Here is a 124,084-nt window from a genome sequence, read left to right as displayed (position 1 = left end):
ATATGCACCCAACAATATTATTTAGAGCTAGATTTAATTTGGTTTGCTTCTCGAAAGGCTGATGAGTAGACCAGCGTAGTAATCTCCCTATAAATCAAAGAAACGGTAGGTTTCCCTTCGGCTACCTGCGGCCTACTCTCTGGAAGGTTTGTTTGTAGGCTAATCTAGGAAATTAAGTGATGAATTACTCAGGTTAAAAGATATCTGTTGAATAAATAAAGGACATGTGTTTTGGCCAGATTGCTATATTTTTTAGGTAATCATTCAATTTGAGGCATTTTGGTAAGAGTGCACAATGCCATTCATGAAAAAAGTCAACATTATAGTTCCCAGGTATACCAAAAGAGATGGCATTATCAAAATATTTTTATTCTAAGTTATTCGTTAAATACCTTACGATCAGAAAGTACCGGGAATGTTTAAATAAAAAAAAAACCGAGATAAATTTCAGGCAAATTTATTTTATCTCCTTCAAAATATGACCCGTCTGAAGAAACACACATGTGCCAACGTTTAATCCAGTCCTCCATGCACCCCTGGTAGGCCGACGAAGGGATGATCTTCAGCTTCTTCGTCGCATTCTCTTTGAAGGAGAAGATCTATCGACTGAAATCTATTTCCACGAAGTGGTAACTTCAACTTGGGAAACAAAAAGAATTCGCACGGTTCCATATCAGGTGAATACGCTGCTTACACGATGGTATTTACTTGATCAAATAATTCAGCACAATTTGCGCTTGGTGCGTTGGCCGTTTTCATCATGCAAAATCCAAATCCAATAATTGTTTGCCCATATTTCCGGCAGTATGGGACATACAACAGCTCTCAAACGCTTCAAAACGGATAAATAATATTCTCTATTGACTGTCTGACCCGATGGAAGGTACTCGTGGGACACTACGCCTTGGCAATCGAAGAACAACATCACCTTCCCGGTACTTTTTGATCATAGGGTACATTCTGTTTTTAACAACATTCCGTATAAACGCGAATAAAAATGTATGTATTTTCAACTAGATTTCGACCAAAGTTCAATAGTTCAGTGCAATGGGTGTGCTGTGAATCCGTTTGTATCTGCTTTAGCGAGAGTTAGTTCACATCTATTGAATTTGAAACTTTAGTTTAGTTAAGCCGAGGTTTCGAAAAATGGGCTTGAGAGATTACCAGGGTGAGAATGATGCGTACCACAGTACCCGGGATTACCAGATATTTAGCCTCACTCACGTCAAAGTCACAGTGAGGTAACCCTGTTCCTTATAGAACACTGCGGATCTAGACCCGGATTGTGTCGAATAGGACGCAAGATGTGGGGGAAAATGAAATAAAGTTACATACATATATACTCACGAAAAATTTCAATTGAATTAAAAAAAAATTTATCAAATAAAAGTCGTAACTTCTGCCGTACCTGCTATTGTCTTTCTTTCACATCAAAATATCCTTAGCGCGTTTATGGTAAAATATGACAAACTTTCTAATGCAATAATCAGATGACGCACAACCAGAAATATAAATAGCACCCCTCGTATTACCGATACGGATATATGTAAATATATTCTGCAAATATTTGTTCGTTTTTTTCAATAGAATCATAGATAAAATCTTAGCGTTACAGTTATCGAAAATAAATATAAATGCGAGCCAAGTTTTTGTTCTTTATGTTGAGAATAGTTAACAAATGTTTCAAGGTCGTGCTGTGGTTACTATAAATGCCAAATGTTGATTTAAAATTCTCTTTCTTCAGCATTTCTTATTTCACAAACCACAAAGGCAGTAACCGCAATGTCTTTATAAAATTTCAAACGCGTCGATCTGGTCTACATCTACCTGTAAATGGGTATAAAAGCCGATTTTGCTCGGATACTACGAATTAATTTCTAGAATGCAAAAGAGGTACTTACCATCAGTATTTTAATAATGGGCATTAAAGAGTTTGTGCAAGTTTTCTGGGGGCCTAATACTTTATACCAACTTGTCGGTTACGATTTCCAACTATTGCCCCGCCCTTATTGGCGACAGGTACTAATGAACGCGTTCCTGATATTCACTACCATCAGCGGCATATGCACTCGCATCTACATGCTGATGCAACTGCGCGAGCTGATTATAAGTGGGGACATTCTGAATACTTTTCGTTTGGGAGTGTACATTTCATATGCCATCGATTCAAATGTGAAGTTTTTGGTGTTTCTTCTGAATGCACACAGTTTGCGTAAAATTTACGAATCTCTGGCTGCTGAGTATCCGCAAACATACAGCGACCGGAAGTTATACAAAGTTAATAAATATAGTTTTAGGCGTATGCGTCTAATGATTTGCGCCTATTTGTTGGTGTCTAATTCTATACTCCTCGGGCCGATGCTGCAGTCAATTTCCATGTATATTATTGATCTTCTTCGTTATGGCTACGCTAATGCAACATTTCCATATCTGCATCCAACTCCAATGCCTTACAATTTCGACTACTGTACTCCGCGTTATTACATTCCGATATATCTTTCGGAGTATTTAAACGGCCATTTCTGCACTACAACCAATTTAGGTACGGATTTATATGTAAGCACTTTTGCGGGACAATTTTGTATGCAACTGGAATATTTGGGTTACTCACTGGAAACTTACGAACCAAGTGTGGAGAACTCAAAAGCAGATTGTGAGTTTCTAATGAAGTGGATTAGAAAACATCAGCTAATGCTGAGGTAAGTGTGATTTATTTAATAGTAATCTTGTATTATATATTTTTAAGATGTTGAGTAAAAGGAAATGTTAAACGTTTAATTGGATCGAATAAGAATAGTTTGCCATATTTGGCTTTTTATTAGAAAAATCTTCACTGGATGTATTAAAGCTGCAATTTTGGATGTAAACTTTATTATTACAAGTTATATTAAAGTAAGAATCTTCGGTCGAGTATAACTTATAAATAGATCTCAAAAAGTACTAAAGGATAAGATTTATAAGATAAGATTTTTTTATTTTTGAAACCAGACTATATAAAGTTCGATTTCTATCAACGTAAGAACTAAACGAAATTGTTTTAAATGTATTTTCAAATCGCAATATATTTTTTTAACTTTCTTTTCAGTCTCTGTGCTGATCTAAATGAAGTCTTTGGCACAACTCTGCTGTTCAAACTAGTATCAAATTGTACTGTCTTTTGCATAATTGTCGTTCAGCTCAAGCTAGAAGGGTTTGGTTGGGGTTTCCTAAATTTCCTAAGCTTCTTTTTTGTTACTGTTGCACAATTCTTTATGGTATGCCAATACGGACAAAAACTGATTACCATCGTAAGTATCACAGCAGCTTTAAATCAACATTAAGTGCTTGGTTTTACTAGTATTTCAATATAATTCGAACAGACACAAAACAATCGCTGCGACACAATCGTACATATAAAGAATATGCAAGTGTTTGCCGCATACTCAAAGCTGGCTAAATAAAATTAAGCACTTCTAAGTTGTTTTAAGTACATTATCTGTTCAAAAAGCACCAGGAATGTTTCATTTAAACAAAACGTTCTTGATCTATTGGCAAACTAATTTTTTTTGTCTAGGTTGATACAATTGGTGTTTTTGGAAGACCGAGCCAAGAAGCACCGAGACATTTGGTAACTCTTAAAACCCTCAGGCTAAAAAGCCCATTGTATTTAAAGCTCTGGAAGAAAGGGTGAAAGTCAAGGAGGAAAGGAGAGAAGGGATGGAAGGAAAAGGATAAATCTGAAAATATCCTCCAGTTTAAGAGAACAAATTTTACTTGTTCTCATGACATCGGCACCTAAAATTCGTAGTCTTGCTCTAGCAAATGCGGGACACTCACAGAGAAAATGCTCAGTGCCATCCGCCTCCTCTAAGCAAAACGGGCAAATCGCGTTCTCACTTGAGGTTGATTTTAAGTGTGTAGAATTATGCATGCTAAATAATGATGGCATCCTTATTATGTCAAGACTGCAATTGTAAAAACTGTTATTTAAAAAAAATGTTTCACAGATTTTTGATGTAGTTTACATAATATTCTCGTTTGGGTCTACCGGACGTATGAGTAACTATTTTTAAGTGGATGCATTGCCTAACGCACTGAAATTCCTTCGCGTTTAACAGTTTCACCTTGTAAAAACGAGCTAACTTCTGAAAATGCATTCCAGTAGTATCGATCTGTACTGGCCCTTTTCTCTGAAGATTTGATAGCCCAAAAATATATATTGAGTCCACTAATCATTTCATATTAGTCACTTAGGTCGCTCCAGAATTCTTCCACAAATTTGCGACTTCTCCTAGAGTAGGAAGATTTCTTGACGTACCGACACAAACGGCTGACCGAGTTGTAGCTCATAAGCACAGCATTTTCAAAACAAAATGTTTTTCTACAAATTATGCTTCCCCACTTTTACTCAAAATTTCTAGAGTTAGCAACCCAGTGTCTATGAGGGCCGAACTGTCAAGAGGAACGAGAAAGATGCTTACTGAACAAACCTTTTATTGTATTATTTAATAATGAGTCGAATTCTTGAGCTGTCAGTTATTAGGGTACTTGTTTGAATACACTCATGACATCGAAATCAATCAACAATAAATTTTACATTAGGCTAAGCCCAAAAAACCGGCATATTTAAAGGCTTTAAATATTTAAGTTTCCGCTTTCGTTTCTTTGACGAATTCCGCATACTTTTTGAAAGGAAATATTTGTACGCAGTATAGAGGTATTTTGAAGTGGATAACAATAAGTTTTTTTTTTTATTTTAGAGCGAAAATCTGGCCCTAAGCGTTTACAAAAACCGCTGGTATAATGGCTCGAAAGAGTACAAAAAATTGCTTTTTACTATATTTACGCGTGCGCAAAAACCCGCCAAGCTGACCGCGAGGGGATTTCAACCTATATCGCTAGTGACTTTTCAAATTGTGAGACGAACAATGTTTTTACTTTAGAAAATATGTTTTTAAGAAGTATTTTTAACTCGATTTTCTTGCTTTTCCCCACTATAGGTGATGACTATGACCTACCGTGTATTCGCTGTGTTGCAGCGGGCTTTAGATTAATCTTCTGCGGACGATTACAACGAGTGTAATGCGTAGATGTAACATTTAACATTTAACTTAGCGCAATGAATTTACTTTTTAGTGCAAAACCATCTAAGCTGAAAGCCGAACACAAAATGCTACCTTTCTAGTACGCATATTTGCTTACATACACATACGCACTAAATCAGATGCCGTACAATGAAAACCTACAAAAATTTAGCAGCACAGAGCGCACTCTAAAGAAACTTACTTTACTATGAGGGAAATGTGAGTGTTTTAAAAGCAAATGCCGCTTTGGACAGTTTATATTTTCCAAAGTACTGCTTTTTGTTTTAATACACTTGAGTGTTGCTTGCTTCGTTCCAGATGCACTCGTATGCAGCATAAAAATTCATGTATAAGTAAAATCAAAAATTAAAAACAAACGCCGCAGGGAAGGGAATAAAAAGCGAGTAAAAAATAGGAACTTAAAACAGACGGAATAAAAAAAGGCCAGTTGTGGTTGCAACAAACGCTAAAAAGCAAACGAACACGTTTATAGAAACAAGAAGAAACAGCGAAATTAAAAAGCCTAAATGCACAGCGGAAATATTAAAAAATAAAAGTAGTCTGCCGCTAACGGATATATCAGACACTGTAGTAGGCTACAAAATAAACAGAAAATGTATCTAGAATCAACACAATTGTGTTGCAAATATGCATAACTACATATAGGTATATGTGTACTATAAATATATATGCATACGTAAGCATATACCCAGCGTCGAAATTCACTCATCCTTTGTCTACACTAACTAGCCAATTAACACAAGAGGGATAAATTTAGCACGGCGACAAATCGGTAAATTTTCGATTGCTGTTCGTTCTGCAAGCATTTAACATTCATTGCCGGGAACTCACATACACATGTACACAACCAGGGCATAGACTTAAGTTGCTTTCTCCTACTCCGCTAGTTTCTATTCAAGTTAAGTTCACAGGTTTCATAGCATTTATGATATTCAATAATTCATTTATATACACATTTCCACGTACTTGCTGGCATATAAAAATTTGCTTATTGTAATTAGGTATGCACAATTAACAAACGTTCTTTATATTCGAAAAATTATTGTTAGTTACGGTTAATAACTCGCAGGTCAGTGGAAATTTCCGGATATAAGAAGTTCAGTCCGGACCAAATTTGGCACCTGCTTGCTATTTTTACCATGACTTTATATTCACACTTGTGAATTGCGAACTCGCAAGCAGCTAATTTAATGATTAGCTAATATTTCTTTATATTTTCAATGTTTATCTGTTTGCTAAATAAACTTTCCGAAAACTTACTTTCCATCGCGGCGTTGTTACAAAAAAATTCTGTGTTCTAAAGCTTATCGTGGCTTTATGTATAGGATCAATTTCTTTAAATGTAGTTACAGTTGGTTCTAATACTCAATGTTACATAATTACTATTGTCTATATTCGAAATATATACCAGTGCACACAAGTAAACACTAATTTACTGTTTTGTTAAAAAAAAAAATCGAGAATCCTGCTAAAAGGATGGGAGCTATTCAAAGTATCAAAGTATTCAAAGCCATCGACACATTTTTTTCATCTCTCTGGCAATAAGCGAATACTGCAATGACAGAACGACGCATCTTTCGAGGCAAAGTATTCAGAAGCTCATTCTTCGAAATTGGACAAGTGTTGCGCACTCAAGTTATGCGCCCAAGGGGTAATCGGAAGGCGCTACGATGGTCGTGGTAGCTGAGAAGTTCTGGGTTTTTGATGCTGCTTTGAACAATGGGAGAATGATTCCTTGCAGTGCAATTGAATAAAAATATTATTGAATTAATTAATTGCTGTTTGCTGTGTATTGTAAGAGCATAAACATGCCCGCTTAATGTTTGGGGAATGCTGCTGTAGTGACAGTCGTTGGTCGGATATAAATCCGGGTCGTTCTGATATCGTAGAATCGACGGTCGAAGGATCGAATTGTTATTTGTAGCATTGACCGTTAAGAGTTTCGAAGCTGTGGCAACTCATGGTACAAGATAACTTGAAGGTCCCCGAAGCATCATAGATCCATTTTCAGCTAATTTTTTTTTTCAAAAGCTAATAATGAAGCACCTGGGGCACCCCAGGATTTAATTAAATATTTAATTATTATACAATACCCAAAATACATGACATTTCTTTGGTCCAAGGCAATAACTAATTTTAAGTAAACACTAAACAATTTGGACTTTTTGGAATTTTTTAGATATTTATTTAAACACATAAGCACACACATCACCCCATTGGTATATTAAGTTCCTGGTGGTGGTTAACGAAATTTCACCTAGAATTTGATTTCTGTCGACTCAATTTGCTTTGGAGAATTCGTGTAAATATCTGTTGAATAATATTAGCATAAATTCTGTGAGCTTTATGTCGAGGGTACCTGTGAAAAACTATGTAAGTAATAAACTAAATTTAATTCAATAAGTCAATTGTAGTACATTTGCAGAGAAAATTTATAGATATGCATACATATAAATTATTATAGGTAACACAAGCGTACATAATGGAATTTATAAACCAGAAATAAGTTTGTATAATGTTGGCACATATTTGCCTTTCTGAAGTTTCGGTTGTGCATAAGCACCTACATACATACATATTTAAGCACGTGCAATGCACAAGCTCACAAATTCTTTGGGGTGTAGGTGGTTGTTTACTTCCTGCTTAAATAGCCAAAGTAGCAATGAAAACAACAGCAATTGCAAAAATACAAATATAAATACTTTTAACACTGAAAGCTATTAGTTGCAGCCGAAAGTTTGAGCAGAGAACGTCCAAATGACCAGCATCAAAAGCACTACTCCGCAGACTCAACTAGCAGGAACAGGAAATTTCTAAGTTGCTAAAAGGAAATTCAACATTGTGCTTCGAAGAAAGTGCGCTTCTCACATACATATGTTTATGTGTGTGTTTACAATTCGCTACAAAGTTTGTACGGCAAAAGCAGTTTGTGCTGCATTCGCCATATAGCAAACTTTGAAAGGAAATGACGAATGTACTAAGTAGCTTAAAATTGGGTGTTGCACGCCTAAGAGGGAGTGAAATTTCCAAAGTATTTGTAAAAAATGTGTTTGATATATCCATATTGCATAGAATAAAATTAGAAAAGTATGCCTGGTGAAAATAAGTTACGCCATTCCTGCTTCTACTATACATTAAACTTTTTTGAGCATAACTAAATCGACAGCTGCTAGGTTCTGGCCTGGAATAACAGTTCTCAAAGAGGCTATACGTAATTGTATTTTTTTTAAGTTCATTGCTTATATATATTTTCAGTTGAAGACAAACGGAATTCCTCATTTGGTGTACGAGTATGAGTATGGCGGGGCCAAAGCGGTTTGGTACACAATCGTTGGACTTCGAGTGCGTTTCTAATATTAAGAATCTTCCTATTTGCATTTCGAAAACTGCATAAAGTTATACAAATTGAAAGGAGGTTTCGTCTATGGTTGTCAGTATTCGACACAATATAAATATTATCAACAGCGAAAACTATGGATTTTCGTTCTATAATGAATTTATTTAGTAAGACGAATTTATTTATTATTTTGCTAAGATGCCGAGAAATCCAATTGCGGTGAATAAACTGTAAATAAACAAAACACAAATTAATGGGCATAATGGAGCATAGCGTCGAATAACCACTAGTCGTTAAATTTGCAATAGCTCACTTACCGTTGCTTCACTATATTCTGTAGCTCTAATGATGTTGGGAGTATGATACAGCACTGCGCGAAGTGATTTTGCAAAATTTTGTTACTTGATGTAGTATACGGCTTACAATGGCCTTACTTATAGAGCAGACAATGGCCAAGTCTCTAGGGACGATGCTGTGGCATAGTAGTAGAGTGCTACGCAGAGCTTAATAACGTTTGGAATGAACGTATTTCTTCTCATTGCTGTTTTCATAAAAGACCCCCATTCAGCGCTTCTGCAGTGCGCTGGATTGCATACAATTTCTTTCACTTCTCCACATTTTTTCAATTAGTGCTGACAGAAATACGTTTTCTTGTCCAATCGAGCAATTTGGATCGAAAGGATGTGACGGCCTTATCATTGACAATTTTAATGATTTTTTACAGAAGCGGACTCTCTGTAAAATATGTAAGCAAATTTTCTTCGCAAACGTTACCCCACTTGCAGAAATGCATTTCATATCAAAAACATGACATCTAAAATTTTGGTACAGATATCCAGCCGATAACGAAAATATTCACATTCAGAAATATACTCGTCTCCAAGATATACTGGCTCCTGACTCATCAACACCTAATGGAAAATACCGATTCTTCTCCTTGCTTTCTTTGCCGCAATCAATCGATAACAATCAACCATCTAATCGAAAACTGCATCAGATCCAGTAGACACAGCAACAATAACCCAAAGAACTTATTAACGGCAGTCAGCAGCACGGATTTGAATTTTCTTATTTTAAGCCTAAGCATCTTGCTTAAGATTTTTTAAACAGAACGTTACAGAACGAAGCGTCTCGAATGTTTAGTATCCATATATGTACGTACAGTTTCTCAAGAAAGTATTTTAGCTAGGCGGGGAAATTACTTTCTATATTTTTCTTTGTTGATGCTGGGTAAGGGGTTGGCTTCTTGAAATTAATCTTTATTTTCAGGGAATAATCTAAAAATTAAAAGAAATTTGTTTTCATACCTTGTATCGTTGTTTTTGGCGCTGATATATATATCCTTGTAAATACATATAATTGGCGCTAACACCCTTGTCGGGTGTTTGGCCGAGCTCCTCTTCCAATTTATGGTGTGCGTCTGATGCTGATACTCTTTGCTAAATGTGCGTCTTGACGTTGTTCTACGAATGGAAGGACGTACAATTTTTTCATTAGCCTTCCGAGAGAGTGGCACCACTTTCCTCGATCTCATGATTGTTGTACAACAACTAGGCTCCGTCAAATAAAGTTCTGTTTGGCATGCATATTAAGTTTTCAGGTACCCGACTATATATAACTATATATAAAAAGTGCATTCTCAACATACCACCGGAATCTACAATGTCCCTTGGCAGCAAAGTAATAGAAGTAATTCGACTAATACATAATCTGAAATGGCATTATAGGAGTTGCAAGTTCGGTCAAAGGAAATTATAAAATCATTTTTTTTTTGCACGTAGAAAATAAGCAATTCTAAACACTAAAAGTAACTATGTATAATAAATTTGAAAAGGTAATAATTTGAATATATGTGGATTGTAGAAAGACATTATTTACAAACTGTACAATTTATCCTACTGCATACGTACTTATACAGGCACACAAAACGAAACCTGTTCGTCCTAAGCTCTTCAAAAACTGTTACTAAGTGGGCTAAATGTTATTGAAAGCTGCATGGCGAAGCCAACATCTCATGTGGTTGCGCGGACAAACTTGCCGGAAGTACAAGAGTGGTGTGTGCATTAGTGTGCGAAAAGACTACACGCAATGTTCGTGAAGCTGGCGTTGTGAAAGTTAGACTAAGATGACGGTTTAACGGCAGTCGTGCAGTTTGGCTTCAAAGACGGCGATTGAGGTGGCTGGAGTGAGATATACTCGCACTTGTGATATGTTGGCAAAAACATGTCGCACTAGCGTGCAAAAGTTGTACTCGTACATGTAGGAGGTATCTTGCGTTCTATTATCTGAGGAAAATTGCAGCAAAGAACGAAAAGCAGGGAAGTGAAGATAATTGCAGCTGTCCAATTGGCGTTGTAATGAGCCACTCTTTACTTCAATACAATAATGTGGTAATATATAATATGTTCAGCCGGAAGCCCATGATGCAAGCACTGCGTTCTTCACTTTGCATAATAATTGTGAACTTTAATGAAATAAACAAATTATACAGATATAGATATACATGTACATGTTGGTTAAACTAGTTGAAATAAAAAATAAAGAATGCGAGTTTATATGAAATTAGTATTTTTTTATTCAATATAATCTCCCTCAACTTGAATACACTTTCCATGACCCTGTACTAGTTTTATTTCATCTCTGAAGTGATTTTCCAGAAGCTCTGCCAAATACTGCTCCACAGCTTCAAAAGCCTCTTTGTGAGAAGAAAAACGCTTTCTATGAAGAAATTGATTCACATTCACCTCACATTCGAGTTGAAAATCCTTTGATCTGGTGGTTTGCTGCTTCAAGTACCACATGGGTTTAAGCATAGCGAAGCATGATCTGGCTTTCGTTATTCTTTATACAATTTGTAATCATTTATATCGAGCTCTATACTATGTATGATGCGGCAACTGGCCAAAAGCCAATTACTTCATTCGGAAGGCGCGCCTTTCTGTGGGATTTTCACCAATAATATCCTGCAGGCAGTCTAGCGGTAGGGTTTCACTTGCTGAAGCTTTTGGGTCGTCTTTTAGCATTTTCGTCATGATTTTATTCACCCAACTGGATTTTCCAAATTTCATACTACGAATAGCAATCTCGATTTCAGCCACAGTTGGGTGCTGTGAATACACACCGGCGATTCTTTGCGAGCGTCGCCCGGGAGTTGCCGTCATTGCCGAACGCTGATGAATTTGGTATTGGCAAAACCCACGTTAAGGCAAACTTAGATTTTCACAAGCAATATCATAATTTCCTCAATGATTTCTGGTCTTGTTGCTCGTTTTGGACGTCCACTGCGTGGCTTACCTTCAACGGCTAACCTTTTTTAAACTTTAGAACATGTACCATAGATATATATATTCTTTCCTCTCCATAGCGGAACTTGGGCCACAAAAACACATCGATACGCAGTTGGAAATTTTGGAGCAGATTTCAGGCTTTCACCATTTCTTTTGAATTTCGGTTGCTGATAAACCTGACTGTCAACTTCAAATGGCTTCAACTGAAAGATAAAAACTAGGTATACATATTTATTCCTCTACTGGTCAATACGTGTCGATTCAGTACAACTCAACTGGCAATGGGAAAAAAATAACCCCTTCTTATTTTATATTGAACAGCAAAGAGTTGATTATAAAATTTTATTACATTCAATCTAATTGAATACTTTTGAAAACTTTGTAGAAAATGAACTTCCTATTAAACAGACAAATTTCATTTATTGAATGTGCATTTAAATTTAGATTCCTTACTTTAGTTCTTCCTTTTCAATTTCGAATTTGAATATTACAGATCTGCTGTAAAAGTAATTCCGGCAGAACCATTTACATGACAAAGGTGAAATATAAACTCTGCCGTTCATTTATTAAGAATGGGATAAATAACATTCACTTCTGAAAGGTCAATCCATGTGATGACTTCCAATATAACATAGTCAACATGCCAACATGCCAACATACATAAGTACATAAATATTTGAGATATTACAATGTGTCTCGCCGTTGTGGATGTGGGTGTGTCGACATCGACAATTCGCTATTATACAAATTCTTGTTGACAACAACCACAATAAAAAATCATTTGCGGGAAGAATGTCATATGTCAAAAACAACCAAATTTTAAGAAAGTTGGCTTTAAAGATTCAAGTTTACTATGCTTCTCGATGTAAAATAAATAAACAATTTCCGTTAATGATTTACTGGTAATAGAGACACCTATAAGTTTTCTTCACAGCATTAAACAAAAGCTGGCGAAAATTCATGCATACTTTTTTAAATAAATTTTGTTTTGGATTATGGTTCTCTTTGGGTAAACGAGCGATTATATGACATCCATCAATACGCATGTATCGGATGTTTTGTTAAGAGATTCAGAATTAAAAATGTTAATACAGAACTTAAATATTGTTGGGCAGCATTTTTTATTATAATCTGGTAAATTAACTACATTGACATTTACTTTATTAGACTATTATGTAAAATTTCCTACGTAGCCGAAGGATAAAACCCAACAAGGATAAAGCTCAACGGTCCGCGCGCTCCTGTACCTCAAACTTTAAACTCATTTATCTCGAAACGATTTTTTTCGTCCTGGTGCAGTAAAAAAAAACAACTATTCAACCGAAACGCCTAAAATTTTAATATGTTGTTCACAACATCAATGGCTATCGCCCGTACTAGAATCACATTATTATTTCAATTACTTCGTATTTTTTTATTAAAAAACTGGAAAAACCGATTTTTAGAGTGTCAAATTCAAAACCGCGCAATTTTGCCAATTTATGATTATTTTTTATTCTAGTACGGGACATAGCTATAGTCAAACTGATGAATAATTTTTTTGGGTTTTTATGTTTCAGATGAATAGAAGATAGATAAAAATAATTTTAATTTTTTATGTAAAAGAAGTTAAATAAAAAGCCTAAAAAATTTAAATATCGTTTTTCATTTTTTATTGTAAAAAACATCCTGAAAATACCATATATTTTTGAGCTCTAGACCACCGAAATCCTTTAACAGAAATGTCAACACAGTTTGCCATTTGCCATTCTCAGCTGTCGAACCATAGTTATGGATATCGATAGTTCTCATGCAGCTAAAAACACACCCTTTTTAAGTGTGTGCATAGTGGTGAAAATGAACTATTGCTATTAGATAGTCTGTCGATTGGTATTGCTTTATTTCTTATTTTCTTTTACCCGACTCTTGTGAAATGTTGGTAAAACACCAAACTGGCCACTCCCTGTAAATACATTTTCCGAGGTAAACATTGAATCGTAGCGCTTTGTGATTGACAAAATTGTGTGGTGAGTGTTTTCAAGTAAGAAAATATTAAATTGAATAATAAAAAGAAAAGGATTTATGTTTTAGTGTTATGAGAATCAATTTGCTAATATACTATATTATTAATAAAAATAATAACTAAATCGGATGCATTCATCGAAAAATACAAATATTTTCTCTGTTACGAAGTACAAATTTGTCTGTGGCAAGCCACCGTGAAAATGCCTATTGTTTATTATAGCATGAGAGGATTAGTCTTCTTATTTCTTTAAAAATATTTGGCAATTCTTCAAAGCCCGATAGCTTATCTCTATAAATGCTGGCGTTTTTTATTATTGCTAGGTAATTATCCCTATTATCAGTTACCGCTTAGAATGAACTCACCTACTATGAGTTCTCACCTATCACTTATCCCTAACTCTCTACATATATAATATCACTTAGAATTGGTCCTTTTTACATGTTTTCTGTAACTACAATTACAACTACAACTATGCTATAAATTAAGTGTGTAAGTTCGTTGCATGAAAGCGCTCACTTTATAACTGAAGTAAATGGGTCTACTCGGTATTAAGTTGTCAAAGGACATTTAGTGTTTGTCTGTTGTAAGCTTCTGTTGACGCTGAGTCGAGTATCTAGGAATATCCAATATTAGCAAACAACATGCGTAGCAGCTACATTTGTGTTAATGGCATTTTATAGTTCCCATTGCAATCATGCAACTGCCGTACAATGCTAACAATAATAAGAGCAAGTACAAGTGGCTGCAACAGTACGCCAGATACGGTAATTCAATGTTAAGCACTGTTGTTGGGTGAGAAGTATGTAATTGGTTGGGTATGCAGATGATTCCTGGCATCAGGTTTGAGGAACACCATCCGCTGGCAAAATCGTAATCGAAGCAACAATGTGACAGATTAATAGAGTCATATGATGCTAATACACCTGTCTATTATTAACCTCTCCATGTCAAAGAGATGCCTTTTGTCTCGCCTGGGAGATGGCTCAGGCTCTAGCAAATACCCACAGGGGTTATTCCTGCGATAACACCTAAACAGAAATTTCTGGCTGAGCTTTTACCTGAGCTCCTTGACCGGGAGCTTGGAAGCCCTATTGAGAAGGTATTGCAGAAGAAATATCAGGAATCACCTATTGAGAGTTTCTGAGCCAACGTCCATTAATGAAGACCTCATAACTTTAGTGTTCGGATGATATGAGTCGTTAATAATTGTGAAGTTAAATTATACTTAGTAAAATAAGTAGCGAATAATGACAAAGTAAAGAATTAAAGTGCCAGTAGTTAAATGTGTTTAATTGGTACATAATTACAAAAAGGTGAAGGATAAAAAATGTATTAAGCCAAATAAGTCAATTGCAAATGTTATTAAGCTGATGGCCAGTTATCTGTGGGCGGATACAAACATTAGAAGCAGACAGAAGAAACAAATTTGTGTAAAAAAATAACTAATCAGATACGGAAGAGTGACTGTGAACTGTCAATACTTCTTCTTCTTCTTAATTGGCGCTAGAACCGCTTACGCGATTTTGGCCGAGTTTAACAAAGCACGCCAGTCGTTTCTTTCTCGTGCTAACCGGCGCCAGTTGGACACACCAAGTGAAGCCAAGTCCTTCTCCACCTGATCTTTCCAACGCAGAGGAGGCCGCCCTCTTCCTCTGCTACCACCAGCTGGTATCGCATCGAATACTTTCAAAGCCGGAGCGTTTGTATCCATTCGGACGACATGACCCAGCCAACGTAGCCGCTGGATCTTTATTCGCTGCGCTATGTCTATGTCGTCGTAAAGCTCATACAGCTCATCGTTCCATCGTCTGCGATATTCGCCGTTGCCAACGTGCAAAGGTCCAAAAATCTTACGCAGAATCTTTCTCTCGAACACTTCAAGCGTCGCTTCATCGGATGTTGTCATCGTCCAAGCTTCTGCGCCATACGTTAGGACGGGCATGATGAGAGCCTTGTAGAGTGTTAGTTTTGTTCGTCGAGAGAGGACTTTACTACTCAATTGCCTACTTAGTCCAAAGTAGCACTTGTTGGCAAGAGAGATTCTACGTTGGATTTCAAGGCTGACATTGTTATCGGTGTTAATGCTGGTTCCTAAATAGACGAAGTCCTTTACAACCTCGAAATTATAACTGTCTACAGTGACGTGGGTTCCGATACGCGAGTGCGCGGACTGTTTGTTTGAAGACAGGAGGTACTTCGTTTTGTCCTCGTTCACCACCAGACCCATTCGCTTTGCCTCTTTATCCAGTTTGGAGAAGGCAGAACTAACAGCGCGGTTGTTAAGGCCAATGATGTCAATATCATCGGCATACGCCAACAATTGTACGCTCTTATAAAATATTGTGCCTGAGCGATTAAGTTCTGCGGCTCGTACGATGCTCTCCAACATCAGGTTAAAGAAGTCACACGACAGCGAGTCACCCTGTCTGAAACCTCGTTTGGTATCAAACGGCTCGGAGAGGTCCTTCCCAATTCTGACGGCGCTGCTGGTGTTGAGCAACGTCATCTTACATAGCCGTATTAGTTTTGCGGGGATACCAAATTCAGACATCGCGGCATACAGGTAACTTCTTTCCGTACTGTCGAATGCAGCTTTGAAGTCGACGAAAAGATGATGTGTGTCGATTCTCCTTTCATGGGTCTTTTCCAAGATTTGGCGTATTGAGAATATTTGGTCGATGGTGGACTTTCCAGGTCTGAAGCCACACTGATAAGGTCCAATCAGTTGGTTGACGGTGGGCTTCAGCCTTTCACACAATACGCTCGCTAGAACCTTATAGGCGATATTTAGAAGACTTATCCCGCGGTAATTGGCACAAATTGCAGGATCACCCTTCTTATGGATTGGGCAGAGCACACTTAAATTCCAATCGGCAGGCATGCTTTCATCCGACCATATTATGCATAGGAGCTGATGCATGCACCTTACCAGCTCCTCGCCGCCATGTTTGAATAGCTCAGCCGGCAGTCCGTCGGCGCCCGCGGCTTTGTTGTTCTTTAGCCGCGTTATCGCTATTCTCACCTCGTCATGATCGGGTAGCGGAACGACAATTCCGTCGTCAACGATTGGGGTATCGGGATCTTCACTTTCTCTGTGACATGCGCAGCTGTCACCGTTTAACAGGTTCGAGAAGTGTTCCCTCCATAATTTAAGATTGCTCTGTACGTCAGTTACCAGATCGCCGTCTTTGTTCTTACAGGAAAACGCCCCGGTCTTGAAACCTTCTGTAAGCCGCCGAACTTTCTGGTAGAATTTTCGGGCGTTGTTCCTGTTGGCCAGCATCTCAAGCTCTTCGCACTCACGTATTTCGGCCTCTCGTTTCTTCTTTCGGATAATACGTCTCTCTTCCTTTTTCAGCTCTCTGTAGCGATCCCACATGGCTCGCGTTGCGCCCGATCGCAGCGTGGCTCTATAAGCGGCATCTTTTCTTTCTGCGGCAGCATGACATTCCTCGTCGTACCAATTGTTTTTTCGGGCTCGCCGGAATCCGATTTCTTCTTCGGCGGCGGTACGTAGGGAACGAGAAATGTGGCTCCATTGCTCGCGCATGCCGATTTGTTGGGCAGTGCTTTCGGAGAGCAGGAGTGAGAGTCGAGTGGCGAATCTTCTGGCTGTCTGTTGTGATTGCAGCTTTTCAATGTCGAACATTCTTTGCGTAGGTAGATGTACGTTTTTTGCTGCACAGAGGCGGGTGCGCAGCTTGGCTGCAACAAGGTAATGATCCGAGTCGATGTTGGGTCCTCGGATCGTGCGTACATCTAATACACTAGAAGCGTGTCTTCCATCTATCACAACATGATCGATCTGGTTTCGCGTTTTTCGATCAGGAGACAGCCAGGTAGCTTGGTGTATTTTTTTATGCTGGAATCTGGTGCTGCAGACTACCATGTTTCGGGCCCCGGCGAAGTCGATCAGCCTCTGTCCGTTACCGGATGTTTCGTTGTGCAGGCTGAATTTTCCGACTGTGGGACCAAAAATTCCCTCCTTGCCCACCCTGGCGTTGAAGTCGCCAAGCACGACTTTTATGTCGTGGCGGGGGCAGCGCTCATAGGAACGTTCCAGGCGCTCATAGAAGGAATCTTTGGTCGCATCGTCCTTCTCTTCCGTCGGGGCGTGGGCGCAAATTAGCGATATGTTGAAAAAACGGGCTTTGATGCGGATTGTTGCGAGACGCTCGTCCACCGGAGTGAACGACAGTACTTGGCGACGAAGTCTCTCTCCCACAACAAATCCGACACCGAATTTGCGCTCCTTTACATGGCAGCTGTAGTAGACGTCGCAAGGTCCTATGGTTTTCTTACCTTGCCCCGTCCATCGCATCTCTTGGATGGCAGTGATGTCAGCCTTTACTCTCACGAGGACATCAACCAGCCGGGCAGAGGCACCTTCCCCATTAAGGGACCGGACATTCCAGGTGCATGCCCTCAAATCATAATCCTTAGTTCGTTTGCAGGGGTCGTCATCAGTATAGGGAGGTCTCATCCGAGGCTTTTTTACACTTTTCATTGGGGGCGATTTTTAAGTGGCGGGTCCCAAACCCAACGCACAACCAGCTATCCTGGAATATTTCGCCTTCTCACGTTAGCTCACTCCCAAACGGATGTTCGGAAGCTACCCAGAGGATACGTGGGCTAATCCCGGCCGTTGTGAGCTGCTTGAACCATATGCAGAAGAATCGTCCTGGCCATTCCCAAGTGAATGGCGATCAGTAACTTTCCCCACTTGCGTGGACTTCTACACATGGAACCATCCTCCTGTCAATACACTTGGAGTAAAATTGTTCAGTTGTCTTAATTCGCTGTTCCCGTTTTTTAAGAACTAAGGTTCAAAAAATAGCAGTGAATGAGCCAAAGCAAAAACAAAGTAATGTAAAAAAGAGTGAGTGACGCGAAAGGAAAACAAGCATTTCCCATGTTACAATAGCTACTGTTGTAGATGACATTGCAATGAATTGCAGGTGGAAGTGACAAAAGCACAGAAAAAGGTCTATGCAAAAGCAACCACCCAAACCACTATGAACACAAAAATGCAGTTAAGTGGTGGCATTAAAGCGCTGTAAAAACAGCAGAAAATAGCAAGAGTAACGGAAATCCACGGCACAAGCGCGCCGCTAAATCGAAGTCAAGGAAGAGGGCAGGAAGAATGAAGAGCTAAAAGGAAATGCCATGCGTGTTTGCACACTTTAACTGGCGCGTATAGCCAACAATTGTACAGGCGGCAGCTAGAACTCCAACAACAAATACTTACTAAATACGTTGAAGAAACACTTGCGCACTTACCACGACTATTTGAGGTCCATTTATGGCTTCACTAACATCGGCGGAGAACTGAACCGCCAAAAGATTTCTGGTAAATGTGGCGTGTGTGCACAATCGCACACTTACCCGAGTATGTTTATGTACCTTCATACAGGAGTGTCTATGTATATTTTTCTAGTGTGCACAATGAGGCGTAAGTGGTGAGAACACAACAATAAAAATTATGAAAAAGTGCTTTAAAAGTACCCACTGTGCTGAGCTTTGATTTGTTGTCGGTAGCAAACAAATACAGTTCGTCAATTCATACCTACGCTTACCAACCGTACACGTACCTTCACATAAAACAACCTGCTTTTTCTTGCTCGTTGCTCACTTTAAGGCGCCCACCACTACAACAATACCCCGACAATGTTTACTTTGTTAGTTGCTATTCCATTCTATGTCATCCCGTTTTTATAGTCAACGTTCCGCAACCGCCCTCTGATACAGCATTGCCATTTCGTTCCATCCGCGCTTGTTCCTGTCTCTTACATGCATTCTCCACTGATTAAACGAAAGGAACACGAACAAATATCAGGCCTAGCCGGAGCAGCAGGTATCGTTTGCCCGCAGCAAACAACGCAACCACTGCAACTATGTATATCAGGAGTGTGATGCCGCCGATAGCACTTAGTTGCATTCATCGTGGCAGCAACATTGGCCATTAACAGTGGTGCAGCAGTAGTAGTTGTGGTGTTGTTGATAACACTGTGCAAGTGTTGGTGCGCAACAGTCGTCGCCAGTTAGCCATCTGGCTGCCACGCTCGCAATCCAGCAACGGTCCGTGCTAGTGACACTTCTGCAGCAACAGCACCAGCGTTAGAAGCAGCATCAGTGCAAGTGGCAGCAATGCAATTCTTCGTTTAAAACAGAAGCAGCAGCAATTCGTAATTCCGTTATTTACGACATTCGCCGTCGTCATCAGTACCGTCGTAGTTGGTGAAATGACAGCTTTCGTGGCTCGTCTTAATTTGTGTGTAATCAGTCGTTCGGTTATTCGGTTGTTCGGTCGGTATTAGTTGTGAGCCGCCAAGTGATGAGCTCGTGTTGCTAATTTAATTTTCATTTCGCTAAGCGTACTAAATTACATTTTTCCACATACTAATATGTTTTTATTAAATTAACTGTACATACCGCATCGACTCGTGTGTCATTTCGTGTGATTGGAAACAGTTTTCGGTTGGCCATATTACTGTTTGCTTAACGGTGTTTAACTGCTGCAAGATAACGGTGTTATTACATTCGGATTTCGGACAACAGCTGCTAGATCTCATATTTTTAGTATAGTAAGCAGAGAACGATTTTGGCGCGCTTTCTTTGTGACAAGAACCGCATAATATTTTAATTTGGATTGGTTGGTAAGTGACGAGTTGATATACATATATAGATGAACATACATACGGGTATATTTCTAGAATTAGATATATATTTCATCATTGTTACAGATTGGTTGTAGTATCTACATATACATATGTATATGTAAAATGTCAACATAAAATCATAATTAGAAAATATTTTTTAGTGCTCGAACATTTTCTTAATGCTTTTTATTCAAAAATCTTCAAAGCCAAATAAATATTGCAATAGAATAAAGTATATAGGTATGTTTAAATGAAAAATTAGCATTTAAATAATAAAATATTTTGGATTTTGATTCGTGTTTTAAATGCATATTAAATAGAAGGAAATATGTTATCTCAAAATTGGGTCGATATAGGCATCCTGAAAAATTGCAGATGTACTTTTGCGTATAAGCTTATGCGTTTTCCAATAAAAAGTGTTATTCTTGTAAAAGATCAATGGTTTCCTTGCCTGTGTGGCACGTAGCGCCGTCTTGTTGAAAATAAAGGTTGTCCAGATCAATACCATCCAATTCCGGCCATAAAAAATTGTTAATCATCTCTCGATAGTGCAATCCATTCACCGTAACTGTTGCTCCAGCTTCACTTTCGAAAAAGTAAGGTCCAATGACTCCGCCGGACTATAAACCACACCAAACAGTCACACGTTGAGGATAGAGAGGCTTTTCAACAATAACTCTTGGATTTTTTCAGCCACAGATCCGACAATTTTGCTTCTTGAAGAAGCCACCGACGTGGAAATGGGCCTCATCACTCAATATGATTTTTCGATGCAATTCCGGATCATTTTCATGCATTTCAACGACCCAATAATCAGCAAAGACACGAGGTTGTTCTTGTGTTAACTGGACTGTATTAGCCTTAAGACCCAAATTTTTATGCAAAATACGGTGTAATGACGTTTGTGGAATGCCTAATTCCAAAGAACGACGAGGAATGGACAAACCTGGGTTTTCTTCAACACTTTCGGCTACAACAGCTTCGGCTGTTCTTCTTCACATCACTAACTTGTCCCAACACCTCGAATTTTTTCACCAATTTCTGTATTGTGGTCCGACAAGGTGCTTTACAATGACCCAAAAATGTTCGAGTTTTACGAACCGTCTCTGCAAAATTTTCACCATTTTTATAGTGAATTTTAATAATTTCAATGCGTTGTTTAAGCGTGTATTGCTCCATTTTTATTAATGGCTTAGTTTCTACTTGTCAAATATCAAAAAATGACAACTTCGAAAGCGACACCTGCCGAAATAGCGGGCTATTCAAAATACCACCTGTTATTGGAAAACCCTTTAGTTAGCTTACTTAAGAAAAATTAAAACAAAATCTACTGGTAGTTTTTGGCAGAAATTTATTGAATTGACGAAGCCAACACACATGTGGGAATTACTGGAACAGTCCCGCGAGGCACTATTAACAAAAATATAAAGAAAAAAGCACAAATAAAAGAGCAAATTATTCTTGTCACTGGAAGTATTTCACTTAATTACTGTTTCTAGATACTGGTAATTTTTATAACTGATAAGAAGATATTGACTATTCAAAAATATATTTATTTTTAGGTTTTATTTCTAAAATTATAAAAATCCTCAAACCTATTATTCATCATAAAAAATTATTTAAATTCAATATACAAGTTTTACAGGAAAAATTTCAGTTTAAATTTTTATTCATTTTGAACTTATGAATAAAAACTCATTTCATTTGTAAGGAACAGGAATTATCATAAGTAGAAAACGATTGAAACTTGATTTCGGTTCGGATTTGGTTCGGCTTCGGAAAAAAAGGAAAGCAGTTTTTTTTAGTTTTTTCTTCAAAAATTGCATAAACTTTTAGTTTCTGTAAACATTTTAGTTGAAAAAATTCCTTTGGTAGGAATTTCGATTGTTTTGGTGTGATTCGTACAAGAACGGTAATTTCTTGCAAAAATTTGGTGGTGAAACGTGTTATTTCAAAATAGTATAAAAAAAGTAAGTTTAAATAAGAATTGAGTGTATGAATGTGTATGAACTGAATTTAATGAAATTGAATGTTTTGTAGGTTTTACTCTTTCCTTATAAAACTACTGAATTTTTAAAAAATCATTGCTTGTTTACTACTTGAGCCCTCGAAAATCTTCGGTTCGGCTTCGGCCGAAATTAGCCTTAAAAATCGATGTACGGCATTTCCCTAATCTTAAGTAAGATATTGCATTGTTAATAAAAAACCAATATCTCAGTCATTTATAATAAATTTAGTCGATTGTAGTACACGCAGTATTTTAAAGAGATTTGTATTTGAAGAATACAAAAATATGTTCAAATACAGAACCGAAATACTGTTAATAATGAACCGTCTGTATAAACACTTTTGGTTCACTTATTGGAAATTTAATTTAATTAGTTTCTTAAACCTAGTATTGTGCCCAATTCATATTTTTTAACAATGGTAAAGCTCCGAATGCATTACTGCATAAAGAAATCTCCTCATAACAAACCATCTGTCTTTCAGATAGCAGACACAGATAACTTTCGTATTGCAAAATCGCAGCTGTGAATGAATGACGAATATCTATGCCTGTCCATACAAGTTGAAAGACCTAATGTCTTCACACTAAAAAACAAAATTAAGGGCCAATTTGCCCAGAAATAGCAAGTGCAACTTAACAATGAATTTATTATTCAAACTAAACAGAATAAGTTTAACTTTATATTAATCAGCTATCCCTACCGAACTCGACAAACTGGTTCTTAGTCGCGCTGGCTATTTATAAGTTATTCTCCAGCAGCGGCGCAGTCTTGCGCAACTTCTTGTCAACTCTTTGTCTGAGACCAGCCGTGACCTTGACTTCCTATGAGTGCATTATTGGGATGCAGTTGTGCAGCTCGTAACTTCTCTCCTTACCTCGTATGACGAATTGTGAAGTCGTGTAAAGAGCGTCCGTTAACCATCGCAAACCAGTTAGTAGTATCCTATTTTACATGATGATGAGATTAAAATATGATGGCACTGCAGAACGCATGGCGGCCAACCGTGGGTGAATGTTAACTTCCATATATAAATAGAAATATTTGATATGCTGGCTGACAGCACTTACCACAGGAACTATTTTCGCTCAACAATTATTATAAATCTCATTATTCTATTAAGAAAATATCTACTGGTTAATCATATTCACCTTTTTAAATTTGTAACATTTCATAATTTAAATTTTCACCATCTCGAATGCTTGCGCGAGCACTTAGACGAACTATATTCGCCTTTCTTGGATTTTATGAATGCACTGTACTCGTAAGTAGCTGATATTTCTTTGTTGGTGTTTTCTGCACAATCCAGAGTGTGTTTACGCAACCACACTATCAACAGGCGCATACGAGTATATATATATATACATACATCCCAAAGTAAAGAAATATCAATTGGGTTCAATTTCAATAGCCCTTGGATAAAAGAAGAAGCATAATTAAAAGCATTTTTAAATATGCTCTGCGAGGGACTGAAGTAAAAGAGTATCGTACTTGTTGCGCCGAATATAGGCAAAGAATTTACTTTCAGGGGGACCAAAAATATCTTTATAATACGCTTTTTGTAAATCTGCGACATGCGAATAATAAAATATAACAAATAATAATAATAAAAATACAGATTTTCTCTTGAAAACCATATCATTCCATCGCATTATACGAGTGACGCCTGATAAGATTGCTGTGTAAAGTATGATTTTATATTTTTTTTTTAGTTTTTAATCTAACTCCATACTTCACATCATGAGTATATTGCCTTTACGCCATTGGGAAAATATTCTTTAGATTTCTATTCAATGTGATTTTCTACCACCGCCTCGCTGTCGTCCAAAAATTTTCGTTCCCGACGGTGAGTTGTCAATTTCTGTGAATCTCGTAGTTATTAAATCATCACTGGCAACACGACCGTTTCAAGCAACTAATAGTAACATCAAATATATACTATGGTTCTCTGGCAAATGCCGCCTGGTTGGTGTTTCCGTGTACAAACAATAATCCATAAAACTAAAGAAAACTTCTGGCTGTCCCTGAAATGGAAATTCTTACCACTTCAAATTCCAGACAAGTATCGTTAGTCTTTGCTGAAAGGCCAGAACTGCAATGACTTACTCCGATAAATTCTACCAAAGAACTTTCGAGGGGCTTCTTTCACCAATATGGAGAACAACTTGCGGTCACTTAACATGAAGAAAGCTACCTCTTTCAGTTTTTAGTGCCTGATTGCTAGAGAGCAGTAATGTAAGTTAGATTTGAGGCCTGCTGTAGGTGTATAAAACAACCTGTACTGTTTCTGTTGTCTAATGAAATAATATTAAAGAGACGAAATCGAGCTGCGATTTGACGTCGATCTTTGAAATCTGTAAAGTACTGATCTTTTAAATCGGTCGTGGTGTGACCATTCGGGGTACCTAACAAGCACTAGTTTTTCGGGAAAAATCTATCTTATCAGTCTTTGATAATTTGCAAATCTTTTCTTATCTGTGAAAATTTAAATCTTTGGTTGGTCAGTTCTAATTTTTCGACTTTTTGGGCGTTTTCTTCGGTTACTTCCATGATGGGGGGACCCGGGTGGGGGTCGACTTCACAGAAAGATGTCCAAAATCCTCAAGTAGTGACGACATTTATTTTTAATTTGAATTTTATTTTGTAACAATGAAAGAAATCACAGTGCGGTGGTCAAAATTGTGAGAACTCCCGGTTTTAGTTGGCAATGTCAACTTAACGTCGTGTTGTTGCTTGTTCCAGGGATAACATTTATTAACGTAAATAGCATTTATCAGGGGTAAAAACAGTAAACTAACAAAGAGTCACTTAAGGAAACCCTGTGGTCGAGAAATTTCCAAAAATCATTTTTTTGTTCTTTCGATATTTAGAAAGTAGTATCTTATGAATATATTGTAAAATTTTCAAGCGGAAATTTCTAATATTATAGTTTCTACAGCCCATTAAGTAGGTAGAGAGCGGTCCGCGCGCTCCTGTGACTCAAACTTTAAACTCATTTATCTCGAAACGACTTTTTTCGTCCTGGTGTTGTCAAAAAACAAAAACTATTCAACTGAATCGTCTGAAATTTTAATATGTTGTTCACAACATCAATGGCTATCGCCCGTACTAGATTCACATTATTATATCAATTATTTCGTATTTTTTTTATTAAAAAACTGGAAAAACCGATTTTTAGAGTGTCAAATTCAAAACCGCGCAATTTTGTCAATTTATGATTATTTTTTATTCAAGTACGGGACATAGCTACAGTCATACTGATAAATAATTTTTTTGGGTTTTTGTGTATCAGATAAATAGAAGAGCCAAAATGGACAAAACCGTCCAAGTTCAATTTTTCGGGAGGGTCAACTTTAGCGCCATTTTTAAAATTATTAAAATTAAAAATCTAAAAAAATCTTTTACATAAAAAATTAAAAACCTTTTTTAAATTAAATTTAATTTAATTTAACAACTTTTAAGCTGGGGTGAGAATTTGGTAAAAATGTTTACATTTAAAAATGTGTCGGAATTTTTGTTTACCTGATGGAAAGAGAATAGAAAACTAGGCATTGTAAATTCTGCGAACAAAAATGAGAGTTCACAAATTTTGCGGTTTGTTCTATACAGCATCAGTAAGCTAGCAGGTAGTATACCCAAGGATTTTTAGATGTACATATGAATATGCGTAGCGTTTAACAAAGGGCGATTCTAGTGGTTTTACGAAGCGTGTTAAATTGGTTACTGCGGTACTATGATAAATAGATTAATATTTGTAGAATGAACTTTGGTGGTATTGGCGGTTTCACATTTATTTATAGTTAATACTCAAAGCTTTAGTTGGTTAATGTTTTATTCACGGTTCGGATGCTGTGGTTAACTGCTGTCCCAGCCATACAACAATAAAATCACGCAACAATGGCTATGCAAACTTTAAATTTTGTTGAAATAAAATACTTGTATAACTGCATTTAATTTTTTGCCTTTACACGTATCACTTCTTGGGGTACTCCTTTTGATATGCGGAGTTTACATTTACAAGCTGTGGATAACTACAATGGTAAGAAATTTGAATGCCTAAATATGTAAGTATGCATCTACGGTTTTGGCAGGTTTTTGGGTGGAGCTTCTCTTGAGCTTTGTATGGTGGCCTATACAAGCAAGCATTAAATATTTCTCATAGCACATTTGAGGCTATCGACGGGTTGTTTCTGTAAATGGTGTGTGGATCGCTTTATGCTTGAACAGCAGTGCAAAATATTGAAAATTAAGTTCCAAAATGAATCTTGTACTGCCGAAAGGGTGCGAATTTTAAAAAGAAATTGTGGCATGTTGTAAAGAAAAATGTGTGTATTTGGGGCTCAGTCTGTGTATACCTGGAATAGTTCATGTATACCGTGAGAGTGTTTTTTATTTTTTTCTTTCTTTAGTTCTTAAATTATATTCCTTCTTATGTAAATAATAAGAGAACCGAAAATGAACGTATGATTTTGTGCCAAATTTGGGCCAAAACCAATTGATAAACTTTCGTGCCCACGACAACTCACTAAAATTTCATCATCAACTGACACAAATTCAGGCTTTGGTTTTACAAAAACACAAAGGTTTATGTCTTCAAAAAATCAAATATTATTATGTCAGTGACTTTCCAAGCACAATTGTGAAATCCTTTATTTAATAATTTGTTGATGTTGCTCCGTACATTTGAACAGATTTCTCTTTATCTCTGATTCCTTACCGCTCAATATACATTTAACAAAATGAAGGGACTTTACCTTCTTCTTAAAAAACTACGGCCCGACATCTAGGGCTGTCTGGTGTATCTTTGAACATAGATGTATTTCATTTTACCTCGCTGAGTGCCAATAGCATTCTTAGCCATCGCTCTGAGGTAGGTGCAACTGTGTGACAACATACACATTCTTTGCATACCTTAAGGCGTCCAACACTGTGCTAGTAAAATAAATTGTTTGTTAATTGATTTGTCTGAATGCTCTGCTGCCATCAATTGCAGAGGTATCGCACACTAATTGCGCAATCAGCGGACATTCCCTTTGGGGAGTGAAATAATCTGTGTAACTTAATTACAGCAGAATTAAAATGCTGAGTACAGACATTTTAATGAATAAGTATTTAGTTTTGAATTTGTGTTTGAAAAGCAAAAGGAGTACACGTTTGCTTAACTAAAGCTTCTTAGTTTAATTGCTGGAAACTGAAAGTTTGGGAAAAATTACTAAATATATTTTGTGTTGGAAGTGACAAGCCCAAACATGTACAGTATGTCATTCATGTATCCGCGTTAATTTGTTTAATCAAAAGCTCAATTTAAAAGCTCATGAAAAATTTATTTTTTTATTTCTTCTGCATTATCGTTTTAATCAGTAAGAATTTGTTTAGTTTATTGACTTTTCTATAAAACAAACAAACCCTACGCCTAGTACTAAGCATCGGTCCAATTTATGATGTTCAAGAGCATCATAAAAGGGGTGCTGTATTCGCGCAGCCGCCATGACGACATCCTTTTTCATCTTTAGGATAGAGTACTGATCGCCACCATCCACCGCTATTGTTGACTGATTCTTCAACCCTATCAACTAAGTCTATTATTTTTTCGATCATCTTAAGTAAGAATGTTGTGGTACTTATGGGCCAAAAATTCTGGGCAACTGATTACTCAGCTTTCCTCGTTTGGTGTCAAATAAAGAGGTACAGGGTGTGCGATGGCAGTATAAGGTTTTACATTTAAAGTTTCCCAAGTGAAGATTTGACTGGTTCATGGGTGTGAAGATTCCGCGCAACAAATGCGGTGGCCGAAAGTCCACGGCCGGGTACACAGCCGCAATACAAATGAAAATATAGAACTCGTCACTTGCACAATAGTGCTTGGTGCCACATCGCACACGCCCAGAGAGACCATGGCGATATTGCGTGACTTTTTGATAACAAACTGATAAGTCATTTCGGTGACATATCACGACCACTCAGTTCGGCCGACCTTATCCCTATGGACTTATTTCTGTGGGCGTACGTCAAAAGTAAAGTAATGAAACGAACCCAGCGACCATCGCAGCACTAAAAGAAAATATAATATCATTCGCGAGGTCAACAAACAGCATCTCGACAGATTCCAAGAGCTGACGAGCAAATAAATAAAAAAATGTTCACTTGTCTGCTTTTAATAGTTACTGAAACAAGCTTTTATTAGTAGTAATTCTAAGCTTTAAATTTCTAATTCTGCAACTGCACATACTGGATGTGTCTCTGGCTGAAACTTTTACCAGGTACTCTTCAGGAACCTAGTGCAGACTTTAAGGAATACGATTATATTCACCTTTCATCTATCGAATTTGTGTTTCTTTACATAGCAGCTACTGTAAACTTCGGACCCAGCCTGCCACTTTCCTTGGATGGGGGTTATGTTAGGCTAGAAGTACGAGTATAAAAGTAATATATTCAATTTTCTGGTACATACAGCACTTGAAAAAGAATATCTGTGCGTATGCTTCCCATTGGCCTCAAAACTTTGAGAAAGTAAAGCCTTGTGAGAATATTATAAATTTGCTTCAACGGAATGTTTTTACGTGGCGCTGCATACAAACATAACATGCATTTATTTTTATCTATATATATAAAAATGAATGCCATTTTTCGTTGAGACTTTATAACTCAAGAACGGGCTCACCTATCCAAACAAAATTTTTAGGCTTTGTTTGGACTATTCAGTAGATGGTTTCTATTCTGAAATTTTAAGAATCGGATACCATGGTCTCGAGAAATAGGCCAAAACGTGAACCCGGGTAACCCTAGGATGTGTTTGTACAATATGGGTAGCAAATGGGAGCTGTTGATGATTTCTATAGTATAGAGTATTTTTCATACCGTTCCGTGACTAGGGTCTCGAGATATAATCCAAAACGTGGACCCGGGTAACCCTAGGATGTGTTTGTACAATATGGGTAGCAAATGGAAGCTGCTGATGATTCTATAGTATCGAGTACTTTTGATGCCGCTCCGTGACTAGGGTCTCGAGATATCGGCCAAAATGTGGACCCCGATATCTTAAGGATGTGTTCGTACAATATGGGTAGCAAATGGGAGCTGTTGATGATTACTATAGTATAAAGTATTTTTAATGGCCCTCCGTAACTAGGGTCTCGAGATATAGACCAAAACGTGGACCTGGATAACCCTAGGATGTGTTTGAACCACATGGGTATCCATTGAAAGTTGTTGATAAATGCTAATGAAAAGAGGACTTTTCTTTTCGCTGGGTAACTAAGGACTCCAGATATAGACCAATTGGGAACTCGTCTTCAGGTTAAGAGATTGCATTCTTATGTACTACAACCAGTTAAAATGGTATATTCAATCACATAACAGTATATTCTTTTTACCTGAAGGCGAGTTTCCAATTGCAAAATCAGAAACAGAGAATCGGCCGTTGGAATGTATCAAACCACTTTTTTATTGTACCTACCTTTCTACTTCCACTCATTTCGATGTAAGAATAAGCACAAAGTATTTTTATTTGAGAATGGCACATTTGGTTCGTGCTTACATTTTGTGTGAAGAGATATGTGCACGTAGACAAAAATGTTAATCAGCATGCGGCTAAATTTCCAGGTGAAACGCCCGGCATGTGTTGTGCTAATGGCAAAGTGAGATTGCCACCATTAGAAACTCCACCCGAACCATTGTCTTCATTAATTTTTGGGACTTCTGAAAATTCGAAGCACTTTTTGAGTCATATTCAACAATACAATTTGGCATTTCAAATGACTTCTTTTGGTGCTACTAACATTATTAGAGATAATTTTATGCCGACGTTTAAGGTAAATACTTAAACAGGATTGTCCCAATCTATCTGAATCATAAAAGTATTCTATAGTTTTAAAAATTATTATGCAACATATACCTTGCATACATGTTGCAGATTCAGGGCCAAATTTATCATCAAGCTGGTTCTTTATTACCATACCCCGACGAGGATTATCAATTTTTGCAAATTTATTTTATTGGTGATGAAAATCGTGAATTGGATCAACGTTGTGCAATTGCTTTGAATACAAGGCGAGAAATTATTTGTGAGCTACAAAGGTTTTTCCATCAACATAACGCATTAGTTCAATTGTTCAAAATTGCTCTCGATCGTATGCCATCTGATAATCACAAAATCGTAATAAGGGCTGATAGAACACCTTTTGGAGAGCATGATTCTCACGATTCAATGCACCGACAATTGATGAGGTTGCAATTGTAATTCGTGGTGATCAGTTTCAATCGCGCGATATTATACTTCATCGTAGAAATGAGCAGTTGCAACGTGTTTCGGAACTTCATCGTAGTTACGACGCATTACAATACCCAATATTGCATTGGAAAGGTGACGATGGCTACCATATCAATATACCAATGATTGATCCACAACAGGTAAATAATATTTTCAGTGTGTTGAATATCCAGCTGAATGAAAATGATCCAGCTGCCCATGAGTTTTCAAAACAATTGTTACAAATTGGTGATGGCAAAATACAAATCGACAGAACCAACGGATTGATCACTGTACCGAACAATTTTTGTACAATTACGAAATCCATAGATGAATTGATTGAATGTGTTTTTCCAAATGTTCTTCAGAATTACAGAAATCATGATTGGTTGAGAGAACGCGCCATTTTAGCACCGAAGAACATTCATATCAATGCCATTAGTTTTCAAATTCAAGCAAAACTACCAGGTGTAGTCACGACATATAAATCAATTGACAGTGCTATGAATCAAGATGAGGCAATGAACTATCCAACTGAATTTTAAATTCATTAGAACCGGCTGGTATGCCACCGCATTGCTTGAATCTGAAAGTGGGTTCTTTGATTATATTATTGCGAAATAGTAATCCACCAAAACTGTGTAATGGTACCAGATTGGCAGTGAAAAATTTATTGCCATATTTGATTGAAGCTACGATCTTAATTGGTAAATCAAAAGGAGAAGTTTGTTGAATACCGCGTATCCCTACCTATGATTCCAACTGATATGCCAGTTGAATTCAAACGATTACAATATCCTGTGCGTTTATCATTTGCGATGACCATCAACAAAGCCCAAGGGCAAACATTTAACGTTTGTGGTGTGCATTTGCAGGAATGATGTTTTTCACATGGCCAACTTTATGTTGCCTGTTCCAGAGTCGGTACCCCCAGCCGTTTGTTTATTCATGCTCAAAATGGAAAAACAAAAAATATTGTTCATCCAAATGTTTTGGATTAAGTTTTAAAATAACTAGTAAATAATTAAATATATTTTTTTTTATAATATAATGATTTAATATTTCACTTTATACGTAGCGAAGCACGTACCGGGCGGCTAGTATTGTATGTAGATGCTTAACAAATAATATTTAAAATGCATTGGGGACAAAAAAAATCTGAATAAAAATAAGATTTTTGCTACAATTTTGATGTTTTTAACCTCTGCCCGATTATTTTCGAGAAAAATGAATTGCAACCTACTAACTTTTCAAACAGTTTACTCAAGTGCAATGAACAGTTGGTATTGGTATTGGAATTTCCGTTGAACCTGAATAGAGAAAATGTGCGAAGTGGTGCAAGGTAGTGTTTCTACAGCGATAAGAAATTTAAAACCCTTCCGCTTGCATTTGCATCTGCCTGTCTGCCTTCGTTTGCATGCCATATTTGAAAAGTTTTCGTTTTGAGTAATTGTCATGTATAGAGGAGTTTGGCAAATACCAATAAAGAAACATTTCTGCAAAGCCAATCAAGTGTAAATTGTGAGCCACTCAAGTGTGACTTATGTGATGCACATTTATTGACTATTCATCAGTCTCTGAATAAACGTTGGAGTTTTGATGATGTAGTTAATTCTGTCCAAATATAGAGAGAGAAAGCGCAAGGGAGAGGGAGAAAAATTTGATAAGTAATTTTTAATAGTTTCGTTAAGATTATTTATAAGATTTTTCAATCATTTTAATTGAAAATGAATTTCATGTAAAAACGTCATATATAAATATCATCGAAGCCATCGGATTCACCCAAGCTGGTTCGTGTGAAGCTACTACTCTGGCGCGCCAGTTTGAGAATGCTGAAGCCATAAAACAAATATTCAATGTTATCCTTGAAGGCGGTGCAGGGAACGTTTCAGATAATTGAAAAAACTTTGGCAAATGTGTAGTGCAACTGGGAATGGGATCTGAATGCAAAGATAAATTTTAATGATTAATTGAAAATTATATGGTTTAATAAAAATTACGGGCAGACAGACTTGGCCGTATGTACACTAAATTATGTAGAATAGAAAATCATTTTAAAAGCAAGTAAGAAAGGCTAAACTTGTTCCGGCGCGAAATATTATTTGGGCTGGCTGTTAATTTTTGGATTCAAGCAAACTCATAGACAAAGAAAGTTAGAGCCTGGAACATCAGATGGGCGGAGGAAAACTTAGTCCCAACATATAAAAAAGTGGGCGTGCTTTTATCCGATCTCAATAATATTTATGGATGTTGGTTCTAAAGTTGTATTAAGTCATTTTCGAGACACACGAGGTTACCCCAAAATGGGCATGGTCTGGCGCATTTTTCAAAATTTTACTTATTGCTTTCTTCAAATTTACTGTTAGATGGCAGGTGACGGATTCGCTACATTTTCCTCACCAAACCACCTTAGATAAAGAATTATATGTGTACCAAGTTTCAGTGAATTATATTTATTTCTGCTCGAGCAGATGATGACTAATTAGTAACATAATGACAGAATCCATATTATAACATAATAACTATAACTGATTAAAAACTCACTTTATGTTAACAGAATTTTTAATTTAAAGAATTTGGTAGAGTTTTAGCTTAAAACAATATTTTTTTTATATTTCTAATTGCGTTATTTGTTGAGCTTTGCGTAATTTGCTAAGCGATTTGAATAAGTGCATTTAGACCTTTTAACTACTAATCTCTCTTATTCACAAAATTTCAAATCTCCTATCTCAGAAATTCAATCTGAAAGTTTTAGAAGTATGAACGACATTTCGTATTCTGCACTTATTGTTGAAAAGTTAGCGAGCATAGTCCAAAACATTTAATTTCGTTTAAGCTGCACAGTTGTGTTGCTCCGATTCCAGTCAAAGCTTATCCGCCATGCCTACACATCCGTGACGCGTACTGATGCGAGCTGTTATCCTTTACCCGCAAATTGTTCTGTGCAGTTTATAAATTCTGACAAACAAAAAGTGGGAAAAAATGCGGCAAAAATAAAAAAAATATCAAACTTTTGAGTGGCACAGGAAGGTGATAACAAACGATGGAAAATTTTTGAGCTCACAGATAAACACACTCCACACACTTATACTCGCTTAGGTACCCTACAAGAATTGCATGATGGAAAATAATACTCGTACATACACAATTGTTTTTTACTAATTCTTATGCAACTACTTTCACTGCCTCCTTTTACCTAAAAATGTATATGAAAGAGTGAACAAATAATGCCAGGGAAAACCCCTCTCATGAGGGAACAACTGAAAATTTTTTATGCAGTTTAAAAGCGCGCGCGTATCTTCACCATTGAAATTTGATATAAGTATTTGACACCCTTATGATTGTTCACTCTCTAGAAAGTTATTAAAAACTAAATTTTTCAGATCGCTGATGAGTCAGAAATAACGAAGCAGAACAATTAATACAAGGTGGCTCTTCGAAAAGTGGAGCGCTCAGCTTGTTGGATGACAGATAAAATTCGAGATAGCACCCAAGATATCGCAATGCAAGAGTTTGAAAAGTAGTAAAAATATAAGATAACTTTTTATAAAATGTTAAGGAAGTAAACCGAAGAAAATTATTGTTCGATTTTCATTTACTTGTAATTGATATTTACATAAAATTTGATTGGTCAAACTGTCAAAAAATTAGATCAATTGTGATTTCTCATATGCCATGAGTATTACTGTATTGTTGACTGCAAAGAAACATTAGAGTGATATGTTTAATTTGCCGACAAAATCCATAAGTTAGAGGAAGATGAAAAACCAACTTTGAGACTTGTGACTAAGAATGCGGTAGAAACTTTGTTATGAGCATTTTTTAAAGTTTCCATCAGCGGTGACTATCACATGATCGGTAAAATGACTGCCTCTGTTCTTGCAGGGTAGCTGCTTGCAGTTGCGAGATATGGCACATCTGCGACACGTTTCACGCCTAGAACTGCAAGTTGAAAGTTTTTGGATGCACAAATGCACAGACTTACCAAGTACGGAATGCTTAACACGATATGAACCGAACTTTATATACCCATGCACATTTTAGTAAAATTCGATTTGGGCTGTTAATTTGTGGATCAAACAAATTCATAGACAATGGGAGTTGTAGCTTGCAACACAATACGGACGGACGGAAATTTAGTCCTAACTTATAAATAATGAGCTTGCTGGATCTAAATTAGGTGGGAAACAATACAGGGACTCAATTTAGGTGGGTTTTCTGAGTGGACGGTTTCCCAGAAGTGGACGTGGCGCTGCACATTTTTCAAAATTTACTTCCGTCATATTTTTTTCTTGGATTCATCATTTTTACCAAATTGGAGTAGTCCTGCTTCATTTATAACAGAGATATCACATAAAGGGGCCTCGTTATTGACCTATTTTACCCATTTACAATGCCAAACTACCCTGCATAAAAAGTGATTTGTATACCAAGTTTCATTAAAATACATTAATTTTTGCGCGAGCTATTGTGCACATCGACGGACGGACAGACATGGTTAAATCGACTCCTATCTTCATTCTAATCATCTTGGAGTATGTAAGTGTGTGTACGTCTGTATCTATCTCGATTATTTTACGCTGTTACATACAGACGTTATGTGAACAAATTTTTAATACCTTTGGGCACAAGTGCGTGGGTATAAAAACATACGAGGGTATGCATGTATGTATGTACGCACATAAGTACGAATATGTAGAATTGCATTTATGTACTTATGCAAGTGGGCCGTTGTTTATCTGTTGTTTGTGGCAACTGTGATGCAACGATGTACATACATAAATTAAAACAAATGCAGAAAGTTTCGCTAACCACCAATCAATGGTGACAATAACTACGTACTTCCACAGAATTGAAAAAAGAAAACACATATGAGCATAATCCTATTGTTAACAATAAAATAAAGTAGGTAGAAGTATGCTAAGCTCGAGAATTTTAGGCCAACAAACTACAACATTCGATGTGGATTCCCAAATGATAGCATTTTTTATCTTTTTATTATTTACTTATAGTACATTTTATTTGTATTTTCACTTTACGATATTTTTTTTTCGGTATGATAAGAAAAAGCTCTGCGAACTCCTATGTAAACATATTTACTTGCACATAGCCATTTTGGCTGAAATTACATGTGTAGCAAATTAAAACCGAAAAAGTTTGTTGAAAACTGTGAAAGTTTGCTGCGCTTCTTGAGATTCTCCCAAACAAATTTGTTTGACAAAAATGCAAGGAAGTGCATCTATGCATAAAAACCTTCTACATATATTTATTGGTGGAGAAAAATGAATAGAAAATGTTGTTATTGTTGTAATGTTGGTTATTTCGCATTTCGTAGCCATACCGTTAAATTAAGCTTGTTGCAATCAATTTATTTTGTAGCCATGTGAGTAACATACGAAATGTGTGCACAGGCAAGCGTATATGTGTACCTGTGCGTGGGCGGCAAAAGGCAGAGCACTTGTTCGCTTGCTCACTCCTTTCATAAGCTCGTTAGCTACATACTAACGAGCAAAATGTCGTGGCGGCAATGACGCGTGCACTGCCGCCAATATTCACAGGTTGCGGAGCGTGATTTTGGCTGCAAAACGGTGGGCTGTGAAGTTTTTTTTAATGCTGTTCACTGCTTTCATATGTCTTTGCTGTATGGCAGTCGAACTTTATTTAATTCTAAAGAAAAATGTTATCGGGATAGTTGGGAAGGAAATGATTTAAAAACATTTTCTTTGTTAAATTCAAAACTTTTGGAATAAGTATAAGTATAGAACTATATAAGTATGTACAGGCCCGTGCGCAGGCAGTTTGAACCCCAAACCCCCACTGCGGCATTTTCTCTCGCTTTCGCACCCATAAAAAACCGAATTGAAAGCTTGTAATGACTACATAGTAGATATACTTATTTAATACATATGTAAATACTCTTTTCTGTTTGTTGTTGTTCCCGCAATGCGTATTTAACCGATTCGTCGTGATACTGTGTCTACATAGACGACAGGGAGCGACAGTCAGCATCTGTCAAATTTTATTTACACGCGCTCTTATGGAACCGATTTTTTTGACGACAGCACAACTTCAAGCGGCAAAACTGCAAATTGACGTTGTCGCCGAATTAAATCTATTTCTAATTTTGCCGACGACAACTCACAAAGCAAGTGCTGCTACTTAAGTAGGAACTGTGACATTTTATAAATTTCTTTATAAATCTCATAGTACTTAATCACAGAAGCATTAAATAATAATTTATCTTTAATATCCATTCCTTATTCATTTATCCGAAACGCCAAAATGCCCTTCAGGGTGAAAACGAACATCTATCGGAATCTCGAGTAACGAAATTGAAACAATTTTGTAAAACCAGATGGGTAGAGCAGCACGAGTCCGTCGCAACATATCTTCATTTGCAACCACCAGTGATTCGCGGTCTTGAAGTGATTTCTACTACCTGGAAAGACCAAACGACTTCGTCTGGAACTTTTCAACTGCTTTCAGCTATAAAAACCGCAAATTTCCACACATTATCCCCTCACATTGTCCCTGAGTCGAGTACTTCAAGGAGAAAATCAAGATCTGGGAGAAGTTATCAAATTGGCTGATGCAGCGAAACAAATTTTGATGGAAAGAAGAGAAAACGCTGAGGGTGAGTTTAGACAAATTTTCAAAAGCGTGAGCGAAATTAGCGAACAATATGAAATAGAATTGCGAAAGCCGAGGATTGCGTCGAAACAGACCCAACGTTCCAACGTACAAACTGATTCAGCTGAAGATTATTTCCGCATAACAATCTACATACCGTATATTGATTCGTTTCTGGTACAATTGCAATCTCGATTCTTAAATCACCGCAATATTTTATCAAATTTCGCTTGCCTTTTTCCCAACAAAATGCAAATTTTCGAGGAAGAGTCCTGCGCTCAACTATTCCAACCATACTGTTCAATTTTGCACGACGATTCCCGTGAAATCTGGGTGAACGAAGTAAAACTTTGGCGGAAGCTCATTGCCGGAAAGGAAATAAAAAACTCACTTGAAGCACTCGATATTTGTAATGAAGATGCGTTTCCAAATGTTAGCCAGATGCTTCGCGTGATGGCAGTTTTGCCTGTGACAACAGCGACGAATGAACGATCCTTCTCAACTTTGCGACGACTGAAAACGTATTTGAGATCAACAATGTCTGAAGATCGTCTGAACGGCTTAGCCTCACTCAATGTACATCGCGATGTCAAAATCGATCCGCAAATAATTTTGAAAGAGTTTTTTTCAGTACCTCGAAGAGTTGATTTATTACATACCTAAATGTAGCTAATTATTACTTTTGACAATAAAATTTCTGTACTCTAAAAATTTTTTTTTTCTTTTTTCATTGATTACGTAACTTGAGTTAAAACCACCCCCTCGGAAATTTTCTGCGCACGGGCCTGAGTATGTAGATATGTATGTATATAATGTTTAATTGTGGATATGAAACACCGCTCAACTAGTAAACTTGCATTTAGAGCTAATATACATTCAGCTAAAGTTATGAAAGTGCTAAAAATCTAGCAGATATAAATTAATAAAATATTTATTTTTTATGATTTTTCTAATAAGATACATATTATATTTCCCAGAGCCAATCATTTAAAAAATTATATCGAAATATTTCTATTTAAAAAATTAAAGCAGCATACAATAAATCTTAATATTTATTTTTATTCCCGTAACTGTAGGTAGAAGTAAGTATTATTACTTATGTGGTAATCACGTCTACTGCGCACCTCTTTTTAGTTCTTCAGAAAAATAATAAAAGAAAAAGCAAAACATATTTTTACAAATGCTTGTTTTCCAACGTAACATCCATTTCATGCTTGAAATATTGTTACCTTGAATGCCTTCCTTCCCGTAAACTTTTCCCCTACGCATTTGCCGCCGTATGTATTCATGTGTCCTGCTCATTTTTCCTCTTTCAATTGATTTCAATTTCGTATGTGACGCTTCACATAAAAACGTATATTTTATTTCTATTCATACACCATATCGTTAAAATATTGAGACCAACTAGTTGAAAACAAAAAAATCATGCACAAAAGAAGAAAAAAAAAGAAGGAAGGAAAAATTTTGAAAATTACCGTTACATAGTTTTTAACCGGTTTCGTCCAATATCAATACCAAAACACCTTGAACAAAGAGTAATATGTGTCCTGTCTCGATTTACTAGAATATTGTAAGTTTTGCTCAAGCTAAGTCAATATATGGTCTTATCTATCTCGATTTCTTTATGCTGTTATATACCACCTTAAAATGAACAAAATTATAATACTCTTGGGAGCAAGAGCGCGAGCGTATTAATAAATTTTAAATAAGATTTGATAAGAATTGATTTTTATTTTTAAATATAATTTTAATAATTTTGGCGGCTGCAATAGCCGAGTTTTTCTAATGGCGGTCGCTCCTTGACAGCCAATGGCAAACCTCTGAGTGTTGTCCTGCCATGAAAAAGCTCCTCATAAAAACTGTAAAAACTGCAAATTGCTTTGATAAATAAAACAAAATTCCATTTATTTTAAATTATCATTTTTAAACTGTCCATCACAACCTTTTTAATAAATTGCTTTTGCTAATTTTCAATGTTTTCCTTTTGTACTGGTATTAATAACTTTGAACCAATAAAGTCCCTTTATGCATATGGAATGCAATCGTGAGTTTTTCATATTGCGTAAAATTAATTCAATTTCCTGTTTCACAATTTCAATTTAATCCAATAAAAGTTACAGTTCAGTTTTTCACAGTTTAGTTTCGGCAGCATGCAAATATAAAATTGCAGTAAATTCAAATTAAATAATTAATACATTAATACATTAATCGCTCGATTGCAGAGCCTGTGTTACAATTTTTTACACGAAGCTATGTTAGGTTAATCCGTTACAAAATCAAACTGCGTTGGGAATTTTATTTATCTGTTCGTTAGCGCAGAGGTGTTAGGATATAAAGTTTTGCGGGCTCGTGTTTAAATGCCCAACCTAGTGCTTCCTAATGCTAGTGCATGCAAATGTACATATGTGCTTGAAAACGTAAATATGTAAATATTTATATGTATGAATATGAAATTGGACTTCATGGTTTTCAAAACGTACATACATACATTTCTATTCAAGCTCTATACTCGGTTGCGTACATTTCTTTATATGTTAAATGACATGGCCGTGCGAATAGGATACATCTAATTCAATTAAGTTGTTTTAGGTTACGCTTCATCTATCTAACATATTTTTTCTGTAGTTTCTGTTTTCTATGCATCATTCGCTTTGTTGTTCTTTTGACTACCCTCCACGTTGTGTGTTAACTTGTGTGTATTTCTGCACTTTGCATGTGCGAGTGCATGAGAATGGGCCTTTGTGTGTATGGATTGTCAAGCATTTCACCTCTCATTGATCGTTCGTTAGTTGGTATTTCGTTTGCTCGTTGCTTGCGCTTCTGAATAGTTATTCCACCGGCTATGCATAGTCTACTGGGTTGACCTCATTCCTCATTCGTCAGAAGTTTGTTTTAACCGACATTCTGTGGAAATGGCACACATCACAGCCTAAAAGTATTGGTGATGTTGTTTTCCACCTTATTTTAGTTTGGGTCATTTGCCTTTTGTGGCTTCCTCCGTGATATACATATCTACATTCTACACTGTTTTTTAGTTAACTGCATATGCAGAGATATAACGTTATGTACATGTATTCATTGGTGATGTTGAACAACAATCGGTGGGGGTCAGAGTTTTCAAATATTGGAAGAAATAAATATTTAACTTTTTTTAGCTTCCTTATTTTGAGATATCGTTTTTAATTTATTTTACGAATGTCTTGTGAGCCTAATTTTTTTAATTGATTTGTAATTTGTGGACATACACTTAGTCATAAAAAATATACATATATATAATATTTTCGAAGAAAGCTCAATTGGGCAGTTAAAACAAAAATTTCAAAATTGATCATCCAAATGATGTACCGAAACCTTCACAAATATTTGGGTCAAAGCATCGCGTTTTTGTGCAGGTGAAAAAATAAGATAGATCTGAGAAAATACTATAAAATAAGAATACCCGGCAAAAAGGATAGGCAGACCAGATTCATATCAGATGATAGTGGTCACCATATTTATACTGACTTTAACTTGCTTCTTTAGACTTCCAAACCGGTGTAGCGTTCCAAGCTGAGATCTACGCTATAGAAAAAGCAGCAAAAACGATAAAACTAATGGACTTACCGGGATCTTCGGGAAACCTTGCCATTTTTGTTGATAGTTGAGTTAAAGAATGTAGGAGGCCCCTCTCGCTTATCCAACAACACAACACCACACTTTGTTAGGTCCGCGGCTACTCTGGAGTGGAAGGAAATGAAAGAGCGGATGAATGTGCAAGGAAAGGCTCGGCGCTTAACCTTGAACGAGTGGTAGAGAAAATAAATATTCCTCTAAACGAACTGTATACTGTGATTGACTTGAGCGTAATCGAGGAACCCAATAGAAGGTGGTCTCTGGCTACTAACTGTAGGGTATTCAAAGCGCTCTGGCTAAAACTGAATATTAAAAGTACAAAATGTCTGCTCGGATTCAACAGATCAACAACGGGTCACTGCACTATTGGCACCTTAGCCAGTAGGATGGGTGTACCTCACAATGGCTTCTACAAAAGTTGTGGAGATAAAGAAGAAATTGAGTCGGTACAACACCTCCTCTGTGAATACCCCTCACTTCAAAGAAGCCGTGCCAAATATTGTTATTTGATTATTTTTTCGAAGGCCTGGGAAATTTGAAAAAACGTCTTACTGGATCCCTCCAGTTACCTTCTTAAAAAGGTCTAAGTGATTTAAGCAACTTAGTTAGGGGATGGAAATCAAATGCAGGTATGACAATAGGCCTTAGGCCCCTAATGTCTTTCTTGACAAGCCACCTGGCTAACCTAACCTAACCTAGGGCAGGAGTTAAATTGAGATGATAATATACGAACCATTTTATTTGAGATTGACTGGTACATATTGGCGGCCGCCGTAGCCGAATGGGTTGGTGCGTGACTACCATTCGCAATTCACAGAGAGAACGTCGGTTCGAATCTCGGTGAAACACCAAAATTAAGAAAAACATTTTTCTAATAGCGGTCGCCCCTCGGCAGGCAATGGCAAACCTCCGAGTGTACTTCTGCCATGAAAAAGCTCCTCATAAAAATATCTGCCGTTCGGAGTTGGCTTGAAACTGTAGGTCCCTCCATTTGTGGAACAACATCAAGACGCACACCACAAATACGAGGAGGATCTCGGCCAAACAACCAAAAAGGGTGTACGCACCAATTATATATATATATATAGACTGGTACATATGTTTTTAAATTTTAATACATATGAATTAGTATTTAATGCAAAACAATGTAAGCAGTTGGTCTTAAAATTACTCCACCTTTGGTCTTGCATTGATCGAATTTATTTTAGACATTTTATTTAATGCAGACTTACAATGAATGAGTCCTGGAAAATATTACACTATCTATGCAAAATACTGCATATTAATATACTTGAATGTATGCATGCATGCATAGAAGCTAACGTTTATTGCTATTAAATTGGTATTAAATTTCTCGTTCAATTAACCTTGCCATGTCAACTTTGCCTAGTCGTTCGAATTCACATGCAGATTTATACACATTTCTACATTCTCATGCTTGGCATGCAAAGATGTAACTTTTTGTATCTACGAAGGTATGTGTTTATATGTATTTGCTTTTCTACTCAAGCCTCACACAAATCCCCACTTTAATGATGTACTAATTACCTGTTGCTTAATAAGTCATCAAAGTTGGTGCAATGCGGGAGTAGTAATAAAAAATATATTTCTGTGATGCAATTTAGATGTGACTTTGTTAATGAGCTTTACAATCATTATTTATTCTGAATAATCTTCTTCTTCTAAGGAAATGACGCATAATACCAATAATTCTTGTTCATAATTTGGGCAGGCGAAAGGTGTTCAAAGTGAATCGTACCACAATTTTTTTATCTATTCATCATACAATAGTTGAAGCTTTTGATCCATCGAACACCACTTTGCTATTTATATTTCTGGGCTGACAATGGAAAAATGAACATTAGTGGTAGAAAACGGTTTAATTGTCATTATCATCATCATCGATATTTTATGGCACAACAACTGATTTTGGATTACCTTCCCGGTTAATTTTAAATGTGTCCATTGTGATACCACACAGGGGGAGGGGAGGGGAACAGGAGAGGGGGAGGAACCAGACAGAATCAAAGGCTTGGATTAGAGGATTTGATGATGACGTCTAACAGTGGCGATTTACGTATATGTTAACCGCTTCAAGCTGCTGATGAATTTAACCAGATGTGTGATACTTAAACCCGCAATATCCGTTGGTGTAGCGAAAAAGTGAGAAACCTACCTAATTTGATCGCTGTGGCTTTGTTAGCCTTAGAAGTTCTCTCGAGCGCCCCCGATCTACCCGCGGCCAGAAGGATCTCGCGACTTTGCATGTTCGCGCAATATCGCAGCGTTCGCTGAGTTGACGCGAAGACCATCTTTCCAGGAGCAGACCACAGGTTCCTAAGGGAACTCCAATCCTCTCATATTGCGATGAAGCCGTTTCAAGGGTCCCCAGTGTAGCCCCCTCATCGGCCCAGCAGTTTTCCTCTATTCCGCTGTGACCGGGAACCCAAATGAGCCTAATATTGAAGCCTTCCTTCCCGGAATTCACGAGAAAATTAATTGTACCTATTTTTTGTCGGTGCTAAATGATGATGGTTGTATGGTCAGCGATACATTTTTGTTAATAAGCGTCGAACATTAAGTGATTAATATTTACTTCAAACAATGTCTCTTTTTGGGCGGCCGCCGTAGCCGAATGGGTTGGTGTGTGAATACCATTAGGAATCCAGAGAGAACGTAGGTTCGAGTCTCGGTGAAACGCCAAAGTGAAGAAAAAGTTTTTTCTAACAGCGGTCGCCCCTCGGCAGGCAATGACAAACTTCCGAGTGTATTTCTGCCATGAAAAAGCTCCTCATAAAAAAAATATCTGCCGTTCGGAGTCGGCTTGAAACTGTAAACTTAAGTTTAGTAACATTTCATTTGTATTTATGCAAATGCACATAACACATATGTACATAGCTTCAATTTTGTACAAAATTTTTCAGAATTACATCAAAACTTTCAACTTTTGAACCAGAATTTTTAAAAGTTTCAAGTAATTCGGACCAGAGTGTGACTTTGGATTTATTTTGTTAGACTGTTGATTTGTAACTTGCCACTTATGACTTATCATTTTTCACTTACGACTACACATCTAAGCCGTGTGTCTTGCGCATGTGATTAATGCGTTTTTGAACTTAAATTTTGCGGTAAAAGACATTCATTTCTTCATTACTATAGATGTACCTGTTACTTAATATTTGTATACGCGAGTATGCCTTCATGTAAAATCTTGCACAATTTTAAGCTTCATAGAGCAGTAAATTGTGTTGGGAAATATATTTATATTACATGGCTAAGTGCAGAACATTATTTTGCTCCTATAATTTGCTTCTTGCACCCTGACTGAAGGCACAAAAATAAGCAAACATAAACGCACATGCAATGGTGCCTCAACTGCAAGTATTTTTTAACACACTTTTATTAGGACGGGTTGTATGTATGTATGTATGTATGTATGTATGTAACGGAATCTTTGAGCTTAATTTTCACTGACTTCTAAACATCTGATCGACTTGAAATTTTGCACGCCTATCAAGGACCGATGACAATGCAATAATTTGATAAAAATTTTCCATTATCCTTATTAGGATTGCCAGGATTAATATTTTCTTTTTTACCTGTGGGCAAAAAGTAAGGTGAATTTGGTTGTAAAATGAAAAATCGTCATTTATTCTTGTAAATCAATTTCATCCCCTTCAAAATAATGCCCTCTCGATGAAATACAGTTATGCCAACGAGTTTTCCAATCCCCGAAACATGCCAAATAGTCCATTTCCGGTAGTGGTCTCTTGAGTTTTGGGAATAGCCAGAAGTCACACGGAGCCAAATCAGGCGAATACGGTGGTTGCGGAACGATATGCGTGGAATTTTTGGCGAAATAGTCACGAAGAACGAGTGCAGTGTGAGACATGTGAGATAAATTTTCCATTATCCTTATTAGGATTGCCAGGATTAATATTTTATTTTTTGAACACACTTTTATTAGCTCGGGTTGCATGTATGAATGACTGTAACGGAATCTTTGAGCTTAATTTTCACTGGCTTCTGAAAATCTGATCGACTCGGAACACACAACATAGATGACTAGATGGGAAACTCTTTTTCTCGTGAGAGCGCTGAAAAATGTGCATTTTTTATAACATTTTCCAATATTGCCATACCGGTAGAAACATGAATTGGGTATTTTTTTAAACAAAAATTGGGAAGTTTTAGTTTCCACACCACCATTGAGGTTAGTATTTAGAGTTAAAAGCGTGTACATAGGTAGTTGCCAATAGAATGATTATAATATTTACTATATCAAGCATCCCACGCTTTTAACTCTAATTTGAATTACTCTATTTGTATCTTAATTTTTGTTATAATTCTGTGCTGAGGTAGTTGACTATGACTGATCCTTCGATTTGCTATTACTTCATTATAGGTCCCTTTGTCATTAAAATTTATTTTCTACTTTTTAGTTCGATTAGCAATAAAAGCGTGTTTTTTAGTTTTTTTAAGCTATATTTTATTTAATAATCCATTTCTTTTGATACATTACGGTTATAATACAAAAAAAAAATTTCCAATTCTTTCTCGAAGATGTGCCATGTCGCTGCCTCGAGAAAGTTCACCAATTTTGTTGAATTTTGTATATCTGGTTTTTTAGTCGAGATGATTTAGAACTTTGAAATATGCTTCAAAAATATTACAACATTTGGACCACCCTCTGCAGATATGTTGGCATATGGAAGTAAAATTACATTCTCCCTTGCCATACTGATTGCCTTAGAGCGCGAGACACCTTTCATATGATGTGCACAAGGTTTTTTGTGCGCAATAAAGTAAAATCGTGTAGCATTTCCAACTGCCGTTGTTGCAGCTACCTCTACAATATTAGATTTAGTTAAGTCTAAAAATGTGAAACATGAAATATCGCCAAACTGCAGAATATTTATCGTTCGTTCGCAATCGAAGGTTACAGCAACAACAAGAACGTGCACTTACTATGTATGTATGTGTATTAAAAATGTATTTTTCAAATTTATATTTACAATCAAAGAAGTCTTTGCTTATGGGAGCAGCCTAAACAAATAAATAAAAATAACATCTGCAAGTGAATTTGAATTTGCTGCAATTTCATATGAGCCCAACTTTACTAACAGGGCTTCGATGATTGGATAGAAATTGCAAATACAAGTTAATTGCTGGCTTACAAAACTCATAGAATTGTGTGTATGTACGCTGTAAATAATATCTGTGCAATCCTAATCTGTGTTGGAATTTGTTTCAACTGCATCTGAGTTTTCGGCATTGGCTTCGTTCATGGTGTACATCACAATGTGCAATTAATTACTTGGCTTTGCATAGTGACGTTGTTTCTAGTTTATTTGTGTTTGTGTTCATTTCTGGTTCAAATGCCTGAATAATGTAGACAAACTCCATTTCAAGCAGATTTAGCAGAAACCAATTGGTTTTTATCTTACTAAAATATACTCTCTTGGCTTTTGCTTCCCACTCCTTGAATACCCAGCGCCTGCCCGACGAGCTAATTTTTCTGGAAGGCTTAAAATAAGCATCTAGTAATTGCCATTTTCCTTTGATCATTTATTTCGTTAAACCAATTTCCTTACACTACAAATAGCAGAAGAAAGAAAAATATTGAGATGTTCCACTGTAAAGCCCTCGGATGGGTATTAAGCCAAACTACATTTTTTAAAGGGATAGAGCCATAACTTAAATAATAATTTCTCCGTTTTTCGAAGTTTGACATAGCAATTGCACCTTTGGTAAACAGTTTTTTATAATTATTGTATAACTGAAAAAAGTAAAAATATGGCCGTGATCCTCCTTTTCCTCTTATTTAAGTGATATAATATATAATATAACTTTTTTATGTAAACTCATATTACTGGTCAGGCTCATCAAAAGTCATGTCATACATAAATTAAAAACGTTAATTTACAGAATATATTTGTAAAACATTAGCATGTTGCCCATAACCGTTAATACCAAGTGTTCATAATACCTATTTTGTATTTGTAATATTATTTAGGTGACACAATTCGCAAAGCGATTTACGGAATGTAAATATATTAAGTTGAATGCGATTTTAATGGTCATTTCTACTCTGCTAAATATTTGGAAGGCTACCGGTATAGCATAAATACAGTTCGGTGATGCATACTCGTACATTTTTACTTTTGTAGTGGCTTAAATAAAATAGTAGGTGTGTGAGATTCCTGCCAACCAAAAGTGGTAAAAAAAACGAGATAAAAAGTGAGTTTCAGTAATTTCAAAGGTGGAGTAATAGCATAGTACGCAAATGGATAAACCCTGAACAATCCATTTCAAAAGCCTTGGTGCAAGCCCCGGGAAAAGCATATAATTCGCTTTTTTATTAAATAATATAATACATAATAATGTAATGATGTTTTGCGTGAAACTTTTGCAAGGCAGAAGAAATTTTCATCAGCTTCTATAAATAAATTTGTGTTTCATGCTTGCTGTGGGTTCGGAACCCGTGAAAACCGAATAGTATATTAGTATAGCACACGCAGAGGCCTGCGGAGGCCTGTTAGTAAGCCGTATTTGCTTTTGTATTGCTCTTTAGAGAAAAAGTGTGAGAGTTTTGGAATTTTGAGGGGAAGTGCTTAGTCATGGCTGGCAGGGATAGTCACTCAGTTGATAATCCGATTACCGCAAATGACGCATTCGAACTAATATTCATGACTAAATATGTTTGCGTTGCAGTTTAACTATTGGCAATTGATTGCTGATACTATTTTAAATTATACGTACGTTTCATTAATTTTATATTGGGCAATTTACCGCTTAAAGCTTTCTCTAGGAAAGCGTTCATTTAAGAATGATAGAATAGAATATTGTAAGAATATATACATATATCTAAATCCACATGGGATTGAATAGAAAGGCGCAAGTTTGAAGTTTATTGAATTTTTTTATTTACATTAGGGTTTATTCAAAGAAATCAAAGTTGTATAAATATTTCAAATTTTTGAGTTTATTTCATGGGGTGCTTTGGTCAATTTCTTAATTATTGGGATATTGAATTAGTTTTAAAGGTTTTTTTCGAAGATTTGGGGCTTTATTGTGAAAAAACGGTACAAAATATTTTATTCGAAGTATTGGCCATCGCTAGCTACAACTTTCGCCCATCTTTCGGGCAATTTCCGGATGCCGTTTCTCCAAAATTCTGGCCGCTGCTTGGCTATCCATGACTCAACCCATATTTTGGTAGCCTCGTACGAGGAGAACCGCTGGTCCGCCAAATCGAGACTCATATACCGGAACAAATGATAATCGGAGGGAGCTATGTCTGGACTATACGGCGGGTGGGGTAACACTTCCCAGCCAAGCGTTCCAAGGTATTTTTTGACAGGTTGAGCAACATGCGGCCGAGCGTTGTCATGTTGCAAAATAACCTTGTCGTGCCTTTTTACCGTTTCCGGCCGTTTTTCTTTCAATGCCCGGCTTAAACGCATCAATTGCAGTCGGTAACGATCCCCCGTGATTGTTTCGCCCGGTTGGAGTAGCTCAAAATATACGACGCCGACCTGATCCCACCAAATGCAGAGCATGATTTTCTTGCAGTGAATATTCTGCTTGGCCGTCGACGTTGATGCGTGGCCGGGCAAACCCCATGACCCAATGTCCTTACTTTTGGATCATTCCCATCGCTTTTAGACGCTTGCAAACGGTTGATTTATCAACGCCCAATGATTCAGCAAGCTCTTCTTGGGTTTGGCACGAGTCCTCGTTTACCAATTCCCCCAATTCCGCGTCTTCGAACTTTTTGGGCTGGCCAAGACGCTCCTTGTCTTCGGAGTGAAAATCACCACTTTTGAATCGTCGAAACCAGTACTCACATGTTGAAATCGACGGAGTATGGTCTGGGTAGGCCTCCTGCAGCAATTCACGGGCTTGGGCTGTATTTTTTTTTTCAAATTGAAGCAGAAAAGCAAATCTTCCCGCAAATTGCGTTTCGACGGCACGAAAGTTGACATACTCGGAGCACGAAAACACTGCGTTGTTTATACTTCAGCGAAATGACAGATACTGATAAACAAAGCCTAGGGATGAGGCTTTGTCATGAATATATATTCAGTATTGCCAACGCGATAATGTGATAAATAGCGCCATCTGTGTGTCACCTTTAAAACTAATTCAACCTCCCAATATATAAATATATATGACCCATTGTGATGCCGCGTGGGGAACTTGTCCTTATGTCTCCTACAACGAGTGTGTACTTTGAAAAATTCTCTTAAAGTGGTAAATTTACTTTTGGTTAGCGCAGGACAATGGCACAGGAGGTGCGAAATCGTCTCTTCCTCTTCCTCATCTAGACAGCTTCTGCAGAACCTAACACTAATCAATTATATTTCAATTGAAACAAATGTACTCGTATAAGTGCATATATAGTAAGTATAGCTCTACTTTGCTGTAAATATAAACATATGCACATATGTATGTCACTTGTTAGCAAGTACAATTTCAAAACTTAAAAAAATATTTTAAAAAGTGTTTAGCTTGCTTTTAAAAACAGGCAAATCGTGATTCGCCCTTTGTTTTCTCAGATAATTGAATTTTAGAGTAACTTTAGAAACAAATATCTCTGAGACCATAGAAAATACAAAAAAATAAGATCAAATTCAAAAAATTAGAAATTAAGAAAATTACAAATGGAAACTACACAGTCTACACTGGGTCTATCATACATATATGTATGTACACAATTAAGGTTAAATGGGTTCCTTCTCAGTACTTAAGTATTTAAATATTGAGATTTCTTTACCTACCACGGGCATTTGTTATGGATATCAAAAAAGTAAATACATATGAATATGTGCTTTTGTTTATTAATTTTATATGTGTATGTATGTGTATATATATATATGGACTAATGCACTATGCAATGCTACTTTCCTAGCATTGTCCCTGAAAATCTAGAATTTAATTTCAAATTTCATTAATCGGCCAACATGTTGAATGATTTATGCGAATTTCGCGGTAAATATGTATGCACATATTGTGTTGCTTTCTGCGACTGTAGATAAGGTAAACAGCTTTGTATCGTATTGGCATGGAAGCAAATAATTATTGGTGGATAATTATTATTGCAATTTGAAAGATCTATTATGCCTCCTTCAAGGATTCAGATTAGTCCTCTGAGCCTAACTTCCTCATGAAATTTTAGTATTTGCGCTATTTTTTTAGTTTTACTTCCTCCTCTGGTAAAATATGTTTACCCAGGTGCTGGTGCCGCTTTTACCTCAGGGGTGGGCCAGATGCCATCATATGTTGGCGGCTTGATCTTTCTTCTTACGGAAGCTGCAAGTTCTATCCGATTATATTCCCAGGTTAGTAAGTTCAATCTTGATAGTTCAATCTTCAATGTGGTGATTCTAAAACTATTCTTGTTGTAGGAGCACCCCATTTTCGAGTCTAGTATGGCAATATTGCTTCTAGCTTACTTGAGTGTAAGCTCAACGGATATACTTTTCGGAACTACGTACATTTTTCCATGGTATGCCGTTCAAGCTTTGTGCACTTTTGCAAATCAAAGTCAAGGTTTTCGATGCTTTACTGACAAGAACGTCTTATATGTTGAGCACTCGTAAATACTGCTGCAGCTTTTGTTTTCTCCCACTATGCGATATTTCTCTTGGAAAATTTTGCGCAGTTAGCAAGAGCCATTCTTAAATAGTCCTCCATCACTGTAAGTGGAATTCGAATGTTGCTGCTTCAAATAACTATAAATATTTTAGGTTTATGAGAGGGAATCGTCATAAATTAACGCTTACAATTTTTTCCAAGCGTCGCATAAAACAATGATAACCTTATTTTGGTTCACCATAGCTACGTCTGTAGCATGAGGCAATTCAATTCCATTTTGAGTGTTGCTGTTCGAAATTCAGCTTAATAGGCCAGCCATAATGGGCCGTTGCGGCAACGCATTTATCTGACAGCAAAATAGATTATGTGTATTTGAGTCGAAGGCGCCACATACATATGTATGTGTCGTACGCCATGCCGGAATGCACAAAAACTAAAAAACTGACTTTATTAAATTTCCGGATAACTTGCAACATTTTGCAGCTGGTCTCTCTATTTTGTTTGAAAATACATATGGACATGCACATCACAAATAATTTTAATAATCGGCTTCCGCGGTTTTGTTATTCTTAAGCAGCACTATTTTTAATCACACTTCATAATGGAACGACAGTCCCGTTGTCAACCACTGTGGGATTGGGGTCTTCACTTGCTCTGTAGCATCTACTGTCGTCGCCATTTAGCAGGTGGGAGATGTGTTATCTGCATAATTTCAGTTTCCTACGGGCGTCGGGCACCATGTCAACGGATTTGTTCTTAGGGGAACGTGCCGGTCTTCAAACCTTCAGTAAACCGCCGAACTTTTTCGTAAAATGTTTGTTATCGGCCGCACCCCAAGTGCTTCAAACTCACGTATTTCCGCTTCCATCTACTTTTTAGAGAAATGCTCTGCGACATCGGCATCGAATTTGTGCTACATTACAGGGCTGCTGTAGGAGACATCGCAACGTTGAATGGTCTTTTTGCCACGCTTTGTCCATCGCGTCCCTTGATTAGCAGTCATGTCAGCCTTGGACATTAATCAGCTGGACAGAGTCACCTAAAGTGACTATCTCATCCGGGTCTTTGTTTAATTTTTTTTTGGGTAGAATGGCATTTGACATGGAATTTTAATTTCATCGGGATCGAGTGTAGTCGTGCAGCTGAAACTGTATACCCAGAAGCTCCATTATTCCCCATTGTATATGATATATACATATGTACATACAATACAAAAAATTATGGAATGGACAATTTTATTCGTTTGCTGATTTCAGAAGAATAATTTGATTTAAAACACTCGAATATATGCACATCTGTATGTAATGTTTTAAATTTAAGTTACAATTAAATTTGCTTATTATAATTTTAATCTTATTTCACAATTGTTACCGTCAGCAATTGCTCCCCATACACTTTACTGCATTTCCCATGAAGATAAAGACATACAGTTATTTTTATTTCTTTCCTTTCGTATTGTTATGGCATTATTAATACTACGGTATTGTGTCTGAATGTTGACATTATCGACAAATTTAAATGCCAAACATTTTTATTTCACATTAACAGCGACATCTCATGCAGACAGTGAGCAGTAAACGGCGAAGAGCAGAAGCAACTCAATAGGATCGCTGAGCTGCAAAAATCACACATGCACGTTCACATGTACATATTTTTAAATATGCGCTAGCACATACATGCATGTATGCATACCGAATGCTTTAGGTGCATACGTGTGAATGTTTATCGGCGAGCACGCACTCAATTTGAGATGGGGCTTTACAATGGAAATACATACATACATACATATGTATGTAACAGAAATGTGGCCAAGAAGTCCAACGGAATAATCATATTAACTTGGAATTGTAAATAAATACGAGAAAACAGAGGAGGAAGTACCAAACATATTTTTTTCATGCGAAATGTAAACGAAAATTTTATTTTGAAAATTACAACAAAGAAATTCGAAAATTTTATTTCTAGTTCAAAAATACTCACGAGGGGTGGCAGCAAGTATGCAATACTGTGGGATATGACCTGCGACCTGGACCTATCGACGATGGGCTGGAGTAAGGGTTAACTCAATTTGGACGTAAAATACCAGGTAGATACCTATGAAATGAGACTTTCAGCTATTAGTCCATAGATGTCGCTAGGAGTATTTTTAAACCTTCCCAAATGTCTTGTTTTTTTCGGCTGTCAGCAATATTCAGTTCATTGTTTCTTACGTTTAATACAACAATGTATTTTTGTCACTCTTAAAAATGTCGAATTTCGTGCCTTCAAACTACGATTTGCGGACATCGTTGATTTTCTGTTATCAATTGAATAAAAACGTTTCTAAGTAGAGCACAGTGCTTCAGGTTGTTTGAAAAATTCCAAAGTGGTGATTTTAGCGTTGAGAACGAGGACCATGGCCGAGAGAACCGAAAAACCACTTGTGAAATGCTGCTCTCCCGGTTCAAAAGGAAGTCTTTTTTGCATCGAATCGTTACGGGTGATGAAAAATGGGTGTATTTCTACAATCGCACGCGTAAACGATCGTATCGTCCGCCCGGCCACAAACCAAAAACAACGGCCAAACCAAATCGCTTCGGCCGCAAGGAATGTTGTGTGGTTTCTGGGATCAGCGTGGTATGATTTGGTACGAGCTATTAAAACCAGGTGAAACAGTTGACGGTGCACACTACCAACGACAATTGGCCGATTTGAACAGCGCTATATGAAAATGCCCAAAATATGCCGTTCGGCGCCACAAAGTAATTTTTCTTGATGACAATGCACCGCCACATCGAAGAAGAGCGACCCGGGAATTGGTGGAGACATACGATTGGGAACCGCTGGCGCATGCGGCTTACTCACCAGACTTGGCGCCTTCCGATTATCATTTGTTTGCATCGATGGGCCACGTACTTTCTGAGCAGCGCTTCAATTCTCACGAAGAATCCAAAAAATGGCACGATCATTGGTTTGCGGCCAAAGACGGCCAATTTTTTTGGCGCGGCATCCACAAATTGCCTGAGAGATGGAAAAAATGTGTCGCTAGCGATGGCTATTATTTTGAAGATTAAATATGTAACCATTTTTTGTTAATAAACGTTTGAAATTGAAAAAAAGTCTCATTTCATAGATATCTACATACCTGGTAGTTAAGAGAAGCAATTAAAATTTTACATTTGTCGACGTACTTTGGGATGGTTGCTATATATGTAAATAAAATTCAATACTTTAGAGTTTTCTTGAAAAATTTAATAATTCATGAACTGTTAAAATTAATGGAAGTTTACTAGCCAGTCCTCTACACTGAATTCAAAATTTTTTATTGAACCCAAACATATGTATGTATGTATGTAAAAGTGGGTGTAACAATTTTAAAGAGAGGTTTTTTGCGACAACTTTTTTCAGATGAGATATTTTAATAATAAGATAAAAGAAATAAAATTGGACATGTCTCTAAAAAAAAAAAGTTTGTGATATTTTACTTTGAAACTCTGATTCGGCTAAAGTGGACACCAATGTTTTGCTAGATTTTTTTGGATGACGTAGCAAACAAGGAAACATATATTGATTGTCATGATAAACTTGAATTCTAGGCATTTTGGGTTGAGCTTAGTGTATTTCCACGTGAGCAGTTTTAGGCAAAATATATTAATTTATTTACTGGAAATGTTAGCAAGAAATTTGCGATTCACCCTTGAGGCTTTGTCATCAATAGATTGCCTACGGCGATTTTTTACCAAAAACGATATTGAAATTGACCTTCTTCAAGAAATGGAGGAAACGATTTTAACCGTTGCTATAACGATGTGTTCACGAAGTAAAATAACAGTATATTTTAAACAGTTATGTTTGTTTACATAGAATTTAAAAAATTCGTACGTAGCACCGTTTATTGTACACTTATGCACTTTGTCTTGTTGTACCTGCAGGTAATTTTCTTAATTTTTATATTCGAATTTACATGTACTTATTTACAAGAAGAATTTCATTAACATTAAAAAAAATCTGCTTTATTGATGCTTCAAACTTCCTTAACACTAGAAACGTGTTGAAGCTAAACTAAAATGACTACCATGTATTCTAACCTGTGTCTAATAGACAACTCAGATGATTGATATTTGTCTCACATATAAATTTAATATACTTGTATCTCTGGAACCACCTCGATTTTACTGCGCGATATTGGCATGGTTGGGAAAGTATGTTAGTTGGTAAAAACTCTATTCATATTAGTCAAGCAATGTCAAGAATTCTTTTTGGAAACTAAAATGTGGGTTTTTTTTATATTTTACTTATATCATGAGTGCTTAGAAAATGCGTTTGACGCATCTCTAACATTTATTTAGATACTTTGAAAAATTCAATTTGCAATATCGAACATAAAATGATACATTTGTTTTACTTTCCAATACATTTTCTTCAACAAAAATACCCATCTACGGTCATTCCAATGAAGGAGTTTATGGTTTGTTGTTCGCTGTTTTACCGTCGAGTTTAATGGTGAATGGCTACAGAAGTAGTTTACAGTCACTTTGTGATAATCTAAAAAATAGTCAGACGAATAAATATGTAGTTTGCAAAGGATAAGTCTACGAAAGGATTGCACCAAAATGCTAGGTTAGAGAATAAAGGTAATCAAAATGAATAAACAAAAATTAACGGTCAATTGAATGTGCTGAGTTTTCAGATATTCCCACAATAAACTCTTCTTCCCCCCGCTCCTATTTGCAAGCAACCAATTTGTTTCACGGCAAAGAAATGAAATGGGCAAAAAACAATGAGCCAATGCATCACAAATAGCGCCAAAAAAAGTTATAAGAGAAAGGTAAAGGGAAGAGACAAATCAAAGGGAAATATTAGCATGTTCTTGTCAATATTATTCTACATACATACATACATATACATAGCTCCTTTAAGTTGCATTTGTGTGAGTGTTTCCATGTTTTTACTTCTATTTTGATTTTATTTTGCTGGTGAAGGAAGTAAAGCTATGGTGCGCACATATTTACCAATGAGAATGAGAACCGCTGAGCGATTTTATCGCATGCGAGAGAATTATTGTTAAGCGTAAAAGGTATATGCCGTGACTGAGCGACAGTGGTTTGCATTGAAAACACAAGTCATTATATTATTACCATTGGCTCAGTACATGTAATTCTGTGAGAGGAATAAAGGTTGTTTTATTTAATATATGATTTCTTTTTGCATTGAAAGTAATCCTGTTAAGCATTAAATATACAGATTTTAACACCTTGCTAAGTTCAGAAATAGCACTTACTTAATTCTAATTCTCCCAGTTTTGCTTCACTGCTCAGTCTTTAATTTAGGTCATTATAATATTCTGGTAGCATGAGAGAATGGTTCCATGTGCAGCAAAAAACGTGCATCTACCTACGCAAAGAATGTTCGACATCGAAAAGCTGCAATCACAACAGACAGCCAGAAGATTCGCCACTCGACTCTCACTCCTGCTCTCCGAAAGCACTGCCCAACAAATCGGCATACGCGAGCAATGGAGCAACATTTCTCGTTCCCTACGTACCGCCGCCGAAGAAAAAATCGGATTCCGGCGAGCCCGAAAAAACAATTGGTACGACGAGGAGTGTCATGCTGCCGCAGAAAGAAAAGATGCCGCCTATAGAGCCACGCTGCGATCGGGCGCAACGCGAGCCATGTGGGATCGCTACAGAGAGCTGAAAAAGGAAGAGAGACGTATTATCCGACAGAAGAAACGAGAGGCCGAAATACGTGAGTGCGAGGAGCTTGAGATGCTGGCCAATAGGAACAACGCCCGAAAATTCTACCAGAAAGTTCGGCGGCTTACAGAAGGTTTTAAGACCGGGGCGTTTTCCTGTAAGAACAAAGACGGCGATCTGGTGACTGACGTACAGAGCAATCTTAAATTATGGAGGGAACACTTCTCGAACCTGTTAAACAGTGACAGCTGCGCATGTCATAGAGAATGTGAAGATCCCGATACCCCAATCGATGACGACGGAATTGTAGTTCCGTTACCCGATCATGACGAGGTGAGAATAGCGATAACGCGCCTAAAGAACAACAAAGCCGCGGGCGCCGACGGACTCCCGGCTGAGCTATTCAAACATGGCGGCGAGGAGCTGGTAAGGTGCATGCATCAGCTCCTATGCAAAATATGGTCGGATGAAAGCATGCCTGCCGATTGGAATTTAAGTGTGCTCTGCCCAATCCATAAGAAGGGTGATCCTGCAATTTGTGCCAATTACCGCAGGATAAGTCTTCTAAATATCGCCTATAAGGTTCTAGCGAGCGTATTGTGTGAAAGGCTGAAGCCCACCGTCAACCAACTGATTGGACCTTATCAGTGTGGCTTCAGACCTGGAAAGTCTACCATCGACCAAATATTCTCAATACGCCAAATCTTGGAAAAGACCCACGAAAGGAGAATCGACACACACCATCTTTTCGTCGACTTCAAAGCTGCATTCGACAGTACAGAAAGGAGTTACCTGTATGCCGCTATGTCTGAATTTGGTATCCCCGCAAAACTAATACGGCTATGTAAGATGACGTTGCTCAACACCAGCAGCGCCGTCAGAATTGGGAAGGACCTCTCCGAGCCGTTTGATACCAAACGAGGTTTCAGACAGGGTGACTCACTGTCGTGTGACTTCTTTAACCTGATGTTGGAGAGCATCGTACGAGCCGCAGAACTTAATCGCTCAGGCACAATATTTTATAAGAGCGTACAATTGTTGGCGTATGCCGATGATATCGATATCATCGGCCTTAACAACCGCGCTGTTAGTTCTGCCTTCTCCAAACTGGATAAAGAGGCAAAGCGAATGGGTCTGGTGGTGAACGAGGACAAAACGAAGTACCTCCTGTCTTCAAACAAACAGTCGGCGCACTCGCGTATCGGCACCCACGTCACTGTAGACAGTTATAATTTTGAGGTTGTAAAAGACTTCGTGTATTTGGGAACCAGCATTAACACCTATAACAATGTCAGCCTTGAAATCCAACGTAGAATCTCTCTTGCCAACAAGTGCTACTTTGGACTAAGTAGGCAACTGAGCAGTAAAGTCCTCTCTCGACGAACAAAACTAACACTTTACAAGACTCTCATCATGCCCGTCCTGACGTATGGCGCAGAAGCTTGGACGATGACAACATCCGATGAAGCGACGCTTGGAGTGTTCGAGAGAAAGATTCTGCGTAAAATTTTTGGACCTTTGCACGTTGGCAACGGCGAATATCGCAGACGATGGAACGATGAGCTGTATGAGCTTTACGACGACATAGACATAGCGCAGCGAATAAAGATCCAGCGGCTACGTTGGCTGGGTCATGTCGTCCGAATGGATACAAACGCTCCGGCTTTGAAAGTATTCGATGCGGTACCAGCTGGTGGTAGCAGAGGAAGAGGAAGGCTTCCTCTGCGTTGGAAAGATCAGGTGGAGAAGGACTTGGCTTCACTTGGTGTGTCCAATTGGCGCCGGTTAGCACGAGAAAGAAACGACTGGCGCGCTTTATTAAGCTCGGCCAAAATCGCGTAAGCGGTTATCGCGCCAATTAAGAAGAAGAAGAAGAAGCATGAGAGAATTTTTGTAATTCATGCAATAGGAAAATAAAGTTGTATGCTCGCCAAAAATTTCAATTGATTTGCAAAAACAAGTTTTGAGCAGATACAACCCAGCAGTTGTAACTTCTGCTCTAGATGCTATTGTTTTGTCTCTGTGTTACAAGAGTTGTCGTTTTATAATTCTCGAGCGGAATGGAATGTGCCAAAAAGTGGATCGTCTGAGGTGCCAAAGTAAAAATGTTGGCCAAAGTATATAAGACCAATTTTATTTTTATTTTTTGTATATTATGTATACATAAGTATAAGTATGTACAACTCTATGTGCAAATACATCTCTGCAAAAAATGTTTGTGTGACCGCGCACGTGACCGCTACGGCATAATAAGAAGACTGCAGCTTGAGACTCTGGACGAGCTGATTCAAGGTTTTCATGGATTTTTCAAATTAAATAAATATAAAACTAGCTTTCAATATTGAATTGAAAGAAACTTGAATATTAAAATTTGCAAAGCATTTAGAACGGACAAAATAATAAATACTAGTGTTGGGCTAATAAAACAATTTTTTTTTCTGTGCTACGATTTGAACTCCGGATGTCCTGCTTATACGTCTAAGCTGTAATTATCGGCAATTGTGTTGAATTTTGAATTTTCACAAAAGGGTTCAATTAGTCTCGTCAGAGAACATGCTCAAACACGAGCGAGTAGTGCATCCCATAAAAAGCGTTCAAAAGGGCCAGTAGTAACATATTAATTCGCGACTAGTCCCGACTAGTCACATTTTGCAGGGATATGTGAGTATATTGCTGGGGGCATTGAAAACGAAAGTAAACATTTAATGCCAATGAAGAAATTTCCCAGAAGTAACTCAAGCATACAAACAAATGAAGTCATCAAATACATACATATGTACATAGAGCAAATGAATCCGGATTCAGCTGCAACTGGGACGACATAACTTTCTTTATCCCCATTTTACGGCTTGTCATTGCGTTTGCCGATGTAAATGTAAATGAGGAGTAACCAATAAGCCAACAAATAAGACACAGTTTAATTACTTAAAAACAAAGAATTAAGAACAAATTCATTATGTGTATTATTTCAAGGATTTAAGAATACAATCTTAGGCGATAACATTTATGTTTGTCATCGCGTGTTATTATTTGTGTTTCATTTTTTACTACACCAAATTTGACACTCATTTTTGTTTTTTGATTTCGACGCCCTGATTATGTTTGTGTGAGAGTACATACTTGCGGTATTTGTATTTGTATTTGTGCTGGAAACATTTTGCATTTACTGCTGAATACGATTTCCATTCTTGCTCTAAAAGATTCCTCTTCTCTGATTTGCGGCTTGTATTATCTCTCTATTTTTTGAACTCAATATTTCTCACCATCGCTCTCATCTGGAAGTTTTTTAGGCACATTTTTTGGCAAATACATACACACGTCTAATTTATTTTCACTATGGATTGCTCTTCACATTGACGCGCATGCGTTTACTTGTTTATACCCCATCACTTAAATATGTTTAGATGGATGTATAGTGTACATGAAGATTCTTGTACACTTTGTTGTTTAAATTCAGCGGGCTGAGTGCGTTCTGAGCGCCCATAAGACGGACATGTGCTCAATTCTACCTGTGTGGACTATTTGATTGGGAGCACCAAACTCGTAGGCTCCTCAAGCATGCACGATTAAGGTTAGATTTTATGGCCTGAAAAGCAAAGCAGTTACACCACTGGAATGTGCGGAAAAGCTAAACAGCGTCCTTAGCGACCACAATTCGCCAGGCAGTGGTGCTTGAGGTGCTTTGAAATAAGTTCGTAAAAACCCCTAAATATAAAAATGAACTCCCTCGTTGTCAGTGCTGCTAATTTTAAATTGCCAAAGAAAAATATGAAAAAAGTAGATATGAGTGTATGTATGTATGTATATGCACAATCTTTAAGCTATAAACCTTCAGTAAGGTAGTCAGTTAAATATATTATATAGTTTGCATACATATGTACATATCTCATTACCATTCATTACTATAGATGCTTTCGTACATTGCTAATTATGCACATACAATGGTTTCTTGCGATCGCCAAATTACTTAGCGACTTGCGAATAAAACAGCAATGTGTTGGTCGCATATGGATTTAGCAGCTCTGAACTACTCTATTTTTTGTTGGTAAAGAAAATATGTCTGAAGAGGTGGAAACAGAAAATATAAAGACTGTTCACAGAAATTCAAATTCGTGCAATATCCTTACAGATTGCATACGAAAGAAGCGGGTGTGAACAAATTTCCTTAACGCCGGTTCTGCTCGCTAAATTTGTTGTTGCTTTCATGTACAAACTTTTACTAAGCAAGCACAGAGTGACAGCCAATAAACATATGTATATATGTACATACCTACATACATACATAGAATTTACCATGTAAAGTACAGAATTCAAATATGGACACACTGAAATTCTTCGAGCACGGGAACGCTGGACCGTTAAAATGCGTGCAAGCTGCCTATTCAAAAAGTAATTGCCGGAAGTTATCAAGCATCAACTCTCTGCCATTCCCCGAGGCGCTCAATAGCCGGTCTTCAAGTATAAACGTATGTAAGGCCAGCCATAATTGTACTCGTTACACTTAAACATAAAGAAAACAAAGTGCGGCTAAAAACTACGAGGCTGTTTACGTGTATACATACATACATACATGCATTCATAGATACATACGCACAGACAAGTAAAGATAAGCAACTAATGTCGCTTGGCGACCATCATAGCCAAGTGCTTTTGTGTATGACTACCATTCGTTGGGCGTGAATTCGTGGCTCGCCGCAGACATGAAACGTAAATTTACAGAATACGGGCAATTCAGTTACGAAAAACTCTTCAAATCACCATCTGCCATTCAGCGGAGGATTAAAATGTTGTTCCCTTCATTTCCAGAATCACATCAGGATGCGAGCTGCAGGAGAAGAAGTTCGGCCAATAACCTTATAAACTATTTATGCCCTTAACAACATTTTTATATACAAATTTATAGAATATGTAAAAATATGGGCGTATGAGGTGGGAGAACTTTCTTGCACGTGCAACGATAATAAGAATTAAACGAATAGGTATGTATGTAGGTGTAAAAGGAAATTGCGCTTTGGGTTGGCCAAATGCCGCAATGTGAGTTCTACTGTACGCGGATAGTCGGATTGTGGAGCTCGTTTGTTTTGCGCGCCTGTACTCGTATTTCGGGCGGGCATGTATGAGTGCTGAGCGCTAGCATGACTGCATTGTTTGAATGGGCAGTGTTGAAATGTCTGAACTGTTTGCCGGTTTTGGTCCAGGTCATATCGCGCGTTGCCCAGAAGAGAGCTTAGGGTTGCGCCCAAATAATAACGAAAATACAAAACTCGAGCATACTCGTATACTTTAGTGTATTATAAAATGCATGATAGCATGAGAGATTGGTGGAGAGAAAATATTGGAGAGAAACCATATGCAGTATGAGAAATTTCCAACATTCCAATAAATTTGGGACAATGCGAGCGTCCGGGTTAAACCTATATTTTAAAACCTTCTAGCGGCAAAAGTGGGCGTTGTACTGATAAAGTACAGCTTTGCAGAATATTTATACCATTACAGACAATGCACTATTTATAGAATTATGCTTTTCCATATAAGGTGAGAACGAAGGCTGATTGAAAAGTTGATCAATTTGTAGAAAAGTTTATTCGTTTTTAAACATTTTTTTATTGTTTGAATTGTTTACCGTTTTCAAGTATATATTTATGTACATATATATGTGCACTGCATTCCAAACTCTGGGCTTCTTGAAATAAATACGAGTACATGTATACAAATTAAAAAAAAAAAAAATTAAAATTTAAAATTTAAAATTTTAACATTTATTTCATATTGGAAGTAATGTTAGAAAGATAATATAAGCCAGCAAATGGTCAAATGGTTTGGACCGAATCCGAGTGGCCTTACACGTTGCGCGGTGAGCCTTAGGCAAAAGAAACTGGCAAAATATGAGTGAAATAGCAAGTGTGGCGAGAGCACCACAATAATAGGACGAGCAATTGATTGCGCGCGCCTTGGAATTCACATTTTACTCTCTATCCTGCATGGAAGAGCTTACAAAACTTCAAATATTCATTTTACTTTACTTTATGTACAATATGTATTTTCTGAGCTCACTTCACGCTCTCATCTTTCGTGTCCGTACAATTTCCAGGGGTGGTATGTGGATAGATTTTAGCCGCCATGGATCCCAGTGCTCTACAAAACATGGATCGGGACGCATTAAAGAAGCAAATCGAGAACATGAAATATCAGGCATCGATGGAGCGATGGCCGTTGTCTAAAAGTATTGCAGAGTGAGTATTTAGCTCCCTATATATTTTAAAATGATTAAAGTTTATAAAAATAGTATTAACAACCTGTTTTGTGCTGCGATAAAGGCTCAGAATATAATTATGTGAAAGTAGCAAATTGGCTCTGTGCAAATGTTTATGAAAAAGTGTAAAAATGTGTCAAGCTCAACAAGAAATATACGTCTTAATAGTTACATAGTTACAACGCCTAAATTTATGTTTCTAAAAACAAAATCGAGGTATAGTATATGTGTCTGAGTGTCGCCGTCAACCGTGTGATAAATATGTTTATAAATATATGCGCTTCTGTGTGCTTTTTTCTGTTCATATTTTCCGCAGACGAAATGTCTGCGGCGCCTTGACGAATAACAAAGCAAAAGCACTACGTAGAAAAACAAAAATAAAACATAATAAGTACTCCCTTAAGAAATACATGCAAAATTAGGTGCAATGAAAGAGTGAAAAAAATCACTAGAACCTACACAAAGTGCTTGAAAGGCTGGCTATACAACATTTAAAACTAAAATCCGACTGTAACTTGACGACGGCGAATTATGACATGGGCTTTTTTAGGGCATTTGGTAGGACTCTTTAGTGAACCATCAAACTATACGTTCGGAGGAACGGACATTAAAAATTTAATAGGTATCGGAGAAATCCACCAAAAATAGCTGGCTGAAGAAATAGGCAAAGAAAAACGAGCAAAAACATGCAAAGTACTGGGGGACTTACTGTATACGGAAAGGTCAATAAAAAACAAAACCAAATAACAAATAAAAAATAAATCCTAGCTCAGACAAACCCGAAAAAATTAGACGAAACTAAAACTTTACTGTTCGGATACATTTGTACTCGTAGATGCCCATTTGCGCCATGAAAGCACCTAAGCGCAGCAACATCAAAGAGCAACTCAGAATTGACAACAACTCGAAAAGAAGATACGAAATAAAAAAAAAAGTTTGAAAAAATATTGATTAGTTTTTGTTATAGCCGATTCAAAAAGCAAATTGTACATGGCCCACCCTATAGTATAATAATATTAATATGTATAATAGGAACAATGCGAATTACGACAATGGAACCAAACAGCCTTAAAAACGATTTAAAGTTGTAAAAATTCAGTGTATTTAAAAATGATTAGACGTTGCCTCAGTTTAGATAAGATATTCGTTTATATGAGAACTGCTCTCTGTTACTTTACAATTGATCTTTTGTATCACAATATTACACCTTCATCCATTCATCTTCGTGATGAAGGTCAAATTCCCCACAGTAATATCATAGATCCATCCTAAATTTTTTTGAAGAACAGCAATATGTCTAGCCATGGCCGAGCATATACATAAAATATGAGGATATGTTTCGGTCTTAGTGGATATATCCATCCCACAAACATAGTCAAGTAAGACAAGTGAGGTAACTTTAAGTCGGGCTTACCCAACCCCAACCGAGTTATGCCAATCCTACGAAACTGGCATCTAAACAGCTTTGTTTTTATGAGAGCCCCCAATTAATTTAGCCTGATTAGTTTAGTCAATGAATCCAAAGCGCCAGTCCACCAATTAAATTTTTTTGTTTTTGAAAAATATTGTGGACAGTTAAAGTCAAAATTCCACCTAAATATTGGCTACAATTTTTATCTTCGTACATAGAAAAAACTAACGTGAACAATAAATTTAATTTTACTCGTTCTACTTATAACGAAAAAACTCGATTTTGCTGCAAAACAGTTGAAAAATATTGGAAAGTATATTTGAAAATTTGTAAGATGTCGTTTAACTACCATTGACATAAATGCGAGCCATATAAACTAGTGCCGGTCTAAATTCAACTAGAGTAAAAAAGTTGTGTGAGTATAGAACAAATTTGGAAGGAAACCCATATTATTATTTTATTTGAACTGGTATTAAAAAATAACTACAACTCACAGCAGTTCCTACAGAAATTATAGCTATCGTCAGATTTGTTTCTTTCTATCCGCGGCAACAGGGTGCATTAATCATTCCGGCTGATGTTGTTAAGTAAATCGCTGTATTCTATTATATTCAATATATGTATAAGCACGCGTGTGCACGCATATAATTAACCATATTAAATACATAATTTGTGAAAGTGCTGAATTTTTCTTGTTCTATTCTCACATGAAATACGCGACGTAGCCGAATGGGCTGCTGCGTGACTCTCACTTGGTAGGGCCCCAGTTCGATACATCGTCATAAAACAATAAATGATGGGAGAGAGTTTCCTCTAATAGCGATAGGCTCTCGTCAGGCAATGGCAAACCTCCGAGTGAATTTCTGCCATGCAAAAAGGTCCTCGTAACCATCTGCCATTCAAAGATAGCATAAAACTGTAGCCCTCTCCAGTTTGTGGACGAACAGTGAGATTCCCACCATAAATTGGAGGAGGAGCTCGGCCGAGCATCTAACTTGGTATAAATTCAAGTAAAGTGTGTGACTTTTGACATAATTTCGAGTTAGTCTAGCTGATATGTTTTCAAAAAAATAAATATTGTACATACATATGTGAACCTATTTTCTAGTTTTCCCGTTAAGTGATTTCTGCCCACTTAAACTTACAAAGTTAGCTTATTTTTCCAAATTTAATCCAAAGTACTGGCATACATAGCACGCGAGGTAAATTTATCGAATTCCTCTTTTTCGTACTACCTTCAATTTGAAACGGAAAGCGAATATATTCTAATTTAGGTGCTTGTGTATGTAATCATAATCACAATCTATGTATAAGTAAAGCGGCAGATGTGTATGCCAATATGTCGTTACACTTGCCGTCACGCAAGTGTGAATATCCTATCTTCTGATCTCCTTAGTGTTAAAATGAATACACATGGGCAATACAGTATTTACATATGTACATACTCGTGTGTACATGTGTACATTTTAGTCCTAAATAAATAAAAAGCCCCAGATGTTGTCAACGTTTAGTTGCTTTAGGCTAGGCAAACTTAAGGCAAGCGGTTAAATTAAGCAAAGAAAGTGTAATTTTATTTTTCCTTTTGTACTTAGTTAAGCGTGAGTGGCTAAGTTCATAAATATTATATTTATTCTCCTGCTTGTATTAACTAACTAAGAAGTGATCCCACTTGGGGTGACATTTGATAGTGGAGCTCGTGTACAAGTAACTATACCCATAGCTTGTACTTAGGTTTGTGCTTTAATTTTAAAATGACATAATATTTTGATCCACGTGAGATTTTGACTTCTGAGCTTTCTCACATGCTCACCGTCAACGTTTGCACTCATTCTTTCGGTTGTTTTCAACATACTTTTAAATGTACTTATGGAATCAGTATAATTTAAAAAGGTCAAGACATCAGGTGATTTATTTGGGGAAAATGTCTTATTTTATGTTTTTACTTGAAAATTATTGAGTTTGTCTATTGCATTAGAAAGCAAAGAAAGTACAAAGAAATACTAAAAATAATATTAGAAGGCATACATATATATAATATGATCTCAGGGTGGAGAGTAAATCCCTTCACATGCTCAATTTAACTCAAAATAGTTATAATAATATGTTTTTTTAATTAAAAATGCTAACCTTTCTATGTACAATTAAGTTTTATTAATTGAAATTTCAACTAAAAATGGTAATGCCATTAGCAACATTTGCATCTGTGCCACTTCATGGATTTAATTTTGCCCTTTATGGAGAATGTGACAGACTGCGTTCATAAGTACGAGTGTACTTACGCATGTGCGCCGTGCGCTGATTGTAGATGATTCCCCGAAAACACATTAATTCTTGCTTTATCACTATTTGCACCGTTGTCATAAATGACCCGATTTCCATTACCAGCTACCATCCGCCAGAAGTGCGATTCAACAGTTATTTGTAAATGGAAATCCGGCCCAGGCGGGTTTTTTATGCTAACTCTTAGACAATCGAAATGGTGCTAACTTAACGGTTATTTTATCAATATTTTCCATAATCAGAATAATCAGCCGATCTGTTACAGTATCAGGAGAATAGGCACTCTGATATGAGTTGTTGCTTTTATCGAAGAAAAAATGTAGAATAAGGCGTAATTTCTCTTGATTGTACCCAAATTATACGTGCACTCAAACAGTATAGAGTCAAGCAATCACAAAACTGTGCCTGGCGTTTTTCTATTACGAAATCTCATCTTTCTAATCCCAACTAACTTAATCCCATAGCCCTTACATATACATATAACGCGAAACACAAACATACGAGTATTGTTCAAGCCATCTGTTGAAAACGTAATGGATTTTTCCCTGCACTAATGATGTAATAGTTTTAGAACGGTTCGCCGAGATTCAAAAGGAGAATAAGATGAACAATAATAATTTAACCTCATTAAAATTAGTAAATGTTTACATAAATTATTTATAGAATACGATTTCATTCATGTGCGGCTGGATCGACGGGCTTCGTAGAAGCTCAATATTCCCCAAGGTTCTACAAGCGTGTAGCAAATCATTTTCTTCCGCGGAAGTTTCGCACTGCCTGGCAGTCAATATTTCGATTACTAAAGAGCTATCACGGTGAAATGGTTCCGAATTGTCTCAACTGAAAAATCAAAAATATAAAATCAACTATGCACATTGGCGGACTTCAGAATTCGACTACATTTAGAAGTAAAACTATATGACCTTTTGTTTTGAAAGTAATTAATAAAGTGTTTGCTTGATTTATTCAGCAAAGGTTGTATAATTTATATAAGAAGAACGACCGCATGAGCCCCTATGTCCCACCGACGAACCACGGGAAAATTTTATGTACATACATATCGCACTTGTTACGTTAAAGCGTAACAACTCAAAATTTCCAAATTTTAGTTTTTTGCAAGAAAACAATGTACAGTGGTAATCTCTACCCACTGTAAAAAACGTTCAGTGGTTTGTCTAGTCTTTCGTTAAAAAACCGTTATAACTCTCTCTTTGTTTTCAGAATGACTTCTTTTGTCTCAACTAAAGAGTTACATTTTTAGTTGTCTCCAAGTGTTTCAACAAATTTGTGTCACATAAAGTGTAACATTTTGAATTGTGCCTGTTTACAAGCAAACGGTTTGTTTAAAATATACCACTAATTGTATAAAAAAATTTCAGAAAAAGAGTAACAACTCAAAAATTTTTAATTTTAGCGCAACTACTAAACAAATAAGAATGAAACAACCGTTATATTGTTTTTAATGATATTTTCGTGCAATTACATATTTTTTTCCTTGTAATATATTATTACTATTTACGGAAACAGTTTTTCGTCTCTACTGAAAATGTTCAGATTTTGAGTTGTTACGCTTTAACGTAACAAGTGCGATATGTATATATGTATGTAGCCGTCCCAACATTTTTTCATTAGATACTTTTTTGTTTATTTTGTTTACTTAAAAGTTTTTATATCATATGCGCATTACTGTCAGTTATTGTAGACTCTTATTTGCAAGCTCTGCTTATGTTAAGCAATTTGTTTCGATTAACCACTTAAAATCCCATCCATATCGATTAAATTGTCAATACTTGCGCGAAATGGCAAACATTTCCTCGTTGCGGAAGGTCTGCTGATGTTTAAGTGAATGCGAAAGCAAATAAAAATCTTTCTTGGTATCACCGTGTGCTCGTACTTACACTGACTATCAAATTATACCTGTTCTTATCTGCTTTTGAATCGATGCACTTATTTTAATAAATATAATATATCTATTGTATATATACATATATTAATAAATATAATATACAAATAAATAGGGCGAAGCAAACTTATTTGCAAACATATGGTTTATGACATTTAACCACCTGTCCTCTATGCTGGCAACGCTTTGCCACACACTTAAGAATCTAACCATAATTCCTGTTTTTATTTATCCAACTTTGATGTCATTCCACCCAGAAGATTTTTTTTGAAAACCATATTTTAAAAGTAATTTGAATACGTTTTATTTGGAGAATAAATACGAAATGTAATTAATTTGAAATTAAGTATAAATTTCCCCTTTATAATATTTAAATACTTCAATGCCATATCGATAGGTAGCTGAATTCTTTTAATATTAACCCACACAAGTGTAATTTATGAGTATCATTATAGCTTTCGTTCTAACGCCGGCCTTCTGTGTTTCTCGTTCGCTTATTGGCGCAGTATTCAATTAGGTGCCGAATAGACAAGTTAGCGCTGCTGGGCGCAACCCAACCTTTTTGAGAAGGTTCGCCCAGCGGATATAAGCCAGTTCGAAATTTTAGTTGGAACTTAGGTATGTGCACCACAATATATAATATTATTTGTATTTCAATTCAAGAAATCACCTTGCTATAAAATAATAAAGAAAACCACAAAAGAAAAAAAACAATTAGATGTGAACAAAAGCGGTTAATTGAACTTGTAAATTAAAAGTATATTGAAACTATTAAATTTTTTTTCAAAACTTTTCTATAAGTGAATCTGTTTTTGGGGAAATTTATGTAACATAGATTTCGGAGACTGATTAGATAAAATATAAATTCTTATAAGAACATTTCACTTTATAGGTATATTAAAAGAAAGTTATTCTACCCAGTGAATATACAAATGTGTAATGATGAAGTGTGAAACGTACAAATAACGCTGCTGAAAGCTGCTCAAACCAAATGCATAAGAATAAACTGTAAATAATCTTAATTTAGGGTTTTGTAGGTAATTATTATGAAATAAACAAATTTCATTAAGCTGTGAAGCGTAATTTGGGTGCCATACAAGCATTTCATTTTTATGAGGCTGGGCTTAAAGCAACATCAACAGCAAATGTTTTGTAATTCTTTTATTCTTTTGCTTCCTTTCTTTCGTCGTTTATGTAATGCAGGCAATTTTTTTTGTGTATTAAAACTTACTTATTTCTTTCAAGCACGCATTTTAATATGTACGTGGGTTAATAAATAATAGCGTTAATATCTTCCAGTACCTAAAATTATTTTTACGAGGATCGAAAATTCGACCATAACAGCTGTGAGAACTGTAAGGAGTAGGGTTTGCTTAATTTCAATTGCACTGCGCAAGAAAACTGTATGAAAGTTTCTGCTTGTATTGGAAGTGCTACGCTTCCTTTCCAATACCTGTAACTTTTCACCAGAAGACTTCTTATGTGTCATTGAAATCGGGCGAGAGGTACACTCAAAGTTTTAAATATTTTAGTATGACGTATTTATGTAGTAATAATTAATAACTCTTTGCGTAAACTAATTATTTGCCAAAGATATCTAAAATAATGTGCACAATAGCGATACTCATTTACATAGATTGACTCAAATAAAAACAATTTTTGATTTTGAAGATGTTTGGAAATGAACCTTAGATATCATCACGAATCAGGCTAATCGTTTGAGGACACTTCTATATAGTAAACTACGTGCTCCAAAGGAGATTCCAGCTTTAACTTGCACCTGGTGAATAAACGTTCTGTAGTCTTGTTTGGGCTTAATCTGTTTTTGAGGTATGAGGTTCGCAGTTTCTTTAATCAAGGGTATCACTTTTCATCATACTTAGCTAAATAATATTATATGTATGTATAAAACCCATATACAACACCATAACAACAAAGAAAAAGTTTATTAGAATGGAAAACAATTCAGAGATAAAATTAGATTAATTCATGCGTGGAACCTAGTTTCTTAAACTACTTTAAATAAGTATATGAATTTAATCGAAATCACATTTTTTACGTAAATGATAAGAGCGATGGGCTGATCACTATTAGAAAAAACTTTTTCTTCATTTTGGTATTTCACCGAGATTCGAACCTACGTTCTCTCTGAATTCCGAGTGGTAGTCACGTACCAACCCACTCGGCTACGGCGGGCGCCGAAACCAAAATTAGTTGAGAAAAAATTATTAAACTCAGAAAATAATTTTAAGAAAATATAATATTAATAATAAAGATATATCTACTTATCTAAGAGTCCTTACTTACACATATCTAGAACCTTTTGCAGCGGTTCAAAATGGAAGTGATTACACTCCTTCGCATAATTGTCAATAAATACTTAATATTGACTGCAAGTTAAAAAGCTCTTATTCTAAGCAAATGGAAGTTTTTGACTATTTCCACGACAGACGCGCATACAAATAGGAAGCTTGCCTCCTTAATTGAGGTGTTAGTTACGTCAGTAAACCGCACTAATTAGTCCCATGTGAAGGTGAGTAAAATTCAATGGTTTCAACGTTCAAAGAAACCAACGGTATATTTCACATTAAAGCAAGCGCTTGAATTTATGCTTCCTGATGTCAAAAATATCTACACAGCATTAAAAAGTGGTAGTGATGTTTTATTTTGCGGTTGCTGGTTGCTGTCGGACTTAATAGTGAGAAAAACTATTTGTTCAAAAAATTAAATTATTAAAATGGTTAAGACAATAAAGCTAAGCATTGAAATAGGAGCGGAAATCATTAACAAATTCAAGAACGGTATTTCGGCTTCAGATTTGGCAAAATTTTACCAAACTTCACGAAAACCGTTTACAAAGAAGGAAACCTATGGAAATTTAGCAAATAAAGCAAGGACTGCGCGCAAGCCAATTACTAACTATAGAGATAGTCCTGTTGTCCTCCCAAAATTGATTGGAAAATCAGTAAGTGGAGCAACAGTACGGCGCAGATTAAAAAGTACAAAAATCAAAACTTTCGTGTACGCCTTGCCTTTCCTAAGGACTACATAAAAAAGTCAATTTCATTCTGGCATAAGGTGTTTTCATTTCAGATTCAGGGTGCATTTGGAAGAACATTTATGTATTTGCCACAAAACTTACGTGGTAGAGCAATGCAGCCTCTTAACAGTTCGAAGACAGTTCAGTTATGTGTTGGCGGTGCGTTTCCTTTTACGAGTATGGAGAGCTCGTGCCCGTTGACGGTACTCTAATCCCAGCCGGATACATTGGCATTCTTAATAATCATGCATTCACATCAGCCAACAACCTTTTCTCAACCAAAGATAGGATTTTACAACACGATTACGCACCATGTCACAAGGTTTGGCTACCTACAAAATTTTTGAGTGGAGTAAATCAAACTGTTCTGCCTTGGCCACCTCAAAGTCCAGATCTAAACATTATTGGAAATGTTTGGTTTTTATCAAAAAACAACGACCATTCAATAAGAATAAGAAAAGATACTACACAATCGAAGAAATTAGGGATATTTTGGATAAGCTGACAATTCCATTTCTACACAAATTGATTGACTCCATTCCTTCCAGGCCGCAAGCAGTAATCGATGCCAAAGGCAATGAAACGGAATCTTAACCAATTACTCTGGACGCCAGGAAGCATAAATTCAAGCGCTTGCTTTATTGTGTACCGTTGTTTTCTTTGAATTTGCACTATTTATCTTCGCATACTCTAAAGATTTCAACAACAGAAACATTTTTCAATGCAGTTGTGTAACAAGAAACAAAATCTCTCTAATAAATAGGGTGACAATTTCAACTTTGTGTAAATACTTTTGACTTTGGCATTGTAGATTGATTTCGTTCTACAAATGGGCGGACCCACAGTCTAGTAGCACCTCTGAACGGCAACTGGTTTTGTATGAGAACTTTTTTCATGGCAGATTGCATTCGGAGGTTTGTCATTGCCTGCCGAGTGGCCACGTTAAGTAAAAGTGTACTTATTTTTATGCAACTTTAATAGAGTGCAATCAAATTTTATATATTGAATGAATGCAAAATTCTGCATTCATATCTCAATTGCCCCTTCCGTAGTACTCATATAGTTAGACACATTTTTATATTAGATATATTAGATATTAGATTAAGAACAGAAAGGACATTTACTGGATAAATTTGTAAATAAAATTGATTACTTAGGACTTTGGGGTCATTACTTTGTATGTTTTGCAAAGTAAGTATATATTTTAAGATTATTTGTTGGACGTACTTTAAGTAAAATAGAGATTGTAAATTTTATTGTTACTTCCAAATGCTTCTGAGTTAGTCCTTTTCAAGGTGATAGCCAATCAGTAAAGAACCAATTCATGAATTCTTAAAAAAAGCGAAAAAATACAAATAATGAAAATTTCAAACCAATTGAAGACAATCGCGCACAAAAACATGCCGGCAGTCGGTGTCTACTGCCGTCGAGAGTAAGTTTGTATTTACAAACTATGCGGCAAAATATTTTAAGTATCTTATTTACATATTTGACTGTGCACTTGCATTCCAATGCAGTGACTGCTTTCTGTTTCTACAAGCTTTATTAGCTTTCTATTAAACTTTTTTCTTTTATACTTTCGGTCTCCTCTTACACGCAAATTGAATCAAATCAGTAAAAAGAAAAACGTATTTACAAAAGTTGACTTTTTATTTACATGCCATGTCTATGTAAACTGTTTTTCTTGAGCCAATGTGTCAATTAGGATTTGTGTTATCATTTATTTCTCATTCAAGAACAAAAAATGTTAAGTTTGTTGAACTGTAGGTTTGGCGAAGCGAAATGTTTTTTAAGTGGAAACTTATTTTCAGATAGTTAATATGTATATGTCTTGGATAGGAATCGACTTTGAAGGAACATACGGCTTTTCTGTGTCTGTATTTTAAAAATGTTTTGTAACATGCAAAGGGTCTTTCAAAAGATGTTGTCTTAAAATAAAATATGCCAACATTTAAGTTCTTTCAGCTTTCACTATTTTTATTCAGAATACGGCTTTTAGCAATTCCATGTGAAAAATAAGATCATTTAAATGTACACCATGAGCACTTATACAGGTAAAATCCGAGAAACAGTCGACTCATGATTGCCTATTTGTTGAGAATGTTGAGAAATCAATTTTGAAGGCTGTTCAGCAACTCTTTGCTCTACAGCAGCAACAATCTGAACATAAGAGAACCAACGTCCAGGTTTTGGTCCGCCAGTGCTTTTTCTATCTCCTTTGAATTGCCGACTCATTCGGATGATCATTTCCTAGCGCGTTGTTCTAGCGTGCAAAATTGTACATCTGTCTGCTTGCCAAATGTCAAAGATGATATAAAAAAGGTATCGTATAGGAATTATTCACTACTGACATCTAGGCGTCACTTTCGAAAGGTCCCAGGAATCGTTTTTTTTTAGCTGCATGAAAACTATCGATATCGATAACTATGGTTTGAAGGCTGGGAATGGCAAACTGTGGTGACATTTCTGTTCAGTAAGGCTTGATAAGTCATCATGACTCGTTTAACACCAGAGAAACAAGGCGAATTTGGTATCTAAGGTGGCGCCGTTAAAAAACATTTGCTTTATTTTTCGCGGTTTTGATAAGTTTGACGTCAGCTCCCTTCGCAATACAAAACAAACGAACAAAACAAACAAAATTCAGTGAATTGCTTGGTAGTATTGTGATTTGTGAGATTTAAACTAATCAAACTAATGAAGACGAAGTGCTGTGTATTAAAATGTGAAAGCAAAAATGCAAATTGTTTGCGTTTTTATACGGTAGACGCCGTGGCAAGAAAGTATGTGTGTGTGTATATAAATTATTGTCTTTGGTTGTTGCCATTGCTTTCGTATACTCTTCTTCTTCACAGAAAAGTAATTCCCTTTACTTTTCCTTGTTTATTCATGGGCTCTTACGACACTTCTACAATCCAAATTGTGGAAACCTACTTAAAAAAATTGTAATAAATATTTTCGCCGAATTCAAAATACATTGGCCGTATCATCGTTACGGTTGATGGCGAGTACTATCGAGCCATGCTGATAGAATTTTGTTTCCAAAAACTTATCAACTAAACATCGACGATATTTGGTTCTTAAAAGGCCCACCAAAAAGGTCTGGCTTGCCACACAGCGCACTTAACAATCGATTTATTACAATATTCATGCTACCATAGACGCCATACAGCCAGAATTTTTTGAAAAAGTAGTCAAAAATTGGACTGATCGAATGGACCGTGCACTCGTGGCCGCGGCGGACATATGCAGGATACGAGGGGTGCCTTGTATATGTCGGGATTTGGCAACCCTGGTGTTGCAATCTGGTAACTGACAGCTGTATTGCAAAGTTTGACATTTTTTGGCTTTTACGTACTCAGAACGTTTTGAAATACCAGCGCTATTTGTGTTGTTTACAGTAACTTAAAAGATTCATCTCGGTCCAAAAATGGAATTAAATCGTGAACATTTTCGTGCGATTATTTTTTACAACTTTCGACGTGGATTAACTCAGCAACATTGCATGGATTAACTTAATTCATTTTTTGGCGATGAAGCTCCATCAAGGACCAGTGTTTATCGATGGTATGGTGAATTCAATCGTGGTCGTAGTTCACTCCAAGACGAATTTCGTGAAGGTCGTCCAAAATCAGTTGTTGTTCCGAAAACCATTGATGCTGTGCGCGAACTGATATTGCAAGATCGTCATGTGATCTATCGTGAGATTGAGACAATCTTAGGCATTGGTGGGACCAGCATACATTCCATATTGCATAAATATTTGACTGTCAAAAAAATTTGTTCGCGTTGGATCCCACACAATTTGTCAATCGCTCAAAAAAAGGCTCGTGTCGATTGGTCGTAGGATATGCTCAAAAAATACGATCACGGGGCTTCGAAACACGTCTATGACATAGTGACAGGTGATGAATCATGGATTTACGCGTATGAGCCCGAAAGTAAATAGCAGTCGACTGTATGGGTGTTTCAAGATGAGCCAAATCCAACAAAAGTTGTTCGCGCACGAAGCACTTCCAAGCAAATGGTCGCCTGTTTTTTCGGAAAAACTGGACATTTCGCAACCGTACCACTAGAACAATAAATTCTGAGTGGTACACAACCATTTGTCCAAGAAATTAGGAAAACCAATCGCCAAAGACGGATCACTCTTCACCAGGACAATGCGAGCTCTCACACATCGGCTCAAACAACTGCATTTTTGAGCATCCAAACGAAGCACTTCCAAGCAAATGGTCGCCTGTTTTTCCGGAAAAACTGGACATTTCGCAACCGTACCACTAGAACAACGCAGAACAATAAATTCTGAGTGGTACACAACCATTTGTCCAAGAAATTAGGAAAACCAATCGCCAAAGACTTCACCAGGACAATGCGAGCTCTCACACATCGGCTCAAGCAACTGCATTTTTGAGCACCCAAAACATCGAATTAATGGGTCATCCGCCGTATAGTCCTGACTTGGCACCGAATGACTTCTTTTTATTCCCGTACGTAAAAAACAAACTGAGAGGTCAACCTTTTTCGACACCTGAAGAAGCGGTTGCGGCATTCAGAATGCATGTTTTGGAGGTACCTCATTCAGAGTGGCAAAAGTGCTTCGACAATTGGTTCAAACGCATGCAAAAGTGTATAGATCTTCATGGAGAATATTTTGAAAAACAATAAAGTGATTTTCGATGATTAAAATTTGATTTTGTTCTCTAATCCCGACATATAAAAGGCACCCCTCGTATCATATCCAAAAAATAAATGCCATGAAATTACCTTCCAGATTATAATAAAAAAAAAATCATTCCTACGATATTTCTGATTTGTATTATCATTTTATGTTCTCAAGCTCTTAAAAACCCTCCACATATGACAGTATGAACCAAATAGAACGGTAAGTGAGGTATATTGATCTGAGCTCCTCCTACCGGGGCCATACCCATTGATCTCGATTCTATTTAGAATAGTATACTTTATTTTTGCTGATAGTGATAATAGTCTGCCGTATCTTTCGTTCTTCTAATGTAAATTTTATAAAAAAGAGTTAAATTCATGTACCTGCATATATACGAGTGCATATGCATTTATAAAGGGTCCGCCATATAACTTTACGGAATTAAAAATGCTATAGAAAAGAAACTACTCAATATTTTTCCAAACTGTTTTTTTTTATTTCGAAGTACAATCCTTCCGGTTAATGATGGAACACAACTTCATTCAACTTTGACTTTGTACGGCGTCATACCAAGGTCTTTACGCAAAATTCGTCTCAATGATGTCTCCGAAATGTCCAATTGTTGAGAACGACGGCGAACTGATGTTCCTGGTGATTCACGAACACTCTCGGCCACAGCAGCAATATTTTCGGGTGTACGCACGGTTTTTGGTCGGTGCCACGTTGGTTTGTCAATAACCAACCCAGTTTCTCTTATTTTTTTCGCAAAGTAACGCACATACGCTTCATTCAGTGCTTTTCTTCTTCCCATTGCCGTACTTAATTTTCGTACACATTCTGCAACATTACCATGATTTTCAAAGTAATGTCGCAATATTTCCCAGCGTTCTTTGAGCGTATACACAACCATTTTCGTTCAGCGGAAGAATAAAACTAATTTTCTGTCAAATCAGATGACAGCTAAGTGTTACCATTCTTCAAATAATACCTAGTTCAAATCCGTAACGACAGATGGCGGGCCCTATATAAAGATTTGTCTAGTACGCGTCGGCTTTTTAGGTCAACCCGCGCAATAACTTTATCTCTCATTATTATCAGCAGCAGCACTAAAATTATCCTGTCCCAATCGACTTCCCTGGTGCTCGTACCATTCAAGTGTCAAATGCCATTACCGCAGTGACTAACATTTTGAATTGCGCACATCTGTAAACATTACTCAGTTTGTACACACACATATTAACAATTTATTTTTATTACTGTAAAAGCGAATGTTGAATTGGAGCAACCATAGTAAATCAACTATGTGACACAACATTGGACTAACCATCAAACATTTACATATGATGTAGGGATTTATTACGAACAAAAACAGCAACCAGTTCCTCTTCTTCCTGTGATACCACTGCCTAGCGTGAATTTATCAACATATTATTGGCACATTGATGGTGGTTTAATCCCCTGTACAATTTCATGAGAAATGTGAGTGCGTTTGCTTTTCACACTTCCCCTGTGGCTGGGGCGAATATTCGGAGAGTTTTCATTGTGATTGATGGCAGGATGGCCTCACTATCTACAGACGAATTTTCATCTGTCTGAATGCTTCAGCTGTCTGTTATGCGCTCTGTTTTACAGTTGTATCTACTCGTATGTCACTCAGTCTGCATGCCCAGTTTATATTATCAGTTGGCAGTCCAGCAGAGCAAAAACAGATGGACATCCTATTGGGGGGAATTAGCATATTAGAATTCTCTTTGCGTTCATTTCATTCGCTTCACTTGGTGCTCAGCTTTATCTGTCAACTGCCATTAAACTGGTGTTGGAATGATTTTCTACGCTTTTTTCGAGGATACAATATCTCAAAAACTTCTTGACAGGGAAACAATTAAGTAGATTTTCTCACTCAGCGACCGTATATGGATGTAAATTAGTTTTACCTGAAGAGTAGTATTACGGGTAACAACCAGGTTGCAAGAGAGTTATTACAAAATATTTGTTAATTATACCGAGTAGGAAGTGAAACTTGAACTTTATCATCTGTCACTACGCAGTTTTCTGCAGATCTGCGAAACAGTTGCCGTGAGAAAGTACACTGAAATACTTTGATTTATATATAAAAATACGAAATTAACTTTATTTGTCGTTCACTATACTCAACTTTAGTACAAGCGTAAGCAAAATTCTTACAAAATCATTGTGCTGCCCTTTGTCAAAGTTTCCGTTCTTGAACTTAATAATTTAGTGCATGCACACTGAATTTTAACATCCCTCACTTACTCACTCACTTATTTATTATACGAGATACTTTCTTCCTTTCTTTAGTCCTTGCAAATTTTATTATGGAATCAAAATGCACTCGCAATGATATGCACGACATTTCCGGTAAAGAAAAAGTAAGAAAATGTTGCTGAATCTGATGTTCCTTTGCATTTATCATTACATATGTCGCAAACATATACACACATATAGCCAACATATTTATATATATACCATAAGTAAAGCCTCTGAGTTAGTCACCGGTGAATTGGATATAAAAGTAAAACTTATAAAGCGCTGGTTATAATGGAAGAAACGGGACGAAGTACAGCTGAGCAAAACGGAAAAAATTAAGCTAACACGTTCGCTTTCGCTATTGACATTTTTAGTAGTTTTCAAAATTTGTGTTTGTTTACCATTTGTAGCCAAAATTCAAGTAAAAAAAATATTTGCTGAAATCACACCTCTATTTGAAGGAGGCGAATCTATTAAAGGTGGTGTTGGTAAATCAGCTGATTTGTTTTTTTTCTTTCGCTATGCCCATGTGACTGTCAGCGCAGAATAAAACAAGGCGAACTAGTTTTTTGTTTTCTACTTTTCGAATACTGTGCCGTGACAATCAAACGTACAAAGCATTGTTGTTGGTCTATTACCACCATCTTTAAAAATTCGCCTTGCCCCATTGTATCCCCAGCGATTCACTGCAGGTGTCTCAGGTTTGTCAACATACAACTGTCAAATTAGCATAGGATGTCGGAATAATCTATAATGAACAAATCTTTATGATTCACCCCATTAGGGCCATGTTCATTATAACCAATCGCATTCCGTTGCCTTCCGCTCCCTCACTTACATTATGATCAACCACTAAAATAGGTTCTTATATGACCAAATAAATCAGCAGATTTGCTTTCTCATCGTGACGGTATTTATTTTTATTTTGCCCCTCTGGTTTTGCAGAATTCGAGCTGTTTACTGAGGTAAATTTTTAACAATTGGAAAGTATTATTCGAAAAATAGGGGAACAGCTGGAAAGAGTTGATATTAAAGTCTGCATACCACAGTTTCTGCAGGGGATAAGCTGGAAAATCAGAATAGTAGCACTCAATGAAATACTGCAAAAGCTTTAGCTGCATTCACTAGGTGATTGTTCAAGGACTACATATTTGCTTTTTCACCAGCTTGTTTTTACGTGTTTTTATAACTTCCATCTTTGGCTTAACCTTTCGTTAAGCGCAGAGTCCTTTGCAACAAAAATAGGCGCGTGGATCAACAAATTAATAGTATTCTGGTTTAAAAACGAAATTAGTATTTTATAATTCAAATGGAACACTATTAAACTCAGAATCTATTCGAAAAATCTTCGGACAATATGTAAATGTCAATCAAGAAACAAGGATTGACACATCATTACAGCAAAAAAAATTGTCGCTTGCGTCAACTAGATCAGCTGTGTCTAACGGGTGGTTAAATCCCGCAAGACTTTTTCCGTATTATTGTTTGCCATTCGCACATCTTCTTGCATCCTGCGGCCATAGTTTTTTAATACACTTTAATACCATGGCTGGGTGATTTGTGTGACTACCAATCCGTCCCCTCTGGTTCGAAACTCACTGTGAGTAGGAATCATCAAATACAAAAATTTTTCTAATGTTATTTGCCCTTCAACAGGCAGTGGAAAACCTCTGAGTGTATTTCTGCCTGGAATTTACACCTCTTTAAAACCATCGGCCGCTCGGAGGAGACATACATAACAGTGTAGGTTCTTCCACTTGTAGGACAACATCAAAGCGCTCACCACAAATTGGGCAAAAAGCACGGCCAAACGCCCAACGAAGGATGTACGATACGCACGAGTTATACGAGTATATGTATATGTGTATGTGTGTGTATGCATGCATACATATGTTTGTATACCCCTCTGCCTGCATGCAACATTTTTGCAAGCGCAATGCATCCGCATTATGACTGAAAGCCCAAAAAGAGCAGATCTGTTGGAAAATAAATTAAAAAGAAATTAAAAACCATGAGTACAATAAAAAGAAAAAATAGAACACAACCGTGAATTTGTCTGCTGCTTGCCTGAAGTTAAAAAAAGCGTAAACGGAAAAATGAGTTTCGCACAAAATCGAAGAATAAAGCAGCAAACAAAAGTTTATTTTCTGTTTGCTTTTTCTTTTTGCTCTTTGGATGGTCGCCTGGAGCACTTCACAATCCCACAGCGGCTTGAGAATACTGAGACACTGTGGCTGCTGGACCCATTTCGCGCCGAGTGGAACGAAACATTTTCACAACTTTTCCACAGCCAAAATTAATGAAAATTGTTTTTCTAATACACTTACACAATTTTCCCACTTGTTCAATCCTTCAAACTCTTATCCTTCTGCATTCCTTTTCCCTCACTCATACTTCTCATTCAAGCAGTATTTGCGAGTCCAAACATTTCAGGACACTCAGCATTCAGTCATAAAATTAATTATGAAATTCGACGACTAGCAAGTTGTGAAATTTTTTAAGTAAGAAAAGGAAACAATTACATAATTTCCGACTGAATTTGACGCCCCTACTTTTTCGCTTGTAGTTGAAGTTTCTGAAACTTTTTAACTTTATTTAAGTCTTACTTGCATGCGAGGATTTGTCTTCATTAATGAAAATAGAAAGAAAAATTATTAGATAGTAATATTCAAAACTAAATTTTAATTTGGACGAAAGGTCAAGAAAGCTTTATTGCATCATCAATGAAATATTTTTTATTTATTGGAAATACTGCCTTAGTATTTAGGATTCTGGCTAATGTCTTGTTAACGAATTTACCAGTGCTTACAAATACTAATCGGAATGTACGTGTGTGTCCTATAAGTCCTAAAAACGCTTCCTACTGGAGTTTTTATATATATGAACATTTCTACTAGAAGACCCACTGCAGACAAAATATTAAAGGCTAATAAATAATATTTTTATGGGGAAACAATCAAATTTAATGAATGTATCGAGATGTTCCGGATACTCGTCATATTTAAATTTATTGTGTTTATTAGTGTTTATTATTTTTAAAACTGCTCAATATTGGTGTTGTTGTTGTTATTATTATGTGAAAATAAATACATTGAATACTTCTGAGTATTCAAAAATATTTTTACTAAACATGTCTAGATATAATTCCGTAAAAATCAAGAAAAATAACATTAACAATTTAGTTTAAAAACGTTAAAATAATTTTTGGGTAAAATCAAAACCATTTTTAAGACGCACCAATGCACAACTTTTAAAAGTTAGTCACATTGAAGTAACGGCTCAGGGTTCGCTGATATCGACGTTTGAATTGTTGGCCGCGAAAACCAGTTCCTTTTGTCCAGTGCGACTGTCTTTTTTTTCAGCAATCTTTCCAATTAACTTGCACCAATTATTGGACTAATTAAAAACTATAAGTGAAACCTATTGTCAAAATAAAAAAAGGGTTAGATGAGGTTTTTTCAGTTTGAATGTGCACGGTGATAACGTTCGACGTGATGGAAATACCCATCGGGGCTTGTATGAAAACCAAAATATGGGGGCATTTGCTGGGCATTGCTTTATCAGAATCCATCTGAATCTATCTTATTAGAAGAGGTGCTTGCACTTTCTATACTTTTCCTATTATTATATTAGGCTCTTTGCTCTTGCTTTGAAAGTTTCAAAGTAAACTGAAGTTGCAAATAAACAATTGCGGATGGGGTTGAGACTTCACATGAGTACACACAATCACGCTTTCCATACTATACTTGTACGAATACGTTTAGGTTATTAGGATGCTTAATAGTTTGTATACACAATTCTGTTTTATTGTATAATAAAATTCAGCTTGTTAATCTTTCTCCTTTTGTCTCCCGTGCCGAAAAGTGTACATGAAGAAAATCAGATTATGAAACTTTTATTGCTAGTTCGCAGAAAAGGAATGGCTTGTTGGTATAACATCGGCCCTTCACGGTATCACATAAAAAATGTCTAACGGCGTCATCCCATCTCCGAGGTGGTCAAGTAATATCGTCGACACGGCTATTAACACATATTTGCAATATGACCTAATGTTGTTCAAGCGTAAAGCGATTCATTTCATTCGGCGGAGATATGATACAGGCTTTCTGTCAAGACTTCCAGCGGGATAGAGCTACTAACCTGTACGTATATGAATACTTTTACCGAATAGCTCACTTCTTGTCCATAAAGTTAATATCCGTAATTTTTGCTTCTATGATTTGCGTTCCTCACAACTATGAATGCGCTTATGCCAACATAGTTGCCCTTTTCACACGAAGTCAAAGCAACCGCAATAATCTCCCAAGTGGCGTAAAAAACAAGTTGTTTTGGTACGGTGACTGAGTTCTAAACTTGTTGTATACAACATTGCCCTCCTGCCACCCCTTTTCTTACGGTGTGTGCTAGTTCTCTTGCTCATTATCTATTTATTTTGTTGTTATGTGCTTATGTAAACAGAGCTAACAAGCAAGTTGAATATTTTCTTTATTAGCTTTGTTTTTGTTGATATAGTAAAGGGATTGTCCTCTGCTATTGCCATCCGACCAGCCTAAGTAATAGACAATTACTGGCTCTAGTAAGCCATTCAATTCCAACACACAGAGACTGAAGGCGCCGCGTTTGTTTCTGAATTCCAATTAATTGTGGCACGTGGCTTGAATTTATCGAATGACATCCCTCTGCAAACCACAAAAAAGTGAAACTGCGAACAGTTAGAAAAAAAAGAAAAAAAAAATACCAATTAGGAAGAGTTTTCCCATTAGTCTAAGTTACGCGAGATGTAAAAGTTTAAGCAATAAATATTTTTCCGTGTGGATGATTGGGTAATGATTTACTGACTACGGATTCTTCCGAGATAGTCAACAGATTTGTCGGGAAAAGCTGTTTAGTTGTTCTCTAAAGGCTTGCGCTGATTCTAAAATACAGATAATTTTTATGACAGTTTTTACATACCAGAAATGCACTTGGAGGTTTTCCATTTCATACCAAAGGGTGACCCTTAGAAGGAAAAATTGTTTCTATCATTTGGACTCAACGTCATATTTTTTTGGTCAAGACTTAGAAATTATTTTTTGGCTAATACTTTGTAATTTTTGTTTTTTTGTTCAATAATATATCATAACTGGATTCAACTTTCTGCTTAATCTTAACAAAATGGCTTTTAATTAGTTGTCTGTGGCTTGGCGTAGTATCGGGTCTAAAACTTCAACAATAACTAAATAAATAAATAAATAAATATATATATATATATTATTGAAGATTTTATAAATCTGTAGTGAAATGCGTGCGTACATATGTATGCGTTAATAACTTTGAAAGTCCTCGAAATCATAAATTTCTTGTTACGATATAATTAAAGGTTTACCTTTGCGTGAATTAAAAAGTATTTTACTGGGGTTAAATATGTATTTCTGATTTTTATGGTTTTGAATGATGACTAGCTTTCATTGCGTACACCACGTATAGAATACAGAAGTAGCATGTGGTGTATGCCGAAAATAATACTCCCATATTTGAAAGCCAAAACATTCTTTCAATTAAAAATTTTTAGTTTCAAAATCACTACTGCCAAACTTCAAATTCAGTTGATATGTTTCTGAACAAATGCAATGCCCCTTAATAAAATAGTTACCCCATTATTATAATACACTAATTCGTAAAAACAAACAATCTAAAATAAACCCCAACACCTGCGAATTGGTGTCAGTTAATAATTGCCTATGTAGTGGTGCACGAAATAAAAAAATTACCTTACACTAAAGGAACAAATTGAAGAAATTGTGAATAAAGTTCACACAGCACTGATGCATCACTTTTGCGTATGCCAATGTGTGTGTGAATGCTCGAGTCTGACGTGTCGAAAAAGCTGTGGAGGTACAACCGACACAAGCACAATTGATACTCACAATAGGTTCATTTTGCTGATTTTTCGTTGGCTTCCCGTTTCGTTTTCTTAACTTGTATTATTGCATAGTATTTTCTTTGAAGAGTCCAAAAGTCCACTATGCCCTTATATTTCAAAACTCGCAAATTGGCCATTAGGCGTTTCCAGTTGCATAAATCCGACATTAATTTCAGCTGTGTGCACATAAGCACCATAATGAATACATAAAATTTGGTTAAATAAACCGCCGTACGATACGGTCCACATCTTGAAAATAGGCGAGCATAAATGATGATTTAATGTGTGGGTTTTGCTTCGGTGCTTGTGGCTTGAATTTTACTTTTATTTGCTGTTTTGGGATTTCCTTTTGTAAATTTACAATTTTATCAGGATTCTAGTATTTTCACGTACTTCCACATTCGGATACATGAGCATTTCGCATTTTAAAATCTCAAAAGGTGTTTTCATCGCACAATTTCGTGCATTCCGTTGATAACAGGTTGTACTCATAATAAAACTGAAACCTTTATCATCGCTTCTCCTCTGATGGAAGGATTAAGGCTGCAATGATGATTTAAGTTATTTTACAACTTAAATTAATAGCATAGACTCTTGTATGTATATGTATCTATATACTTAAAACCAACAACTGAACCATTTCCGAAAATTTATATTTGGCGAGGACTCGATGCAATCGCAGTACATGTCTATTTTTATACGGTTAATCAAAGAAAAATGAGCTATTCAAACTTATAAATACTTTAAGTAAATAGTATATGGTTTATTCTTTACGCCCGTCCAAAATAATACTTACACATTTGAAAACCAATTTTCAGTTTCAATTTCAGTACGTTTAATCAAACAGCTTAAAAATCTTTATTGCCAAAATTTTAAACTTAGTTGATTCATTTCTAAACAACATGAAAATTCGAATTATCATAATCAAAAATAAAACTTAGTTTTTGTTCAATATTTAAAGTTTTCATGTCCATGCGGACACTAAAGCAACTATTTTTTACTGCTTATCTATTGCCTTGCGAATTTTGCCATATACATAACTGAAGTAAAACCGATAATTGGATAGCGGACGTAAAGTGTGAAGGAAAAGCAGATGGGGCAGGAAACAATGCAGACGTTTTGACAGACTTATGATGGCCATTTCTGGCACGTTTTCGTGCTGTCTTTGCGTTATTTTTGTTTCCCTTGGGAAACATTCCTTTACTCATTTGCCCACTATTATCAAATATCAACGTCACCTCCTGCATTTTAAATATTTTATGGTTCGTGCTGGTTGTTGTTGTGCTGTTTTAAGTTTTTAACTTATATGTAAGAGCTTTTAGTATTGGCGTTAATAGCTTAAGAGATTTTGTATGGTTTGATACCTTAAACCAAAACTAAACGAAAGCGAAAATAATTTGACAATTAGAGGCAAGTTAAAAATATATTATATAATAATGAATTAAATATGTAAATTAAATGCAGTATTATAACAAAGGTAAAGTAATTAAAGCTATTTTAGTCCAGACATATACTTAAATTGGTTTGTCGACTCAACTGGGCTTGAGAGAAACACTCTCGTGGTGTTATAAAAACCGAAGACTAAGCAGTGGGCACTGGGCCTAAGAGCAATTTGAAAACAAAAACTTGGTGGTGTAGCCATTTACATGGGTGGTTCTAAGCTTGATAACAGGGCTCAGCCTTATTTTTTTTATTAGTCGGTAACAGCAACATTTTGTTGGATGAAGTAATAGCCATCATGAAGGCTTGAAACAGTTTCTAACCGAACTACCTGGAAGGGATATTTTCATATTTAGTGATTTTGTTTCAAACTTTAATTCGAGGAAATTTTTTTGTGGTATTGCCAGTTTTAATGAAATGTTTTGTTAATTTCCATAAAACACAATTGCGAATTTAATTTCAAACAGAAAGCTATTTAAGCACACCTTAAGCGGAATAATATCTTTTTCGAATACAAATGCGGAAATTAAGAAAATAAATAAAATAACATAACTTGAGGACATCCAATGCATGTTTATTATTGTATGATTTCTGCAAATTCGAAATTATAAGGGAGGAGTTTGCATCCTTTAGGCGAATAGCTTTACAGCCATGTATTACCACATTACGAAAGATAAACCAGCCAAAGATTTGCAGTAGCCTAGGGTCAATAAAAAAATAAAGAAGAAATAATCTTAATAGGATCACTTTAAGAGAATGCAAACTCCAATCCGAGTGGCGCCACACAAAAATGTTGAACACCCATAAGCATGGAGAAGCTACAAACATATGCTTTTTTTCGTTGTTTTCTATTTAATCAGACTTAGCCAAAACAGTATCAAATATCTAACCAGATTTTTTCTCTTCCTTGCCTGTAAATTCATGTATTTCTGCTCATATTCAACATCAGCCGTGTTCATTTTCAGTTTAGTTATTTTCATGGTACAAATTCGCTTGTCAGAAACTTGTTAGAATATTTATTTGATTGCTGTGCTCTCCGTTGGGAAAAGCATCGACTAGTATGCAAAGCATGCTGAATAATAAATCTATCGACAAATGAGCAAATGTGTTAAAATCAAAATGCTGAAAAATGTTGGTTGGTAATATTTTTTAAGTGCAATAGATTCACTCCCCATCTACTTCCCCTCTCTTAACAGATTATAAAAACTTTGAGTATTAAAGACTGAATTCGCAAGTATAAAACATATGTAAGTCTGACTTAACGCTTGATGGTTTTGCGAATTTACAGTGGTGGGTGCGAGGATATGTGATGCATTAGAGCCATGCGAGCACCGCCAAGTGCAAAAACAAAGATAAATGCTGAGATCGGCACTGCGGGTTATTGGTAAGAAGAAAGCAAGAGCATTAAGAGGTGGGGTAAGCGTGGAAAGGAATGGGGTAAATGTGGGGAATTCACTAATATGTGAGAGGTATGTATCATATATGTTCAAGCGATGGGTGATGGGCAACACACCGCCAAAAAGCATGAAAAACGTAGATAAGTTCGCCATCCAACGTTAACGCCGTCATTTAAGAGAAGTAGGACAAGTGCTGCTCTCGCGTTGAATTTTCTTCACATTGTTGTTGCATTTTCTTTCTCTTTTTGTTGATTTGAATAAACTGCAACATTAACGCGCGCGCATACTTTGTTATTCGCAGTTTTGTTCTTCACTTCATTCAGCCTCTTTTCCACATACACACATCTTAACAAATAGACCTCCATATAGCATTTCTTAAAGCACAAACGTTAAAGCGGGGTCATGGCAGAGCGTTCGTCATTTTATATGACATTGTTGTCGTCTTATACTTATGCATTGTCTGCATTGAAAACATGTTTTTAACCGTAAAATTCAAAGTAACCTTTTAGTGTGGAAAAATGGTGAAGCTCGCCAACCTACTCAACCCACCTTCTACCTGGCCAAAGCAAAAATATATCTATATTTGTACGAACAAAAGCCTTAATAAACTAGGCGACTACGTGCAGGTGCGCCTAAAAGCGGGCGGTGCAGGCAGGCACTTCTTTTAAACAAAATGTTGTAACATCCACTTGTTTGGATTATATATAATATACTTAAAGGTGGCACATATAAGTAGTTTACTGCATAGGCGGTAGAGCAAACAAGCCACAGCAAAGTAAAATCACATTTAATAATTCGTTTACGCAAAAACTTAATCCACATAATACTCGTAATTACTAAATTTTACTTAAATATGGTCAATGCAAAATAGGCACCCGGTCAAAAATCCACTTTTGCGGCCCCCTTAGCCGAACGCGTTGGAGTATGACTACCATTTCGAAGAGTTTCCAAATAGTGGTCGCTCCTCGCCAGAAAATGGACGCCTCTGAGTGTATTTCTGCCATGCAAAAGCTCCTCATAAAGAAACTATCAATATTCGATTAATAATATTTGCGTTGAATGAAATTCAAAAAGTATAGCCAGTTAAACGAACTTTACTACATCATGGCGCCAAATAGCGAAACAGTACACATTTAAAAAGGCTAGAATGCATGCTTTGAGATTTCATTTCTAAAACCACGTATGCTTAGCTTACTAAAGAAGAAAAATGTAAAAAGGTCTGTATTGATATAAGGCCTGGATTTGTATCTGGTTGTCCCAGCAACCATTTTTCCGTGCTTTAGTTCTTTTTGGCAAAAAAGTAGCTATGGGTTTACTATATAATTAAAGATGTGTCGGTAAAATATGTTACAACCCGATTCAATACTAGTTTGTTTCGCATTTACGGAAATAGCACTGCTTATAAGCTACATACATACGTACATATATTTATTATTTTCACCAGCTAAGATTTTTTACTGCTGGGAAGTGGAACATAAATAAATCATGATGAATGACCGCGTTCGAAATCTAATTCGATTAAGTGTAACCCAAAAATACCTCTCGTTGAATAGAGCAGCTCACCTCTGCTAAGGGTATTGATTGGTCGGTGGCATGGCTGTGAGCTGGCAACGTTGTTTGTTTTAGTTCTTTGACACGCCATTTCGTTTCTGTTCGTTTGGTGTTTCTGTTGCGAAATGCTTATATTAAAATGCTCGCCTGTCCATCAAATTGTTTATATTCCCAAGTGTATACTTGTAGCCATACTAGATCCGTGACCTTCAACTTTTCTAAATAACAAGGATATTTTTATTTAATTTTTCTTGGCATTATGAATATATATAGAACTTTGTACAGCATTTTCAAGGAAATAAATTATGCGAAACATTCGGTCGGAATGAAATTTTTATTATGTGAAAATCCCATTTACATACACACATATGTATGCCATTATATGGTACGTGGAATGTGATATTGTTCAACGTTCACGGCATGAATCAGAGAGTTCTCCTCCGCGAGAAAAAACCATACGCCCAAATCACTCATAATACAGTTGGATCTCTTGCACGTACTGCCCAACACAACATGACCCCAAAGTCAGTCAAGCCCGAGCGGTCGCTATGCGTATATAATTAGGGACCGCGAATTTCGGTATACGTGTACATCACTTCCAGCCACCTGCGCCCAGAGCTCGATGCGAGGAAGCGGTAGTTAACTCTGTCGGCACGAAGAAAATGAAACAACTTCGGTAGTGATTTGAGAATCAAAATACAAACAATTAAATATTTTTATTAGTTATATTATAGTTTTTAAATAATTGAGCAATTATTGTAAGTAATTATAACGTGAAATATGTTACAGCCATTATGTCCCATCGCCGTGTTGCTTCGTCGATGGCTGTCAATGAATTTAGCTCAATAGCCGAACAGTTCCTACTGATATAAGTTCAACATTTTCGACTTCGCGGCATTTTCCCGCTGGTGGATATAACCAGAGCTTTTTCAACTAACCAATTTATACCCAATACCTGTTCTGCTCATTCAAACGCTTGGTAAATCTCATTCTCACACTTCACTTCATCTGCAAATGCACATAGGAATTTCAGCTATTCTTAGCCGAAAGACACTTGTGCAGCATCCAAAGACGATATTTTCTATTTCCCCAATGTATGTACTTAGAAATGCAGCGGGAAGAGAGTAGTAAGTGGCTGGTAAAGTACACACAAACAACATTCATTCAATGCTTGCGACATAAAAGAATAAATAATGTATGGTAAAAAATGATGCAAACGGAGCAAATTTTCTATTTACGAGGAAATATTAATATGCAATATTTTACAATATATATAACGAATTTATAAATAAATGCATTGTAAAAAAAGTTTTAGAGAGCGGACGACTTTTAATTTTTGATAAAAGTATCTGGTATTAGGCTAAAAGAAATAATAGATTAAACTTATTTTATAGACCATAGAAATCGAAAATACAGCAGATTGTACAAACCGGCTGTTGGCAGATAAAACAGACTGCCAAAGTGGTAGTTGAGAAAGTTCAGCAGTTTTTATTTTAAGGTTATTTTGAAAATTGATTTTTGTTCATTTTTTGCAGTTTTTAAAAGGAATCAGTGAAATTATTGCTGCATAGTTGAAGCCAAACGAGCATGCAAAAGTATACGACGTACAAGCAATTAGGAAAATAATTGATACAATGAGCGGAAACGAATAGAAACAATTTGATCACAAAATTATACTCTCCGATCATAATCATCTTTACTGAGGTCAGGGACTAGTCTTGGAATGTAACTCTTCCAATGTTGAACATTCGATTTTTAGATACTAACAGGCTGCTTCCCTGGCAATTCTTTTTAAAGTTTCCAGTATTTATTTTTCTCATGCGGACCTATTGATGTCAGAGGTCTCCGAGAATATTGTTTGTGAACACCTTGAGCAGTCCCACCTGTTTCAAACTGAAGTAATGGACTCACCATTGAGAAATCGTAGTAGATCTCTCTGAGACTCCTTTGCATTTCAACTAGGTTCTCACGCTATCTAGTCCAATATAGCTGGCATTATTTTAAATAGCTTGCAGCCTGAGACACAGCAATCGTTTCGAATGCATTAACCGAGCATAATCCATAATCTCGAAAAAAAAACCATTTTAGTTTACTTTCTGAACGCTAACGTAAATCTAAGTGCGAACTGAAAGCTGTGTAATTGCCCAAAAGAGGTTGAATACTGTGGATGTATGTGTGCGAGCTCGCGACCACTTTTATCACACACTTACAAAAAGTTTCCTTCACTACCACTGTTATTTGTATTCCATACGTGTGTCCAAGCCCGCCTACATGGCCTTCGTGTAAACTGCCATTTCATACATTTTGCTTTTGCTTTCATCCTTTTTGCAATATTGAGCCGTCAATAAAAGGTTGCCTGGTGCCAATTTGCACAGGTCTGCTTGCGTAGCGCGCAGTTCAGCCACGTTTATCATCAACATGCCTCTCGATCGAAAGCCTTGTTGGGTTTTAGAAAATACTAAAAAATGCAATATTTTGTGAGGGTTAACCTTCACCTCTTGGTGGACGGACGCTTATGAATGTACACATTTATGTTGCCTGCTATTGCCAATTTTCTCTCTAACCCCATAATTGGCCATGCTGAAATCACGTTTATAGCTGCGTCAAGTTAGGTTACTCGAAGCGTTGAATACTTGCGGCTAACGCAATGAGGACCAATCCTGGCATTAACATTTTGCACGTGCTTAGATGAGTTGTTTCTGAAAAATGTATAGAGTGTGATGAAATGATGTATTTACTGCAAAGAAAACACAACATTATTATTTTTAAAAATTACTAAGCTCTTCAATTTTAAATTTAGTACACAAAGTTTACTAAACCCTTCCATTTTGCAAAAAAAAGTAAATAAAACAAACAAAATATTTCATGTTTAGCGATGTTTTCTGCTTCTAAAGTACTCAGTAGACCGTAGAACATCGTCTGACGAGAGAATACTGACGTTGTTAATCTAACCTTATAATTGTACTTTTAACTTTATTTTCATAACAGAGAGCTAAACGAAATTTAAGACGTTGTTGTTTAATAAACCCCAAACTTAATTTGTTTTTTAGATGCATACTTCTGAAAGAAAGACCTGCAGCATTATTATTTAAAGTTTACTTGACGCCTCCTTCCTCATTTGTAAATTTTTCCTTGATTTATTTCCTTTTAACACTTCCTCTGATTCAACTCAAAAGACCCCACTACTGACACAGCGGTCCAGTCAATAAAATCTGGCTACATTCCCTTCCTCTTTTGTAGTCACTAATGCAATTACATACAAGTATTTACACTCTATATAGTTTTAGCTACCTAAGTGCGGTTTTTCCCACTGCTTCATATGTGTCACTTTTCGTGGCATTTTGGCAGCGCAATTAATTATCGTTGTCAGTACCGCGCTTGTCATCTTGACAATTCGATATGATTACATGTATACATGAATATAGCTTTTCGCTGGGGTGCTGAATAATTTGTAAATATTTTCATGTTCTCAAGGCTGACAAATCCAGTAATTCGAAAATCTAAATATTAAATTTTAAATTTAATCATTTCTGTTCATTTCCTCAAAACGCGTTTGACATTCACAAAACAATTAATTTTGTTCATTTGCACAGCTGAAATGTACACACATTCGTATGTAGGAAGGAGGAAGTGAATCGACAGGTGTGGGAGGAAATAACATTTACGACAAAAGGACAGTTAATGCCACGATTTAAAAGCGCTGTCAATTGAAGCAAAATGTGTATAACGATATGCAAATACAAATACAAATATAAAGACATACATAGACTCGAATGTTCACTGAAGCAAATATGCTAGTTATTTTCAGCCAGAAACAAAGCTGAGTATTTATGCTGTGGGGTCGGTCCGCCGCTTAGTGCCACTGCTCAATGCAATTGAAAGTGGTATTAACTCATTAGGTGCCAATGAGTAGAAAAATACCATTGGAAGTTTATGATTTCAAGAAATTTTAAACAATTTTCAATAAAAGGTATGGAAATATTTTTGAATAGATTTTTTTAATTAAGGAATGGAGTAATCTAAACGAAGTAGTGTCCAAATATAAGATCATTATTTATGTATGTACATGGGTTTGTGTCTATATGAAATTTTACAAAATAATATGTAATTTTGTGGGAAAGATTTTTATTAAAGTATGGGTATCAAAACCGTAAACGCTTATTATTTTCATTTAAGTGTATAAATTTCACCAAAGTCGTGTGGCTTTAACTGCTACTGGTCTTTAATGGGTTAAGTGGGTTTTTTGCGTACTTAAGTCTCACACTTAAATCGCACACATATACACGCACTCCAACATATGCACTGGCAGCAACACACGTCATATTACAATTATTCATTAAAGAGTGCGTCTATACTTTTATATAGGCGTAGGTGGAGGTTAGGAAGATTTGCGATTAAATGTGCGAGTATGCGGTAGGTATACATGCGTATGAATTCGTCCGCATGTACTTATACACTAACCGTAATTTGCAAATATATTATATAAGTAGGTATGTATATGTATGCATGCACGTACACTATTAAATATTTGATCGCCTCGCTACTTTTGGTTTCTATTTGACTTGAATGAAGCCACTGATTCCGTATATGTAATATGGTCTCATTGAAATAGTCAATGAATTTAGGTACCTTGCAGTTGTACTCAGCGCACAGAAAGATGCAACTGCCATAAGACCTACACTCACATACACGTGCAAAGTCTGAATGCAGAAATCCAATGAAAACGAGTTAAATTGTTTTGAAAGAAAGATTCTAAGAAAAATATATGGACCTGTACGACTTGAAGACGGTACTTACCGCATTCGGTACAATGACAAGTTAGACACACTTATCAGGGGTGCATCAAAGCGCAAAGGATTCGATCGTACGGTCACATTCTAAGAATGAGAAGCGATAGAGCTGTAAAAAAGATATTCGAAACAAATACACAAGGCGACAGAAGAAGAGAACACGATGAAAGATTATATTGAAGGCGACTTTGGAGCTATGGGCATATCTGATATCAAACTAAACGCTGATTGCCGAGCGACGTGTAGACGAATTGTAACGGAAGCAATGGCTCATCCTGATCTGTGGTGCTATGATGATGGTGATGATGATGATGATGAATATGGTCTCATTATTGATAATCCATTTTATGAGTGAACATTTGTGAATGTTATCACAACCAATTTACTCATCACAATACTGAATGTGGTTAAACTTGAGATCGTCATTCAATAGGTCTGTTTGGAGAAAACTCCATGTTACAGTTCCTTAGTTGCCTTAGTAGCCTTCAAACTAGGCTCGAAAATCGTTCGCGGGTGGAGCTTGATGCAAAGGCAAAGAATTGTTGAGGCGCAGTGAATACAGAACATCGCAGTCAGGAGACTTTCACTACATTCACTTTCATGACCCTCTTGTGCCGTAATATGGTAGTATAGGAATCACCTCAAAACACAATTTAACTCTAATGAGAGCAACGGCCAATAAGAAGTCTTCATAGAGTATCAGCGATAGGAGAAGCAGAATTTGTTGCCAAGAGTAAACCGCTTGTTTTTGGTGCCCAACATAGCAAATACGAAACTTAAGTGCAGGATACAAAGTAATTATGAAGGGCCATATGTAAAAAGTATTTTGTAATTAGCTCATATGCAGATCAGTGGCTCAAGTGTTGACTGCTTGCCTTAGGGTGGAATATAACAGGAAGAGCTGTAAAGCGCCATTTGCTCCTACTAACGTCTCTTATTAATACTTCTTTTTTCTTGAATTTTCCGTTCTTGTTTTCGTTTTACTGGCATGCTTGTGAATTTGTGTTGCCTGCTTTACGGCGCTGCTGTGGTTGGCGTTGTCGATAACTTCGCAAAATGTGTTGTGTTGCAGTTTTCATTTTTCACTGGTGGTCGCGCAAGTGTAAAAATATTATGTGGTTAATAAAAATTTTCTACTTCAAAGGGCAATTTCGCCTTGGAAGTTTATCGGCATTAGACCTACTGACTTATAAGTATAACTTTAGAGTAAGCATTGAAGGGTGAGTCTAAAGCGCAATAGGTAGGTATGTGTGTACGTTCTAGCTTACGCATGAGATTGTGTTTTTGTTTTTTACTTTTCAAATCACACCCATCCACGGACACACAAAAATTTGTTTATTTCTAAAATCCTATGGGTTCTTTAATTCTGACTCTGTATTTTTATTTAAAAGCTATGGAAACTACTTCTTATATACAAATATTATATTTTATGTTTTTTTATTATAAATAATGGTGATAAATTGGTACGAAATTGGATCCGAGCTTTTGTTCTTGTTTAATTTTGGGCTGGATATTATTTCCTGAAAGCTCAGTTTTAATTAAGTGAAAACTTAAACTAAGTTCAAAATAGCTTAAAAAATTCATACACATTTTTTGGTTTACAGTTAAAATAAAAAAAAAAAGTTTTCACACTTGCGCATGGAGCTTTTTTGTTGTATTGGGTATAGGAATAAGTTTCGGTCCTGAGCCAAGTTACGAATTATTTAAACAATTAAATATTACATGATATTCTGTGAAGTATTTGCCATCGGCCGCCGTAGCCGAATGGGTTGGTGCGTGACTACCATTCGGAATTCACAGAGAGAACGTCGGTTCGAATCTCGGTGAAAACACCAAAATTAAGAAAAACATTTTTCTAATAGCGGCGCCCCTCGGCAGGCAATGGCAAACCTCCGAGTGTATTTCTGCCATGAAAAAGCTCCTCCTCCGTTCGGAGTCGGCTTGAAACTGTAGGTCCCTCCATTTGTGGAACAACATCAAGACGCACACCACAAATAGGAGGAGGAGCTTGGCCAAACACCCAAAGAGGGTGTACACGCCAATTATAAAAAAAAAAAAAAAAAAAATTTGCCATTGGAAGCTACAACTTTGCTCCATCTTTTATGCAGCAGACTGATTCCTCTGAGGAAAAATTCGAGTTATTTTGACTTGATCCATTCATTGAGCCAGTTTGCGATGCTATCTTAAGAAGTGAACCGTCCTCCAAAAACGGCTGACTGCATTGATCGGAACTGATGGTAATCCGAAGGCGCAATGTCTGGGGAATACAGCGGGTGGAGCAAGATTTCCCAAGTCATTCCCTCTAAAAATTTCTGGACCGATTTAGAGACGTGTGGCTTGGCGTTGTCATGCAGCAAAATCAGTTTGTCATGTCTACCGTCCCATTCCGGCCGCTTTTCTTTGATAACTCGATTCACACTATGATAATTAGCTGTGGTCGGTAACGATCGCCAGTGCTGGTTTCATATAGTTTAAAGAGTTCATAATAGATGACACCCTTTTGATCCCACCAGATGCACAACATAACCTTTGAGGCATGAATATTTTTTTTCGCTGCCGATGGACCAGGTTCACCTGGCAGGCTCCAACATTTTCGACGCTTACGTCAAGTAACGTCTCTCGTATTCAATTGATGTGGCATCCAGTTACCTGCTTTTTGGACCATTTCCATCGCGTGCAAACGATTACCGACCGTTGATATGTCAACATCCAACTCTTTAGACATATCATCAAGAGTTCGACATGCGTCTTCAACCAATAATTCTTGTAGTTGAGTATCTTCGAATATTTCCGGTGCTCCTTCGCGATCTTCATCGCTTACGTCGAAATTGCCACTTTGGAAGCGTCTAAACCATTTAACAACTTTAGAAGTTGTATTTGATGGAGCGGGATTACCGTAAATATTGATCAATATACGACACGTTTCAGCTGCACTTTTCTTTAGAACCTAATAACGAAGCATGACTTCCCGCAAATACTATTTTTTTTTTGACGCCAGATAAAAAGGATATTTGCGTTTCAAACGAATCTTAACTACTGCGATCGAAACCTCACAATTACACCTTCAAATCACCAGTATATTACTAGAGCGAACACAAAAATAGAATCAGCAGCAACACCTCTTTTACGAGAGCGGAACCTTATTCCCATACCCAATACATCAGTTTCTCAAAAAAGTAAACTACATTTAAAAAGCGCAGAAGCCAAGCAAAGCAACGAAATAAATTATATGCATAACCCAAACGAATGACTGTATTCCATAACTTAACATATTTATGTCAATATTAATAATTCGCCACCAGGGCATCAATCTACAATTTCTGGCGGAAAATTTCATAAAATGAAAATGTGTATGGAGGGGCATAATAAAATAAACGGAAGCAATGCTGATAGCACTATAAAGGTGTGTAATAAAATAGTAATAAAAATGGAAGGTGAAAACAAAGAGGAAATGCGGGAGAATGCTTAGCTGCAGCTGCAATATGGCCGATACAAAGGCAGGTGAAAATGAAGTAATTCCAACCTTTACTTTCGACTTTAAGTGTGTCGACGCATCATAATATCAGCAGGACACTATTGCGTGTCATCTGAGGCCAATTTAGAGCGAATGCGAGGCAATTGTTGGAAGTTTGAGAAATAGTTACAGTAAATAAACCTATTTGTTTATACAATCACTATTTTAAGTTCGAAATAGAAAATTGATACGGTCGTTTTATGGATGTTGAGAGTATGGTGGACAAATTCGCCAAATAGTTCCCGAAAGCATAAGATGTTAAATTATTTATCTAAAAATATGGTCAAATTTTTTTCTCGTCTTTCAGGTAAATCAATCTTTGCAAACTGTTAGCGGTCTACTAACGAAGCTGTATATGTGTTTTTCAAATATAAAACGTTTTAAAGCAGACTAAAACTTATTTTATAATTCCTCCTAGAAAATATAGATTAATAGCATAAGAGGTTGCATTTTTAGTGAATTTATAATTCAGTTTTTTCATCTTCTCTGCTGGGTGGCGTAGAGGTCGTGATATTACATGATAAAAATATACATCTTTAAAAAATTTGGAAGAAAATACCGAACATATATTTCGTTATTAAAAACCTGACTTAAGTTTGGTTTTGTCATAATTTTTTTATTCGTTTCTACATCTTATACATTTATTTACTCCAAACAAGACATAAGAAACGAATTGACTAAAACAGTGTTTCACTAAAGTGTTTATTTGACGCGTAATCTTAAAGAAACAATCGTTTCTTCCGTAATCCGAGGGCTCTATTCAAAACAACTGGTCGTTGCTAAGCTTCTGTACTTCTTTAAACATGTTTTCTTTATTTTTACTTTGTGTTTTAGCGACAATTCTCAAGTAGTTACAACGCATAAAAGCACAATTTCATTGCATTTTGTACAACCCAGTTGCAACATGAGACGAGGGAAAGAGGAATGCTTTAATGCACTCTTAAGGGCGTTTGTTTTTTAATGAAACGTTTGTTATGCTTGGTTGCGAGTGAATATGTGGGAGTTTTTCGTTTTCGCTGTTTGCAACTCTTATTGCCGTGCAGGAACAAGTGCATTGCATGAAAAGTGTCCAGAGCTTAATAAAACACGCTCACTTGTATATTCTTACTTGCGCTTGTATTAGTAACTACTTGTGGCCAGTTAAACTGCTCAAATATGTATGTATTAGAAAGGGTATACGTGTGTGTTTAGTTCAGTAAGGGAAAGAGAGAGCTTTTATAACAATTTCTTATTCATTTTCCTCGCCGTTATTTGTACATTTTTTTTTAATTCTTTATTTATTTCAAACGGCATTCCCTTTTTAATATTTTCCTGAACCGCCAACTTTGTTTATTTAAAATTTATTGTTGCCAAAGTACAATTAATGTAACCTCCAAGCTTCCGCTTGGCCGGAAGCAATTGTCTGCATTGCTAGCTGTGCATATGGAGGAATAAAAGAATACAAAACTGGAAACAAGAAACTGAAAATAAAAGCAAATGTAAATGTAAAGCTCTGATGAATTGTGGCACTGTGTGGTATGCATGGTTACAGCGTTACTATTGACAGTATAAGGACTCGGTATGGCATTGAATATTTGAAGCAAATTTATTAACAGACAGCTAGGGGTACATTGTGAGGCTGGGAATGCGGAATCTTATAGAAAGAGACTAGTAAGACTCGCCTATTCATAATGAAAATACCTTTGGGGCAAATTGACTATACTCGTCGTCGAATTGCTTAATGCTGGCAGCGCATCTGATTACGCGTGAAGTTTTGGGGTAACACCCTAGCACGTTTCACATTTGCAGCTCTGCATCTTGCCAGGTATGATTTACTTTTTCTTTCATCTGTTAAGTTATAGTTGTTGCACCCGGAGCGACTTGCATGAAATTTTGTATGCAAGTATAGTATTGTATTGTTAATTACTTCTGTCGTTTAAATATTGCAACATCAGTTTTTGGTTGCGCAAAATTTTATTTTTCGCAAGACCAATTTGCTGAAGCTTATACATCAAAGTGGCGTAGGCTTTCTCTTAACCGTTTTCGAAAATATTTTCATTTGATAAATGCTCATCACGTACACATTGCCCACTTTTTAGGGTATTTCGACTTTTCGCTGTTTACATGTTTGATATTTGCCTTAAACACATAGGTTTTCATATCGATTTGATCGATCGTCACGTGGTAGACATATGAAGAAACATAACAATAAGTTTAATACACACTTGAATGTGCCTAAATACATTTACATATTTACATACATGGCCATGCCATTGATTAGATAAAGTTTTATATACAAACATGTGCTTACAGAATCCGAATAATATGCGTAAAAAACTGCCAAACTAATAGCAGAACAATAACTTTGACGAAGGGTCATGCCAAAAATATAAAAACAACGAAGTTGGCTATTTTGCTTTTATGACCATGAAAACAAGCCGGTAAAACTATTTTCCTTCTGTTTTTATGTGTGCAATTGAGTGCTTGTCTTGAAGTGGGTTCTATTGAGTTGATATGTACCTTACGCCTGTTTTCTTAACGCCTTTGAAATTTATTTTAATAGTAAACCCAGTCAGCTTCTATTTTATGCCTTTTGTGGTGCCCTTCGTTGAATGAAGATATTGAAGTCCCGTGTGGAATTTTGCTTATAGATAACAACCCTTATACTTTTGTGAGGTGCTCTGATAGTTAGTTTTTAGATACAAACAACGACATTTAGGATTTTCACAATCCGAGACACGAGAATGTTCACGATATAATACCATTTTTAACATATTTCAAGCTTCTAATTACGATACATAAAGCACTCGTGTGACAAAACTTTCTGAGGATGAGTATTAAGTATTATACTCAAAGAGTTTATTTCTAATTTTTGAAGTCATGATTAGAGATCTCATTTGGGGTGACTGTTAATTTTTGGAATCAATACACAATAAGACACGATTGAACATATAGTATTTAAATCAAATCTAAATAATACGGGGAACGGAGCAATGTTTATACCAAGTTTGGGCTACTTTTATTAAGTTAACGTTAGAACCAACCAATCAAAGAAAAAAAACAATTCAGCCATTCTAACGCTATCACCTTGGATGTGCCTTGGTTTTATATGGGTATCCAGCAGTTTGACATATAGTTTAAAATTTTTAAGGACTTCCCTGAAGCTCATTTACATTGGCGTTCTTTTTTTACTCTACACCACTATTTATCAGGTCGTTTTTAGCTATTTCTTTTCACTTTAAACCATTGTTGTTCTTTTCCACATCACTCGCTAGATTTGCTCGTGCTCGTTTTCAGGTCGGATACAAATGGAATGTAGCTACCTTATAAAAAGCAAGAGACCCGCAATAAAAAACTAACTACTGCACAAGAAAACTTTCCTTTCCTGCCGAAGAGAAGCGTTCTCTTACAGCAACCAGCTACGTTCCTGATGAAATTGAGTTCACACAGTCCAAGCTGAAATTATTTTTCCAGCATCAAAAAGCGCTGTGTACAGTGCGCATAACAATGGCTATGCTAACAACTTTGTCAATGGTAGCCATGTACTCGTAGTAGGAGATAAAAAAATGAGAAAAGTCGTCGATTGTCGAACCGTCAATGATTGTTGCTGCTCACAGCTTCCACTCACATATTATAGAGGTGCTTATGTGCCATCGACGGGACGACGATGAAGATGACACAAAAGCTTTGCTATTGAATGGCCAGTATTGTTGTTTGTAGTTGTGGCTTTGCTATGTTTGCACATTGGCGATGGTGTCGCTGCTATTGGCTCGAGCTAATGATGTCAATCTTAACTACCAACTACTATTCTATTATTTCGTGCCCTTTTCCCGTCGTTTATGTGTGAGCGCTTATAGGCACGAAACCATCCACACAATTTGCATGGTCTGCCTTTTGGTGTGTACGTGTGTTTCGGCTGGTATCGTAGTATTGGCGAGTGAAAGGCTGACAAATAGCTTTTATATTAGCTTCCTATATTCTCCCACCCTTCCTGGGTAGTTACGCAATCTGTTATACTGGTATATAATGAAGGTGTGCTTAGCACATTAAGGTTTTGCAGCTGTCAAAGAAAAGCAAATAAAATGCACACTAAAAAATTGTACAATGCGACGAAAGATCTATGTAACTTAATTTTTAAATTAAATTGCATGAAAAACTACGGAGTTCTATTTATTTATAAAAATTTATGTTTAAAAAAAAAAATTATTTTTATTTACAGAAAAATATTTATAAAAAAAAATAATTATTAATTTCTGTTCTTCAAAAATATGTATGTACATAAGTGTATAAACTACTGAACAGAAATAAATAAATTAAATATTTCACTACCCATTAAGACATTTGACCTTATGCTTAAAAGTGAGCTTTAGTTCTGATTTGCTTAACTCGTTGCGCGATGCTCTTATCTCATTTTTGGATATAGATGAACACATGAATGAAAATGGATGAAGACAGAATTTTCCAACGAGAAAGCGCGCCATTTACGTTTCCAAAGATTCGTTGAAATGGTTTGAAGAGCAGAGCATACCGCTTATGAAATGGCCTGCGTGCAGTCCCGATTTCAATGCGGTAGAGAATCTCTGGGGGCACAAGGACACCAGTATAAGACTGCACTACAGCACAAATGCCCAATAAAGAAGTTTGGAAAGAGTTTTACTGCAATATTTAGTAAAATCATTGTCAAAACTTATTTTTGGAGATATTAATGAAAATGGCAGACCAATTACGGACTTTTGTAAACAGATTCACACTCTTGCACATTTTTTTTGTTTTGAAATTTTTGAGTTTATAGGTCTATTGTTTCTTTTTTTTAATTGTATTTAATTGCAATCGAATTAAAAAACACGCCCGTGCGCCTCAAGACCTTTGAAATTATATTGCATACGGGTACTGTTGAAAACATGAATTTAACACCTTTAATCGATCTGGGCTCTCATTTTACATATAAGCAAATGACGTATCCTACACGGCGCTGTTCTACGAAGTCTCAGTGATCATCACTTCAACCTCTTTAATAGTTCGAACTAGAGTATAGTTCGGCGAGTTACCTGGTTCTGGGATTAAAGCATCTTAGCTCAGTGATGAAACGAAACATTTTTCAAAATCCAAAATTACGACCCTCTTGGATATGAAAGCATAATATACCCTGTGTATGTGCATATGTATGTATGTTCACAGAGTTCACATTTTCCTTTGTGCAGCCTGATTATAAACTACTAATGCAACTCTCGTTTTAGTCTCATACTTCTCTATTCCATTTTCGCGTTGCCAGTCACTGCGCTTGCCTAAACTTTGGGTCGTCCCCAAAATGCAATGAACATAGACGCGTCCTGCATTTTTAAGCAGACAATCACAATTTGCAAGTTTCCCTCCAATGGGTTGTTTTCTCAATTTTGTTACAATATACTCGTATTTCTTGTTATTTCTTATTTTTCTGCTGCAGTTGTTCGCATTTGAGTTTTTGCTACACCGAAAGGCTAACTATTTTGCTGTTACACGTTTAACTTTTCAGAAATTTTAATTACGAGTAGAATATTAAATTGCTGCATAATAAGTGTATGTATGTACATATATACATTTAAGGTCAGAATATATTCATTTATAAAGCAAAAATTTAATATAAAGTAAGCAGTAAAAGTACAAACCGGCAAAAATTTAAGATTTTATTACGAAAATTACCACATCTCATAATGCTTTGCCCATCTTAGACTGAATGTACTAGGGTCGTTTAGTAAAGCCACCAAAGATTTTTGCATTCCCATGTGAAAATGTTATATAGCCTACGTAATTTATAAATTATGTACCTTCGCGATTTTTGAAAGTGTAAAAAATCGTCAAAATACCTATCATATTTCTTTTGTTTGAATTTCACGAAGAATGTTCTTGTAAAATAAATAATGTTCTTGCTTCCCTTTTGGAAAGTTTAAAAAACAATGCATTTGTAAGGTCGCTAGAGGAAAATTTTACAAGGGATCTTCACAGACAAAATCTGCATAAATCAACGTAGAAGTCCAGAGAAGCTAAAATGGTCAATAGGTGCCCATTCATCTTAAAATATACAACACTTTTAGTTTTTTTATTTTAGAATTTGCTTGTTTAGCTTTCTATATAAAAGATTGCGCAAAATTGTAAGTTAAATACGTATGTAAATTAAGTCTGGACTAAATAAATAAATAAATAATTGGCGCGTACACTTCTGTTAGGTGTTTGGCCAAGCTCCTCCTCCTATTTGTGGTGTGCGTCTTGATGTTGTTCCACAAATGGAGGGACCTACAGTTTCAAGCCGACTCCGAACGGCAAATATTTTTATGAGGAACTTTTTCATGGCAGAAATACACTCGGAGGTTTGCCATTGCCTGCCGAGGGTCGACCGCTATTAGAAAAATGTTTTTTATTAATTTTGCCTTCACCGAGATTCGAACCAACGACCTCTCTGTGAATTCCGAGTGGTAATCAGGCACCAACCCATTCGGCTACGGCGGCCGCCGGACTGGACTAACTGGCCTTTTAACAAAACCACAACGGTAACGTCAATAATAGCAATAGGTTTGTTCCACCAATTTTAATTTCCTTGATCCAAATTTATGAGAATTTTGTGACAGATACATTAATAATTTTCACATTTATTTATCCTTTCCATTTACTATGAAAACACCGCTTCAATTCGCAATAATTAAAAAAAGTAGTGTGGTTTCTAAATATTTGTTATACTCGTACATACGTTTTTATGTACGTATGCAAGGGTGGGATATGTAAAATTTGTTTTTTGAATCGGCTATAAATCAATATTTTTTCAAACTTTTTTTTATTTTGAAGATTGAACATTGTTATTTATGAATAAAAAATAATATCGTTCAAATGACTGCCATGACTGGCTTTACAGTAGGCCATTCTATCAACCCCATTTTTCAGCACATTTTCGATTGTTTGGGCTCCAATTTCATGAATGGCAACTTCGATTTCGTGTTAAAAGCATCAATCGTCTCTGGATGGTTCGGATAGCATTTGTCCTTAACGGCTCCCCACAAAAAAAAGTCCAACGGGCTTAAATCACAGCTCCGAGACGGCCAATTGATATCGGAATTTCGGCTGATTATTCGGTTGTCAAAAACGGTAGCCAAAAGTTCGAGTGTAACTTTGGCAGTGAGACAAGTTGCACCGTCCTGTTGAATCCAAATGTCGTCCACGTCATCCTCTTCAATTTTTAAAAACAACTCGTTGAGCATGTCACGGTAACGCTCGCCATTTACTGTAACCGCGGCTCCTCGCTCATTTTCGAGAAAAATGGCCCGATGATGCCGCCAGACCAAAAACCGCACCGAACAGTGACTCGTTGTGGATGCATTTGCTTCTCTCGTGTGGATTTTCTGAGCCCCAAATCCGACAATTTTGCTTATTGACGTAGCACCACTTGGAAATAGGTTTTCAATATTTCCCAATTTCGTTCAAGCGTATAGCGTCCCATTTCGTAAATGTCAAACCTTTAAGTAAATTATGAACACAATTGGCATGCCATTTGTGTTACCATTCTCAAAAAAATAGGTGGTTCAAAAAGCAAACGCTATATGGCCCACCCGTTATAAGAGCTGCGCGGCTCATTTCTAATGAATGTCCAATGGATATTTGAAACTTTATGTAATCGGACAACGACCATATGCAGCTGAGATGAAACAGATATGCTGATAAAAAATAGTTTTCGGATTACTTTATATTCGTATGTGTGTATGTAGGAGTACTAGCTGAACCTTCGCCCACATAGCTATACAAAACAAAACTTGCTCCCTCAATTTGGATAAAATTAAAATATTTATTCCAATTTCTGAAGAATGAAGATTTGCACTCATTTCTGAAGATTGTTCTTGCGATTTATTTCACCTTATCGTGAATTCTTTGTTTTATTAAGTATATAAATGTATACTTATGCATATGTAATGGAATCTGATAATAATTCGCTCCAATTACAATGCACTAAAAACTTTAGACCGATATTTAAATGTCGGTTCTGCTCGAACTTAGACGTGCCTCTACATGTTTCAATTTGAGTTATGAGAATTTAATAAATCCACAGCTAATTTCTCCCCACCTTCCTTCTTGTATTCATACATATGTATGTACATAAGTATGTTAGTCTACTCATACTATTTGTTTGATGCCATAAAGTTTCTAATCTTATTGAAATGGGCTTGATATTCATTTTGTGGCACAGCTTGGTTAGTAAGCAAGGATTATGGACATCCGGATTTCATGCTTTCATCAAAAATCATCAAAATAAATAAATAAAATAAAATGCTTAATCAAAATACCCAAAAGTTTCCTTCCGATTTTCTCAAATAAATTTCGCATTTATAATAATATTCTCTTTAGTGGAATATCAATTCGCAAAGTTTCAAAGTTACTCCTTGTACGATAATGCAAACAAGTGCTGTTTTTGCATAAATTACCATTGCCACTATCAGATGAGTGTTACAGGAATTAGCATACCATATTTTACATACATATGTATGTACGTTCGTATGTCTTATTACGAGCATTAAAGTATATGTCGATATGCACAAATATAAAATTTGCATGTGTAAGTTAACATGGCGGAACATTAAAATCAAGTAGTTAGAATAATTTGAGTGCTTTGAGTGGATTTGTGCTCGCTATATGGTGAGCTCAGTCATTCTCCGAAATGACCTCCAATGCTATATGTTTGTATGTACATTAAGAGGGAGCCATGGTATATGGATTTAATTTTTTTTGTTTTTGCAGTAGCATAGTAAAGATTAGTTGGCTTCATAAGAATTAATAAAATCACAAACTATTAGGTCTTCTTAAGATAGCGTTTTGAGGTGCCCCAGTAGAATTTCGCAAATTAAACGAAATTTTACACATATGTATATTAATGATCTTCCAGCTTGTAAGTTTTATGTTTGTAACTCATTTCTATATGGAGCTAAGTATCATAATAAAAATTTAAATAATAAAAGTTGACACAACTTATTACCCACAATGCAAGCTTGTCACTGAAAATCATTCGATGTCGGCAAATACGTCTGTAATACTAAATAGATTACAAAATTAATCATCCCATTTTGGTTTTCAATAACTTTTTTATATATATTAAACATAAAAATAAAAAAAGTTTGAGTGATGGAAATATTAACTTTGACCTTTACATGCTCCATTGCTTTTGTGTTTGCATACTGCAGCTGTCTAGTTCACAGGCTTCAGATATGAGTAACGTACGGCGCTATTTGCAAAAATTATAAATCCGATATTGTGATTAATTTTGCGCCACCTTGCAGTTACGTTAGAAGTCCCCGAAAACTCTTCGAAGTGCATCGTGGCAACTTTACAAGTGCGTGTGTAAGTGTATGCATGCATGTACCTGCATAGGTGTGCGAAGTGAAAATGAATAAAGTTTAATTTAATGTTCTTTCAAAGACTAATTGTGTCGGGGCACCTCGAGGGCACCACATAAGTTTTAACAATTAAGTTTTATTACTTACTCAATTATTAAACTTAAGAAATATTTTTTATTTCCTGTTTTTATCTTACTCTGGAATTGATATTCCGAATAATTTGTTCAATATTTTTCTAAATTGTTGCTTTTAGGTTATGGAGGTGTAGAAACGTGTTTCGGGTGTTAGTATTACTTTTTTTAGTGATTTCCTGTTAGTAACTTGACCTCAGCCATTAGAAAATGTATCCAAAATGTTAGCCATTAGCCAAGTTCGCAAAAATTCTGTATTTCACTAAGCAGAATTGTTACGATCCTCTGAAAGGCATCCAAAAAAACACGCAAAAGATACTCTCCAAATACAGCAGCCAAGCGAAAAAACACCACTGAGCATTAACGGAGACAGTGGGTAAGATTACAAAAATGGTTAACTAGTCATGAATAGCAAAACAGACTAATCATTTTAGTTCAAATGCCTTGTGCCTTGAGTTATTAGAAAGATATATATGTTCAAAGCAATACCAAATGTAATAAAGAACCCATGGCCGGTTCTGGCGGGCCTATGAGAAAGCGGAGAAAAATGTCCATCTTCTTCATTTAAGTAAGCTGTACTCCTCTATTTTCGTCGCATATTTATATTTAAAGCATATTTTTAACTTAAATTTTGATAGTGTAAAATAACTTTTTATTCACACGGCACTTCACTGCGAATATTTCCTTTACCAAAAATTAGGGGTTTCATATAGAATTTTAATAAAAGTGAATGTGTCTATTTTGTAGAAATTTTCACTCAAACTGGTTTGACATAGTCCTTAGAGGGATATTTAGACTAATTGTAATTATAAGGCAGAAAATGTCAAAATATGAAAGGAAAGCTGCTTGCTTATCTCTGGCAAGTACATCCAATGAAAATATGAAATATGAAAAAAGGGCATATGTTAAAAAATCAAATGCTTCGGTGTTGAAATTGGAAATTCGTAAATAAGTATTTTTACTGTGGTAATCTTAAAAAAGCATGTACCTACATATTTATAAGCTACACATCTCGTATCTATTAAACAAAATTATTACATACTTCCACTGTGCCGATACCTGAAAGCCCATTAATTGCATTACTTATACAAACATTCAGCACGAACAATTCGAGACGAATTGAAAAGATCGTAGAGTAACGCAAAAACAAAATGTGTATATTAAATATGTATTTTGCGTTTTGCAATTTGTTTTGGATGCCAAATCAGCTTATTACTTCTCACAAATTCCACATTCCGAAAAACAGACCTCATTGAGATCTAGTAACACCATTTTTGAAGAATTTGTCAATAAAAATATTCTAAATTAGCAGGCTTGTTCTATAAACTCGAACAGCACTAAAACAGTTTGAAAACTGTTTCATTATATAATATTTTATACGTAACTTCAATTACGGCTACACTTTCTAGTTAAGTGATGACGTTAATCGCATCGATATTACAGATAAATAGATATTCCATTATGTGTAACACGCCTATCAGCTTTTTATGTTCTCCACTTAACTTAATCAGCCACTTATATTAATAGATTAACCTACTTAAAGGCGCATACAAACAGCGAACAAGAAAACTGATGTAATTTCCAAGAAATGCTCGAAGACAATAGCATGACGACAAATGAACGTGTAAAGCTTAGTGCAAGATGCTTTAAGGAATCTGGTTTCACCTTTAGGAGGAAAGTGAAGTCAAACACACGTGCGATGGACAAAGGATAGGATGTATATTTATGCATCTACATATGTATTTTTGCAGCCAAACGATAGCAACTTAAATCCTTCTTTAATTTGCTTTTTTGCTTCAATTGAATGGCGCAGTGAATTTCTTAAAAAGCTATTTGCCATGTTTGTGAACATCGTAAATAATAACCGCTAATGTATGTATCGACTAATGTGGTATACAACATCATTACAAGCATGCACAACGCTTTTTGTGGAATCTCTGGCAAAATCAAAAACAAATATCAAGAAGCCAGCATCCCACTTAATTACTGAAAAATACCAACAATAAGCTAGCCACAAAAAATTTAGTGTTTGCCTAGCACTCAATAGCATTATTTAGCAGTGTACTTGCGGTCGTCGTTTTCCTATTTCAAAACTGTTTCCTTCCTTTGGTAAATTTTTTCCGGTGGCAACAATTTTACGGATAGCTCGACTAGTTATTTACTCACTTGTACGCCGCTACGAGCATTTCCATCTACACTTTGGTATCATTCTACTTTACGCTCTATTATTTTTCCGCTAACAATTTCCACTAATTGATCTGCGCTATTCAGAAGTTTTTAATCCTTTTGCGGTTGTGTACTATTTCTCCGTTAAGTTTAAAACTTTTGCACTTGTTGAAGCTGCTACAATATGGCTTTTGCTTCTATTTTCTATTCCTAAATATGCCTTTCATGTGGTTTTTTGCTCACTCAATCAATCGGTTTTCCACATGCTCTAATTCGAATAAAAGTATAACTTAAAATATAAAAAAATGGCTCATTTCGATTTTATTTTTGTAATTGGCTTCTGTGCCTAAAAAAATTATAAAAAACTGATTTTATCAAAAATTCCATGAAATATCAAATTTCTTAGTAATTAATACAAGTAGTTGAAAGTCACTCTGTCGCAATTTTTTTGCGAAGTACTACAGGTTTTGATAAAAGGGTAACGCATTATGTATTGTACTATGTAAGTATATAAGTACAAATGGTTAAAATCCATTACTGACATATGCAATCTGGTGCGCATTTGGGTGCATTACCCATATGTACGATGTGTGATTTTGATATCACTGGGATTTTTATAAACGAGTATGTATGTATATAGCAGCAATCATAATGCATTATGTATACACAGAACTTTAATTAATTTGATCTAATAACGCCTGTATAAATTTCTTAATACTGACATGTAAAATATTTATTATTACAAACAAGTTTTACGATCACTTCTGAAAAGTATTTACATAAAGGAAAACTTCCAATAAATAGAATTACGTTTGAACCGATTGAACTACATTTTCTTTCATCCTAGCTTTGTAAGCATTTGTTAAAAGCAAAACATTGTTTACACAGTAAACCTGATCGAGCTTGTCAATGTAGACATATGGGAATGAAATTAAAGATAATTAATGATATTTGACGAGAAAAGGTAAGAATATAAAAGAATTGTATTTTTTTTTTTATAAAGGTTTACATAACAATAAAATTATTATACAAACTAAAAGTAGTGCAGCGCTAGAATAGAATTGTATTTATTTTTGAGTATACTGAGCAAACGCAACTCTTAACGTAGGCTAAGATGCCATAAGATGTTGTGTTTTATTTTCTTATTAATCATAATTACGCAGCAGCAAACTTAAAGACTTCCATATTTATGCCATTAATTATGAAAACATTTAAATTGTTGTACTAATACGCTCATCAAAACTGCCATACTGATATATGTACTGATACTTATACATGCACGCAGAACGACGCCGACAGAAGCCAAAATACTTGCGGTTGACACTTGCGTATGCGTAACTAAATATTTGCCATAATTATCCTTAGCTTAACTAGCAAGGGCATACGCATGAATTCATATACGAGTACTTAGTTTCATATATACGAGAACGGATACAAACACAACTTGGCGCATGAATATTCAAATGGGCATGGGGGCGTTTTTGTCATTAAAAATTTATGAAGCAAAACAGGTTGAAGTGTTTGGACCGAAAACAACACTGTGACAACGTATATGTACTTATGCATATGTTAACAACAACAATTGTGTCTGCAGCATGTTGGAGATAATCCCAAGCTCTCTCCCGTATGTATAGTACACTCGAATGTATCTACATATATACTATCGTATATACTTATATATACATATATGACGAAACTCTACAATTAAAACCTGCATTAAAAACTGCAACAATTCTGAATAATGAAGGCCAACTCTAGTTGTGCGGAAAAAGAATCAAGCACATGCATTGTTGTGATACAATTAGACATTTTTCACACAAACTTTTCATATCTAATACCTCAACTATTATTATTGACACACACCAACGCTCAAATGGATTGTGTTTATCATTTTGCAATTTTTGCGAAATATCGTTTGAATGGAAATTGCTAAAACGGATTCCAAATATATGTATGTATGAAGGCAAATCGTTTCATTATGGTATTAATAATAATTAATAATACAATAAGATAATGAGCAGAACTTTTGTAGCAGAACAAATATTATAAGTAAAATAAAAAAAGTAAATGTAGACGAATATCCGTTAATAAGCGGAAAGAAAAACAAGATAATGTGATTGTGTACTAGGCCAGGATATACATATTATATTATATGTAGATGGCAATACTCATAGTGAAATATTATATAGGTATGAGTTAGCACAAGAATGACAATTGCTGTGAATTGAGGTTGAAAATGATTTGCAGATGTTGGGTTACTTGGGTACAATCAGATCACGCCGGCGCGCGTGAAGTATAATTTCTCATAAAAAAGTTAGGCATCTTATTAAACAAAAGTCGGAATAGAAATATACAGTTCATCGCTTTGCTGTATTCAGATATTCCCAGTAGTCGCGATATCCAACTGGAAATAGTCTCATATTTCATTAGCCCACACACACAGCTTCTAACATGATTAAGTACTTGTTGGGTATTGCGCTTTCCGTAGATACTCTTTTTTAATATAGACATAATCGTACATGCATAATGGAATTGTTACTGAATATAATTGAATTTTATTTACCGATTTACTGTATGTACATACATATATATTCTTTACATGCTTAATTGTATGAACTGTGAGCATATTACACTTTATAACTGTTTTCTCACTCATTGCTTTTTTGCGTACACTCTTTTGCTTACCAAAATTAGTCATCGTGTATCACTTTTATTTGCTGCGATGGAACTAAAAATACTTATATAACATTTTTTTGAGCAGATTGAGAATCCAATCGACTGCAGTTAGAGATAGTAGATTATTGGCAATATGAGTGGTATGGCAAGTTTTCACCGGATATCAATTGGTGTATACGTTGCAGACGTTCTCAATTTTCTTAAAATGTTATAGAATTTGTGTATGACGAAATTTTCATGGTCGACACTAGAAAAGCTAAAGTGACTAACAAAGCCAAGATATGTTACTATTGTAACAAATTTAAAGGGCTTATCACCAACATAAAGAGATGGAATAGATGTAGAATTAACATATTTTTTACACTTAGGTAACAAATAAGTTCTTAAGTTCAAACACAATAAAGACACTTTTGGTTGGGGGTTGATAAAACAAATATATAAAGACTTGCTTATAAATAAGACTTGCTTAAAAGTTGAGCCATATACTATTTTTTGAAGCCCATTTTCATCATTTACATTTTCTTTTTGATAATTTGAGATTTGTATCTTCATAACGATAAATTCTTAAAGCACTTGTAGTGTAAATGGGCCCCTAATTGGAACTCCAATTAAACAAATGGTGGTAAATTTGATACGAATGTACTTATATACTCATATCGAGCTACCCGAAGTTGTATAATACTTTTTTTGTGGAAAGACTCAGTGATAAACTTATATGCCTTAAAGTTGTGCTCTTTTATGGTTTCAGATTAGAGTCTGTTAAGTTTTGTAGTATTCGAGCGGTATAACTTAACGATACTGATACCAATAAAACCTAACTTGAGAGGAATTGACCCTCTTAAATATATACCCCTAAACTATATGTTACGCTTCAGTTAAGCTTAAATGATAACTTAAATCAAATTATTATCAATTATTATTAATCAAACTATCCATCTTAAATGGATTTTAGTTCACATTCTCGTGAAAGTGTGCATCTAGTGTTTGATTTAAACTATAATTTTACTTACAGTCGGTACTAGCTAATGCATACTTATCAAAGCATTTTCAAATATATTTTTTTCTCATACACATACATACATATTTATATTTATACTTATGTTTTTTTTCCATGACCTGTGCTGTTATTCTGCCAACTGGTGCAGTTTAGTTTATTCAACGAGTTTATGTTTTTGCTATTTCCTTTATGGAATTTGCGATTACGTTATTATTATTTTTCAGAGAAACATTTTGTGAAAAGTTGCTTTTATGAATTTTTAAATTTATATTCATAATTAGAATGGCGGGGCCGGCATTGGCGGCAGTTTGACTTTGAAGGTTAAAAGGCTTTCTCGCCGCGTTTATCGTAGAATATACCACTCACTAACAATTAAATGAATTTTCAGTGGAAAATATGGGGGGGAGAGCTCAAATAAAATGAAAGTGAAATTTGGTAGTAAAAAACTTTCTTACCTTAAATGCTTCCCATGTTTTACTTATTTATTATTTTTTTACTTAAATTTGGTTCAATTTAACCAGAGCTTTTATGAAACTAAAATATATTATATTATGTTAAGATTTTCGCGCATTATTAGACTGTAAATATCTTTTAGACCCCATATCCAGCCATTGTTGCCTATTTATCGGGTACGCCTACAACTACGCGGCACTATTTGCATTTTTACTAAAAAATGATCCACTCCCCTTGCGCTAGTTTTTACATGTACAAGTCTCCAAAAGCTGTAACAAAGTTAGAAAGAAATGTTGTGGTTCATTGTTAAGGTAATAATGCTCAATAACAGGAAACACGGAAATAACGAAGCTTACTGCCTGTACATGTTCTTAAATCACAATAAAGGTAATAAATAAAAAGTTTCAAAAGTATGCATACAACAATTTTACAGCGAAACCTCGTTGGTTTCTATTTGCGACTTTCTCTGCTTTTAATTCAAAGCACAGCAACTCCATTTACACACCCCCCTAAATTCCAAAATATGTGCGAATATCATTCCCAAATTCTCGCTGATTTGACTGGTCAACAAATCAATAAACAAACTAATTTTAGTTATTCTGGCTTTTAGAAACGAATGAATTATTTTGCCTGACTTCAAAGCACGAAACTATCAGACAGATAGTCCTGTCTCGTATTTTCATGAAATCAGATTGTACGGTGGATGATACAACAGTTCGAAGTTTTGAATGCTCAAAACTTTCCTTGTTGTACCGATATGTTGGATCTTGCATTTTGGTGGTTGTTTCATATTCTGCTATTAGTCATCTTTATTTTTCTGAAAAAAATGCTGGTGTACCATTCAGAAATAATCGTTCTACTTGTATGTTGACTTAATTGTACGGCGGCAATATGTATAAATATTCTCAAAAAGAGGTAGCCATTTGCTGGAAGGCCCTTTGCATTCGAACAACTTAAAAACCCCATATAATCGACTGGTTTTAGTTAGTTTATCCAATTATGTTTCAAAATCATGATACGTCGACGATTTTGAACAACCTTCCCTAAATTTGTTCTGTAGCAAAGTGTGACTACGGTAGAATTCGGATATCCAAAGAAATGCGATGGCTCGAGATGGCGTCTCTTCACCAAAAGTATAATTGGTTGACTCGGGTATATTTGAACCTCGCCGAAAATCATCGCACAAAAGTGTTCACAACTTCCATTTTTTGCCATTTTTGATGGATGTATATCTGCCATCAACACAAATAGCACTGGTATCACTAAATGTTCAAAATACGAGCATCATTAAAATTGTCAGACTTTACGATAGCAATCCAAGACTTGACACTCGCACTGGGTCTACGATCTCTCAAAATAAGTCAAGTCTCATAGCAACCCTCGTAAACATGCACATGTGCATATACGTGGGTATATATGTTTTCGTAAGCTACACTGCATGTTCGAAGTGCTTTCTGCCGCTGAATTTCATATTTCCAGTGTAAGCTGTGTGTATCTTTGCATTAGTGTTTAAATATATTATGTGCTTGCGCTTGGCTTTAAATTTGCATCTCATTAGCGAGCCACATTCAATTTATTCACACTCCAACGCCCCAGTGCCAACACGTCCTTGGCGGTGGCGTGGCGCCCGACTATATGATGGACTGCTCATAGTACAAATGTATGTGCATGCAAACTTAAGCATAGAAGTATTTATGTATGTATCTTGGTCTCGTTATATCTGCAATTTTGTATTTGGTCAAAAAGTTGTGGTTATACGATCTAGATCAAGTATACGCCTCCTCGTTTGATAATTTTTGTGTTTTAATAATTCCGCATTGAACAAGCCCTCGTTCCTACTGGTAAACAACTTGACTAGCTCATTTTTCTAGCAAATAGTTCTACACAGTTTTCTGGCTAATCTTCAGTTCATGGACAATAAAAAGGTGCTCACGGCTTCTATGAAGATTTGTTTTGAAATAAATGTTACAATTTTAAAGTATGTGTTTACACTTCAAAGATACACTACGGTTTGGTCCCAAACTTCGTACGGTCACAGAAATCGTATTTGATTTTTCTAAATCGTATTTAATTTTTCAAGGATTTTCACGCATCTTTATGTAATCCTTTACATGTTTATTGACATTAAATTTCACAATTTTCTGTTCGACAACATTTAATTTAATATTTTCTGTCCCTGTAAACCTCGTCTGTTTCAGCCATTTTGTTTTTGTTTTTTCGCTGCACATTTTTACACTTTGCCATTCGCTTTACATTTTCTGATATCAGATTAAGTGTTGCGCTAAGGTGTTAAATTGTTGCTTGGCATGGCAGCTCCATCGCAGCAGTGAATCTTGCATACAATTAAACAATGCAGAGAACGGTTGCACTTTTGAAAAATTCGAGCAAAAGGAAAATTACTTCGAAATGGCACTGGTCAACTATTAATTACAATTTAATATATTTATAGTCAAGTGCCAAGTGCCAAGTGTTTTCAATTTGTATTCGAAAAAGTATGAAGAAAAACGTTGTATGCTGAAATATATATTAATTAAAAAGTACTATTGTTGTGTGTGCACACATATACTTATATAATAGAGTAAGGATATAAGAAACAGAAGCGCAAATGCATCGCTTTTAATCACATGAGAATACGTTTATAAACAAAATTAATATCTGTATATATTTTTTGTAACAACTTGTGCATTCCAGATGTGTGTACTTTAGTACGCACTTTATCTAATGAGAAAGTGTATTTGTTTGTATTTGATACGTTCCTATATAAGTCAATCTCGGTTTCAATGACATTTTGCATCCGCTCTCAATGTAAACTTCATGAGTTTGGTTGGATCCGCTGGGTGGCAATGTGAATCAAATTCATTTTCAATGAGCACATGAGCTCAACAGAAATTGTGTTGAGTATTTATTTCAAAATAGTGAATCAGTGATAATGAATCAAGTTTTAACGCAGCGATATTTCCAAAAGCTTAATTTTGAAACCTTTAAAAAACTTTTTTAGCAATTTTAGTGTAGTGTAAATGTTTTTATTTAGGAAATTGAGATAACACATCTGTACAGACACACATATATTTATAAAACGTATACCCAATCATTGTTATGAACTTTTATATACTTACTTTTACATTTTAAAATGCAATACACTTACATATTTCGCTGCGTTGCATTTACATTTAAATTACCGCATAAGCCCCCATTCGGAACACTTGGAGATTATTGACGTCAATTACTTACTTAAAGGCTGATTGAATAGACTGTAACCCGCAAAATAGCAGAGCACAGAATTAACAAACAACAAATTGCATACTCGTGGATGTCTATTATTCGGAAACTATGCAAATACACTTGTATATACAGGGTCCGCCATATAACTTTACGGAATTAAAAATGCTATAAAAAATAAACTACTCAATATTTTTCCAAACTGTTTTTTTATTTTGAAGTACATACAATCCTTCCGGTTTATGATGGAACACAACTTCATTCATATGGCTGTCTCGGCTAGCCATGCACCATCCCATACGGTCATACCAAGGTCTTTACGCAAAATTCGTCTCAATGATGTCTCCGAAATGTCCAATTGTTGAGAACGACGGTGAACTGATGTTCCTGGTGATTCACGAACACTCTCGGCCACAGCAGCAATATTTTCGGGTGTACGCACGGTTTTTGGTCGGCCACGCGTTGGTTTGTCAATAAGCAACCCAGTTTCTCTTACTTTTTTTGCAAAGTAACGCACATATGCTTCATTCGGTGCTTTTCTTCCCATTGCCGTACGTAATTTTCGTACACATTCTGCAACATTACCAACGTACACAAATCTGGAATGCATAAGTTGTTACAAAAAATATATACAGATATTAATTTTGTTTATAAACGTATTCTCATCTGATTAAAAGCGATTCATTTGCCCTTCTGTTCCTTATATCCTTACTCTATTATATAAGTATATGTGTGCACACACAACAATAGTACTTTTTAATTAATATATATTTCAGCATACAACGTTGCGTATACACAACCATTTTCGTTCAGCGGAAGAATAAAACTAATTTTCTGACAAATCGGATGAGAGCTAAGTGTTACCATTCTTCAAATAATACCTAGTTCAAATCGGTAACGATAGATGGCGGGCCCTTTATATGCAAGAGTACTAATGTCACAATTCCTTTGCCGCATGTGCTGTTGTGTCATATGTGGGAATCCAGACACCCGTACGCCCATCCACTTGTCGGTTAGCCGCTGTAGTAGTGGCTACTGTTAAGCAAACGTTGGCAAAACGTGACCAACAGCCAATAAATGCAGTCAAGTGAACTTAGGTTGGCAAGTTGGATGCTTGATAAATGAGGAGACATAGAAAGTAAATACATGTCACTAATACTCGTGCTACGTGTAGAACTGCACGTGAGTATGTGACATGCACAAGTATGCTCAAATGTAATGGCGTGAAAGGTTTTTATGCCTGATAAGGATGCTGACTAGATTTATGAAGCTCATTTTGCAGGCTAGCATTTTGTAGTTAATCAATGTAATCTGCCCAACACATTAAGAGTTTATTTTGTCATAATCTTATACTCCTATGAATTTTTGTTGTCTACTTGAAGAAGAATGTGCCTGAACGCCTCTTTACGTACATACTCGTACATGCATACGTTTGTCCACTTCCGCTGATCGCCTATTGAAGTATTGGGTTGATGTGGCAGAATGAAGACCAAATTGTCTTTAAACGACAACTGGTTTAAATTGGTGAATTAGCGAAACAAGCTTTTTTAAATACTGCTTTTCTCTGTGCTTTTAATCCCGCCTGCGGCTAAAGTAGATGGGAAAAAACTATCTAACATTTCCGCAAGCAGTAGAAATTTCTGCTTCAGTTTCAATACGAACTCAATACACGAGCGATTACCTCCTGTTTGAAATTTGTATTGTAGGTATCTCTTATCTCACTTATAATCGCCTAAAATATGCAAACATATAGATAATATAGAAATTATTTTAAATCTCCATACAACCGGTTTCATATACCACAAACAGTCTGCCAAAAAGTTTCTATGGCAGCCATGGCTTCTCTAAGAGAGTACGTATTCGGCAACCCATCTCTCCTACAAATCTTCATACATATTTATGTTAATATTCAATGTTACTGCTGTAATCGTGAAGGATATAGGTATATGCATAATATGCATTGCATATGTATGTACTTATAAATTTATGTACATGCATTTGTGGCATTAGTTACTGCAAATATTGTAACCATTTGAAATTTTGACACAAGATTGCTTGAAATTTAACTAGTTAACGTGCGAATTTGTATACCAACGGTTTACATACGGTTTTCCTTGTATTTACATAATATCCAAAAGGTTAAGTGTAAGTAATTAAAAGCGGACGATTTTCAAGTTTGTCGATTTTCTCTCTTAATGTGGAACTTTTACCCTACTGAAGCTGCCTTAAATATTACACGAAATTTAATTTTATATAGTATTTGATAACCTTATCTACGACTAATAAATTTTTAATTGTAGTAAACTAGTCTAGTAAACTAGACAAGGGTGAGAGAAAATATGGAATGGATATTGAAAAATTGATTTGTTTTCCTTTAATCTCAATTCAGCTTAAATGCATTTTTAGCCATGTGCCAAGGCACGAATTTCAGAAATTGAGCTTAGAAATCGCGGTATTCATCTAGGGTTGTCCTTAATACAATAGAAATCATACTGACTTCTCCAAAGCTCCATGGGACACTATGAAACTCATAATACGTACATACTCGTATGTGTGTGTCCAAAATATTAATGAAGACATTAGTAAAAACCGTTCTTCCAACAGAACCTGTCTACTTAAAATCACTATAAGACATGCCTTAACATTTTCCATATCCATTTTCCCTTACGGGTTCGCTCATTTGCTTCATTGAAACATTTATTCCCATGCATGAAAAGTCGCCAAGGTATGTAATTAAAACAGCTATCATCATCGACACCGGTATCGTGAAGCGTATTTGAGTATGAAATAATCAAATCCATCTCTAGGCATATATATACATATGTACATATTGGGCAACTTCATTTCTCTTATAGCTCTTAAATATTTTCTTTAACCTATTTTACATTGATACATGATTAGGTACTTCATTTTATTTTTATTGCACTTTTTCTGTTTCAGGGCTCCTTCGATTGCTCTTGCTTCTTCTTCTTCTTTAACATATCCTAAAGTCTCTTTTAAATGCGCAAGCCCTTTTTGTTGATATCCTTCATTTCTATTCCGATTCAAGTACATCTTGAGCAGCACTTCTGATTGTTGCTTTGTCTGTACTTTCTCCTATATGCCCTCTCTGTATTCTTAAAGTCTGATAAATCCTTTGAGTGAGCTGTTTCTGTTCATTTTCGTCCATCTTTTTTATTTTTATGCGTGCCAGTCTATTTCTCGAGTGTGTATTATATTCAAGGGTGTAGAAAAATTTATGAAAACAAATATCCTCCTTTTATGAGCATGAACGCTGAGATGTGAACTATGAATTAAAAACTACTTGCTAATTTAGCTGAATGAAAGTACTTACACGAGTATACTCGCATCTGCTATTTTGCATGTGTTAAACCACTTGTCAGGGGAAGGAATACTCATACACATATGTACATACATACATAACGTGTTGGTTTAAGTTCTACCTAACCATACTTCAGTTCCAATGGATCAAGTGAAACTTATTTATATCGTATTGTTTTTTTTATTATTACTACATAAAGGCTAATAAAACCTTTATAACCCATACTAAGCCAGAGAAGCAACTCCCCATATGTATGCAATTCAATTATCTTATAGCTGAAATAGACGAATATATACAAGTGCATACCATACGTACATATGTACATATGTATGCATAAATAAACCACAAATGAGTATGCGAATTATTCGTACTCCACGCTTACCTAAAAGTGCACATTTCAGAACAGCGCACGTACGCACATACATGTGGAGATACATGCATGGTGCATGCAAAGCGTTCACTATGAATGTATGTAAGTCCAGATATTCGTAATCTATGTTTGGCTTTGGATTATTTTGTTGCAGCTAACTATAATATAAATTTGCATTGCGGAGACCTAAACAGCTCTTCGCAGATGTGTAATTATCTAAACAGCTTCTTGGGCATTCGCACATTCATACTTATGTAAATATGTATGTGAGTAACTTCTCATTATTTGTCTATCCTAGTATGTGGGTTGTCTGGCTTTTTGACTGAAATGCCTCGGTTGTCTTAGTTAACACAACTCCATTATCAGGTGCAACTGAACGAGACACCATACACATATGCATACATATGTATGAATGTAACAATTACTTTATACCTTTATTAAAGATCTTATTTGTTTTTATTTTCTTCTATTTTTAGAATGCGGTCTTTTATCGAAGAGAATGAGAAGAACGACCCCTTAATAAATGCCCCGGATAAAAAGAATAATCCGTGGGCTGAAAAGGGAAAATGCGTTCTTATGTAATATTATCGTAAACCACAACAGTACCATACCAACATTCATAAGTATCCCATTTATTACTACAATAACCACAGTAATATCAATAACCAAACTAATAACACTACTTATATTAAAAACAATAGAAGCAAAAAAAATGTTAATAAGAAGAAAGCTAAACCACAACAACCAATAGAGCAACCACCAAACGCAAGGAATAACAATAGCAATAGCAGCAAAAAGATGCCAATACAGCAACAGCCAAATAGTTGCAACATCAGAAACTCTTATGAATCGAGAAAAGAAGAGCCAGCTGATTGTAGCAATTCCCTAGATCCACAAAATCTGCATATACATCAGCACGAAAATCAAGTAACATTAGAAGAAGATGTGGAAACTGAAGACGGAAGTGACGGCGAGGAAAGTGAAGCCGGTGAACATATTGCAAACGCGGATAATGTAACATTGTGTTACAATAATAATTACTATAACAACAACAATAATTACTACTACCACTATTGCAACTTGAATTATAACCAACACCTAAACGAACAGTCCCAGTCCAAAACACATTTGCTAATACGTCAGCTAAAACGACGCACTGTACAAGAAATTCTGCAGCGTCCATTCCTTATCCAAATAGTCGCTCTTTTCATGTGGTTCCACGGCAAATTCTGGCAATTCTACTACGAAACATTGACACGAAGATTGCAGTAAAGGCAGAAAATTGAATTACATATTGGAAGAATAACAATGCAAAATTAAAAAAACGTATGTAAGTATATGCGTAGCACGGACATTTGTTGATATTTGAAATCGACACCATTTACTGCTGCAACAAAACTCTAAACTTTGATATAGAGGAATCTATTTCAACACTTTAAAGGAGTCTAGCAAAAGGAAAGAACCTAAGCATTTCTTCTTGATAACATAATATTGGACGTTCTTATGGATGTTAGCAATCTGTAACAGCTCAGAGACAGATTCGGATGGACACCATAATTATATTTAGTTTTAAAGTGTTTTTCCATACTACTGTATTTACCAACAAAACTTAGCTTAATGCGCGTACTTCAAAAAGTCACAATTAAAAAAACAGGAGTAGTAAATGCAATTGCCAAACGATAATAAGAACAAATCGTTTGAAACTAAGAACTAAGAGTAAAATATATTAAATTTACTTACTTGCATTCCATTCATACTTACAATACTTATATTGAACACAATAAAATGAGTAAAGAATTGCTGCGTGCAATCTGATATACAAAAAGTAGTGTAAAAATTATAAAATAAGAACTAATACAGTAATAACTGCTAAATATTAGATACTCTCTAGTGACTTCATTGGTAGGATTTTTCCAAAAAGTCATTGCCATTAACATTATTAGCATTTGGTAGTTGTTGATTTGAACTATTACTTTTTGGTATGTAACTATTTATGTTGTAAAAGCTTTCAAACCATATTTTTTAGTGCTTTGTAGTGCTTTCGAAGAATTTATTTTCATATTCTGGTTTTTGTAACTTTAATTTCAATTGTATGTACGCAAGCATTTTTTTATTACACGCTCTCTTTATTTTGCATCACCATCACCCGCCATATTCTCTTCTAACTAAATAAAAACTTTGCGACACTTTTGATTTCCCAATACTCGTCAAGTGTCATTATTTTGGTCATAATATACCCCTAACTTAACAATAACAAACCACCATTAATTCAACCTAGTCGACTACAAATGTAATTTAAAATTACATTTTGTAGTAAAAACATAAATGGGTACGTATAATGTTGTAGCTACTAAAGATACTTTACAGAAACTTATATTCAAAATAATGCGATTACTATTGTAAAGCTGTTTATAGCAAAACTCAAAAGAGACAACCCAGATCCCACCCTATCTATCTAGCAAAATTAATAAAATAAAATAAAATAAAATAAAATAAAGTACATACATATATTGTTATAAGTAGTAAATGCAGCGGGAATCAAGAAAACACTTTTTGATATAAACATCGACCTTTAAAGGTACAAAAAGCATCACAAAATACTCTAAACTTATCCACTGTAATTATTTTTTTCATTAATTCAAACCTCGTATAAGCGAAAAACTAAGTTGCTTAACTAAACGAAGCGTTCAAAGTGTGAAGTACATACAAATGTATGTATATCAGAACTGTTTCTTTGAGGATATGAAACTTTTGTTAGTACTATTACCAAGTTTTACACGATCACAGCACTTTTTAAAACGAACCAAACTAACAAATATCAACAAAAAGCAAATCATACGTGTTCACTATAAACAAACACAAAGGCAAAAACTAATCAATACCTGGCCCCGTAAAAATCATTAGCCAAATTAAGTCCAAAAGTGTTGAAATATTTATAGAAGAATGCTACGAATTTTAAAATTCAAAATTTTATATGAATGCAAAACTGCGATAACTGCGATATAATCTACTAAATTAATGCAAGAAAAAGAAACTATATGCATTTTAATTTACTTTTTATGTGCCTATCAACAAACCGAAAAGTAGAAATTACACACAAAGAAGTGTTAATTACTCAAATATTTTATAAGCAGTTCAGCGAACAAATGTGTATAATATTGTATTATTCGTTAGACTACTTTATTATGTTAAAATTAGTCATTTAGTGACAGAGACCCAGTCTCACTCAGACTCATTGATAGGAGAACTCATGCCTTTCGTCCAGTCAATCTAGTTTTTCAATTGGGACATGCCTGCGTATGTCTCTGCCTAATTCTAATTTTTCTCGTTTTTCATTGCTTCAATAGTTCATAACTAAGGATTTAAATTTGCGAAGAAAATTTCTTTCTAGCTCTATTTCACAAATACTGTTCGTATTGCTTCATTCAGAATATTCACAAATTAACTAAAATAACCACGTAGTGTCTATTCAATTAATTAGTATTTTTTTTTAAATGCTGATAATATGTAACTTATTTCAGACTTTATACAAATTGTCATTTTTAGGACAATTCTTTCTTAAGTCAAATCATAAGGCCAAGTACACAACCTTTAAAGAAGTTTAAAACCAAATATAGGTATGTATGTAGCGAATTATGTGGCTGCTAAGCAAGCAGAGCTATTCAAACATTTGATGGCGCATATAACCAAAACGTATTTCGTACAGATACAGATCTACTTGAGCGTGGCGCTTTTTCCATTGCGATTTTGCATTTATACTGCAAAAAACGCAAATTAGTCCTGCATTTTAATGACATTTATGCGTTACAAGAGAAACTATTGTGTTAAGTTTACAATATTATTACAAAAAGTACTAATCAGTAGCTGAACTCATATTAAATTATCGAGACAACTAGAAATTAATTATATACAAAATCCACTGAAACCAAAAGGTATACATGTTTCAGGTTTATCGAACTGGACCGAAGGAAGTATTAACAAAGAAATGCTAGAAACTATAGAAAATAATTATTTAAACTTGTAGAGAATTATGTATATATTACAAGCATGTATCATTATATATTAATACATATTTATATTATTACTAATTATTACGATGTGTATGATTAGATACCACAGCAGTTATTGAAAACAGCATTATTTCAAAAGTAGACTAATTAAATTATTTGAATTATTGAAAAAGTAGTAAACAATTAGATCAGCTTATTTAATATTTAGATTTTTTCGTTTAAACATAAAAAATTATAAAAAAGCTAAATCAACATGAACATAAGCGTACGCGCGATAGAGAGAATAACAGAAAAAAGCTGATTTTCTAAAATAACAAAAGAAAAATTAACTAAGTTGAAAAACCAACCAACAAATGAGTAATTAATATACATACATATATACAAAATATAAAAGGAGTTGTCCTTCTGGTATATAAATACACACTAAGAGATATTTTAATAATTTTAAAAATATCAATTTAGAGTAAATGCCTCACACCACTTATTAGTTTGCATGCTAAATAAAATATTAAGTTTACTCAGATAAATACAAACAAACTAGATTAGATCAAAAAGTGAACACCACCAGAGAGAAAAAATGTTTAATGTGCACAGAAATTAATAAACTATTTTACTTTTAACTAGTTCGAGAAAACAGTTGCGGCTAATGCGAAAAATACCTAATTCAAACTAAAATATTCAAACACTTTCCAAAAACACTCCCAAACGAAACACTCATTCAAACGAGTAAAAAAGCTAGAACATATTAAATGTTTTCAGCTCTCATCAGCATTTTACCATTTCATACATTTAAAATTGAACATAAAATGCTGAAAGATTTTTAAGCTTAAGTTCCAAATGAAGTTATATGAAAATA

The 124,084-nt window shown here is 35.8% G+C and overlaps 4 protein-coding genes across 5 annotated transcripts; all 4 read left to right on the top strand.

The window, feature by feature from the left end:
- The first annotated feature begins 1,917 nt into the window (after positions 1 to 1,917).
- LOC129249110 (odorant receptor 49a-like) lies at positions 1,918 to 5,033 on the top strand. Its single transcript, XM_054888745.1, has 4 exons — positions 1,918 to 2,699; positions 3,086 to 3,287; positions 4,740 to 4,895; positions 4,980 to 5,033. The coding sequence occupies exons 1-4, from the start codon at positions 1,918 to 1,920 to the stop codon at positions 5,031 to 5,033; spliced, it is 1,194 nt and encodes a 397-aa protein (XP_054744720.1).
- Positions 5,034 to 20,224: 15,191 nt separating this feature from the next.
- On the top strand, positions 20,225 to 121,043 carry LOC129247118 (guanine nucleotide-binding protein subunit gamma-e). The gene is made up of 3 exons (XM_054886057.1): positions 20,225 to 20,369; positions 62,238 to 62,379; positions 119,695 to 121,043. The coding sequence occupies exons 2-3, from the start codon at positions 62,267 to 62,269 to the stop codon at positions 119,798 to 119,800; spliced, it is 219 nt and encodes a 72-aa protein (XP_054742032.1). The 5' UTR covers positions 20,225 to 20,369; positions 62,238 to 62,266; the 3' UTR covers positions 119,801 to 121,043.
- Positions 70,685 to 71,810, top strand: LOC129247117 (uncharacterized). 2 transcript variants are annotated; one of them, XR_008582536.1, is made up of 2 exons: positions 70,685 to 71,014; positions 71,087 to 71,810. XR_008582536.1 is itself a non-coding variant. In XM_054886056.1 (2 exons), the coding sequence occupies exons 1-2, from the start codon at positions 70,731 to 70,733 to the stop codon at positions 71,243 to 71,245; spliced, it is 387 nt and encodes a 128-aa protein (XP_054742031.1). In that variant the 5' UTR covers positions 70,685 to 70,730; the 3' UTR covers positions 71,246 to 71,810. The 2 variants fall into 2 exon arrangements, 1 of the variants encoding a protein (XP_054742031.1); XM_054886056.1 differs by having other exon boundaries at positions 70,685 to 70,958.
- Positions 120,017 to 121,043, top strand: LOC129247116 (uncharacterized). The gene is made up of 2 exons (XM_054886055.1): positions 120,017 to 120,548; positions 120,635 to 121,043. The coding sequence occupies exon 1, from the start codon at positions 120,017 to 120,019 to the stop codon at positions 120,488 to 120,490; it is 474 nt and encodes a 157-aa protein (XP_054742030.1). The 3' UTR covers positions 120,491 to 120,548; positions 120,635 to 121,043.
- Positions 121,044 to 124,084: the final 3,041 nt, after the last annotated feature.

This window comes from Anastrepha obliqua, chromosome 5 (genome assembly GCF_027943255.1).
Source record: "Anastrepha obliqua isolate idAnaObli1 chromosome 5, idAnaObli1_1.0, whole genome shotgun sequence".
Taxonomy (NCBI): Eukaryota; Metazoa; Arthropoda; class Insecta; order Diptera; family Tephritidae; genus Anastrepha; species Anastrepha obliqua.
Note: the sequence above shows the minus strand (reverse complement) of the source record. Positions and strands in the feature narration are given on the sequence as shown.

Coding starts and splice junctions, on each gene's coding strand:
- LOC129249110 (XM_054888745.1), top strand. CDS start 1,918: ATGGGCATTAAAGAGTTTGTGCAAGTTTTCTGGGGGCCTAATACTTTA. Junction 2,700..3,085: donor AAACATCAGCTAATGCTGAG/GTAAGTGTGATT, acceptor CTTTCTTTTCAG/TCTCTGTGCTGATCTAAATG. Junction 3,288..4,739: donor GACAAAAACTGATTACCATC/GTAAGTATCACA, acceptor TTTTTATTTTAG/AGCGAAAATCTGGCCCTAAG.
- LOC129247118 (XM_054886057.1), top strand. CDS start 62,267: ATGGATCCCAGTGCTCTACAAAACATGGATCGGGACGCATTAAAGAAG. Junction 62,380..119,694: donor TTGTCTAAAAGTATTGCAGA/GTGAGTATTTAG, acceptor TTCTATTTTTAG/AATGCGGTCTTTTATCGAAG.
- LOC129247117 (XM_054886056.1), top strand. CDS start 70,731: ATGGTTAAGACAATAAAGCTAAGCATTGAAATAGGAGCGGAAATCATT. Junction 70,959..71,086: donor CAAAATTGATTGGAAAATCA/GTAAGTGGAGCA, acceptor TTTTCATTTCAG/ATTCAGGGTGCATTTGGAAG.
- LOC129247116 (XM_054886055.1), top strand. CDS start 120,017: ATGCCAATACAGCAACAGCCAAATAGTTGCAACATCAGAAACTCTTAT.